We start from the raw sequence: 144,179 nt of genomic DNA, 5'->3' as shown, positions 1-144,179 counted from the left end.
TATTAAATTAAATATCACCTCATCAAAATCCCCATGCTTTGAATTGTCTGGTTTAGAAAGCGATTGCGACAGATGATCGGGCCAGAATACTGTACTGGTGATTTTTTAGGACTGGACTCAGATAATCCTGGTGTTAGACAGCATTTCAAGATACGTGGGTGATTAGACTTTCATTCAAAAATTATTCTTTGAATGAAGATTAGAGCCAGTTTGGTCTAGTGGTTAAGGCACCAGGCTAGAAAGCAGGATATCATGACTTCAAATTCCAGCCTTAGCCGTGAAAAGCCAACTGGATGACTTTGGGCCAAGCACCAGGAGAATGTGAGTTCTAGTCCCGCTTTAGCCATGAAAGCCAGCTGGGTGACTTTGGGCCAAGCACCAGGAGAATGTGAGTTCTAGTTGATGAAAGTCAGCTGGGAGACTTTGGGCCAAGCACCAGGAGAATGTGAGTTCTAGTTGATGAAATTTGGGAGACTTTGGGCCAAGCACCAGGAGAATGTAAGTTCTAGTCCCGCTTTAGCCATGAAAGCCAGCTGGGAGACTTTGAGCCAGTCAGGAGGAGGAAGATGTGTTGGATATGTTATGAATTATTTGTAAAAATACGAATGACGGGATAGAAATAAATAAATGAATATTCTGATGATTAACAACAATCTTGTAGGTTATCGAGTGCTCTACCTAACCAATTCCTTCCCTCATCCTGTGTTTGGTGAAATCTGCATCTGCGAACCGCTTTGCTTTCGCTTTGAATTCTTCCTTTCAAAATCACGTTTCCTCTTTACAAATAGCCCAAGCTGTTTTCTCTCTCCCTCTTCGAGTTACACCCCTGTATTGTCATTCCTGGCCCAGACTCAGAGACCCCAACCCGTCTTGTCAGAAAGCGGATCTCAAGCCGAAAGCAATCAGAAGATCACGGTGGCCCGCCAAGTTAAAGTTTCATAGGTAGCCAGGATGCAGTGAGCGGCTCCGCGAGAGGCATTTCCCAGTGTCCCGTGACACACAGTGACAGACCCCACTGCTAAAATTCAAGTTGCTTTGACCCCGAGGTTACTGCCACACCGCGGGCTACCGCTGTGGTCTGCTTTTTTGAAACCCAATGCAGCCAAGATATTTTTTTTTTTAAATAAAAAAGCAGAGGAAAGTGACTATCCAAGCTTTAGCAAGCTCAAGCCTGAATTAATTTTATTCTCGGAACTCCGCCTTGAGAACTAACAAGAAGAGCGGAGCAGTTTAAATTGTCCACACTGAAATCAAAAGTAAATAAAACACATTTTTCTTCTTTATTTTGTCTTGGCAGAGGGTTAACTGCGCTCTGATTATTTTTTTAAAAAAAATAATATTCGTTGGGATGGATTGTTCCAGCAAAGCGTGAATGAAATAAATACACCGCGATACAGAACAATAATTCTTCCTCTTTTTGTTTCATTCGTTTCCTAAAAAGAGTGCATGGAAGCTGTCATGGGGTTTCCTCGTGAAGCCAAGGCACTGTATGTATGCATGCATGCATGCATGTATGTATACATATATATATTTGAGTGGCATGCTGTGCCTTAGCTTAGTCATTATGAAAGGCAAGGTGCTAGCAGAACAATCTATCGAATCTATCTAACTCATGTCTTACAAAATAAGTGTGGGAAAAACACTCGATTTAAGAAAGGTTCATAATCATGGTGGGATATTTTAAACAAGCCCACACATATGGACCCAAACCCATACCCTTCGTATTCGGGTTTTCCTGGACTTGAGACTCAGCAACTCACCGTAGTAATCAGTGTCTCAAAAGGGCAACAAGCAAATTGCTTTCTTAGAATTGTAAGGAGGATGATTTGCTTTTCAAGCTTTTCGGATTTATTAATTCTCTGTTTCAATGAATCACTTGTCAGTTTTAGACCTTTCTTTCTCCCCAAATGATTTGCATGCGCACAGATGAATGTCATGTAGCAGACGCACTGATTCCTTAATGAGTCTACCAGACGTTTTAATCCGTCTAGTAGTAGCTCAACTAACCAGTTTGTTTGTTTATTTAGGGAATGTATAGCACATGTGGCTGCCCTTCACTCACAAAGTGACCCTGGGCGATATGCAGATAAAGCAATTATTAAAATAAATTAATCATTTAAATTTAAATTTAAAACAAAGCAATAAATTAAAATAAAACAATAAATCGATTAAAAAACAACAATGAAAAAGCAATCATTAGTAAAAAAAATAATACAACCATCCAGTACAAAAGAGAATAGATTAAACACAATCTTAAGAGTCATTTTATGATATCTCCCTGGTCCCCTGGAAAACAGCTCAAATCATATCCATTAATACACTAAAACTGGTAGCTGCGACTGAAGATTTTGATAGTAACACCAAAGATATAGAACAGAATTGCAGAGTTGGAAGGGACCATGGAGGTCTCCTAGTCCAACCCTCTGCCTAGACAGGAAAGCCTATACCGTTTCAGACAAATGACTATCCAAACATCTTCTTAAAGACTTCCAGTGTTGGGGCATTCACAATTTCTTGAGGCAAGTTGTTCCACTGATTAATTGTCCTAACTGCCAGGAAATTTATCCTCAGTTCTAAGTTGCTTCTCTCCTTGATTAGTTTCCACCCATTGCTTCTTGTTCTGCCCTTAAGTGTCTTGGAGAATAGTTTGACTCCCTCTTCTTTGCAGCAACCCCTGAGATATTGGAAGATGCTATCATGTCTCCCCTCGTCCTTCTTTTAATCAAACTAGACATACCCAGTTCCTGCAATGAAAAACATTTCCTTCCCTTCTAGATCAGCTCCTAAGCAGCCAAAGTCACTCTGAAGGAGTGTGAGCCAGCAGTGTGCAGCAGCAGCCGAAAAAGCGAACACAATCCTTGGTTGTATAAACAGAACCATAGAATCAAAATCAGGTGAAGTATTAGCACCGCTGTATAAAGCCTTGGTAAGGCCACACCTGGAATCCTGCATCCAGTTTTGGTCACCACATTACAGAAAATACGTTGAGACTTTGGGAAAAAGTACAGAGAAGAGCAACTAAGGCCTGGAGACTAAAACATATGGGGAACGGTTGCAGGATTTGGGTACGGCCAGTCGAGAGAAAAAAAGGACTAGGGGGGGGGACATGATAACTGTCTTCCAGTATTTGAGGGGCTGCCATAAAGAAAAGGGGGTCAACTTATTCTCCAAAGCACCAGAGGGCAGGACAAGAAACAATGGATGGAAACTAATCAAGGAGAGAAAACAATCAGGAATTAAGGAGAAGCTTCCTAACAGTGAAGACAATTAACCAGTGGAACAACTTGCCTCCAGAAGTTGTGGGTGCTCCAACATTGGAAGTTTTTAAGAAGAGACTAGACAGTCATGTATCTGAAATGGTCTAGGATAGTGGTTCCCAACGTTTTTTGGGCCATGCCCCACCTAATCATCTCTAAAATTCTGACCCCCTCCCCAACGACATATAATTCTTAACTCAAAAAGTGCACTCTATCCATGCGGAGGAAACCTAAAAGGCCATTAACTTGGTTTAAACAAGGTTCAAATTGCCCCCCCCCAATTAAAAAATCAATTTGCCCCTCCCCATGGGGTGTGGACCCCACGTTGGGAACCGCTCGTCTACGGTCTCCTGCTTGAGCAGTGGGTTGGACTAGAAGATCTCCAAGGTCCCTTCCAGCTCTATTCCGATTGAGTTTCAAAACTCCAATTGGCCTGGTGTCTTATCATTAAACGGGCACAATATGTGGGAGGTAATTCGCAAGTAGGGGGTTTCATTCCCAACTTTAACACAGGAATATTGTTATGTTTGGCACTGTACCTGGAGCTTGGAGCGTGTGTGTGTGTGTGTGTGTGTGTGTGTGTGTGTGTGTGTGTGTGTCCGTCCGTCCGTCTCCCACAATCCACTCGAGATCATTAATTTCAGCGATGCTCGGTTTTTTTTCCACTCAAATCCAAAAGGCTTTTCAGATGCCTGCCAACGTATTTTGTAATACTAAGCTTCTATTAGCTGTGTTTTACTAAAGCATTAACCCAGACATATTTCTTATTTATAGAAGAGTCACTGCTTCCGCTGTGAGGCTTCAGTTTTATTGTTTAATTGTGAAGGGTTGGTAATTACTCAGAATTGTTCTAGTTAGTTGAACACAGCGGCGGGCAAGAGAAGCCGTTCCCGGCTCATGAGGCTCTGCCAAACGAAATTATAGGCAATAACTTTATCGCTTTCAACCTGCCCAAATCTGGCCAGGTTGGTAGCATAGGAGTAAAAAAAACAACAACCCATAAATAAAGTGGAGGGGGGGGGAATCAACAATGAAAGCCACTGGTCTACCCTCTCCTTCCTTGGCACCAGGAGGCAGGTTTCTGGCAAGGAAGAAAGCCAGGAAACGGAAAAGAAGGTTGATGACTGGTATAGGAATAATGGGGCATCTTTGAAAATTGATTGACAGCAGCAAGGTGGAAAGGTGTTTACCTGTGGACAGTCTCCAATTAAAAAAAGAGAGAAAAAGATTTTCCGGACGAGTTTGCAGGATGGGCCAGGAATGGATTATTGTCGTGTCCAATTGGCCTCAAGACTGAGTTAAAATTGAAGCCACGCCTCTGTGCTCCTCCTTTCTGGCCCCAGTTTCAACTCAGTCTGGCCTAGGAAGAGACGTGAATTTCTTGGCTCCTGATTGAAATTTTATCCTGGACCTCCCTCAAACCTTTTTTTCCATCCTCCTTCCTTGTTCCTGCCTTTCCTCTCCTCCATCTCCCTGTAAGTTTTCCCTTGTGCTGTGGCTGTTCCAGGCCTGCCTAGTAAAGGGTGTAGAGAGTGTCTTCGGGGAAGAAGGGCTCCGGAGCCATTCGGGTGGCCATTTTGAGCCGTTCCAGGGCCACATGGAGCAGGGCGATGGCGGAAGAAGCTGCACAAAGCCCTTGTTCTCCTGGGTCTTCCCATGTTTTCAGCTCTTTGTTATGGGACTTGGAGCATCAGTCACGAGTTCTCCAACACCAAGAGTTAATTTTCTGAGTAGGGGAAGGTTTATTGTGGATAAAGTATTATTGGAACTGAGACAATGTTCTGGGTTATGGTTTATATGAAGGGGGAGGGGGGATTAAACCAACAAGGCTCTGTGAATGATTTAACAGTGGCAATAAAAGATTCTAAAATAGATCTTTTCTATGAATACATGCTAAAGTTCCTCCCAAAGTTAAGGAGCCATTTAAACTCCATCTTTTTGAGACAACCACTAGTGTAGTGTCAGAATCCCAGAGTTGGAAGGGACCTTGAAGGTCTTCTAGTCCCACCCCTTGCTCAAGCAGGAGACTCTATAGTTATTCTGGACAAATGACTGTCCAATCTCTTTTTATAAACCTCCAGGGATATGAACAGCCACAACTTCTGAAGGCAAACCATCGAAAGGCAAGATAAACAAATATTGTATGTTGTGCTCTTAAGTACACAGCGCTTAAGCATTCTGCATTGCTCCCAATAATGATGGGACATTTGTTTTCAATTTGATTTGATAATCATGTGTGTAGCTTCCCTTTTTCTGATCTTCTCCATGGTTTTCCTTCCAGAAACTGGCAGAACTGTTTGACTGGGAGACCAGGGGCTTCATCTCAAGCCCCCAGCAGCGAAGGGGCAGATATAATCCAACCTCCTGATCAACTAGGAAACCCTATACCATTTCAGACAGATGGCTGTCCAGTCTCTTCTCAAAAGCCTCCAGTGTTGGAGCATTCACAACTTCTGGAGGCAAGCAGTTCCACTGATTAATTGTTCTAACTGTCAGGAAATTTCTCCTTAGTTTTAGTGTGGATCGCTCCTTGATTAGTTTCCATCCGTTGCGTCTTCTCCTGCTCCCAGGTGCTTTGGAGAATACCTTGACTCCCTCTTCTTTGTGGCAACCCCTGAGATATTGGAAGACTGCTAGCATATCACCCCAGTCCTTCTTTTCATTAAACTAGACAAACCCAATTCCTGCAACTGTTCTTCGTATGCTCTGTAGCCTCCAGTCCCCTAATCATCTTTGTTGCTCTTCTCTGCACTCTTTCTAGAGTCTCAACATCTATATCATGGCGACCAAAACTGGATGCAAAATCTAATTGGGGTCAAAAACAATTAGGCATTCTGCAGAATGCATACCAGTAGGTGAAATTTGTTTTAAGCGCTTCAAGCAATTTCCAGCCGAAAGAACTTTTGTTGATCTGTGTTCTCTTTGAGAGAAATCTGAAAAGACAGAGGCGGTCTATTTAACAGATTAACAGAGTTGGAAGGGACCTTAGCAATAGCAATTAGACTTATATACCGCTTCATAGGGCTTTCAGCCCTCTCTAAGCAGTTTACAGAGTCAGCATATCACCCCCACAGTCTGGGTCCTCATTTCACCCACTTCGGAAGGATGGAAGGCTGAGTCAACCTTGAGCCTGGTGAGATTCGAACTGCCGAAATGCAGCTAGCAAGTCAGCTGAAGTGGCCTGCAGTACTGCACCCTAACCACTGCGCCACCTCGGCTCTCTCCACTACTAGTGTAGTGTCATAATCCCAGAGTTGGAAGGGACCTTGAAGGTCACCTAGTCCAATCCCCTGCTCAAGCAGGAGACGCTACACCATTTCTGACAGATGGCAGTCCAGTCCAGGGATGAAGTTCCCACAGCTTCTGAAGGCAACTTCTGTTCCATGGGTCGATCGTCCTCACCGTCAGAAAGTTGCTCCTTATTTCCAGGTTGAATGTCTCCTAGGTCAGTCTCCATCCATTATTCCTTCTCTGGCCTTCAGGTGCTTTGGGAAATAACTTGACCCCTTCTTCTCTGTGGCAGCCCCTCAAATATTGGAAGACTGCTATCCTGTCTCTGTCATTTCCCTAAGATGAAGCTGGTGGGTCCTTTCCTCTTGACAGAGAATAAAAAAAGTTTATTTTAACATTCGGACCTCTGACATGTCATTTTAATTCCTTCACAATGTAACGGAAATGCCAGTTCCTTGGGGACGTCTGTTCTGCTCCTTCTGTTCAGCAGCAATGCTGTTGGGCCGCTGCGTCTTTAGCGCACAACCACGTGGTGTTAAGACTAAGCCATAACGAAGGACAGATCGATGAAGCTCCGCTTTTAATTCATTTATTCCCCCCCCCCCCAATTAGCAGCAATGATGAGCCATCTTTCTGCGAAAGGCCGTAATTAAGGATGGGAAACAAAGGGTGGGTTTGGTGGGAAAAAAAGGAAATATTGAGCAATGATTTTCTCAAAGCACAAGTCAACCAGGGAAGCAAAAGAGTTTAACTCACAGGAGGCTTAGCTCCTTCGGTGTTCATATCACCAGCTACAAGTTGCTAAAATGCACATTTTGAATTGTTTTATTCTTAAAAGCTGAATGTATTTTTTTGCTGGCAGACTTGAGTAAAGTGGAAAAAAAACCTGAAAGAGGTGATGGGGGGGGGGGGGTAGAAATTGCCACCTTTTTTGCAATCCTATCCCCGCTCTACCCCACCCACTCCCCCCAAAAAACTTTTTAAACAGATAAAGGGCTTTCCCCCTTCTCTGTTCCCTACAGCCCCCACCCCACCCCCGTCCACCCCAGTCACAGACACCAGATACTTTGGGGTAAAATAAGAAAACTCATTACATTTTTGAAAAGGACTTTTGTTCTGATTTTTAAAAGCGTTCGGGGGGGGGGGGTCTGTCCCCATCCCGCCCCCCGAATATTGAATGGAGGCACCGTGTTACAAAAGATAACTTTGGCCAAACAGTCTGGTGGTGTTTGGTTCTCCTTGGTCCTAATCATTAAATTTCAACTTGGGGTCCCCAAAGTCTTCATTAACAACTCCTGAACCTTGCAGAAATGCTAGTCTGGGAATTGGGAGGAGGAGGGGGCAAGAATGTTTGCTGTAAGGAGAGGCTCACCGGTCTCTGGTAGCCCACCAAGAGCTTTCTGCTGGTGCCAATTGATTACAGGAACTGGGCTAGCCTTACCTACGGGGCTGGCCCCCTCCTCCCAATGTTTTAGGATCACACTTACACACACACACTTACATACAGACATACAGACACACACACAGAAGCCTATTGACTGTTTATAATCTAACAAATAAATAAGAATATTTACTTATTTATTTGATTATGCCCACCATTATTATGTGGTTAATCTTTGGTAAGATTCACAGCCTTTCGAGCTGGTTGGTAGCTCAACAGCTCAAGTCCTAACCAAGGACCTAGGAACCACCACACCATCACCACCACCACCATCATCATCATCATCAATAATTATTCCAGTGGTAATTGGCACACGGGTGCTATTCCAAAAGCGCTGGAATTACATTTAAAACAGTTAAAAATTGACAAAATCACCATCAGTCAAATGCAGTCAAATCCACTGCTTGGATCTGCACGCATATTACGAAAATACGTTACGACGTCCTAGGCCCCTGGGTGGGGCCCGACTAGTAATCAATGCCAAATCCGGCAAAACAACTGGCCGCTTTGATACATAATAATGCGAATAACAACAACAACAACAACAACAACTCAAGGTGGTAAACATACCCAACACACCTTCCTCCTCCTCCTCCTCTTTTCCCCACAACAACAACCCTGTGAGGTAGGGTGGACTGAAAGAGAGGGACTGGCCCAAAGTTGGCTTTTGTGCCTAAGACGGAACTAGAACTCAAATTCTCCTGGTGTTTGGCCCAACGTCACCTAGCCAGCTTTCAAGCCAAAGGCGGGACTAGAACTCACGGCCTCCTAGTCATTGGCCCAACATCTCCCAGCCAGTTTCCACGACTGAGGTGAGACTAGAACTCACCGTCTCCTGATTTCTAGCCTGGTGCCTTAACCACTAGGCCAAACTGATTATGAGCCCACGACACTGGGGAAACAGAAGGAAACTAAAATAAACACTGCCTTGTCAAATCGTACCTCGGGGAATCGATGCAGATGATTCCGCCTACCCAGAAGAGATCCATAAAAGGCGCCCCCGTTTTGTAAACCCAGCTTAACAAGGCCACGAAACAAACCAACAAAACAGACCACTGTCCACCTCACTTCTATGATGGCTACAGAGGGGCGACGGAGGCCTCAAACCTCACTTGGGTCTTTCATTAGTTAGAAAAAGCAAGCCTTTTTTTTCTGAGTCAAATGTCCCAGAAATTCAGTATATGCAGCACCTGCTTACGACATCCACAAAGTCATAGGAATTTCCAGCACTACAGATTGACAATTGCTTTTTTTTTTTAGAGTAAGGTACAAAAAAAAAAAAAGAAGAAAAACCCTGGAAAGAAAAATAAGAGGAGCAGCACCAGCTATTGTGAATTACATTGTTAGTTCTCATCACAGAAACAATAACTTTGAGGAATAATCCCATTAATGAAACACCAAAATTGGATTCCGTCTCCTTAATTCAATTAAATATGTCAGGTATCAAACTTCAGCAGGAACAATGAAGAGGAGCCACACAGTTGCCTCCTCTCATGTTTGGTTGGTTGTATGAAACACGACGGATGTTTAATTTCTCTGAATTAAAAAAAAAAAAGTTAGGTGGATGTAAACTCACTAAGCCATAAAAACAGGCCAGGAGGGAAAAAAAAAGAAGTTATTTAACAGAGAAGTACTAGCCAAACAGCCAGCTAGATTTAAATAAAGGGTGCCGCTATGTCTGAACCCTTCCATGTGTTTAAAAGGGATTATTCTTCATTTTTTCTTACATAGCATGGTAGAAGGCAAAAGGGACAGGATGCATCAGGGCTTATTAATGATACATGCCACCTACATTGGCAAAGCAATAATAATAATAATAATGAAGTGTCAAAGAAGAACGCAGCATGTTCTGGTTAGAAAGTACAACTTGAATGATCGTTTATTCCAGGTTTCCATTTTTTTCCATTCCAAAAAAGTCAACCCTTGCATCTGTCTTAGGAGGAAAAAACATTTCTGTGAATTTTGAAAGGTGAATTTTGTTCTTCCTTTTTTCCCCTTTTGCAGCTAGTCTTCCGGTCCTCTGGAAAAAAGTCCCCCCCTTTTTTTGCAGGAGGGTTCAAGGAAAAGTCCCTGAAAGAAATTTTCTTTTTTTTTTTCAGTCTAATTTTATCTGCTAAAAAGATCTTCGCTCAAAAGATATTCCAGTTCCCAAAAGCAAATTCAAGGCTCCCGTTTTGAGGTATGGACAGTGTTATTAAAATACAGACTTAATTAAAATTTTGCGGATGAGACCTCTACGTAGATTTATATGGAGGCAAGCCAGAGAGGAGACACCGTCAGAAGAATAAACAGTTTAGTTTTTATACTCTGCTGAATACTACAAAAGCCTCAATAACAACTTTCCTGAGCTTCTAATATGATTTTTTTTTAAGTTTAAAAAAAAAAAAAAAAGAAAACGGGTTGGAAAAGAATTTTTTTGGGGGAATAAACAACTAAAGAATGAAATTAACCACTACTAAAATATACAGAATTGTATTGTGAGAATGCAGCATTAAAATATAATACACTATATTTTATTTAATACATATTTAATATAATGTAATGTAACGTAACGTAATAATGTAATGCAATATATTGTAATGAAATACAATATATAATACCATATCGTATGTTTTATATATACAACTTAATTAGAATTTAATTTACTTTAATTACTTATAACTCCAAATTAATTAATATATTGTATGTAGTAAAAGAACTACAATATCAATAGCAGCCTTTTCATCGGTACATCAGGGTCTTAAAAATTTTCTAAAAACTCATCAGGCGTGATAAATATGGCCATGGAATTTTACTGTATAACACTATTGATCATAAAAAACTTGTCTAATCCAGAGATAAAATTTAAGTTGACCTTGTCAAATATAATCTGGACAAAAGGGGGAAAAATAACCAACAACTTCACAACAACCTTATGAATAGAAAGATATATAGAGATAATGTAATATTGTAATAACGCAGCATGTGGATATATATATATATATGTGTGTGTGTGTGTATGTGTTTGGGAGATCATAGGAATTTAGATTATCTGTAGTTTTTGAGAGAAGAGTGCATTGTAAGTATGATAAGAACCAATGAATATATTTTGAAATCAAGATCTTTTGGTAGATATTAACGATAGTTATAGATACCCCAAAATGACATATTAATTATTAACAGAAAAGAGCAGAAATCTCTCTGTCCTGAGTGATGTGTCAAATTTACTCAAGAGTGCAGAAACTTGTATTGAAGTTTATAATATTATTGCAAATTCCCCATGTTAGATGTTCATTGCTTATTTTCGGTTTGCTTTGTTATGTTTCACCTTGAGAAGCCAAGAGAATTTCTGGAGGTGTTTTTTTTTTTGCATCTTGTCTACCACTTCAGCAGACGGGACAGCAAAAACTAAACTGCAGAAAGTTCAAAAGTGATTGCTAATTTGCCAAAGCAATCAGAAGCCCAGAATTATTTTTGAAAGTCGACTACGATTTAATTTAATTTAAGTGCTACTTCTACATAGAAGTATAGCAACCAGAGGGAGAATTAATAATTTAAAAGCCAGCTACATGCAAAATTCTTTCTACCTTTTTTTTTTTTTACGTGTAGTATCTAAACAAATTCTTCGGGCTTCAGATATGAATATAGTTTGTCAGTTAAGTTGTGGTTCGGAGTCTACATAGTCATACAGCAGTGTCAAAACTTTTCTTGAGCACAGTTGCAGTTTTAGAAGGCTGAAACTTAAAAAAAAAAATAAAGAGGGAAATATACAAAACCAAACACTTCTCTCTAAAACTGAATCCCAGCAGCGAAGTAAAAAAAATTGATCTAGATCAAAAATTACACACTTTAGGGGACCACTAAATGACCTAAACATTTATTATTACAAGCAGAAAAACAAACATTCGGTGGTGATAAAATTTGATTCCATTTCTTTCTCATGGCTGTAAGGAAAACCCCAAAGTAAACGAGATGATTGCTATAACAACTACTTTGATTATGCTGTTCATTAAGCAACTGTTAATTACACTTGGGTGTAGCATAATTTTGATCTCAACGAACTGAATGCCATATGCAATATTGTATAACTGCTTTGCAAAAATGCAGATGAAGCAAACGAGAAGGGAAAGCGTTACTGGGTAAAACCCCAAAACACAGGCTTTCTGTTTCCTCGCTTAAATTAAATATATCACTCACTCTGTCTCTCTCTCTATATATATATGTATTATTTTAACCAATAAAATGCATGTTTTCCGTTTAGGCAAATCTCTTCCCCCTTCATAGGAAAAACATTCAGCAGATATTGTCCTTTTGTGTCTGAAAACCAAGAACACTTTAATAGCACTATTTTAAAAAGGTGTTTTTGGTTTTTTTAAAACATGTCATTCAGGACAGCCAAACCAAATTTGAAGTTTTGTTTCCAACAGAAGGGAATGTTTTGTAGCTCGGGGTTGAAATGAATGAGAATTTGGTGTTTTTTTGAGGCTGCCTGTTTGCTTGCAGATATTTCATTACCCAACTAGGTAAGCTGATGATGTTACCTAATTGGGTAATAAAATGTCTGCAAACAAACAGCCAAGCTCGGAGAGCACCAAGGGCTCCGCCAAAGGTATTTTTTCCCCCACCTTAGAAAGCGCTGCACTGATAGAAAGCATGTCACGAGGAAATGGGGGGGGGTGTGTGTAGAGACCCTCTGTCTTTAGATGAGCGACAGTACTATTACCCATTGAAGGAAGACAAGCAAGGCTGGAAAAACAACACTATCCAAAGCAATGGCACAAAGAAGACAGCTCGGTTGCTAATTATTCAGGGAACTGAATTTAATTACAGAGAGAACATTAAATGCTTTCCAAAATTTGAGGGAAGGGGGAGGAGGGATGAAAGAGAGGAGAGAGAAAGAAAAGTGAGAAATATCCACACATATATATTAAAGGTAGAGCGTTCTAAAGGCATTGGTGTTGCAGCACTGCCCCCTGCTGGTACAAGGAGGCCACTTTCAACCAGACAAAGCAAGACAAAGTCCGCCATCATTCTCCTTGTCCGGTTTGAAGGTTTGAGGCAGACACCCTCGAGCCCTCTTCAGCCACCAGGGGCAGATCCAGTCCTCCCACCTGGCCACCAAAATACCTGGTGGGTTGCAAGTCCACAATGGGCTTGTAAGATGGATCTGTTGAGGACGTCCAACCTTCACCCAGCACTTGGATCAAGGTCAGCATCTCCTCCCTGCCCTTAAGCGTCAGAGATGGGATTGGAGATCCCCTGAATTGAGATATGCTGATCCAGATGGGCTGGAAGAAAAAAGCAGGGTTGGACTAGAAGACCTCCAAGGTCCCTTCCAACTCTGCTATTGTGTTGTATTATTCTACAGGAAGCTGAATCAGCAATCACAATTTTTTTCCACATCTTGTCTAATCATTGGTGGTCACCCGCTGTCAATTGCACCCCGAACTCTGCAATGTTCAATCAGAATAGATCTGGAAGGGACCTAGGAGGTCTTCTAGTCCAACCCCCTGCTCAAGTAGGAGACCCTAGACCATTTCAGACAGGTGGCTGTCCAGTCTCTTCTTGAAAACCTCCAAGGATGAAGCACCCACAACTTCTGGTGGCAAGTTGCTCCACCGGTTAATTGTCCTTGCTGTTAAGAAATTTCTCCTCAATTCCAGGTTGCTTCTCTCCTTGATAAAGTTTCCATCCATGGTTTTCTATCCTGCTCTCTATAAACTATGTTCGCAGTTCAGAATGTTCCAAAATTACAAATTATTCCCATTCTTAGTTGTTGTTTTAGGTTTTTTTTGGGGGGGGGGGGAAATGCTGCACGTACACTGATAATTTTCTTTTTTTTTAAGGAAGACTGGCATTTACAATACTGAAATGCATTTTAAGTGTCTGCTTAACTGTTATCCAGTTCTGTTGCTTCTCATAAGCCATTCTTAAATGCATTTCAACCCTAAGCTACAAATGTTCTCCTTCATTGGTACCATTCTTAAAATCTGATACACGACGGGGTCTGCTTTCAGGAGCTCTGAATCCCTTCATTAAAAAAAATTTTTTTTCTATTTATCGCCCTCGTGCGCCGTTATTCTTCCAAAGAGTTTCCCATTCAAATAAGGTAGAAGAACACATCTGTTTCCTCTTCAGGAAATTTTTCGGGGCCAACCTTATACAGGGCTGATGCTGTGCCCCCCCCTCCAGACAGAGGGGGTTCATATGTAACTCTAATTCCTGTGCAGGCAACCTCTGGCCTTCCAACTCGCATAACACACACACACACACCCTTCCCTCCCCAGCCATGTTGACTAGGGCGCCAAAACTACACTTCGGCAACACATCTATTTACTGCAGTGTGCAACATCAACAAAGCAGAGGAAGACATAATGGATACAGTCAAATAAAGGAGAGATAATGATAACAATGTATATATAGGTATGGGTATAACATGGGGAAATTGGATGTAAATTGTAAATAGTGATTTGGAAAGGAAGATTAGAAACCTTTGTTACTAAATATTATTGATGCTTAGCTAGAATAGGCCATAAGGAATAGTGTTATTGGGATACTAGAAATAGCAAATGAGATGCTAGTATGTGGTTATGTCTTGAGTTTTGGTATGTTTTACGATGAAGGACGTTTAAACAGTTATAGTCAAACGAGAAGGGGGGGTAGGATGATGGTAATATGTACAAATATATTTCATTTAAAATACTAGAATTAATATGAACCATGGGTGACTGTGAAAGAAACACACGAAATTTTTTTGTAACCAATTGATACACTTTCTACAGTAAGTAAAGAAAGAGGATTTTTGTGTTGTGTCTGTTTTGAAAAATAAAAATAAAAAACTTTTTTAAAAAAAAGAAAGCAGAGGAAGACGATGTATTGAAATTAAGATAAGCCTAAAGATAGGGTTTTTTCCCCGGGATATTAGTATATTGCTCATTTTCCTCAACCTTGAAATAGCTTGTGCATTTCAGCCGACTCAGGAACATGGTGGCCAATGTACACGTTGGGAAATTCTCTTACAGCCATTTGGGTAAGTAACTTCAAAATGACATTCTCCCCCCCATCCCCAGTGGTAAGTTTTTGCAAGTTTGCATTAAGGAAAGGAAATCGAATATTTGCCTTGATAACCAGAAGAATTTACCAAAAGAGCAGTTTTAATAGTAATATAAAGCAAATGAATGTTCACGTTCCCCTATAAAAAATATGTAGAAAAAAAAGAGCTAATACCAATATACAAAGAGAAAACACTTGGTTTTATTGTTAGGAAGAATTAGAAAATGAAACTCTGGTGTAAGCCCATCAATCCAAAGTATCTAATTCACTTGAATTCAGAAAAAGGAACACACACGGACATGCCAATGTATTTCAAAGTCTGTCATGAGAACAGCTAAAATTCTATAGACAGGAAAGATGAAGCAAATTTGCTGGACTTTCTTTTAATAAAAAAAAAAAGATTTTGATTTACCTATACAACTCATTCTGAAATCTAACCATGCAGGAAGATACAACGGAAGCCAACTCAAAAGTTTCTAAAGTTCGACCTCCGGACCACTAAAAGTTTTATTAACAATTTCCTGGTTTCCCATAGATTGTCACTCATTGATGGTTTTATTCTTTGAAATTTCTTGCAGGTTTATCCCACATTTCTCTCCTTTTTAAAAATCTGTGAGACAGATAAAGATTGAGAGCTAAGTGATCCACTCTCATGAATTTATTTTTATAAACTGCCCACAGTCACCGTGAGTTTGGTGGAGGCATATTAATTGATTAATTGATTGATTGATTGATTAAATTGTACAGGCTCCTTTTCCCCCAAACCACACTCTATGGTCTACGATCAGAGAAAACTTTTCACACCTCAAAAACCTAGAGTCGTCTTTAGAAAAAGTAAAATTTGAGATTAAAAAGTTTTTGGCCTTCTCAAGACTTTCAGCAACTTTCCGCAGGAAATCATGAGCAGACTTGGCTGCCAACAATAAGCAAAGTGGTAAAAATCATTCACTTATTCGGGCGTTTATGCAAAAATCACAGAATTTGTTTGAACCGCATCCAAACCCAAATTAAATTCAACGGAGGGAATTCCGATTTTATTTCAACAAGAAAGTCTCGATGAGATTTCGGAGAGGGAAAATGGAGGAGAAAAATGGATGGAAATAGTACAAACAAGAAACTCTTAACTGTATCGTAGCCAGATAACATTTTTCCAAGCAACTTTTTCAGCGCAGAAACAGCCAACAGTTACATCTTAGTTCCAAATTCTACGACATGAATATTCTCTGTGTCACACAATTAACTTCTGATGAGTTACCCAGTAACTATGAACTTTCTATAATGAACATGAAATTATGTTCTACTTACCTGGGGGGGAAATAGCTTTAAAAGGCTAAAGACTACTAGTTTGGGGATTAACGATAATGATGATAAAATTATTAAGACATATGTCGGTTTCAAAGCAGAAGTTCACGTTTACACACCAGAAAATTAAAAAGGACAGTTAACAAGCCTTTCCTAAGTCATAATTCAACAAGGCACTGCATCTTTCTTGATTGACAGCCGGACGCAGCGAAATTTGTTTTGAATTCCTTCCGAAGAATTCTGTATTATACAGGAAGTCCTCGACTTACAAGCAAAATTGAGCCCAAAATTTCCCTTGCTAAATGAGACAGTCGTTAAGTGAATTTTGCCCATTTTACAACCAATTTTTAAACACAGTCATTAAGTGAATCACTGCAGTTGTTAGTCACATGGTTGTTAAGTGAATCTGGTCAGAAACTCGCAAAAGGGGATCAAATGACCTCAGGACACTGCAAACATCATAAATATGTCTCAGTTGACAAGTGTCTGAAATTTGACCGTGATCATGGGGATGCCACAACGGTCGTAAATGTGAATAACAGTCATAAGTCACTTGTTTCAGTGCTGTTGTAACTTTGAATGCTCACTAACTTACTGTTGTAAGTCAAGGATTAACTGTAATTTTATTCTGTCCTCTACTGAACTGAAAAAAATTGGAGAGCTGATGCTTTTTTTCATTCTGCCCGTATCTACTCCCTTCTTCCCCTTTTCCTATCTTTATTTTCATTTGTACTTCATATTATGACAACTGTAAAAAAAATTTTTTTAATTCAGCACGTATAAATGCTATATATTTATTATTAGGACAATTCAAAAGAGCTGATCTACTTTTTAAACAACCCGGCAGGATTTACTTTTTAACACTGCTTTGGCTAGTTTGTAGTGGTTGCAAAGCTCAAAGGACAAAAAAAAAAGAAATTTTTTTAAAAAGAAATTGTTCTAACGTCCTATCTACATATTCTGATTAAGTATGCTATTATTTTTGTGACATAAATGGCTTTCAAGGACGTAGCTCTCTCAAAGCCCATTCCTTGGTAAATATCTATCAACTCTCTTTTCATTTGCATACTGCAATAATTTGGGGGGGAAAAAAACATTTTGACAAATTGTTTGATATCTCCAAGTTCTCACAGGCATCGTTAACCTCACCAAATGTATCGGCTACATCGAGTAGAAATATTATGCCCCGAGAGTCTGAAAAACTGAAACAGGATTGATGTTTGTCAAGACGCTAAACGGAAGAAAACGACACTCCAACCGGTGTGATATTAAGTGTAAATCGTTTCGGAGTTCTACAGTACAGAACTGGTAATTCCAGATTAGCGGAAGAATATAGCTACTCAGAAAACTGTGCGAGAGTCCACCTTACCCGTTTTCCCATCTTGGGACACACAAAAAAAGAGCAGTAACAAAAACCTTACTTTACAGAAATTTAAGGTTGTCATGCAAATATTATTGTACGGGGGCGCGGAGGGCTGCCAGCCAATCAGATTAATATACAAGTTTTGTGAAGGCTGCTCATTGCTGGGAGAGATTTGAGAACTACTAACAGCTAGAGATAAAACCCCATTCGGTACGATACTAATGTTTAAGTGTCTCTTAGTAAATTCCTTCAAGATTTGCTAGAACCTCCCCCCCCCCGCCACAATTAATCCACAGAGCGATAAATGGGAATATGTTTAGAAGAAGCCAAAACTTGTGCAGACTTATGACCTGCCTTAATCATTCTTGCTTCATTTAAGCAGGGCAACCAAAAGAGATGTCTAAAGCAGTCTGTTGTGGACGCAACAATTATCACAGCAAATGAAGGAGCACACGTTCAGGTTTTAATCTTAAAGGTGCCATAATGGAGTGTCATTTTTGTTTAAAAATTTATAAAAGTCTGGGTGTGTTTTTTTCCCTACTTGGAAACCACTTCTGGACTTTTTGCTCGAGTCTGGGGGGAAAATGGAAGTTGGATTTTTAGGTTTTGAGAATGATTTTGTAGTTACAGAAATGGCTTGAAATGTTGTGAAATGTAAAACAAATGGTTGATGTTGTATTATTTTCGCTGCATCGAAAGAAATTTGGAAGTCATTACTTTTCCTTCTCTCTTTGCACCTTTCTGTCTTCTTAGTTTCCTAACTTTCGTTTCTTCTTGTATTTTAGGTTAAAGTACAACTTCATTGAAATTATTTATTTTTTTTCTGAGAAAAGAAGATAAACTAAATTTCCTGTGTTAGAGCCTACATCAGAAAGATTGGGTCTACCCATGTCCTACGACACAGATTTTGGCTCTTGGGTTAATTTTTATGAGTTCTAAGGAAAAATAAATTAACATGGTAATAAAATATTTTTCTTCTACTTTAACTAGAAGGAAGAAGGAAATAGTCAAAAGATTTAAGGAGTAAAGGTTAGTAAAAAGATATCGCAGTAGATGTGAAAGGGGAAAAAAATTGGCAGCTTATAATTATGAATAATGAGCCAAAGACATTTCTGTTGTAAAGAGAAAGGTCAGTTTACATTTTAATATTTGTAGATTTCTTTCAGATGTCCATAAAAAGTCAGAAAAAAAGAGTACCTAATTTTGTATTTGTAATGAAAGTCCAATACTTTAATTAAACACAAAAAAAATTTCTTCCTTCTTAAAAAAAATAGTTGTACTTGCTAGTGGAAAAAATGTTAAGATACCAGAAGTCAGCAAACATGATTTAATTCCGATTAGGAGGGGGGAAAAATCTGCGGTAATATTTTATTAACAGCTCATAAAAATATTCCATAAAGACTGGAAAGTTTTTTTAATGTTTTTAAATTAAGCTAAACCTAATTTAGTAAGAACACCGTAATGGAAAAATTGGGAGGAAAAACAATGATTATTATCTTGCCCATGAGTATTTTTAAGGCATTTATTTATTGAAATGATATCCTTTCTATCCACACAAAATGGCTAACAACAATCTATATATATATAAATGACTCTGTGTTTGTGTGTGTGTGTTCCAGCATAACTCTGGAAGGCCTCGAGAAAATTCAATCAAACTTGGTACACAGATGACTTACTCTCTGGAAACAAATACTGTGGGGTAAGACACCCTCAGGGTTTGTGTTCTGTTAAGATACAGCCTGTTGTGCCTTAAAATGGCTTCTGCCGTACTGCCGTAAAATGGCTTCTACTGTACAGCGCAGTGGAGTTGTCATGGTAACAGCTTCACAGTACTCCACAATGGGGCTCCCTCTGGTAACGGGAAAATCCAACATTAGAAATCTGGATATTTTCCCCTTATAAATAAGTATCTAGACAACTCTGGGTAATCAGCTAATATACATTAAAAATAGACATTGCAAGACATTGCTCTTTGCAGATGGAAGGATTAGTAATGGCATTTATCTGATCTCCTCTGCAGGTTCTGAAAAAAAGCCACTAAAAAAGGTATCTTCATCAAATCCCCATCCAGAGATTGACGGACCAGGAGAAAATCTTAAAAGTCCAGGCTGACCGATATACAGGTCAAAAAGTGAGGAAATTTAACCCCAAACTATGCAAGCTTCTGTAGGTCGTAAAATTATTTTGAATTGTGCCTGGATCTAAGAAAATACCATTTATTCTTTATAAGTACCCCATCATAAAATTGCACCATACAATTTGTGACTTGCCAAAGTTTATCCAACATAGCCCCGGACTACAGATAGTTCTTGACTTACTAGAATGATTGATCCATCCTAATACAAGTAGTCCTCGATTTACAACAGTTCATTTAGTGACAGTTCAAAGTTACGACGACACTGAAAAAAAAAGTGACTAATGACTGTTTTTCACACTTGCAACCTTTGCAGAATCCCTGATGATGATCAAAATTCAGATGCTTGGCCACTGGTTCATACTTATGACCGGTGCAATGTCCCGGGGTCACTTTTTGCAACCTTCTGACAAAGTCAGTGGGGGAAGCCAGATCACTTCACAACCAGATTGCGAACTTATCAACTGCAGTGAGTCACTCAAAAACTGTGGCAAGAAATGTTGTAAAATGGGGCAAAGTTCAGTTAACAAATTCTCACGTAAATTTTGGGCTCAATTGTGGTCATAAGTGGAGGACTACTTGTATAGCGCAGGAAATTCATACTGTACAAAGCTTGGGAATCCTTGAGAAGTGCCCTTTTACGGAAAATTAGATTTCTAGTTTTGATTAGTGATTTAGCTTGGTATTTGTAGGTTAAAGTTCAGTAAGGACTTTCGCTTTCATTTTTACAATCGATAAAGATATATTTTACGATATTTTAAAAGCAACTGATGATATTCTAGATAAGAGCAGCTATTTTAGACATTTCTAAATATACTCTATATTTCTTTATCTCCCTGAATCTTGTTGTTCCATATACTTTTGTATATTTAATTTTTTTATAAAGCCAAAAATTGGCATTGGGGTTTTTTTTCCTCCTCTGGATTTTGTTTAAACCGATATATAGGGCTTGTATTTTATTCATTGCTAGCATAATTTGAACGGAATAAAAAGGAATATAAAAAGTATAAAAATATACTGTAAGTTTCATTAATGTAATACTTAATATAGCATAGTCAAAAGTACTCATAATGTGGTTGAGAGAAAGATTCTAAGCAGCTATTGAATACACGGGAGGGAAAAAAGATTAATTATCAATAGGTTTTGACAGTTCTGAAAACATGACTGCAGAATTTCTGGAATTCTGAGTAAACTGATTTTCATTTTAAATCATGAATGGAACAGAGACTTGGAGATAAGTGCAGTATACAGTGACGTCAAAGGATGACTACAGTTTTCTGAGGATGCTAATTTGTGATTCAAGGGATACACAAAGAAATGAAAAGAAAACCTCACTAGTACACAAGCCAAGAAGCCAAGAGAGGCGATTTGGGATAATTTTGTTAGCTTAAATGCATCTGTAATCTGCTGCCTTCCAGATGGGTTCAATTCCTTATTTTTCCACATACTTTTATGAAGTATTGCAAGCAGTATGTATAAAAGTTAACACAAACTACAAAAAAAGGAACAAATGAAGTATGAAAAATACAGTGAAGAAAAAAGAATACTAAAGAATAGAGAAGAGAAATATTTTTTAAAAAGCTTCCCTCTTCATCTCAACAAGTATAAACAATTTTAACTGCTCACTTGCTCTTAAAATACAGTAAACAATTCTCTTCATCTTATAACACGTCCTTTATCTATAAACAAATCCTAAAATCCAAATCATTCAATTCTGGTCAGCAAAAGTCCATTAAGGATTACCAGACGTAACATCATCTGTTTCAACCTTGATCAACTAAACCCACTTTATATTCCTACCCACTACTTTTAACGATCAATCTTTTCTCATGGTTAAGAGGGCCTCTGTGTGACTGTGAGTTGTGGACTGCTTTCCTGGACCAACAAGTGATGCTCACATTCACCCACGTCCTAATCACTTTCCATCTTGATTACTGCAATGTGCCCTATATGGGGCTAGCTTTGGCTGCCAATTTGCTTCCATGCCCAATTAAAAGGGCTGGTTGCACCCTTAAAGCCTGACATGATTTAAGGTCAGGTTATTTGAAGGACTGTCTTTTTCCACGTACTCCAGCTGACCCACATAAGCAGGGAGACATGCTATGGGTCCCCTCTCTTAAGGAGGTCCATCTGGTGGGACCAAGAGGAAGGACCTTCTCCATGATGGCTCCCTCCCCATGGAACTTCATCCCTCCAGAGATAAGATTGGTCCCCACCTTGGTACTCTTCCTAAAGGCCCAGAAGACATAAGCTTTTGCCAGCAGGTTTGGGGACTCCAGGGTGATACGGAGCCCATCAAGAGGTTGGTTTGACTGCTGTCACTTGTAGCGAGGTAGGGTTATTGGGTTTGGGGTTTGACTTCTGTAAGCTGCCTGGAATCATTGTGAGTTCGGCGGCCATATCAATTTTCCTAAATAATAAATAAATCTTTAATCCCTTCAAATAATGTTCTATAACTGGATTTCCTCTTCCTTCCTTTATTCTTCCCTCCTTCCCCTTTCTTTCTTTTCTTTTTTCTTTTTCTTTCCTTTCTTTCCTTCCTTCCCCTTCCTTCCTTCCTTCCTTCCCCCTTCTTTTCAAAAACTTTCAGAGATCTCTTGTGTAGATCTCCTATAGGAAAATTATCCAAAGCAGTCCTCTGGTTGGCTGGCTGCTGTCCCCTTTCATTATTAAAACATCAGGTGATTTCATTTGTACACCTAAGATTTCATCATTCTCCAAATCATTCTTATATAGCCTGCCATTTTCAAGTCCATGTTCAGTTCCATTTCAGTCTCAAATGTGTTCCCCTTTTGCAGTAATGTTCACAGTCTCTACGATAGCAGATATTTCTGATATTAACTTCTGAGTCCATTATTCACATATATCCTTCAGTACATTCAATGTTAAAGTATTTTATTCCATTCTGCGTTAAAGAGTTAAATGAGTCTTCTCCTTTAACTGTAATCTTTACTTCGTTTTAGCTCCCTCTAGCGTCCAACCTTCAAAGTCCCACCATATTTTATATTTTATCTTACTTAGCAGCAGATATTTTGGACTCCGTCGTGGTCATATGTCAAGGACTACCTGTACATGTGGAAAATCCCACAATCTTTCCTTTCTGTGGAGAGATTTTATTATCTTCTTGTTGACTTAATGCTGTCTCTGTCTTTTTCAGGGATGTCTAGCTTACCATATTCTTATCAGAAGTTTCCAATGAGCTAAGTTCCAAGAATTCTCTAGTACCATAATTGTTTTGATCACGATAAGTCGCTAATTCTAGGAGTTGAAATATAACAAATCTCGAGAGCACCAGACTGACTGAAAACTGACTGAAATCATCCACCCACAGGATATTCAAATAATGAAACATGTACGTAACTTTCTTCGAATTTTAAGTCTATGTTTAGAGCTAATTTAGAACCAGTTAAGCCTCCAGGAATTTAATAAGTAATTCACACTCAATGTATTTATTATTATTGATTTATCTGCAAAAGATTATATTGTGAGCTGCTAAGGTTATAAAGTTGAAAGAAGGCATAACATTTATTAGATATTTATCTATTTATTTAGCATATGGCATATATCGTACATGGACTATCAATTTATTTGGTACGTATAGTTTTTTAAAATTTAGGAATTATTTTTAATTCACCAAATGCGATACTATTTGTTTTTTTAAATTGTAGTGACAACATATGCATAGTTGTGTGTGTGTGTGTGTGTGTGTGTGTGTGTATCGTGTTTCACCAAAAATAAGACAGGGTCTTTTTTTCCCTTTGGCCCCCAAAATAAGCTCTTGGCCTTATTTTTGGTCTTATTCTTTTTGAGGTGCAGAAGGCAGCGAGCGTGGTCACCTCATGGCTGCTACTGTGTTGCGACATTTTCAGGGAGGACTTATTATCAGGGGAGGTCTTATTTTCAGGGAAACAGGGTAGGTAGGTAGGTAGGTAGGTAGGTAGGTGTGTGTGTGTGTGTGTGTGTATCGATGTCGGAAGATATATATATTTAATATAGATGGATATTTAAGGTAAAGGTTCCCCTCGCACATATGTGCTAGTCGTTCCTGACTCTAGGGGGCGGTGCTCATCTCCGTTTCAAGCCGAAGAGCCAGCATTGTCCGAAGACGTCTCCATGGTCATGTAACCAGCATGACTAAATGCCAAAGGTGCACGGAACGCTGTTACCTGCTCACCAAAGGTGGTTCCTATTTTTCTACCTGCATTTTTACATGCTTTTGAACTGCTTGGTTGGCAGAACCTGGGACAAAGTAACGGGAGCTCACTTCATTACGTAGCGCTAGGGATTAAAACCGCCAAACTGCCAACCTTTCTGATTGAAAAGCTCAGCATCTTAGCTACTGCTACATATACGTATGTGTGTGTGTGTATATATGTGTGTGTGTGTGTGTGTGTATTTGTTTTTGTAGATTTTCACAGGTGCAGGCGAGTGGGACCTTGTCGAAACGTCACCAAGATACTCTCAATCTTACACGGGAAAATACCCAAATACGCCAAGACCTGAATGTATGTATGTATGTATGTATGTATGCATGCATGCATATATATGTGTGTGTGTGTGTGTGTGTGTGTGTGCGCGCAGGTCTTGGCGTATTCAGGTCTTTTCCCGTGTAAGATTGAGAATAGAGCTGATAAACAAATGAAGTATAGATCTATTTCAAGCTATTTAGCTCCGTACCCTTACTGGGATTCAAACCTGGGCTGTTTTTACATATTAGGCAGTTATATTAACCTCTAAGCCACAAGCTCTTCTTCCTTATATATATATGTGTCTGTGTATGTGTGCACACACAGACACACACACACACTATATCACAGAAGTGAGTACCCTCCCTCACATTTTGTAAATATTTAACCTCTAAGCCACAAGCTCTTCTTCCTTATATATATGTGTCTGTGTATGTGTGCACACACACACACACACCATATCGCAGAAGTGAGTACCCTCCCTCACATTTTGTAAATATTTAGGTATATCTTTTCATGTGACAACACTGAAGAAAGGACACTTGGCTACAATGTAAAGTAGTGAGCATGCAGCTTGAATAACAGTGTAAATGTGGGCTGTCCTCTCAAAATAATGCAACACACAGCCATTAGTGTCTAAACTGCTGGCAACAAAATGTGAGGGGGTGTACTCTCTTCTGTGATATAACACACAGACACACACACGTATGCATGTACACAAAACCCCATTCTGGAAAATGCTACCATTTGGCAAATGCTAGCTCCTCACCCTTTTTTTTTTAAAAAAAGCCCTTTTTAAAAAGTTGCACAATTGTCGGCATTATAGTTTTATGATCTCTTGACACTGAAATAAAAGCTTCTTTTAACCAGCGGTTTTCAAGTTCTCCATTCAAAACCCTGCGTTTGGCTGCTGCCCTGGCTCTCTATTTCATTTGCAAGGGGATCCCCAGCAGCTTCACTTAAAGGGTTTTGGCCACCGACCAGCTCGCCTGCTGTGACGGACTCCAGGAGGCGGTAACCCTGTATCGGAGGCCAAATCCTTTAACAGTGTCGCCCTCTCCTTTAAAGTTAATCTGAAATATTTTGGGCCGAGGAGGAAATGAAAGGTGAGTTTCGCTCCCTTCCTATGGCACTAAGACTTCCTGAGCTAAAACTTCGGTTTGAAATCTACTGTTTCCTAGTTGCAATCCCCAACTGAGTCTGTCAGAGAGAAGCTGAGTGTAGCAGAAACATGGGAAAAAAATAAAAATAAAATAAAACAATTTAACCATCTGCTCAAGTATAAACGGTTGTTTAAAAAAAAAAGACAGTCTTGCATGCTGCTTTTCTACCTAAATGAGCAAAGGTAGCTTGATAAACAAAAAGAAAAAAAAATCAACCTACAATTTGATATTATTATATAATGGAGCTTCAATTATCCTGTTTCCCCAAAAATAAGACCTCCCCGGATAATAAGCCCGACTGGGCTTTTGAGTGATGACCAACCGTCCCAATTGATGGACTGAGTCGAACCTGGGGGTCTGCCTGGCAATAGCAGGGGGCATGTGCGGGGGGGGCACTCATATTGCATTTGGGGGCCTCATGTGGGGCCCCCGCGCCCCTGGAAAGCCTCTTGCATCAACTTGAAAACCAAAAATGGGTGAGGGGGGCCGAGGCGCATGCACGGGGGAGGCAGGGAAGCATGGAGGGGCGTGGGAACATGGGAGGAGTTACATGCATGAGTGGGGTGCATGTGGGGGTCTCGTGCACAATGCATTATAGGTGCGGGGGCACACACACACACACTGTTGTGTACATCCGTGCATGCTTTCGGCACGCAACGACGAGAAGGTTAGCCACCACTACAGTATAATATTCTTTTTCCTTCTTTTTTTCTTTCTCTTTGCCAGAAATCACATAAGCTGTGGGATCTCTAGTGTAATATATACAGTCCTGGGATTGAGGAGACCAGGTGAGATATCCCTCCGGGAAATAAATGGCGGAAGGAATAACTACCAAGCGACAACGCTAAGGCTCAACACGCCGGGGGGCAGAGTCTGCGATCTCCATTCGGGGAAAAGGGATCTGAATTTATTTATTTTTTCATTTTACAAGCTCATCAGCCCAACCGCTACAGCATCGTTAAAAGAATCTCGCGTAGGAAAAGATACCGGAAAAGATAAAAGTTCTGGACGATCACAAGATAGTGCTGGTTTAGCCCGAGTTGTAAACAAGTGTGAGGCAAGAAGTTTCCAAGTTGCACAAAAACACACAATGACGAAGCTCCTACAGGCCATAAAGCTTGAACAGCAAGACGCAATGCAAATAAAAGATTCTGTTGCAAAGATTTCTAGCTAAACTTGTTAGCGGTTCCAAAGAATTCGAGCGGATCGTTGCAACACGCAGGGCCTGCTTGCTTCCTCTTGCATTGTCCCAGTTCTTCCTGATTACGCAAGTACAGTGTCCCACCCCCACACCATCGCTCTGCTAAACAACTAATAGCCACTGTCAAACATTGTCAAACACTGTCAAACACTGTCAAACTAACTAGTAAGGCTATATTGCTATTATCCTTCTCATCCTTCCTGTTACCTATTTCCTTGTCTTCCTATGACTGTTGCTTGAATCTTACAATTTATATTGTTTAGTATCCTAGTATGATTCATATTGATTGCTATCACCGAATGTTGTATCTTATGATTTAGGATTGCGTTTTAGGATTATGATTACGATCACTTGTTGCTTTCATGTACACTGAGAGCTTATGCACGGGAAACAAATTCCTTGTGTGTCCAATCATACTTGGCTAATAAAGAATTCTATTTTCTCTTCTTTCCTCTTTTCTCTTTTTTTCTTCTTCTTCTTCTTCTTCTTCTTCTTCTTCTTCTTCTTCTTCATCATCATCATCATCATCATCATCATCATCATCATCATCATCATCTACTTCAGCTTTGGCGTCTTCAATCTCATTTGTTTTTGGGCAAATGAGGCATTTTGAAAAGGTGTCCTAGATCCAGGATGTCCAACATTGGCAACTTCAAAACTTCTGGACTTCAACTTCATGGCCGGCTGGGGAATTCTGGGAGTTGAAGTCCACAGGTCTTAAGGTTGCCAATGTTGGACACCCCAGTTCTAGGCCTTCTGCACAAAAGGGTTGACAATGCGTATCTTGCCTATCCCAAAGAAGATATGCCAGGCCGCTACCCTGTGGCCTCTCCAAATTTGTCTTGCCAGATACTGTCTAATGCCCTGTGTTCCTTTTTTTTCTTTTTTTCCTGAGCTCATGGTTTACGATGATTAATGATTTATGATGTATGACCTATCACTTGTTGCTTGTATGTACACTGATAGCTTATGCACCGGAGACAAACACCTTGTGCGTCCAATCATACTTGGTCAATAAAGAATTCCATCCTACCCCATCCCATATTTTCTGTCCTGTCCTATTCTACAGTTTATTCTATTCTGTTCTGTTCTGTATTCTACTCTTCTATTCCTACTCTATTCCTACTCTACTCTGTTCTGCATTCCTATTCCATTGCATTCCACTCCATTCTATATTCTATTCTATTCTATTTTTCTATTCCTACTCTACTCTGTGCTGCTCTGCACTGCTCCACTCCACTCCATTCCATGAGACACCATTCCACTCCATCTCATTCCATTCCACGGGATGTGATGAGATGCAACACCACTCCACTCCACTCCACCTCCATCCCATCCCATTCCTATCCCATCCTCCAGTCTATATTCCACTTCATTCCATTCTATTAATTAGCCTTCTGAACAGACCATTAGGCTGCAGCCACTTACAATTTTTATTCTTCGAAGAAAGCATATAAACAGTTTTAGGATTCAGATGCATTCTTAAAACCAGGGGTGGGAGGGAATGCACTGGATGGATTCTGTAAAGTGTTACCTTGCTGTGTGGTGTTTTTGTTTGTTTGTAATTCAACGAATCTTTAAAAAAATAGAGAATCAGAGAGCTCAGGAAGCTCCACAGAGTTAAGGGCATAGTAAAAGCCATATATTGGGGATCCCAGTGTCGGCCACACAATGGGTATAATATATATGGACAGCTCTGACTGAGGAAATGGGAATGGCAGAAAAGTTGGGGAAAGGGGTGCCTTCACACCCTTGTGTAACTGGAAACACATGCGTTCCGAGACAGGCAGGATCAGGACGCTTCAAGTGTAACCAGATCCTCCAGATGTAGGCAGTCCAAGAAGCAAAATGATTACCAAACAACGCAGATTATTACGAAGGAAAATAAGAGTCAGAACTCAAGACCACCTGGTAGCAAAATCCTTCTGAAATAAACGCCTTTAGAAAATGATTTACAGGTAGGTGGTCCTCCGCCTACGACCACGATGGAGCCCGAAATTTCTATTGTTAAGCGAGACGGTTGTCCAGTGAGATTTGCCCCATTTTACGACCTTTCTTGCCACAGTTAAGTTAGTGACACGGTCGTTAAGTGAATCATGCTTCCCCCCATTGACTTTGCTTGTCAGAAGGTCGCAAAAGGATCTCCAGGATGCTGTGACCGTCATAAATAGGAACCAGCGGACAAGCATCTGAATTTTGATCACATGACCATGGGGATGCTGCAACGGTCGTAAGTGTGAAAAATGGTCCAAAGTCACCTTTTTCAGTTACATTGTAATATTGAACGGTCACTAAATGAATCACTGTAAATTGAGGACTATCTGTATCTTAAAAGTACAGAGGAGGAATAACCTTTTTAGTTGATTTTCTATCATGACAATAAAACCAGAAATACAGGTCGTTCTCAACTTATGACCACAGTTAAGCCCAATTTTTTTGTTGTTAAATGAGACTTTTGTTAAGTGAGTTTTGCCCCATTTTATAACCGTTCTTGCCACAGTTGTTAAGTGAGTCACCGCAGCTGATAAGTTACTAACCCGGTTGTTAAATGAATCACGCTTTCTCTTTGATTTTGCTTGCCAAAAGTTTGCAAAACAGGATCACGTGACCTTGGGACACAGCAACGGTCGGAAGTATGAAACAGTTGCCAAGCCTCTGAATTCTGATCACGTGATCATGGAGATGCTGCAAAAGTCGTAAACGTGAAAAACGGTTGTAAGTCACTTTTTTCAATGCTGTTGCAACTTTAAACGGCCACTAAACAAATGGCTGCAAGTCTGTATTAGAGTTTTGATTTAAATGACCAATTCAGTGGATGGTGGACATTATGAATATTTACCCGATTTGTCATGCACAGCAACATTCTTGGACAAAGGACCCAAATGATGCCACTAAGTGAACTGTTGTAAGTTGAGGACTACCCTGTTTCCCTGAAAATAAAGACCTCCCTGGATAATAAACCCAATCGGGCTTCTGAGTGCTTGCTCTAAAGTAAGCCCTCCCCCCAAAATAAGCCCTCCCCGAAAATATTACAACACAACAGCAGCCATGAGGTGACCACACTCGCCACTTCCTGCACCTCAAAAATAAATAGACCTCCCTGAAAATAAGGCCAAAGGCTTATTTCGGGGGTCAAAAGAAAATAAGACCCCGCCTTATTTTCAGGAAAACACGGTACTTAGAATGGACAACTTTTTTTTAAAAAAAATATTTATCTGATTCCCTAAGTTTCAACATGAATTATGTACAACTACATTAATTCTCTGTTCGTATTAGAAATACTCATTCTGAACAATTACATACTTAGAAAATGAATCACTGCCTCCCAACGGAAAATCAGCATCAAATGCCCTGGTTCTAAAGGTAAACATTTCTTTCTAATCAATATTCTTAGAGTAAATTTCCTAGTAAGTACAATTACAAAGAACTTAAGATAAGATTCAGCAAGATATTCAAAACAAGGCCTTATCTGCACAACTGGGAAAAAAATGACTAACACTGAGCAGATTTTCCCCCCCACTTTGACGTCTCTGCTCTCATCACATAATTCTTTTCGTTCTAAAAATTTATCTGCTTGGTACCTCTGCACAAATTTCCTCCGTCCGGCTTCTGAAGCCTGACCTTCTTTTCTGGGTTTTGTGCGTTTTTCCTGTTTGCTTCAGTCTTGCCAGGTTCGCGCATTCTGCACACGGGGGTTTCCTTGTACGAAAACAATCGGTGTCCGGCACTTGCAGAAGGAACTGAACACACAATGTTGCACTAAAGGTACGACTGGCAGCTTAGCATAATGGCTGGCTCTGCTCCAGTCGTAAGTCGAGGACTGCTGTACTTGTTGTGGCAGAGCTGGCAACCAATTCGGACAGTGAGGAGGTTGGGGAGGGACATGGCCCAGTCCTGGAGTCTGGGGAAGGCTCGGATGAGGGCTCTGTGTCGGAGGCAGAGAGGGGGCCAGAGCCGTAGGCCAGTTATCAGCTGCCTTCAGAGTCAGACATCAGCAAGGCAGAAGAACAGCTGGAGCCTGTTCCCAGTGTGCGCATGCGCAGAGTTGCCAGACGAAGGGAACAGTTAAAGAACAGGGATCGACTTGGGAGTAAATCCAGATGATGAATGGCCTCTCTCAGAGGAAATAAAATAGGAGCAAAAGGCACCTCACCTTAGGCATGGGAGCCAGCTGGGTGACTTTGGACCAGTCATTCTATGACCAACCCATCTCACAGGGATTTTGAAATGTGTGTCTGTGTGTTCGTTCCAGCATAACTCTGGAATGCCTCGAGCAAACCCAAACATGTCCAGAAGTCAAGTTTAGTTGTATCTTTTTTTGTTTTCGTGGTTCTTTATGGGATCTCTGGCATGGGATCTCTGGCATCCCTTTATGGGATGACTGGCAAGATAGATTTCTTTAATTTTATAATTCCACAGTCTAGATCAGGGGTCTCCAACCTTGTCAATTTTAAGCCTGGTGGACTTCAACTCCCAGAATTCCCCAGCCAGCACTTGCTGGCTGGGGAATTCTGGGAGTTGAAGTCCGGACATCTTTAAGTTGCCAAGGTTGAGAAACACTGATCTACTGGATGTGAAATATATCTATTAATTCTCCTTTATCATCCAGCGTTGATAACCATTATATGCAAAACAAATCCATTACATGCATTTAAGTAAAAAGGGTAGCTATAGATTCCTATTTCTGCCACAGCTAAACCAAACAGCTGCCCTTGATCAAAACAGGACTCTACAGAATAGGAGTTCTTGTCTCATCAGACAAAAGTGAAATTCTATTTCTTTCTACTAATACATCAGTTCACACATTTATATGATGTGGAAGTAAACTATCCCCTTTTAATATATATTTATTATGTTTTGTCAATGGGAATAAAATACAACAGGAAAAAAAACCCAGAAAAAGCATACATCCAACAGCAACAAAAGAGAAAAGGGAAAAAATGTATAGAAAAAAGGGAAAAAAGACTAATTTTCTCCCCCCCCCCCTTTTGGGAAGCAAACTATCCTGCATCTTAGGATACCTGGATAAGCTTGGATGTGAAGTGATGCTGGCTTGCAAAAGTTGTTCAGGTACCAGGAAAAGACACTTATGAAATAGGACAGCGACACCTGCTGGCCACAATGAATATTAAAAGGATGAAAGTCTGAACTGCAGTAAATAATTTCTGATAAACACAAACACAACACGCCCCCTCCTCAAAATTTGAGGACCTGCTTAACTCAGCCCTCCAGCTCTGGCTGCTCTTCTCCTACATCATGAGCTGCAAGAGCGCATGTCAGAGGTGCCTCTGGAGAACCCCGGAGGGAAGGGGCTATCCTTGCCTTGAGGTGATGGGGAGGGGAAGCTGTTCCAGAGGAGAGGGGTTTGGGGGGGCCCTCCCATCACTCTTTTTGATAAATGTGATGAATACCTTCAGCAGGCATTCTCTGTGACCATGGATTGAGCGGGGAGAAACTGCATAGGAGAGGGGGTCTCGAAGATACTCATAATTTCTTGGTTATATAAATTTGATAAATAAATAAATACGGTAATAGATAAAATACTGTATTTTTTGGAGTATAAGACGCACCTTTTTCCCCTCAAAAAAGAGGCTGAAAATCTGGGTGTGTCTTATACACTGAATACAGCAATTTTTTTGCCTCCCGAAAGCCCGCCCCCTTCACCAAAATGGCTGTGCATAGCTTGTAGGCGGCTTTCAGAGAGCTCCTGGGGGCTGGGGATGGCAGAAATGTGCAAAAAACAGGCCATTTTTTGCTCAAACTTGCCCCCCCCCAGCCCCCAGGAGCTCTCTATAATGTCCTTTTTCTGACGAAAAACAGGCCGTTTTTTGCTCATTTTGGGGGGCCCATCCCCGCAGGAACACTCTACAAGCCTCCTAAGGGCTATTCATACCCTTTTTTTTGAAGAAAAAGGGGCCTTTTGGGGAGGTTTGCAGAGTGCAAAAACTTTTTTTTTTAATTTGCCTCTTCAAAACCTTGGTACGACTTATACTCCAGTGCGTCTTATACTCCGAAAAATATGGTAACTAACTAAAGTAGGGTAGCTCTGTTCATATTGCATGTTAAAGTCTTTCAGTATATTATTCTATTTGCATTCCTATGCTTTATGAGACATTGAACAATCAGAGATCTCCACGAAAGCTTTCCTACGCAATAGATATTGGATATATTTTATCTAATCAAAGAAATACATGAAACGTAATTATAATTTTCAACCCTATGAGGCTAGCAATGTCGAGAAAGTGGGTCTCCTCCCAATTATGGCATCTCTTTCCCGAGTGGTTTTTTTTAATGCAGTAACTGATAACCCGGCATTGCCCAGGGATTTACTTAATAGGGGGGAAATGTCCATAATTTCTAATGTTGGATTTTCTCCCTTACCAAAAGGAACCCCCTTGTGGAATACTGTGAAGCCATTACTATGGCAACTCCACTGTGCTGTGCAGTAGAAGCCATTTTACAGCAGTACAGTAGAAGCCATTAGGGGTGTCTTACACCCACAGTATTTTTCTCCAGAAAGTAAGCCATGTGTGTACCAAGTTTGGTTGAAATTGTGTTCCAGAGGAACACTAGAACACACACACACACCATTTACACACACACACACACACATATGCATACATACATACATACATACACACACACACACACACACACTTTAATAACTTTCTGACACCTGACAAAACAGTTTCTTATATTCCCTAACCTGGATTCTAAATTGCCTTGAATATCACGAGGATAATTTTAATCCAAGAACACTCTTGTGGTGATCCACAGCTCTTCTCAAACTTAATCTCACAATAATCTGTTTTTCATTCAGAAACTAATGATCAAACTAGTTTGCTTCAAACCAAGAATAGTAGTGGATGAAGAAGGATTCAAACCCAGATCTAGTCCCCTCATTGAATTATTTACACCAACGTGGTACAATAGGACTACTTTGCTGAAGGATAATAGCAGGAAGCCCAGTCCCAAAACTGTGTATAATTTCAACACCTACCCTGTTTCCTTGAAAATAAAACCTCCCTGGCCAATCGGGCTTTTGAGCGCATGCACTAAAATAAGCCCTCCCCCCAAAAATAAGCCCTCCCCCAAAATATTGCAACACAGCAGCAACCATGAGGCGACCACGCTCGCTGCCTTATGCACCTCAAAAATAATAAGACCTCCCTGAAAATAAGGCCAAGCGCTTATTTCAGGGATCAAAAGAAAATAAGACCCTGTCTTATTTTGGGGGAAACACAGTAGTTTCTTTCTTGCAAATTGCTTGGAAAAATCTTCCACCATCTTGATGCTCTCCAGACATTCACAACCAATGCCAATAATTCCAAGCCAGAAAACCATGTCAAGAAGTCACAGATCGTCATAGGAGAGAGACCCCACCGAGTCTTACATAACATTGATTGACATCTTAGGCAGCAAACAACAAAAGCACAAGTAGAGAAGCGATATCTTACCTTCTTGAGACGAGACCAGAGGTGGCATGTAATCGGGGATATACTCCTTCCTCTCTTCCGCATCTTTGCTTCCGGGCTGAGGAAACTGCAGCACATTGTTCTTACTCACAGGGAAGGAAGGGATCTGATGTGCAAAAGTCATAGGTTCGATATTGAGTATGTAATCTTCCAATTCGTGCAGGTTGACCCCCATGAGCTTAAAGGCTTCACCCACATCCTCCAAAATTGGGTCTGTCCGGCCATCTGGAACGCAAATAAATGTGAATGTCAAAAAAAAAAACCCAAACCTACCAAACATTTTTAAAAAGTTAACGTATCCGCCCGCCAAACAGAAGCGGCTTTTTGAAAAAGCAGCAAGTTAAGTTGGCCGTTCAAAACTTCATTTGAGATGACCGAGGAACGCAAACATTTTTTTTTTTTTGCCTTCCGCTTCCACGAGGCTGTATTTACTTGAGGAGCTATTATCAGGATTTGATTTTTCCCTGCCTGGCTCGGCTACGGAAATGACAACCAAATTGCAATTTAGCGAGTGCTCACTAGAGCGGAAAAGTAGGATATAAAATAAATAGAATTTACTCGGAAGGCGACTTGAAATAGTAATATCAGCAGAATTTCTACTCGGGCCTGTTCAGAAGTCACAAGCCAAGAATCCCCAAAGCAAGTAAATATACCTGGGTTCAAGCTGTCGATAAATATATATAGTTTTTTCCATGATATATATAACATTCCATCATACACATAAATACACACGCATGATATAACTGTGATGGCAAACCTATGGCATGTAGTGCCCTCTCTGATGATACGCGAGGCGTCACCCTAGTTCAGTTCTGCCACGCATGCACCCACACCTCCCGCCAGCCAGCTGGTCTTCAGGTCTCTGCTGTGCATGCGTAGGGGGTGGGGCACGTACGAGGGGGTGCACGCACAGGGAGTGTGCTGGGGATTGTGCACGCATGTGAGGGGCGAGTGCAGGGATCGCACGCATGCATGGGGGGGCTCATCACTATGATATAACATTGTATCATTACAACCCTTCTAACTCCATAGATAGTACAGGCAGTAGCAATAGCACTTACATACCGCTTCACAAATGTTTTACTGCCCTCTCTAAGCAGTTTACAGAGTCAGCCTCTCGCCCCCCAACAATCTGGGTCCTCATTTACCAATCTTGGAAGGATGCAAGGCTGAATCAACCTTGAGCTGGTGAGAATCGAACTGCAAACTCCTGGCACCAGGAGTTAGCAGAGGTAGCCTGCAGTACTGCATTCCAACCACTGTGCCACTTATGACCCCCCCAAATTTCTGTTGCTAAGCGAGACATTTGTTTAGTGAGTCTTACCCCCATTTACGACCTTTCTTGCCAAAGTTGTGTAGTGAAATCACTGCACTTGTTAAGGTGAGTAACACAACTGTTAAATGAATCTGGATTCCCCATGGACTTCGCTAGTCTGATGGTCATAAAAGGGGATCACATGACCCTGGGACACTGCAATCGTCATAAATGTGAGTCAGTTGTCAAGCAGCCAGATATAAATCCCATGACCATAGAGATGCTGCAACGGTCCTAAGTGTGAAAAATGGTCATAAGTCCCCTTTATCAGTGGCACGGTGACTTCAAATAGTCACTAAACAAAAATGGTTGTAAGATGAGGACTACCTACCTTTTCTTCTCTAACTACTTTTATAAGGATTATCTATCTATTTATCTATCCATCCATCCATCCATCCATCCATCCATCCATCTATATATCTATATCTATATCTATATCTATATCTATAATCTATCTATCTATCTATCTATCATCTATCTATCTATCTATCTATCTATCTATCTATCTATCTATCTATCTATCTATCTATCTATCTATCTATCTATCAAGGCAAATATCACTCACTCATCACGAAATCTCCAGAACCGTAAAACCTACAAACTTGAAATGTGGCCCTTATGTTCCTCTTGGCTTCTAGGTGCTCGCTAAGAAAGGATTTTTCAAAATGTCCATCAGATCATTAGTAATTCTTATACAGTAATTAACATGCTCTGATGCTAAGGAGTTCTACTCCCCCTCCCCCCCTGAAAAGAACTCTGTTCCAACTGCCAGTTGCCTCACATTCCGTTACCTCAGTTCAAACTGACAGACGTTCCACTCCTTCACTCAGTAATGAAGGAGTGGAATACTAAACACAACACTAAATGTTGGCACCTATCAGAATGTCTACACCTTCCGTCTATGGAACTGCTGATGGACTCAAAGCGGCGGGAGCGATAGTCCCTTATGTGCTTCAATTACCGGCCACCCCTGAGCCAACGGATTGTGAAACAAATTTCTCCTGCATAGCCTGATCACATAGTTTCGTCACAAAGCACGGGTATTCAGCTAGTTCTTTATATTATTCATATTGTCTTGTATTTTTGTATGAACTGCACCAGTAGAGGCTAAACCAATTTCGTTGTAAACATGATGTACAATGACAATAAAGGCTTTGAACTATATGTGACATTCAATGCTTAGGAATTAAATCCATAGATTTTTAACATGATATTAAAGTGGTTTGTCAAATGCCTTTTTCAGAAATGTTTGATTTGTTTTACTTCCCAGTTTGAGTGTTATAATCCTGCACTTCTCAGACTGTTCTTCACGGAAATCAACTCCAGCCAAATCACTATTTCAGTCTGAGACCAAGTTCAGATACAATAGCCATTTCCATAACAATACTAAGCTTAGGAGTGATAAAAATAACTTGAAAGACTTGGATTACCAATACACTAACGTGATATTTAAACATTACAATCTGTCTATTAAAAAAATTAATCTTCATACTCCTGATTAAAAAGCGGTTTCTATGTAATTTATCTTTTACATAAAGATATATTTTTTAAAAAGAGCTACAGTTTACCCATGCCCGGTGTCCTTGAGTATCTCTCTACAGCAGTGTTTCTCAACCTTGGCAACTTGAAGATGTCTGGACTTCAACTCCCAGAATTCCCCAGCCAGCATTCGCTGGCTGGGGAATTCTGGGAGTTGAAGTCCAGACATCTTCAAGTAGCCAAGGTTGAGAAATACTGCTCTACAGAACTTAAATTGTTGTCAGGCAAAAAATTTGCAAATATTTTCGATTTTGGAATTGTTCCTGCCAGACTGCCAGCTGTCTGCAATTTGGCAGTTCGAAGCTCAGTGTCAATGTCATAGGTCATAAGAGCATCAAAAGAGAAAGTGTCTTGACTGAGCTGGTAATAGGGGCATTATTAGGAGCTGAGGTGGCGCAGTGATTAAGAGTGCAGTAGTGCAGGCTACTTCAGCTGACTTGCTAGCTGCAGTTCAGCAGTTTGAATCTCACCAGGCTCAAGATTGACTCAGCCTTCCATCCTTCCGAGGTGGGTAAAATAAGGACCCAGATTGTTGGGGGCAAGAGACTGACTCTGTAAAAACCCGCTTAAAGAGGACTGTAAAGCACTATAAAGCGGCATATAAGCCTAAGTGCTATTGCTATTATAAAATCACACGGGTCTCGATAGGGTATCTCTTGTAGGGACAAATTCTCCTACAGATGGAGACTTTAGTCACTGAGAACAGAGGAGGGTAAAACATCAAGCCAGACTCTGAGAAATTGGGGTTTTTTGGAGGCAGGAGAGAGGAAACCAGTCAGCCATCTGGCCAGTTCAAACTGGAGTCAAGTGTAAACTGGACTACAGATGACCTCATTCTGGAATGCTCGGCGGCCCTTTCTCTAAAGGTTCCTTTTGGGGGGGGGGGGGTGTCGGAGAATATTCCAAAGCAGCCCTGCAGAATGAGTCACTTTCTTCAGAACTGCTTCTGACCATGGAGGTTGAATCAGTCCTGATAGGGAAAGTGGCACTTGAGAAAATAGGTGAATATTAGCAGTTATGTCTCACCTGTGCTTTTAGTTGCCCTGTTTTCCTTCGGAGCATCATTCTGGATAAAAACCTCTAGGCACTTGAAACAAGGTTTGCAAAATCTATCTATCTATCTATCTATCTATCTATCTATCTATCTATCTATCTATCTTTCTACCTACCTACCTACCTACCTACCTACCTACCTACCTACCTACCTACCTACCTGACTCCTACCTATCTGTCTAATTTAGAAACCACCTATCTCTTTCACAGAGAGACTCCGAGGCAGCATACAAATAAATTATGGGTTGGAAGCTTTGACTTCCTTATCTACAGATGAGAAAATGTTTCTGGACAAAGTCCCCTGGCCTCCTAATTCATTCTCATTCTCATTCTCATTCTCATTCTCATTCTCATTCTCATTCTCATTCTCATTCTCTCTCTCTCTCTCTCTCTCTCTCTCTCTCTCTCCCTCCCTCCCTCCCTCCCTCTCCCTCTCTCCCTCCCTCCCTCCCTCTCCCTCTCCCTCTCCATCCTATCCCATCCCATCCCATCCCATCCCATCCCATGCATTCCCCTCCATCCATCTCTCTAATTTAGAATCTGCCTTTCTGGTTGGGTGTCTTTGGGCCTGCCACTCACTCTCAGCTCACCTTACCTCACCGGGTTGTTGTTGAGAGGAAAATAGGAGGAGGGAGGAGCATGAAATTATATTTGATGCCATGAATTATTTCTATCACTAATAAAGGCAGAATATAAATAAATAAAACAATTCTAAGTGAAGTCTTATAGATGTATTGAACTAGGGACAGTAGACACCTGTCTATTTTTTATGTTAATTAACGTCTCCCAAAGGACTGATCTTATATATTAAGTTGAAAGTTGACTTGAGATCTACATACAGCACAGACTGTATGTCTTCTCGCAGCTAAACTCTTGGAAGCCTTCATCAAACACATCAGCTCTGTGGACAGGTACATTGAGTTCACACGTGAAGATGTGAAGGAAAACAGTCTTTCCTGGACTGTGCAGTGCACATTAAGGAAGACGGAAGTCTTGACACTTTAATTTACAGAAAACTCACACAAAGAGATCAGAATTTGGCAGTTCAAATCTCACCAGGCTCAAAATTGAGTCAGCCTTCCATCCTTCCGAGGTGGGTGAACTGAGGACCCAGATTGTTGGGGGCAATAGACTGATTCTATAAAACTGCTTAGAGGGGGCTAAAAAGCACTGAAAAGCAGTGTATAAGTCTAAGACCTATTGCTATCTTCATTATAAGAGGAACAAGAGCCATGGTGGCGCAGTGGTTAGAGTGCAGTATTGCAGGTAAATTCTGCCCACTGCCAGGAGTTTGATCCTGAGCGGGAAATTAGCTTGACTCAGCCTTCCATCCTTCTGAGATTGATGAAATGAGGTCCCAGATTGTTGGGGGCAAGAGGCTGACTCTGTAAAACCGCTTAGAGGGGGCTGAAAAGCACTGAAAAGCGGTATGTAAGTCTAAGACATATTGCTATTTTCATTATAAGAGGAACAAGAGCCGTGGTGGCACAGTGGTTAGAGTGCAGTACTGCAGACTAGTTTTGCTGACTGCCAGCTGCCTTGCAATTTGGCAGTATCAAATCTCACCAGGCTGAATGTTGACTCAGCCTTCCATCCTACTGAGGTAGGTAAAATGAGGACCCAGATTGTTGGGGACAAGATGCTGACTCTGCAAAACTGCTTAGAGAGGGCTGTAAAGCACTAAGTATATAAGTCTAAACCTATAAGTTACATTAAGGAATACAGAAGCTTCAACACTTTAGTTTACAGAAAACCCACAGAAAGAGATCAGAATTTACGTTTTGATTCTCACTACCCACTGGAACACAAAATGGGAGTGATCGGAACCCCACGCCACCAGGCTGAAAGTTCGCCTACCAGCACAGAGGAAAAAGAAGAAAGATCTAAGCATGTCAAGGAAGCCCTCAGAACTTGTGGCTATCCCAATTGGACCTTCATCAAATGAGAAACAGATCCATAACAGACAAAGAAGAGAATAACAAACGAAGCAACGTTGTCATTCCATACGTTGCAGGAATTATCTGAAAACTTCAGGAGGATTTTCAAACAACACAACGTACAGGCACACACTTTAAACCCAAGAGCACATTAGGGCAGAAACCTGTCCTCCCTAAGGATAAAACACCCAGACACAAACTGAGCAATAAGATATATGCAATACAAGGCAGTGAGAGATATGCAGATCTGAATTTTGGAGAAACAAAACAACCACTTCAGCAACGCATGGCACAACGTAGGAGAACAAACTCATCAGGGCAAGATTCAGCTGTCCATCTGCATTTGAAAGACAAGGTCCCTCCTTGTTAATGGGGGTTCCGTTATTAATTTTAACAGTTGCAGTAATTCGCTTCACAACTGTGGCAAGAGAAGGATACTAAAACAGGACATAATTCAGTTAAATGATTCGCTTACCAACAGAAATTTTGAGCTCGATTGGGGTCGTAAATCGAGGACTAACTGTATTTGTAGCTCAGGGTTGAAATTGGGGTCCTTAGTGTCTTCTAAACTTGGCCGTTTTCTTGAAGATATTTTATTAGCCAACTAGATAGCATCATCGGTGCCAGTAGACTACGAGTAGCATTGAAGGAATTACCTAGCTTGGTTAATGCAAGAAAACAGCCAAGTTGAGAATGCACCAAGGATCCCTCACGATTCCGTGGTTCTAAGATCATGTCTGCCAGCGCCTTCACTACCCTTGGAGATAATCCATCTGCTCCTGGTGATTTGAACCCGTTTAGCAATAGCAATAGCAGTTAGACTTATATACCGCTTCATAGGGCTTTCAGCCCTCTCTAAGCGGTTTACAGAGTCAGCATATTGCCCCCAACAACCTGGTCCTCATTTTACCCACCTCGGAAGGATGGAAGTCAACCCTGAGCCGGTGAAATTTGAACAGCCGAACTGCAGCTAACAGTCAGCTGAAGTAGCCTGCAGTGCTGCACTCTAACCACTGCGCCACCTCGGCTCTCTTTAGAGCAGACAGATGTCGTCTTCCTATTTTCTTTCCTGTTTTGACCTGCATCCCTGAGCGGTTCCTTTCAGAATAGAACAAAAACTTTATTGTCACTAATCAGCAAACACGTATGTACAACAATCAGCTGTAGAGGTGGTCAACAGTATTAAGTATCTGGGGGTGCAGATAACTAACAATCTGAACTGGTCTCTCGATACGTCATCCTTAGTAAAGCGTGCAAACCAGCGTCTGCGTTTCCTGCATCGGATGGGAACACATCTTTCTCCTTCTGTCCTAGCCACTTTTTACAGAGGCATAATGGAGAGCGTTTTAACATCCCTGTTTGGTGGTGGCAGCAGCCCCTCAGATAGAAAGTCCCTACAGAGAGTGGTGAGGACAGCGGAGAAGATTATAGGAAGCTCGTTTCCGGTTATTCAGGATACTGCTTATAAGTGCTATGTGCTTAGAGCTCGAAGCATTGTTAGAGACCCCACACACCCACTTTACGGTCTGTTTCTGGGAGGAGGTTTCCAAGTATTTCTAGCAGGACCTCCAGATTCTGTAAAAGCTTTGTTCCCTATGCCATCCATCTGGTAAACTTGCAGGATTTGTTTTTTTTTTCACCGTGTACATGTATTCATCCGGACTAGACTGTGTTTTCTCCATGTCATATAATATATGTGGATATATGCATAATTTTGTATTTATTTATTTGTTTGTTTATTTTGACATGTTTATGTAGTGTATATTAGAAGTGGTGACCCTTTGAGAGCAGAATGCAACTTAATTTCATTTTAACGTAGGAATGTACGATTACTGTACATTCAATGAGGCAATAAAGTTATTCTATTCTAAATCATACATTAAAATGAAACTTCGCTGCATTCAGCTCTCAAAAGATTACATATATATAATATATACACTTTATTTATTTATTTATCAGCTCAAATACAACACACACACACACATATAATATAATATATAATATAATATCATATCATATATGTATGTATGTATGTATGTATGTATGTAGTGTCACAACCCCTGGTATGCCCAAATATTTATTTATCAGCACAAATACCACACACACACACACACACATTCTCACACACATACACACATACATATATAAACCATTATGCATACATACACAGTACATCACAGAAGTGAGTACACCTCCTCATATTTTGTAAATATTTAAGTATATCTTGCCAGCTGTTTAGACACTAATGGCTCCGTGTTGTGTTATTTTGAGGGGATAGCACATTTAGACTGTTATACAAGGTGCATACTCACTACTTTACATTGTAGCCGAGTGTCATTTCTTCAGTGGTGTCACATGAAAAGATATGCTTAAATATTTACAAAACGTGAGGGGTTGTAATCACTTCTGTGAGACACACAAACACACACACACACCCCTACACACAGTGTTTCCCAACCGTGGCAACTTTTTTGTGGACTTCAACTCCCAGCATTCCCCAGCCAGCTACCTCCACTACCTGGACCGAGGCTGCCGGCGCTACGCCGCCTGGGGAATGCTGGGAGTTGAAGTCCACCCGCTCTTAAAAGTTGCCACGGTTGGGAAACATGGGCTGTTTTTTCCCTCACTTTTCTGGCGGTTGGCTTGCCCTCGGTCACCACGGCAACGCCTCTTTCCGCCTCGCGCCGTCTCCATGACAACCACCGCGAAAGGGGTACCCAGCCCCCTCCTGCCCCTTACGCCTCCGTCCCTCACTCACAGAGCTCGCAGTAGCGCCGGCAGCCGCGGCCCAAGGAGTGGAGGTAACGCTGGAGCACGTCGGTGAGGAGGTCGCAGGCGGAAAGCTGCACCGAGTCCCATCCCAGCGCCTGGCACACCTGCGCCACCGACACGCGGAGCAGCCACCGCGAGTAGCTCTCCGACATCTTCGCCTCACTGATGCTCCGGGCCCGGCAAGGCCCAGAGCGCCGCCATGGCCCCAGCTGAAGAAACAGACCCCCTCACGCCGCCGCTGCTACTGCTGTTGCAGCGGCCGCCATCTTGGAGTCGCCTGGCGGCCCCGGAGGCCACGGCAGCCGAGCGCGGAGCGCATCGATCGCGCGCGTGCGCCGTGGCGCTCGCGGCTCATCGAGAGATCGGGCTTCGTTTCCTTTCTTGGCCTCCCTGCGGCTGTTTTTTTTTTTTTTTTGAAAGGTGGATCGAACACGGGTCCTAAGTGGGTCGTGTGAATGTGGCGTGCTGTTTTTTTGGTTTTTTTTGGCAGTTCTTCTTTCTGGAGTACTTTATTTGAAGCGCCAGACTTAGCTGGGTGTCCTTACCTTAGTTTTAATTATATCCTATTTCTTTCATACCTTCTAAGTCTGGATGGATGGAAGGAGAGAGGAGAAATAGATTATAGATACGCAGATAGGTAGATAGAGGTAGGTAGAAGAAAGGATGGATGGATGGTAGATAGATGAAAGGAGAGATAAAATGAGAAATATAGATACACAGATAGGTAAATAGAGGTAGGTAGAAGAAAGGATGGATGGATGGATGGATGGATTGATGATTGATAGATAGATAGATAGATAGATAGATAGATAGATAGATAGATAGATAGATAGATAGATAGATAGATAGATGATAGATAAGTTGGATGAAAGGAGAGATAAAATGAGAAATATAGATACACAGATAGGTAAATAGAGGTAGGTAGAAGAATGGATGGATGGATAGATAGATAGATAGATAGATAGATAGATAGATAGATAGATAGATAGATAGATAGATAGATGATAGATAGATAGATAGATAGATAAAGTTGGATGAAAGGAGAGATAAAAGGAGAAATATAGATACACAGATAAGTAGGTAGAGGTAGGTAGAAAAAAAGAGAGAGAAATAGATGATAGATAGATAGATAGATAGATAGATAGATAGATAGATAGATGATAGATAGATAGATAGATAGATAGATAGATAGATAGATAGATAGATGAAAGGTGAGGAGGAGAAATGGAAAGATACGCAGATAGGTAGAGGTAGGTAGAAGAAAAGGAGAGAGATGAAAGGAGAGATAAGGAGAAATAGATGATAGATACGCAGGTAGGTAGATAGATGTGGGTAAATAGAAGACAGGAGAGATAAGATAGATGGATAGATAGATGATAGATATAGATAGAGAGGGAGAGGGGGGAAGGAAGGAGAGATAGAAATAGATGATAGATACAGAGATAGGTAGATAGATGTAGGTAAATAGAAGAAAGGATAGGATAGATGGATGGATAGTGGATGGATGGATGGGAGGAGAGATAGAAGAAATAGATGATAGATATGCAGATAGGTAGGTAGAGCTAGGTAGGAGAGATGGATGGATAGATCAAATGAAAGAATCTGAACTTGCTGGCTGAGGAGAGGAATTTGGAATCATACTTTAATATGAAAATCAGCGAATCTGTGACTGCTGCAGTCATGAAATTCCATGCTTGAAATCCTTATGAAGCTTTGATTTGGGCTTTTGCTGATTAGATAGGTTTGGTGTTACATTATAGAAATGGCTAGTATGTATTATTATATTAAAGCAAAAAGTGGAAGGTTTTCATGTTGCACCAAAAGGAGTTGGAAGTCCATGCTTTTTCTCCCCCTTTTTCTTCCCCAATTTTTCCTTCATTTTCATTCTTCTTTACAGTTTTGTATTTTATGCTTTGATAAACCAATAAAAAAAATTGAACCCACAATATTTTGTGATAGCTTTGTATATACATCCGCGGAGACCGCTTTGAATTTGGGTTAAAAAAAAAAAAGATAGACTTAGAAAAAGGTGCTTTTTTTAAAAAGGTTCTCCCAAACTATTAGGTGAATAGAACAGCTCCTGGCTGAGGAAATAGGACACTATTGTATCTTAGCTTCTTAAGAGACTTAACCTGAGAGGCAGCATCGCCTTTTGATTCAGTGGCCATAGAATTACACGGCTAAGAAGCTGTCACCGTTGGATCGATGCTGCTTAGCTCCCAAGATTTTATCTGACTGGTCGCTATGTGGCACACAGTATTGACTAAATGGCTCTTGGCCAGATCCAGGCTCAAGATTCTTTTCCACTTTAGACTTAAAGCCTCTTGCGTGACACAACGGTGTGATTATATTTCTTCCCTATCCTAGAATTCACCAGGGCATATGTACAAAAAAAAAAATGATCGGCTTTAGATCCCAGGATAGGCATCTACCAGGTTGGAGACAAGATTGTCACGGGGAAAATCTCATCAATGCCATTGCTAGGAGTCAAATGACTTGATGACCCATCTGTGGAAATTCCCCGGTTTATCACAACTTGAAAAGTAAATATCTTTTGGGGTTTTGGTTTGTAGCAGCGGTGACCATTTGTTTCAGTCTCGTACTTTTTTAATGAAAAGAAGGACTAAGGGCAGAGGTGGGTTCCTACCGGTTCACACCTATTCGGTAGAACCGATTCGTCAAATCTACCGAACCGGTTAGAAGAGGTTCCACCAGTGGATCCGGAAAGCAGGCCACACCTACAGAAGAGGTTCCAAATTTTTTTGAAACCCACCACTGACTAAGGGTGACATGATAGCCGTGTTCCAATATTTGAGGGGCTGCCACAAAGAAGAGGGGGGGGTGTCAACCTATTCTCCAAAGCACCCGAAGGCAGGAAAAGGAGCAACGGATGGAAACTAATCAAGGAAAGAAGCAACCTGGAATTAAGGAGAAACTTCCCAACAGTGAGGACAATTAACCAGCGGAACGACTTGCCTCCAGAAGTTGTGGGTGCTCCAACACTAGAAGTTTGTAAGAAGAGATTGGAGACAACTATTTGTCTGAAATGGCATACAGCAGGGGTATCAAACTCAAATTTCATTGAGGGCCGCATCAGGGTTGTGTTTGCCGTCAGGGGGCTGGGGTGGGTGTGGGCAGCTTGATGTCACTCGTATCGGGGGTGCCGGTGGAAGCCCGAGTGCTCTGCCAGCAAAAATCGGGGCCCCGAGCTGTGTTTTTGTCTGTGACAGCCTCTTGCAACCCTCTTGCCAGTGAAAACAGAGTACGGGAGGGCCACAGCACTCCCAAGTTCCATTTTTGCTGGCACAGGCACTGCGGGCTGGTCCTTGGCAGTTTCCAGGGCACTCCCACGGGCCAGATCTAATAGCAATAGCAGTTAGACTTATCTACCGCTTCATAGGGCTTTCAGCCCTCTCTAAGCAGTTTACAGAGTCAGAATATCGCCCCCACAGTCTGGGTCCTCATTTCACCCACCTCGGAAGGATGGAAGGCTGAGTCAACCTTGAGCCGGTGAGATTAGAACCGCCGAACTGCAGATAGCAGTCAGCTGAAGTGGCCTGCACCCTAACCACTGCGCCACCTCGGCTCTATAGATCTAAGCACCCTGCGGCTGCGGGCCAAATCTGGGCCCTGGGCCTTGAGTTTGACACCCCTGGTATAGGGTTTCCTGCCTGAGGGGGTTGGACTAGAAGATCTCCATGGTCCCTTCCAACTTGCATTCTGTAGTTCTCCATGAGCATTTGAGTTGCCCCCTTCAGCAGCTAAGATGAATGTTTCGTTTTATGCACTCGCACTGAGTTAAACTTGGATTATGGAAAAGATGTGCCAGAAATGGATCTTCAGGACTTGGGAGCAGGAGAAAAGATTGACAATTCTTTCCACAAAAACCACCCTCCCTTTTTTAATTTTAGAAATCCTTGACTAAAGTAACAAGCTCTCCCTTTTAATCCATTACTTTCTATATGTATTTAACTGTTCTTATTTTTTTGCCTTTGGAGAGCTGCCCAGAGATCAATTTACCCATTTCATGCTGGTTTATGAATATAATATTTTGTTTTGTTTTTGAGCGTCTACTGGCTTGGCCAGCTATAACAACTTTTAAGTAAGCAACTAAAAAAATAAACCATATTTTTGCCTCTCCCTTTCTAGGCATTGTAAATCGTAATGAATTTCTGGCAGGAAGTCAGTTTCTACCTTCCAATACAAATCAAGAGTTTTAGGAACACTTGAGCACCAACATGCAGAAAATGACATCAAGTCTGCATTGTAGTTTAAAGGTTCAATATACTGTTTCACTTTCTTTATACCTTAACTTTTGAAAGGAGGGGAATATTATGCAGTATTAATACTAGAGGTGAGGGTGGGCTATTGACTACCTTAAGAAAAAAAGCTCAAATGAACTTGAGAGAGAGCTTACATAGCAACAATATTGGCATTGCATGCCAGTCATCTCTTATATGATTTAAGGTAAAGGTTCCCTTCGCACATATGTGCTAGTCGTTCCTGACTCTAGGGGGCGATGCTCATCTCAAAGCCAAAGAGCCAGCACTGTCCAAAGACGTCTCCATGGTCATGTGGCTGGCATGACTAGTCGGGAACGACTAGCACATATGCGAAGGGAACCTTTACCTACCGTATTTTTTGGAATATAAGACGCACCTTTTTCCCTCCTAAAAGGAGGTGAAAATTAGGGTGCGTCTTATATACTGAATGTAGCCCCACCCACCCACCTGGCCCAACCCTTTGGCCTCTGCCTCCCAGCAATTTACCTCCTTGCAGCAAAGGAGGAGGCTGCAATAAGCTATGGTATTTCCTGCAGCCCGAAACAGCTGATGATCGGGAGAAAGTGAAAGTGAAACATGCTGTTTGCTCCACTAGGCAAATTGCTGGGAGGCAGAAGCAGATTTTTTTTTTCTTGTGCTACTCAGGCTGTCTGCTGCGAGGAGGTAAGTCAATAACTATAAATGCCTATAGAAAGTTCAAATTATTAGACTTGTTTTTTAAAGGCTGCTTTATTATTGTTCTAGACACCTTAACAAAATGAAGAAGCTTTTTAAAATAAATGCTTGATCTGAAGAGGCCCCATGCTATTGTTTTAAAAAGTGCTATTCTTTTCAATAGCAGAGAATAACTATACTCCCAGAAAGCACATCAATTTTAACAGCATCTGTGCAAGAACAGTCTGAAATGTAACACTACAAAGTGTATATTGTCTGTACTGTTTGCTGTTTGCTGCAAGGAGGCAAATTGCTGGGGGGCAGAGGCAGATATTTTTCCCTTGTTTTCCTCCCCAAAAGCTAGGTGCGTCTTATATTTCGGAGCATCTTATACTCCGAAAAATACGGTATCTTGAAACAGGCCATTTAAAATCTGTACAAGTTTGAGTACAGATAGTTTTCAACTTACAACCATTCGCTTTAGCATCCTGCTAGGCAGGAGTCACCATCCACGTCAAGATTTGCTGACAGTCATATAACCGAGGAAACTTTCATGTAGGACTTTATTGCAATACAAATTTCAAACAGACGAGGATTCTCTGCCTGAGAATTCTTCACAGAACGGCAGACAAATAATCTTCTCCCTTGAGAAAGGAACTCCTTGCTGGAAGGATTTTCTCTCTTATCTATAAACAGAAACAACGAATTAAAGAGAGGCTTGAATGCCATTCCTACTTAATTGAATGTTTCTCCCAATTCTGTCTATTTGTGAATGGCTTCTACTTTCCTTTCCACTTGCCCCCCCCTCCCCTTTGCTCTCTTGGCCTCAGCCTTTACAACTCTTGTAGAGGATTTTGTTAATGAAATAGTTAAATTTAGCTGCCTGGTCCCATCATAACGGTTGGGATGATGGAATTCAATAAGACAGATCTCTCCCGATGGATGGATGGATGGTAGGATAGATAGATAGATAGATAGATAGATAGATAGATAGATAGATAGATAGATAGATAGATAGATAGATAGATAGATAGATAGATAGATAGATGATTGATGGATGGTAGGATAGAGATAGATAGATAGATAGATAGATAGATAGATAGATAGATAGATAGATAGATAGATAGATAGATAGATAGATGATTGATGGATGGATGGTAGGATAGAGATAGATAGATAGATAGATAGATAGATAGATAGAGAGAGAGAGAGAGAGAGAGAGAGAGAGAGAGAGATATGGATGGTAGGATAGATAGATAGATAGATAGATAGATAGATAGATAGATAGATAGATAGATAGATAGATAGATAGATAGATAGATAGATAGATAGATAGATAATGATGGATGGATGGTAGGATAGATATAGATAGATAGATAGATAGATAGATAGATAGATAGATAGATAGATAGATGATAGATAGATAGATAGATAGATAGATAGATAGATAGATAGATAGATAGATGATAGATAATGATGGATGGATGGTAGGATAGATAGATAGATGAGATAGATAGATAGATAGATAGATAGATAGATAGATAGATAGATAGATAGATAGATAGATAGATAGATAGATAGATAGATGATAGATAATGATGGATGGATGGTAGGATAGATAGATAGATAGATAGATAGATAGATAGATAGATAGATAGATAGATAGATAGATAGATAGATAGATAGATAGATATGGATGGTGGGATAGATGATAGATAGATAGATAATGATAGATTGATAATAGGATGGATATAGATGGATAGATGGATAGGATAGATAGATAAGACAGACAGATCAGAGAGAGAGAGAGAGAGAGAGAGAGAGAGAGACTTAAATGATAGACAGGTAGATGACAGATATAAATTGTTAGATAGGATATAGAAGATAGAAAAGAGAGAGAGATGATAAGATAGGTAGATACAATAACTAGATAGAGACAATATGGAATGCCTTATATTACATTTGGCCAGTTCCTCAGCTATACTTCCTGTTATCAAAGCGGTTTTATCTGCAACAGTTTACTTTCCGTTAACCTCTGACCTGGATGACAGCCATGCTGCTTTTGAAAAGAACTCGGATGTTTCAACCAAGGGAACGTCAAGGCCAGTCGTAACTTTTGCACTGCTGGTCTACACTTTTGGTACACTCCCCCAGGACCCACCAATAGGAAGCATAGTTTTCACAATACTTTAATACATCAACATCCATAGTTAAAAAAAAAAAAATCCAAAACCCCTGGCTTGTCAACATCCATCTGGCAAATACATTACAGGCATGGAATTGATTTTTAAGCAAAAATGCTGGCAGCCGGGATTTGCGGCCGCGTCAATCATCTTGCGAGAGAGCATGTCAAGCGAACCAAATTTCCCACCCCTATTAAAAGTTATTCCCAACAGTCTAATTATTATTTTTTGCTTAGCATGTAATTTATGACATCGTTTTACCTGTCGATTCTGGACGACATTCAACTTTCGGATTAGCCCTTAGTTCCTGATTGTGAAGTTGTTTAAAAGAAAACACACAAAACATGCAGTGAAGCATCAAGCAGATGCAGATTAAGGCAGAGAAATCAGTGCAAGGTGGGATTAATATGCGTTAAAACGAGCCATGCCCGTTTTAAATTAGATTATCAAACAAGCTAATAAGAGCCGCCAATTAAGCGGGCGGATTAAACAGGCAATCGTTTTCCGTTCTATGCCGCGTTAAATTCCTTTCCCTCCCCCCTCCCCACCGCAATTGAACGGTATTGTGGCAGTATTAAGTATCCGCTTCCGCTTTCTATGAACGGCTCGGTTAAAAACATTTGGCAGCATCTGAGCTTTGCGGGAAACGGCAGAAGATGGGGTGGCCGCAGCTGCTGACATGGCTATCCGATGGGATTGTCACAGGCCTGCAGCCATATTCCTTTTGGATCTGTGGCCTGCCACACTTTCTATTAGCAATAGCAATACCAGTTAGACTTATATACCGCTTCATAGGGCTTTCAGCCCTCTCTAAGCGGTTTACAGAGTCAGCACAGTCTGGGTCCTCATTTCACCCACCTCGGAAGGATGGAAGGCTGAGTCAACCTTGAGCCGGTGAGATTAGAACCGCTGAACTGCAGATAACAGTCAGCTGAAGTGGCCTGCAGTACTGCACCCTAACCACTGCGCCACCTCGGCTATTATTCTACTAGGCCTTTTCTATTGTGGGGAAATGGGAGGGGGGGGGGAATTGTACGGAGTGAGATGCTATGTAGCCAAAACAAAATTCCTTTCTAGAAAGCCAAGGTCATCCTTCGTCTCTGCACCTGACTGGAACTGGAGAGGTGGAACTGCCAGCATGGCAGTGGGAGATTGGACCATGGGATGGACTTGTGGGTGTGGGGGCAAGATCTTGAACTTTAAACTGGGTGGAAAACTGGGAAGCTTTCCGATTCGGCTTTTCCCAGATGTGCCAACATGGCCTCTCTTAATAAATTGGAAATTTGAGCAATACTTTGCCTTGGACTCTGATTTAATTTTGGATGCTATTTGGAACCCTGGCAGGGGATTAGCAACCGCCGTTATAAGAAAATCTCATTCAGAGGCAGAATTTCGCTGAATGCTTTAGGAAACAACAGCGAGTGGAATGACGGCTTTTATGTCCAGAAAGTGGGATTTATAAAAGGCCACCTTCAGCATCAGATTAACCTAAGCAGTTTTCCTTAATGTTCCTCACCTACCTTTTAAATAACTCACCAAATTAACGGAAAACAGGTGCTCCTCAACTTACAACCCCAATTGAGCCCTTGTTGCTAACTGAGTGAGTTTTGCCCCATTTTACCACATTTCTTGCCGTCGTCGTTAAGAGAATCGTTGCAGTTGTTAAGTTAGCCACACGGCTGTTAAGCGAATCAGGCTTCCCCGTGGACTTTGCTTGTCGGAAGGTTGCCAAAAGGGATCGTGTGACCCCTGGGACACCGCAGCCGTCATAAATGTGAGCCAGTTGCCAAGCGTCTGGATTTGTCTCTCCATACTTACAGAGCTGCAGCACCAGAGATGATCTCAATCAGTTCCTTGGTGATGACAGCTTGGCGAGTACGGTTGAATCGCAGGGTCAGCTTGTCAATCATCTCAGCTTCAAAAGGGGGGGGGGGGGGGAAACAAAGGAGGGGGAGATTATTTTATATATCACATATTAGGCATGAAAGTCGGCTGGGTGACTTTGGGCCAATCACCAGGAGGCTGTGAGTTCTAGTCCCGCCTTAGGCATGAAAGCTGACTGAGTGATTTTGGGCCAATCACCAGGAGACTGTGAGTTCTAGTCCCACCTTAGGCATGAAAGCTGACTGGGTGACTTTGGGCCAATCACCAGGAGGCTGTGAGTTCTAGTCCCGCCTTAGGCATGAAAGCTGACTGGGTGACTTTGGGCCAATCACCAGGAGACTGTGAGTTCTAGTCCCGCCTTTAGCATGAAAGTCAACTGAGTGACTTTGGGCCAATCACCAGGAGACTGTGAGATCTAGTCCCGCCTTAGGCATGAAAGTCAACTGAGTGACTTTGGGCCAATCACCAGGAGATTGTGAGTTCTAGTCCCGCCTTAGGCATGAGAGTCAACTGAGTGACTTTGGGCCAATCACTAGGAGGCTGTGAGTTCTAGTCCCGCCTTAGGCATGAAAGCCAACTGAGTGACTTTGGGCCAATCACTAGAAGGCTGTGAGTTCTAGTCCCGCGTTAGGCATGAGAGTCTACTGGGTGACTTTGGGCCAATCACCAGGAGGCTGTGAGTTCCAGTCCCGCCTTAGGCATGGCTCCAACAGGTGAAGCAAATTTTACTTCTGCATCACTCAGACTGGTTGATTATCTCTTGGCAGGTTCTGCTGTGACTCCTATTTTTTCAGCGGCCAAAAGAGAGAGGGTAATTCTCCAGATTTCCACTTACAGGCATTTTTGCTGGCATTATCCATAGCAGTCATCCGAGCACTCTGCTCACTCGTAGTAGACTCCTTCAGGGAGTAGTAGATGATGTTAGCCAGTACAAACTCCTGGTAGCTTCTCAGCACTTCCGCATCAATGTCATCGTAGATGCTCATGCTTTCTGTAAAGACACCACAACAGTTGGTACAGCTGGTTCCTTACGGGCCTTGAACGTGTATTATGTAGGGCAGAGGGATAGCGTGCGGTGGCCTACAGCAGTGTTTCCCAACCTTGGTGACTTTAAGTCCTGTGGACTTCAACTCCCAGAATTCCCCAGCCAGCTATGCTGGCTGGGGGATTCTGGGAGTTGAAGTCCATAGGACTTAAAGTCACCAAGGTTGGGAAACACTGGCCTAGAGGAGGCGCTCTCGCCTCACATTCAGGAGGCTGCAAGTTCGATCCTAGGTAGAGGCAGATATTTTTTCTCTCGGGGCTCACTGAGAATATACACAAATGTATATACATACATTTCAATGCATGCATGCTCCCATCACCCTCTCCTTTTAATGCTTTGTGGTGTGGAGTCTGGGCAAATGAATGGAGTGTTTACTGGCCAGATGCCTTTCCTGTCACCAGTGCGGAGTTTTGTTTATCAGATACACTATATTGCCAAAGGTATTCGCTCACAGCTGAGTCTGATTATGTGGATGGGTGAGCGAATACTTTCGGCAATATAGCGTATCTGATAAACAAAACTCCGCAATGGTGACAGGAAAGGCATCCGGCCAGTAAACACTCCATTCATTTGCCCAGACTCCACACCACAAAGCATTAAAAGGAGAGGGTGATGGGAGCATGCATGCATTGAAATCCCAGTCCGGATTACTAGACAATTCAAGATGTAGGGAAGTGACTTCTACATTCACTAAAGATCTAAGAGAGATCGTCCAACATTGGAGGGGCTGCCACAAAGAAGAGGAGGTCAACCTGTTCTCCAAAACACTAGACGGCAGGACAAGAAGCAATGGGTGGAAACTAACCAAGGAAAGAAGCAACTTAGAACTAAGGAGAAATTTCCTGACCGTGAGAATAACCAACCAGTGGAATGTTTGGCCTTCAGAAGTTGTGAATGCTCCATCACTGGAAGTTTTGAAGAGATTGGACAGCTATTTGTCTGAAATGGTGTAGGGTTTCCTGCCTGAGCAGGGGGTTGGACTAGAAGACCTCCAAGGGCCCTTCCAACTCTGGGTGGGAGAAGTGGGTTAACCCACTCATTTTCCAAAATCTTCTCAACTTGATGGAACCCAGAGTCTCCCCAGACCTCTGCGAACATTTCCAACGAATAATTCTAGTAACTCCATCCCGACACTGCTTGGAATCAAGTTTGTGAATTATTTCACAATAATTCATTTGTAAAATAATATTTATACAATACGATACAATAGCAGAGTTGGAAGGGACCTAGGAGGTCTTCTAGTCCAACCCCCTGCCTAGGCAGGAAACCCTACATTGTTTCAGACAAATGGCTATCCAACATCTTCTTAAAGACTTCCAGTGTTGGGGCATTCATTTATTTAAGTTTATTTGACTTGCCCAATTCTCTGAAACGGTAGAGGGTAACTTCTCCTGCTTGAGCAGAAGGTTGGACTAGAAGACCTCTAAAGTCCCTTCCGACTCTGTTATTCTGTTATATATTAGAGGATTACCCGGCACTTCATCTTTAATTCTAACTTCCTTTTTTTCCTCCCCAAAAGCCGATCAGTCAATAAAGAACATACAGGTTTGACGTAGGACTATAACGGGGCCTGTCCATTAGGGTAACAAGTTGTGACAATCATAAAGCAGGTCACCACACAGTGGTCTCGTGGTCTCGATCACCACAATTTGCTAAACAACCACAGCAAAAAAGGTCACGACGTTGGGTGCAATCAGGTGCCGCCTCACTTTAACACTTAATTTCCCCATCCCAGTTGTGTTTGCAGATGGCTGTGAAGGTTGGACCATAAGGAAGGCTGAGGGTCAAAGAATGGAGGCCTTTGAACTCTGGTGCTGGAGAAGACTCCTGCATTGAGTCCCTTGGACTGCAAGGCCATCCAACCGGTCAGTCCTAGAGGAGATCAACCCTGACTGCTCTTTGGAAGGCCAGATCCTGAAGAGGAAACTCAACGACTTTGGCCACCTAATGAGAAGGAAGGGCTCCCTGGAGAAGAGCCTCATGCTGGGAAAGATTGAGGGCAGAAGAAGAAAGGGACAACAGAATAAAGGTGGCTGGGTGGAGTCACCGAAGCAGTCGGCCTGAGCTTAAATGGACTCCAGGGGATGGTAGAGGACTGGAAGCAATAGCAATAGCAGTAGACTTATATACCGCTTCATAGGCCTTTCAGGCCTCTCTAAGCGGTTTACAGAGAGTCAGCATATTGCCCCCAACAATCTGGGTCCTCATTTTACCCACCTCGGAAGGATGGAAGGCCTGGAGGAACGTTGTTCATGAGGTCGCTAAGGGTCAGACACGACTTCGCAACTAACAGCACAACAAAAATTGTAGTAGGGAAGTGTTGGTGTAAGGGGAAACACTATTTTTACACTAGCTCATGTAACAAGTGTAGATTATTTCATTTGTGGGCTGAGGACAAGACACCTAATAAAGGACTGGATTTCTTTTGAAACTTGGCTCGAGGCTCATGAATTAATTAGGGCATCTTTTGGAAACCTGACAAGTGTGCAATGAAAGGGAGAAGGTGAGGATCATCACAACTGCTTCGTACTTTAGTTTATAGTCTTTTTGTGAAGTCTCAACTCTGAAAGTCGACTCATGCCCTGTTTAAAAGAGGGAGGGAGGGAAGGGCTGGAGGTTGCTACTCACTAGTCATTTTCAACTCTTGGACTTACCAGCCCCGGAAACTGTCTCAAGAGAATAGATTGGTTTCTCGTCCGTCTTGTAGGAAATGACAGACCTGAAAGGGGAAAGAAAATAAAATTATTTTGAACCATGCTGTTGTCAGCGTTCCAAATACCATGCAGAATTAAATCAGAATCCAAGGCAGAGCTATCCTTAAAGTTCCAATTTAATAAGATAGACATGTTGGCACAACTGTGGAATCCCGAATCTGAAAGCTTCCTCGGTTTATTTATACATTTTCTCTTTACATACATAGCTTCTTTTTGAACAGCGCATTGTCTGGATCAATTTGCTTGTAATAATTTTGCCGTTCCTAATTTCTACCTCGATTATCCAACCATTCGTAGAACAAATCCCATGTTTGAAAATATTCTGTATCTTCTTTTTTTTTTTTTTAACGTCAATCTGTCCATTTCTGCAGAGTCTACTATTTTTTTTTTAATTACGTCTTCTTCTGTAGGTGTTTCCTCATTTTTCCAGTGCTGTGCAAATGCAATTCTTGCTGCAGTCAAAACACACAATATTCAATATATATTCCCTTGATTTTTCTGGTACTATGCGTAACAAAAATATTTCTGGCTTATAATCTATACGCTGCTTTAACATTTTTTTCTAACCATGTGTGTATTTTTATCCAATATTTTTTTCTTCTTTTGCACATGTGGTAATATGTGTCTGGGGTCTGGTTACATTTCCAACAATTGCTGGAGGCATTCCCAAACACACACAGAGCGATAGATAGATAGATAGATAGATAGATAGATAGATAGATAGATAGATAGATAGATAGATAGATAGATAGATAGACAGACAGACAGACAGACAGACAGACAGACAGACAGACACATAGATAGATAGAAAGATTAAGAGATGCTCCCTCCCATATTTGGGGACACCATGTGCTTTGACAAAAGAAAAAACAATCATTTCCCTGGCTCAGCTGATAAGGGAGGAGAGCTTGTGGCTTAGAGGTTAATACAATTGCCTACTATGTAAAAACAGTCCAAGTTCGAATCCCAGCAAGGATATGGCTAGCTGATGAGAACGAACTAGCTTGAAATAGATCTATACTAGTCTCCCTTCATTTATTTATCAGCAAAACTGTAAAACAAAAAGATAGATAGATAGATAGATAGATAGATAGATAGATAGATAGATAGATAGATAGATAGATAGATAGATAGATAGATAGATAGATCAGACCAAGGAGCTATTCTCCCTGGAAATCTCCCTCCCGTAGATTGCAGAAGGATGGGTGAATTCTTGCCTGAACCGATTGTAGATGACGGAGCCTTCATCAAACTCGTATCCAGAATTCAGCAGCTCCAGAGCAATGACGGAGGCATCTCCAAAAGTGGGAGGTTTCCTTCCAATTTCTTTAAAGTTCAGGAGAAAGTTCTTTCCATGCGTCCTAAAATGAAGAGCATCTTAAATCCAAGTTCTAAGAAACATCCAGAAATGTCAGCTGATCTCTAATGCAACCATCAGACCCAGGAGACAGGCGGTCCTCAGCATAAGACTCCAACGGAGCCTGTCCGTTACGGCCGAATGTGACAACGGGTTAGTCGCGTAGCCAATCAAATTCCATGACCCCTTTTGAGGACAGTTGTTAAGCGAATCAACCCACTTAAGCAAATCTGAGGTTGCTGAGTGAACACCTGGTCCTGAAATGGTTCTGCGTTGCACCAGTTTTCAGCCAAACTGTCACAAAACACAGTCACAGCGCTACAGCGTGAAACAGGGTCTTATATGGACTTGGACTTATATGGGGCTTCACAGAGCTTTACAGCACCAAGCAGTTTACTACAGACGGCATCTTCCCCCAACAATCTGGAATCTATCTATCTATCTATCTATCTATCTATCTATCTATCTATCTATCTATCTATCTATCTATCTACCTATCTACCTACCTACAGTATCTCCCACTCTCCCTGTGTCTGTCTGTCTGTCTATCTATCTATCTATCCATCCATCCATCCAATCTATCTATTCTAACCATCCATCCATCCTATCTGTCTGTATATCCATCTATCTATCCCATCCATCCATTCCTATCTATCTGTCTATCCATCCATCTATCCTATCTCATCTATCTATTCATTTATCTATCCTCTCATTCATCCATCCATCTTATCTCATCTATCTCTCCATCCATCCATCTTATCTCATCTATCCTATCTATCCACTCTATCTATCCATCCATCCATCCTATCTGTACAACTATCCATTTATCCTATCTCATCTATCCATCCTATCCATCCATTCCTATCTACCTATCTTCTATCCATCCATCTATCTTATCTCATCTATCTATTCATCTATCTTCTCATCCATCCATCCATCCATCCTATCTCATCTATCCTATCTCATCTATCCTCTCATCTATCTATTCATCTATCTTCTCATCCATCCATCTATCTCATCTATCCTATATCTAATATTCTATCTCATCTATCCTATCCTATCCCATCCTATCTTAGCTAGCTACCTACCTACCTATCTCTCAATCATCTGCCTGCCTTCCTGCCTACTCTATCAGCTACCAACTTACCTATGGTACCTACCTACCTATCATCACAATAGCACTTAAGACATATACAGCTTCACAATACTTTTACAGCCTTCCTCTTAAGCGGTTTACCGAGGTAGCATGTTGCCCCCAACAATCGGGGTCCTCGTTTTATCGAGCTCTGAAGGACGGAAGGCCGACTCAACCTTGAGCCTGGTGAGGATCGAACTCCTGGCAACGGGCAGAGTTAGCCTGCAGCCCTGCATCCTAACCACGGCGCCACCAGGGCTGAGGAACCCGCCGTTCAAATTGAGGAGGCCAGAGGAAGAGGTTACCTCTGTAGGATGGTTCTCAGCTTGTCGCCAATCCCAACCACCATAACTTCTTTCCCTGCGCCCGTGAGGTTGGAGAACTGATGCTTGATCTCTTTAGCCCACGGAGGTGTGAATGGCCCCGCACAGGCCACGGTCAGAAGACACGCCAACCAGGAGGTGCTTTTTCTTGTCCTCGGGGGGTTTGATGTCTACTTTCTCGTAGAGAGCTTCAAAAAAAGAAAAAAGAAAAAATGGATCATTAACAATGAGCAACTATCGAAAGGCCCAGATATCAAAACCACGAAAGCATCCGGAATGACTTTGGGCCAATCACCGGGAGACGGTGAGTTCTAGTCTCGCCTTCACCAGGAAAGCCAGCTGAGTGACTTTGGGCCAATCATATAACAATGCATAAACACTGCATCCCTCTCTGTTCTGCAGATCTCGGCCTGGCAGCTCTCCAAGCCAGATAAGGTCTGTGACCGTAAATCCTCCCTCGAAAGACTTTGCTGGACGTGAATGAGCAGAATTCACAGGAAATTAATAAAAGGGGTTTTTGTCGGGACAAGGAATTTGCTTCTGGCTCTTGGGAAGCCTCGGTCAGAATATAGCAATAGCAATAGCAATAGCAGTAGACTTATATACCGCTTCATAGGCCTTTCAGCCTCTCTAAGCGGTTTACAGAGAGTCAGCATATTGCCCCCAACAATCTGGGTCCTCATTTTACCACCTCGGAAGGATGGAAGGCTGAGTCAACCCTGAGCCGGTGAGATTTGAACCGCTGACCTGCTGATCTAGCAGTAGCCTGCAGTGCTGCACTTAACCACTGCGCCACCTTGGCTCTTCCACTAAGAACACTAAGGTCGGAATTGACTCCACCTGGTCCGTGCCGGCATGAAGCTCCTGATAAATAACTGGATTTCTTTTGAAGCTTGGCTTGAGGCTCATGATTTAATGAGGGCATCTAATTAAATATCAGGCATTTGGCAATGGGCTCGTATTTGTGACGGACCTTCACAGGCAAAGTTAATGGGGAAGCCAGATTCACTTAACAACAGGTTCCTAAAACGATCAGCTGCCATGATTCACTTAACAACTGGGTCAAGAACGATGGTAAAGGTAAAATAAAATGGGACAAAATTCACGTCACAACTGTCTTTTGGGCTCAATGATGGTCGTTAAGTTGAGGCCTACTGGTTACAAGGTGGGTGGAAACAGCTCGTTCAGAAGTTCGAGATCAGCAAAGCGCCGGGGAATCATTTCGGAAAGAATAAACGCCATCCAGCCACAAAGGGGAAAGGCCCTTACCCAACGCCCCCACGCCGTAAACTCTGGCGGGCTTTAATTCTCTCTCCGCCCTGGAATACTTGGCGGCGGCCACCATTTTCATGGACTTCGTGATTTTCTGGATGTTCTTGATAGACTTCAAGCGCCGGGTGACTGGAAGGGTGAGAGGAGACGAAGTGAGGTAGGATTTTAAGCAGATAAAGAAAACGGCCGAATGGAAACAAACAGCAGAATCCACATAAAATAATGGCATTGTCTCTTACCCTGTAACTATTCTATTTTACCCGACTCTTATTTTAAATTGTTTGTATAAGATTTTTTTTTGACGATGTGTGTTTCAACTTTGTGCTTTGATATGGCCTATAGGCCAGTGGTGGCAAACCTATGCCATGCGTGCCAGAGGTGGCACTCAGAGCCCTCTCTCTCTCTGGGCACAGGTGCCATCGCCCCAGCCCAGCTCCATCGCATTTCTCCCACAGAGGGGAAAAAGACAGGAAGGGGAAGAGAGAGAGGAAGAGAGAAAGAGAGAGGGAGGGAAAGAGAAAGAAAAATGGAGGGAAAGAGGGAAAGAGAGAGAGGAAGGGAAAGAGAGAGAAAGAAAGAGGGAGGGAAAGGGAGGAAGGGGAAGAAAGAGACAGGGAGGGAAAGAGATAGAAATAGAGGAAGAGGGAGGGAAAGAGAGACAGAAAGAGAGAAAGAGAGGGGGAGAGGGAGGGAGGAAGAGAGAGGGAGGGAGGGAAAGAGAAAGGGAGGGAAAGAGAGAGAGGAAGGGGAAGAGAGAGAGGAAGGGGAAGAGAGAAAGAGAGAGAGGAAGGGAGAGAGAAAGAAAGAGGGAGGGAAAGAGAGGAAGGGGAAGAGAGAGAGAGAGAGGGAGGGAGAGGTAGGGAAAGAGAGGAAGAGGGAGGGAAAGAGAGGGAGAGAAAGAGAGAGGAAGGGAAAAAGAGAAAGAGAGGGGAGAGAGGGAGGGAAAGAAAGGGAGGGAATGAGAGAAAGAGGGAGGGGGAGGGAAAGAGAGGGAGGGAGTGAAAGAGAAAGGGAGGGAAAGAGAGAGAGGAAGGGGAAGAAAGAGAAGAATGAAGAGAGAAAGAAAGAGGGAGGGAAAGAGAGGAAGGAGAAGAGAGAGAGAGAGAGACAGGGAGGGAGAGAGAGGTAGGGAAAGAGAGAGGGAAAGAGAGGAAGAGGGAGGGAAAGAGAGAAAGAGGGAGGGAAAGAGAGAGGGAGGGAAAGAGAGAAAGAGAGGGGAGAGAGTGAGGGAAAGAGAGAAAGAGAGGGAGGGAAAGAAAGGGAGGGAAGGAGAGAGAGAAAGAGAGGGAGGGAAATAGAGAGAGGGAAAGAGAAAGGAAGGGGAAGAGAGGGAAAGAGAGGGAGGAGCAAAAGAGAGAGATGGAGAGGGAAAGAGAGAGGAACGGGAAGAGAGAGAGAGGCAAGAAAAGAGAAAGAGAGAGAAAAGAGGGGGGAGAGAGAAATGATATTACAAAAGTTTTTCTTTTTTATTGTTGCTAAACATATTTCAGAAAAAAAATGAAGGACATAAAAGGGCATTTATCACATTTTTCTCAGCTGAACTCTGCTTTGCTTATCACTATTTTAGCCAGTAAAACTTCATTATTCAGGTTAAATTGCCGTGTTGGCACTTTGTGAGAAATAGGAGGGTTTGGGGTTAGAGTTTGGGCCTCGGTCTCCTAAAGCAGTGTTTTTCAACCTTTTTTGTGCAAAGGCACACTTTTTTCATGAAAAAAAATCACGAGGCACACCACCATTAGAAAATGTTAAATTTTTTTAACTCTGTGCCTATATTGACTATACATAAAGTAATTCTCCCACGGCACACCTTACACTATGTCACGGCACACTAGTGTGCCGCGGCACAGTGGTTGAAAAACACTGTCCTAAAGGTTCCCCATCACAGCTAAAGTCTAATCAATGAAGCCATCACATCCTAAAGTACTACCGTGTTTCCCCAAAAATCCCTTTTTATTTTATTTTATTTTGGCACCCCAAAAAAAGGCACCAGGTCTTATTTTTGGGGAGGATGTCCCCCCACACCCCGATTTGCCTCACTTGTGCATGTCACCCCCAGTTCTGGAGCTCTGTTATCGGCTGCAGATGCCTTCCGGAAAGCCTTGCCAGATGCAGCAGAAAAAACGGACAGAGATGTGCCAGGACCGGCTGCAACTATCTAAAAGTAAGCAATAGGGCAGCTCCTCCACCACCAGCCATCCCTACTCTAGCTTAATGTTTACCTGTGCACCCTGGGGTGGGTGGGAGGTCTTAATTAGGGCTTATTTTGGAGAGGGGGGCTTACATTGGGTGCAGGTGTAAAAACCAAGCTAGGACTTCCTTTCTGAGTAGGTCGTATTTCCAGGGAAAACACGGGAGATTCTTAAATGGAACTTTAAAAAGAAGATGCGGTCAGGATTTCAGACGGTCTCAAACAAAAATAGAACATTGAATGCTTACTGTCTTTCAGAGTCGCCATGTTCCTAACTTGAATCCTGAAAAAAAGAAAAAAAATACATATTTGCATATTTCATACACCGAATGTGCCTCCTTTAGTTGCTAAAGTAACAAAAATGCAGAACAGCTGTAATAGATGCAGCTTTCTAAAGGATGCTTAGGTAAAGGTTCCCCTCGCACATAATGTGCTAGTCGTTCCCGACTCTAGGGGGCGGTGCTCATCTCCGTTTCAAAGCCAAAGAGCCAGCGCTGTCCGAAGACGTCTCCATGGTCATGTGGCCGGCATGACTCAACACCAAAGGCGCATGGAACGCTGTTCCCTTCCCACCAAAGGTGGTTCCTATTTTTCTACTTGCATTTTTACATGCTTTCGAACTGCTCGGTTGGCAGAAGCTGGGACAAGTCATGGGAACTCACTCCGTTACGCGGCACTAGGGATTCAAACCGCCGACCTTTCTGATCGACAAGCTCGGCGTCTTAGCCACCGAGCCACCACGTCCCTTATAAAGGATGTTTCCTTGGATATAGAATTCCTGAACAGAATTCTTCTCAATAAGTGCATTAAAGTTCAACATATAGATCTGACATCCGAGCTACAAAATGAAAAGGGGGGAAACATATTTATGGCGATCCTTTTCTAAATAGTCAATGCTTTCCCTCCCTGTGTCCCTTCGCTGTGGAGCACAGGCACAGGATGATGGGGATTGAGTCTGGGCTGTCTGCATCTCAAACTGAAGTGGACCTATGGGTCCTGTAGTCTGCCATTTTTCTTCTGGAAATCCATTTGTCCTCCCCCACCATTCAAAGGGCGTTCATCCGAAAGGGCTAAAAAAGTCTATGGAGATTTTCAATCCTTGTTTCTTTCTTCCCACCACCACCACCACCATCCAAGTCAGAGCTGAAGAAGCTTCTTGGATGAGAAGCGAAATGTCTTCAAAAGAAAACAAACAAACAAGGAAGTCCAGTTGCCTCCTGAATTAAAAGCACCTTTGGGACAACCAAGACTTGGGATGATTGAAAATCTCCAGTGACAGGGACACTCCCATAGGGCAGGGGTCTCCAACCTTGGCAACTTTAAGCCTGGGCGGGCTTCAACTCCCAGAATTCCCCAGCCAGCTGGTTGGGGAATTCTGGGAGTTGAAGTCCTCCCAGGCTTAAAGTTGCCAAGGTTGATTGATTGATTGATTGATTGATTACATTTATATGCCGCCCTTTTCCCCGAAGGGGACTCAGGGCGGCTCACAATTCAATCAGGGAAGGGGGTACAGACAGGGGAATAAAAAGACGAGACATAACAATACAAAATTTAAAAACACACAACAACCATACCATTCGAGAAGGGGGGCAAAAACTCTTTAGCCCCAGGCCTGTCGGAACAGCCAGGTTTTAAGGGCTTTGCGGAAGGCCTGGAGGGTGGAGACTTAGGGACCTCTTACATACAGAGTGAGATCCACATTAGGCAGGCTAGATTAATTTAAAGTTAGAATTTAGGTTAGAATTAAAACTGTGAAAAATCCATGGCTGAGACAACCGGATCAGGTAAGATCAAAAAGCAGATGAGTAAAATATAGGAAAAAAACACGTATCAATAGAGTTGAATAGAGTTAAAAGAAATCAAGGAGAGGATTGTCACCGTATTTCTATATTTAAGATCTGGGTATTAAGCTTGGCATAGATTAAATGAATGAATAGGATTGTAAATCTCCAACTGTTACCGCACAAAATATTTGTGCCCAAGTAGCACATTGTTTAATGGAGGATTATTTTAATTTTATTAAAATAAAATTAAAATAAAAAATAAAAAACTCCCCCCAAAAAATAATAATAATATCAGAATGCAAAAAATAATCATCTCCCCCCCACCCCAAACCTAATTTCTGAGCCTCTTATGGTTGGGGGGGGGGGTCACAGATTCCCTGGAAGCTCCCATGCTGCTGGACTCCAGCACCCATCAGCCACTGTCCCCAAGGGCATAGGCCAGGGATGATGGGCTTTCAGAAATCTCAGGGAAGCCTCAGGCAGCTGTCAATCCTTGGCCAGCTGACTTCCCCTATTAAGACTTTAGGGAGGCGAGAGTGCCTCTGAGCATGTGCAGAAAGCTTCCTGCTCCCCTTTCCCCTCCACCGCCGCTCCTCTTCCCCCGAAGTACCCGCGCGGCTGGGCCTGGTCCTGGGCACCGGCAAGAAGAGCAGCAGCAGCACCGCCGCCGATCCGGCTCTTTCCCGCAGCTTCGTCCGATCGCTCGCCGGCTGCTGCAGCCGCTGCTGAAGGTCAGGGCGCTCGTACCGCGCATGCGTCACGCTTCCTCGCCTTGAACCGGGTCCCGAAAAAAGGAAGAGCTGTGACGGCTTCCGGGTGCACCCCCACTCTCCCTCTCTCTCGCGTTCCTCTCTGTGGTTGCTCGGACACTGAGCTTGGCCGGCTAGAGCGGGCAGCACCTGAGAGGCGCGCGCGGCGGTCCTCCAAGGAGAGCTGAGTTCACAAAACTGGCGCGCTAGAACGACCCTAACTAGGGTCACAAAGCTGACGTGCTAGTGCAATCCCAACTATGGTCACAAAGCTGACGTGCTAGAACAACCCCAACTCGGGTCACAAAGCTGACGTGCTAGAGCGACCCTAACTAGCGTCACACAGCTGCCGTGCTAGAGCAACCTTAATTAGGGTCGCAAAACTGACGCGCTAGAGCGACCCTAACTAGGGTTGATGCCCAGACAGAATTAAAAATATATACTTTAAGCGACCCCTAACTTGGTTGATGCATAGATATAGTAAACATAGATACTTTAAAATTTTAATTAAGATTTTAGCGGCCGGGAAAGACTCTACTACAGCACAGAAGTATCATTTCCGTGATTCCCTGTTCATTCACTGGGAGAACGAGAGCGGCGCGAAAGCCCTCCTTAAAGTCAACCGTGACGATTTCCTGCAATGTCACTTCCGTTTCCGGTCATCACTTCCGCCGCCTCCAAGAGTCCGGAAGCGAGGGTCTCCGTCGCCGGGTTCGGTGTGCCGCCGCTCCTCCGCGTCCTTCGCCATGGGGAAGACGGACTTCTTGAGCCCCAAGGCCATCGCCAACCGCATCAAGTCGAAGGGGCTGCAGAAGCTGCGCTGGTATTGCCAGATGTGCCAGAAGCAGTGCCGGGACGAGGTAGAGAGCGAGCCTCCAGGGACAGGGGCAGTGTATCTGGGCGCAGTAGAAGAAGTCCTGGACTCGGGCGGCCTTTTCCGTCCTCAGCCACGGATCTCTCTCGGATTTAGGTTGGCTCTTCGCCTGTCTTAGGGTGATTTTTGGTCCACCGTGAAGTTTGAATCAGAATAGAGCTGGAAGGGACCTTGGAGGTCATCTAGTCCAACCCTCTTGGTCAAGCTCAAGAAGGAGTCCCTATGTCATTTCAGATAAGGGACTATCCACTCTGTTCTTAAAAACCTCCAGTGTTGGAGAATTCACAATTTCTGGAGGGAAATTGTCCCACTGATTCATTGTTCTAAACTGTCGGGAAATTGCTTCTCTCCTTGATTAGTTTCCACCCATTGCTTCTTGTCCTGCCCTCAGGTGCTTTGGAGAATAGCTTGACTCCCTCTTCTTTGTGGCAACCCCTGAGATATTGGAACGCTGCTATCATGTCTCCCCTAGTCCTTCTTTTCATTAAACTAGACATACCCAGTTCCTGCAACCATTCCTCATATGTTTTAGCCTGTAGGCCTTTAATCATCTTTGTTGCTCTTCTTTAGAGTAGAGTAGATTACATCACAACACAAAGGGATCGTGGAGGTCTTCCAGCCCAACCCTTACATCATCTCAGACAAGGGGTTGTCTCTTCTTAAAACCCTCCAGTGATGGAGCCGCTTGCATTTTCCAGGTTTTGTCACTATAGTTCTTCATCTCTGAGTCTTGGACAACGTAATGTGAGAATACAGTACAATACAAATACAAATAATGCAATACAACATGAAGGGATCTTGGAGGTCTTCTAGCCCAACCCTTGTACCATTTCAGACAAGGAGCTGTCCAGTCTCTTCTTAAAACCCTTGTGTTTTTCAGCTTTCATCACTGTGGTTTTTCACCTGAGACTTGGACAATGTACATTAATATGACTTCTTGCGTTCTTAGCCAGCCTTCTGTGTGACTGGAGTCCTTTTCATTAGTCCTGTACAGGGGTGGGTTGCTAATCCCGTTCCAACCGGTTCGTTTGGAAGGGGGCCGGCGGCGTCCTCGTGCACGAGCGCAGTTCACGCATGCGTCTTAGCGCCTGCGTGATGCTCCAGCTGTTCGCGGAGACTCGCACAGGCGCTGTATGTGCCATCCAGCTGCTCGCGGAGAATCGCGCAGGCGCTGTATGTGCCATGCGCCTGCGTGGAAGCGCAGAAGCCTTCAAAGACCGGTAAGGAGGGCGGGCGGGTGGGCCCTTCGCCGTTCCCGGAAGTTACTTACTTCCGGGTTCGCCGACCAACCGGTTCGCGGGGACCGCCGCGAACCGGTTGAAACCCACCTCTGGTCCTGTATTAAACCACTGTTTATTCAAACTTTAAGATGAGTGGACTTCAATTCCCAGAATCATCCTGCTGAGGAAGCCATGCTCCCTGGGAAATTCTGGGAGTTGAAGTCCACCCATTTTAAAGTGGTCAAGTTTGAAAGAGACGGTGTTAGACCAAAGTCTCCCCATCAGTCTATGACCAATGATAAATCAACCTATGAAAGAGGACAAGACACGTCTGAATTCATTCATTTTCTGGAATTCTGCAATTCACTCATCAGTAAACCCAGGTTCACGGTACAGCTTTGGTACCACATTCTGGGACACAAGACACTTAATTTAGTTTGTTGGCAGAACACTGATATTAGATTTTTAGGCTGACAAAGCTAAATGTGTTACAGGAATAAGGACGAATGGTGGATTGAATTTAAATAAGGTTGGCTTATTTATTTTTTTAGCTTAGTTGACTTTCATCAAGCAGCCAAATCTAATATCTGGCCATTGTTAAAGGTTGGTACTTGGGATGTATCTAGGATTGCTGCCATGTTTGGGGGTAAATATCTTCTTCTTTTGATGGTTCTTTACAAGCTGTCACCTTGTTTCTTCATTATTTTGTCTCCATTAAAAAAAATGCTTTAGCTACTGATGATACTTGTTTGAGTTTTCCTGGGGAAGTTTGACTTTATTTTGGTGGTTCTTGCCTTGTTTTTTTCCAGAATGGCTTTAAATGTCATTGCATGTCCGAATCCCACCAGCGACAACTACTTCTGGCATCCGAAAACCCTCAGCAATTCATGGATTATTTTTCAGAGTGAGTGTTTGGCCTATAACCTGGCCTTGCGTTTTACCGTCTGCTTCCGCTGAAATTTGTGCAACATCAAGGCTGCAGCAGTGGTGGGTTTCAAAAATTGTTTGAACCTACTCTGTGGGTGTGGCCTCCTTTGTGGGAGTGGCTTGCTGCCCATGTGACTGGATGGGAGTGGCTTGCCGCCCATGTGACCAGATATGAAATTATGAATTAGTACTTAGGTCTATAGCCTAAGCTATAGCTATTAGTAGCTATTCAGAAACTCTGGCATTGAAGCACGCAAGTCTTAAAGCTGTCAAGTTACAAGACCCTTGCACCCCTAACCCTTTAGAAAAAAAAACTAGGGGGTCTTCAAACCTGACAGCTTTAAGACTTGTGGACTTCAACTCCCAGAATTCCTCCTCCAGTCACGTTGGCTCAGGAACTCTGGCATTGAAGCATGCAAGTCTTAAAGCTGTCAAGTTACAAGATCCTTGCACCCCTAACCCTTTAGCAGTGGTGGGTTTCAACAGTTTTTGGAACCTCTTCTGTAGGTGTGGCCTGCTTTCCGGGTCCACTGGTGGAACCTCTTCTAACCGGTTCGGTAGATTTGACGAACCGGTTCTACCGAATAGGTGCGAACTGGCAGGAATCCACCTCTGGGCTGCAGTATATTAATTTGGAAATATAAGACAGCTGAGAAGTGCCTCACACACTTGTGGTGATTTCTCCAGATAAATTGTAGATTTTTTTTAGTGTAGGGGTGGGAGGGGGTTGTTGTTTTAAATCAAGCTTAGGCTCTCAAAACTGATTCATTGTCCATCAAATTATCCTCCAATTCGGGACCAGAATATTAAGCTTTCACCTATATTGTGGCATCAAGGATGGAGAAAGAGGCGCAGAAGAGACCCTCCCTAGTTTCCTAAGGAGCTGGGTGGGGAGGGGAGAATTATGCTGCATTTCAGACTCCCAAGATTTTGTGACTTAATCTTATAAGAGCCGAGGTGGCGCAGTGGTTAGGGTGCAGTACTGCAGGCCACTTCAGCTGACTGTTATCTGCAGTTCAGCGGTTCTAATCTCACCGGCTCAAGGTTGGCTCATCCTTCCATCCTTCCGAGGTGGGTGAAATGAGGACCCAGACTGTGGGGGCGATATGCTGACTCTGTAAACCGCTTAGAGAGGGCTGAAAGCCCTATGAAGCGGTATATAAGTCTAACTGCTATTGCTATTATAATAATTATTTCATTTGTTCATGTTTTATGTCTGGTTTACCTAATAAGGCTGACAGTAACACTCTCTTTCATATTCTTCTTAGGGAATTCCGGAATGATTTCCTAGAACTTCTCCGGAGAAGATTCGGTAAATTTCATTTGTTGGTTTTCTTCGTATTAGATTTGGAGACTAGCAGTGGCATTTAGGTTCATATACCAACCCCCCCCCCCTCCTTCTCCAAGGGTGGGTTCCGGCAGCCACTACTGCTGGTTTGCGCATGGGCGCGCATAGGAACACTTGCGCTTTGCGCCCTTGATGCGCGCTGTGCGTACATGCACAGTACAATAAAAATTGCTCTGCGTATGCGCAGAACCCAAAAACAAGATGGCAGCACCTGTGGCATCGCCCAGAGAACCAGTTTGAGGGCGTGGCAGGCCTGGGTCGCTGCCGGTTCCAGTGACTCAGTCTGCCGAACCACTACCGGTTCGGCCAAATGGGTAGGAATCCACTACTGGCCCTATCACTTTTTACAGCACTTGCTGGGCAGTTTACAATGTAGAAGCCTTGTTTGCATATTGCCCAGAACAATCCAGGTCCTCATTTTACTGACCTCGGAAGGAGGGAAGATCCGAGTCGACCTTAAGCTTCATCAGGATCGAACTCCTGGCTGTGGGCAGAGTTTGCCTGCAATGCTGCACTTTAATCACTGCGCCACCAAACAAAACAAACTGAGTGGCTTCTTCTGAGTTCTTCCAGTCCCAAAGGTGCTTTTTTTTTCAAGAGGCAACTGGACTATCTGGTTTTTCTTTGAGGATGTTTCGCTTCTCATCCAAGAAGCTTCTTCAACTCTGAGAGAGTTGCCTCTTGAAAAAGCACCTTTGGGACAACCGTGATATGGATCAGGGATCACCAACCTTTCGGACACCTCAGGGACCACTTAAATTCTTAATTTTAAATCCCACGCACCATTAATATGATTTTTTTTAAAAAAAGATAAATAGTATTTAGCGCAATATAAAAATGCAAATTATTTTTCTGCAAAGTACCAAAATTTTCTTACGGGGCCACCGGTTCTGACCGCTGACCTGGATGACTGAGAATCTCCTTAAACACTGAATGGCTTGGAATAAAAACAAACAAACCCTGAAATAGTAAAAACCATGTACATCCAGAAGAGGAAAACAATTAAACATATCCCAGCCCAGCAGAAAAAACTCCCAGCATGGACATCGATCCGAATTCTGGGCCTGGAAGCAGAGCCACCTTTTAAAAACTTCTAAAACAATTGTAGGGGAGGCACCAGGCCAATTTTTGGGAAGATGCTGTTCCACAGTGGAGCAGCTACGATAAAATGGCACATGGAAATGTTTTAGCTACCTCCATGCTTCTAATTGTGGGATGCGGTGGCTCAGTGGCTAAGGTGCTGAGCTTGTCGATCAGAAAGGTTGGCGGTTCGAATCCCTAGCGCCGCATAATGGAGTGAGCTCCCGTTACTTGTCCCAGCTTCTGCCAGCCTAGCAGTTCGAAAGTATGTAAAAGATGCAAGTAGAAAAAATAGGAACCACCTTTGGTGGGAAGGTAACAGCATTCTATGCGCCTTCGGCGTTGAGTCATGCCGACCACATGACCACGGAGGCGTCTTCGGACAGTGCTGGCTCTTCGGCTTTGAAACGGAGATGAGCACCGCCCCCTAGAGTCAGGAACGACCAGCACGTATATGCGAGGGAAGCCTTTACCTTCTGCTTCTAATTAAGATGTTGTTTCCCCCCCCCCTTCTTTTCCCAGGAACAAAGAGAGTCCACAACAATATCGTATATAATGAATATATCAGCCATCGGGAACACGTCCATATGAATGCTACGCAGTGGGAGACTCTGACGGATTTTACGAAGTGGCTGGGGAGAGAAGGTAAAAAGCTCTCCTTGCATGGACCCTGTCAGGTTTCCGAAAGATGCCCTAATTAATTCATGAGTATCGAGCCGAGTTTCAAAAGAAATCCAGTCATTTATTAGGAACACCATTTTGGCAATACCCCATTGCAGTCAGATCTGACCTCATTTAAATTATGGCTGAACTTTGCCCATGTTTCTTCCCTCCCCTCAGTCTGTGTCATAAATCACATTCTCCAACGAGGTGCACTCCTTACAAGCCTGCTGTAGTAATCTGAGCTCTGACTCTGGCTGAAACTGTGTGTGGAATGCGCTCCCCCCCGCTTTCCTCAGTTCTAAGTTGCTTCTCTCCTTGATTAGTTTCCATCCATTGCTGCTTGTCCTGCCCTCCGGTGCTTTGGAGAATAGTTTCACTCCCTCTTCTTTGTGGCAGCCCCTGAATATATTGGAGCACTGCTATAGTCTTATACCCCTTACAGAAGTAAATAATTATATGTCCATAATTATGCACACACACTGTAATTCTGAAACTTCTAAACCCAGGTTTTTTCCCTCCCCCCCCCTCTCTCTCTCTCTCTCTCTCACACACACACACACACACACACACACACCGGAATATCGTCTTGCACCCCCAGTTGGGAACTCCTGCAATAGACAGTTGGGAAGCAAAGTGGAATGAGGCCTTCTTAGCACTCTGCTAGAGGAGCCTATCTAGAGTTCAAGCCTGTAGGCCAGAGTGCCTGTGAAAAAAAACATCCCCAATGATGGCTGGGGGATTCTGGGAATTGAAGTCTTTTAAGTTCCCAAGGTTGAGAAACGGGGGTGGTAAGCCATTGCCAAGCAGCCCACATGACTTGAGTCTCTTTCCTCATCAGGATCTTCCATTAATCGGTGGATATTCTTACAAGGGGGGGGGGGGGCTTCCAATTTTGGGGAGTATAATTCTTTTTTTTCCCCAACTTTTTCTTTTGTTTGTACAAACTTCACATCTTTGCAGCACATTACATTGTTTTACATATCTGTTGTGATTCTTTTATCTATACAAATCTTTTATAACTTTATATATGTGTGTGTCCATTTATGTTATTTCATACATTTTTTCATTCTATATATAATGTTCTATATATTCTATGTATAACAGTCTTCACTACATTTGAGTCATTTTGTATAATATTTATTTGCTACAGTCTTATCGGGAGTAAATAGCAATAGCAGTTAGATTTATATACCGCTTCATAGGGCTTTCAGCCCTCTCTAAGCGGTTTTACAGAGTCAGCATATCGCTCCCACAGTCTGGGTCCTCATTTCACCCACCTCGGAAGGATGGAAGGCTGAGTCAACCTTGAGCCGGTGAGATTTGAACCGCCGAACTGCAGATAGCAGTCAGCTGAAGTGGCCTGCAGTACTGCACTCTAACCACTGCGCCACCTCGGCGCAGTAAAGACTGTTTATACATGGGGAGTATAATTCTGTAGCTTCCCTCTTTATTCCTCCAAGCTGGCTGGAGAATTCTGGGAGTTGAAGTCCACAAGTCTTAAAGTTGCCAAGTTTGGGAACCACTGCTCCAGGGAATGGAGGTTTTAACCATGGTGCTATGCTTCTCTTAAGGCCTTTGCAAGGTGGATGAAACCCCCAAAGGCTGGTACATCCAGTACATTGACCGAGACCCTGAGACCATCCGTCGGCAGCAGGAACAGGAGAAGAAGAAAAAACAGGACTTGGACGATGAAGAGAAAACGGCCAGATTCATCGAACAGCAAGTCAGGAGGGGCTTGGAGGGAAAAGATCAGGTGAGCCCAGAGGGACGGCCATCTTGAGATTCTCAGAGCCTTGTTTGGAAATTTCGCATACCGTATTTTTGCCTAGTCAAGAAGCCTTACACCACTTCAGACAAATGGTTATCCAACATCTTCTTAAAAACCTCCAGTGTTGAGAGTATGTGTGTGTTTTTCCTGCTATAATTCAGACCCTCGACCGCCCCTCGACCTCTAGATTTATTCCCAAGAGCGTTTGGCCTTTCAAACTTTTATTAATTTCTTGTTGGTTGCGACAAAGCCAACTTTGTGATATGACGTCTGTGCTTTCCTGTTGGCTCCACAATCCTTAGACGGTTCTTTTTTGTCACTGCAGGAAGAGCCAGTCTTTACTGAACTAAACAGAGAAAATGAGGAAGAAAAAGGTAAATTATTACAAGTGGGAAATCGATAAGGTTCGCGGTCTAAGATTCATGGAGACTTGATCATTCAGGTCCTAAAACAGGACCCCAAAATTATTACGTTAACTAGCTGATAACCCGTATCAATTTATCCCAATCCTGTGTGAGACAGGAATGGCGACGTCAAGTGGCAACGTAAGGGCGGGATGGGCTATAATCCAAAAGGCACACTATCCCATCTAGCACTGATGATGTTACCTAGTTGGGTCATGGAATGTCAGCCAGAAAACAACCCAGCTCACAGAGCACCAGGGGCCCCACATTCCTCCTTTTCCTTGTTTCTCTGTGCCCGCAAACCCCATCATCCTCTTTTAACGAGCCCATAATCCCTTACAGCGTGGAGTCTGGGTAAAGGAATGGAGCAGGCAGAGAGTTTTAATGGCCAGATGCCCTTCCTGTCGCCAATGCGGAGTTTTGTTCAGCAGATTTGTTCTCATTGTGGCCAGAAAGAGAAATATCTGCCTCTTACCTAGGATCGAACTCACAGCCTTCTAATTGGGAGGCAAGAGCTCCACCTCTAGGCCACCGCACCACACTCCGCCCACAAACCCCATATGTGGTACAAAAGAAAGGAGTGATCTACCGTATTTTTCGGAGTATAAGACGCACCCCTTTCCCTTAAAAAAGAGGCTGAAAATCTGAGTGCGTCTTATACACTGAATACAGAAATTTTTTTGCCTCCAGGAAAAAAATTTTTTGCGAAAAACGGGCTGTTTTTTGCTCATTTTGGGGGAGCAGCTATCCCCCAGGAGCACTCTACCAGCCTCCTAAAGGCTATCCGTGCCCTTTTTTTGAGAAAAAAATTGTGCCCGTTTTCACAAAAAACGGGTGGTTTGGGGGAGGTTTGCAGAGTGCAAAAACTTTTTTTTTAACTTGCCTTTTCAAAACCTTGGTGCATCTTATACTCCGAAAAATACGATATTTGTTTTTTCCCCCCCCTCTTTTAGTGATCTTCAATTTGAACAAAGGCGCGTGCACATCAGCTGCTTCAGCACAACAACCCAAAAGCAGGCAAGTATTATGGTTGATTGTAACGTCATTCACTAAACGAATTGTCGTAAATTGAGGACTACCTGTAAAAACCCTCAAAGGGCTGGTGCGCGGCTTCTGGAAATTTCTTGTCTCCTTCTCCCTTCCCCAAGAACTGGGTAAGGAGAGCAATTGACTCTCATCTGAATCCAACCCAGCTCCAGCTCTCTGCGTTCATGTTATCCTTTGACTCAAGAAGGAAGTCTTAAGCCATTTTCCATACTAGAGGACTACCGTATTTTTCAGACTATAAGGCTCACCTTCCCCCCTCTCCCCAAAAAGAGAGCATGGAATGCATCTTATAGACCGAATACAGCCATTTTTGGCCACCCGAAACACTCTCCCGCATCCCATTTTTGTGAAAAGTGGGCCGTTTTTAACCAAAAGGGGGGTGTTTCTGCTTTCCTCCATCCCCCAGAACCACTCTGCAGGCTTCAGCAGGGCTGGGGGGAGGCAAAAATGCCCCCATTTTTCACCCCCAGCCCTGCTGAAGCCTGCAGAGTGCTCCTCAGTGCCCGGGAAGACAAAACTTTTTTTTAAAAAAAAAACTTTTCGAAATCTTGGTGCGTCTTATACACTGGTGCGTCTTATAGTCCAAAAATATGGTAAGTCTCTATGGAGATTCCCAGTGATCCAGGTCATGGTTGTTCCAAAGGTGCTTTTTGGGTTTTTCTTTTGCAGACATTTCACTTCTCATCCAAGGAGCTTTGTGTGTGTGTGTGTGTGTGTGTGTGTGTGTGTGTGTATGTTTGTATGTTTGTGTGTCTATGTGTTTGTGTGTGTGTATGTATATCTGTGTGTGTTGCATTTGTGCTGATAAATAAAGGGAGACTAGTATAGATCTATTTCAAGCTATTTAGTTCTCATCAGCTAGCCATACCCCTGCTGGGAATCAAACCTGGGCTGTATTACATATTAGGCAGTTATATTAGCCACTAAGTCACAGGTTCTCCTCCTTTATCAGCTAAGCCAGGGAAATAGGTATGTATTGTGTCACAACCCCTGGTATGCCCAAATATGGGATGGATCATACTGCTTCCCTTTTCTGTCTATCATCTTACTCTGGGAGGACAAAATTATAATATAATATAATATAATATAATATAATATAATATAATATAATATAATATAATATAATATAATTATATATAATATATAATTTTTACATTTAAAACAATGCAGTACCACAGAGTTGAAGTGACCATACATTCACATTATACACAATTAGTCTCAACCATTAACAATTAGCCTACTTAGTGCATTATCTATCCTTCTGTCCAATCACAATATATACGGTTTTTTCCAGTCTTGTCACCTTGTCTTATACCAGTCATAAAATCTGTTCCAGACTTCAAAATATTCTGATTCCCCTTTATTTTTAAGTTCAAGAGGGAGCCTATCTGCTTCCGCACAGGCCAACACTTTTCTGATTATATCTAGCTCTGAGGGTGTATTTTCTTTTTCCCAATACTGCGCAAAAGTTATGCGCGCCGCAGTTAGTACATGTATAATTAGATAGAGTACATTTTTCTTAAACCCCTCCGGTATTATGCCTAGGAGAAAAATTTCTGGTTTAAACAAAATTTGGTCTCCCACCATTTGTTCCAACTATGATTGAATCATTTTCCAATATCTTTTGGCCTCAGTGCCTGGTGTTGTTTTTTACACTTCCAGCAATTTGGGGCCAGATTTCTAAACTTTTTGGAGAGCTGTGTTGGGGGGAGATTCATCCAAGGAGCTTCTTCAGCTCTGACTGGATGGTGGGGAATGGAAGGATTTATATTTTTTTGCAAGCAGCCGGTCATTTGCATCCTTTTAGAGGGTCCTTGAAGCCACTTGGAGGTTTATCTCAGTCCTCAGGGTCACCTGAGTGGTGCAAATAGGTGTAAAGCCTTCTCAGAACGGTTGAAGGGACTGGAGATAGATGACGTTGTATCCCTCCCCCTCTGTTGAGGGAGGGCTGCTCAATTTTGACATAGATGGCCTCTCTTGACATAAATTGACACTTCCAAGAAGGCCCCACACCCATTTGCCACCCAGTTGAGGCCGTTTGCAGGTTTATTCATCCCTCTGCCACCCTTCAGTCAGAACTGACAAAGCTTCTCGGATGAGAAGTGAAACGTCTTCAAAAGAAAAAAAAAAAGAAAGTCCAGTTGCCTCCTGAAAAAGCACTTTTGGGACAAGCTTCTTGGATGACTGAGAACCTCCATTTATTTTGGGCTGGACACCCTTGGAATGGCATGGGCATATGAATGGATTTCCAGAGGGAAAAAATTGCAGACTACAGGAACCATTTGCACCACTCAGGTGACCCTGAGGACAGAGATAAACCTCCAAGTGCTTCAAGGACCCTCTAAAAGGATGCAAATGACCAGCTGTTCTGCAAGGAGTATCAATCTTTCCATTCCCACCATCCAGTCAGAGCTGAAGAAGCTTCTTGGATGAAAAACCAGTTGCCTCTTGTAAAAAGGCACCTATTTGGGGGGGGGGGGGAGACTAAGGAAAGTCACATCTTCACATCGGTTCCACCACAAATGTGCGTACGAGAAAAGCGTGTGTGACTAAAGCGCGGTGACAAAACCACACCGTCAAAACCGTGGAGACGAATGAGCGCTGAAGTGCGCCGACAACAGCACGCCGACAGAAGCGCACTGTATCATAACCCTAAAAATAACCCTAAACCTAACCCTAAACCTAACCCTAAACCTAACCCTAAACCTTACCTTAACTTAAATCGCGCTTCTGTCGGCACGCTGTTGTCGACGCGCTGTTGTCGGCACGGTTTTGACATCGCGGTTTTAGCGCCGCGGTTTTGTCGGCGCGCTTTTGACGTTCGCGGTTATGTCGTGCCACGCTTCACATCTGGACAGGCTCCCCGCAACTATTAATCCAGGTCTGTTTTCTCCAGCTTGCTTGGCCCCACCGTGCTGAAGCCGTCAGGAACGCTGCTCCCCCTTAAGCGGAAAGAAACCCCTCTGACGTCAAAGCAAATTAAGGAGAAGAAGAAGAAGAAATCTGCCCTTGATGAGATCATAGAGGTGTGGTGGACATCCAGTTACTGATACATTCTGCTTGGTGATTATTACGAGCAGGGACAATGGGCGGGGATGGGAGATAACCAGAGAACATCTGTGGGGTCCTTGGTGCTCCCTGAGCTTGGTCGTTTTCTTCCAGACGTTTCATGACCCAGCTAGGTAACACCATCAGCGCGAGATGAGAATGGGGTTTGTGGAGAAGAGGAGGACAGGAGGACTGTGGAGGTCCTTGGTGCTCTCTGAGCTTGGTTGTTTTCTTCCAGACGTTCCAGTCATGGGAGCTCACTCTGTTATGTGGCGCTAGGGATTCGAACCGCCAAACTGCCAACCTTTTTGATCAACAAGCTCAGCCTCTTAGTCACTGAGCCACGCGTCCCTTGTTCTTAATGATAGAATAGAATAATCACTTTATTGTCACTTTGAATGAACACTAATCAGCAACATTAAAATGAAAAAATGAACATCATCAACATTAAAATGAAATTTCATTGCATGCAGCTCTCAAAGAGTCACCCCCCCCCCAATATACACTGCCTAAACATGACAAGATAAATAAATACAAAATTATGTATATATAGAGAGATCCTCGTATTACCGTAACTAGATTGTGGCATTCTTACTTTGCTTGTCAGAAGGTTGCAAAAAGGGATCACGTGACCTTGGGACATAGCAACGGTCTTAAGTATGAATCATCCTTCAAAAGGATGCCCAGGTGGGATGTAAGATTCAAAGTGAGATTCAACCAATGTAGACAAGTGAACGATTTACTAGCGATCGACTTTATTTTTGCCATTTTCTTAGTTTGGCGGTTCGAATCCCTAGCGCCACATAACGGAGTGAGCTCCCATGACTTGTCCCAGCTGCTACCGACCTAGCTTTTTGAAAGCACGTAAAAAACGCAAGTAGAAAAATAGGAACGACCGTTGGTGGGAAGGTAACAGCGTTCCATGCGTCTTCGGCGTTGAGTTATGCCAGCCACATGACCAGGGAGACGTCTTCGGAGAGCGATGGCTCTTTGGCTTTGAAACAGAGATGAGCACCGCCCCCTAGAGTCAGGAACGGCTAGCATGCATTACCTATCATTAAAAATATAATCTCAATGTTCCCGTTACTTCTGATTTTTCTGGAAGCCACAAAATTCATTATTTAAAAGTTTTTAGTATGGTAGGATATCTTCCGGATATTAACTCTAGTTGATCTTACCCGCAAGGCTGAATTGAACTAATACGTGTGGTTTTTTTTTTTTAAATTTCTCCTAGTTTGAAGAAGAGAAGAAAAAGTCTGCCCGAACGGACTACTGGTTGCAACCTGTAAGTATCCAAGCGATTGTCCAGAATCTGTCATAATGCAGTTTCTGGGAGTAAGTGGGTAGATTTTTTACGTATCCCCTGTAACGTTTATAGTGCTATCTTCTCTCATGTTCAGATAGAAGGGTGTTTTCCCTCAGTTTCGATTTATCTCTATCAGGTTTCTGTTTAGCTGGCATACTACGGGTAGACTTTGACTTATGACCATTTGTTTAGTGACCGTTCAGTAAAACGGCCATGAGAAAAGTGACTTACAACCAGTCCTCACACTTACAACCATCATGGTATCCTCACAGTTTTATATATATATATATATATATATATATATATATATATATATATATATATATATATATATATATATATATATATATATATATATATATATATATATATATATATATATATATATATATATATATATATATATATATATATATATATATATATATATATATATATATATATATATATATATATATATATATATATATATATATATATATATATATATATATATATATATATATATATATATATATATATATATATATATATATATATATATATATATATATATATATATATATATATATATATATATATAAAACTATATATATATATATATACCTCCCACCCTGGCTGGCTGATAAAAGGAGTCGTTCTCTGTAGCTCAAATGGTTAACTCCCTGCCTGGGAAGGCAATAGAGCACAGGTTCGAATCCCAGTAAGGATATGGCTAGCTGATGAGAGCTAAATAGCTTGAAATAGATCTATACTAGTCTTCCTTTATTTATTTATCAGCACAAATAAAAAAACATATATATATATATATATATATATATATATATATATATATATATATATATATATATATATATATATATATATATATATATATATATATATATATATAAAAACACAAATGTGCAACACAAATGTAACAAAGGCAACAATAAAAATATTGGGTTTCTGTCTGGATGGTCTCTTGTGACGAGCCGATAGACAGAGAAAGGAAGCAGTCTGCTTCCTCCCATATTTGGGCATACCAGGGGTTGTGACACTAAATACATACCTATTTCCCTGGCTCAGCTGATAAAGGAGGAGAACCTTGTGGCTTAGTGGTTAACACATCTGCCTAATATGTAATACAGCCCAGGTTTGAATCCCAGTAAGGGTATGGCTAGCTGATGAGAGCTAAATAGCTTGAAATAGATCTATACTAGTCTCCCTTTATTTATTTATCAGCACAAATACAACACACACACACACACACACAGACATATATATATATATATATATATATATATATATATATATATATATATATATATATATATATATATATATATATATATATATATATATATATATATAAAAAAACACATACAAAACAAAACTTTCATCAAGCATTTCGTTTGGTTGCAAGTTTTTGTGCATCAATTCTTAAGATTAAGAATAACATCACTGGTTTTGCATTAAACATAACTGAATATTTCGCTGTCATTGAACATTGTGTTCAAATTACCATTAATATTCTTTCGTTTGTAACAATCCTTATTTCCTTGAATTCATCATTATCTATCCAATAACAATCAGTCTTTATCCTCACAGTTATTGTACGTGATCGGAATTTTGGCGCTTGGCAACTGACATGTACTTATGACTGTTTCCCAGGGTCACATGATCGTCATTTGCGATCTTCCCCACAAGCAAAAGTCAGTGGAGGGAAGCCCGGTTCATTTAACGACCGCATGATTTTTTTTCTTAACAACTGCAGTGATTCACTTAACAGCCCTGCTCCTCCCCCCAAAAAAAGTATGTAAAAATCCGGGATGACGCAACAACCGTGTTGCTTAGCAACGGAAAACTGCCCCCAGTTGTGGTGGTTAAGCGGAGGAGTACCTGTATTATTTGAGTTATAATATTTAGGATGCTTAGACAAAGAAGAATCAGCACAGCAATCATGTCTGTGGAGATTCTCAGCCATCTAGGTCCTGGTTATCCCCAAAATGCTTTTTCAAAAGGCAACCATTTATCCAGAACCCGATGAAGCTTCTTAGATGAGAGGCGAAACCTCTTCAAGGAAAAAAACTCTTTTGAGTTTTTCCTTGAAAGCTTTCGCTCCTCATCCAGGAAACTTCATCGGGTGCTGGATGGATGGAAGGATTAGTTCTGACAGCAATAACAACAGCAAGATCCCTGCTTTTGGAAAACTAGAAAATTAAGGAACATGTATTTTTTTTCTGACCTTTTGGGTTTTGTATAGGAGACTCTCTTCTCCTTCCCATTTACAAGAACAAACTTTATTTCCGGGTCTAAACCTTAACACTGCACTCAATTTTTATCTTATTGCAGAAAGAATGAACCGCAGAAAGCAGGTGAGATCTCCTTTTGCCTGTCATTAACCCCGATCTCTTTTTCCAGGAAATTGTGGTCAAAATCATAACCAAGAAACTTGGCGAGAAATACTATAAAAAAAAAGCCGTCGTTAAGGTGAGTGCAGAGCCTTTTATCCGCCCTTCCAAAAATGTTAGCCATAGAACGGGACAAGTCTTAGGGTGGTCGGAGCAGGTGTGAATGAAAATATTCCAAGGGAGGATGGGAAGAATACCAGAGTTGGAAGGGACCTTGGAGGTCTTCTAGTCCAACCCCCTGCTCAAGCAGGAAAACCCTGCACCATTTCAGACAATCGGTTGTCCAATCTCTTCTTAAAAGCCTCCAGCGTTGGTGCTTCAGGAGCCCTTATGGGGCCCTGTTGTGGCCCCTCCGTTGCCAGCAGAGATAGCTGTAGAGTCGAGGAGGAGATTGAGGGAGGCCCCGGAGCCTTTGAAAGGTCTAATAAGGCAACGACATCAGAGACAGAGCCTGGGCCTTCGGTCCTCACACAGGTGAAGAGGCAGCTGTCTTCAGCACCTGAGCTAAAGGGTAGGAACAGATGGGGCCCATCTCAGATGCTTGTATGCATAGAGAGGAGAGGAGAACAAAGGAAATCAATAAGCCGGCTCTCAGGGAAAGACAGAAGCAGATGCCAGCCAGCCCTTTCCTGGCTGGGAAAGATAAATAGAAGGGGTTTGGGAGTGTCCGATTGTCACAAACAACTATATTTTTTTAGTATACAGCCGGCAAATTCAAATTTCTTGGCTAAACCCAGGTCTGTTGGGACTAATTAAGTTTGATGCGAATAGAAAACTGTTCCTATCCTGTTACCAAAAAGGGTTTACCTGCGAAGGCTGGGTCAGAACACCCTCCCCCTTCCCAATGGACTGTTCCCGCTGGTTAAGCATGCTGGGAATTGAAGTTCAGGACATGTAAAGAGCACCAGTATCCCACAGGTTAAATTCTATAACTTGATTAGAAGAGCTGAAGGGCCGTCTTGTTCTTGGATTGTGCGACGGTTTAGTCAATTAACCGCGGCGGGCCAACCAAAACATTCAGGCAACACGAAAAGTCAAAATAACGAATATTATAGATAGTCCTCGGCTTATGAGGAGTCCTTGCACTTATGACTCTTGCAGCATCACGTGGTCAAAAATTGGGCCCTTGGCAATCCGCATGTATTTACAGGTTATCCTCGACTTACGACAGTCCGTTTAGTGACTGTCCAAAGTTACAACACCGCTGAAAAATGTGATTTAGGATGCTTTTTCACAGTTACGAACCTTTGCAGCATCCCCAGAATGATGTGATCAGATGCTTGGCCACTGGTTCATACTTATGACGGTCGCAATATCCCCGGGGTCATTTGATCCCCTTTTGCGACTGCCTGACAAGCAAAGTCAATGAGAAAGCCAGATTCACTTAACAACCGTGTTAACTAACTTAACGACAGCAGTGATTCACTTAACAGCCGGGGCAAGAAAGATTGTAAATGGGACAAAACTCACTTAAGAAACATCTCACTTAACAACAGAAATGTTGGGCTCAATTGTGGTTGTAAGCCGAGGACTACCTGTGATCCCCATTTCGACCTTCCGAATTGGCTTCCAACAAGCTTAAGTCAATGGGGGAAAGCAGGATTCACATAACGACTGCAGGATTCACTTAACAACCATGTTGATTTGCTTAGCAACACAACAACAAAAGGTCATTAAATTGAATGCAACTTACATAACCACCCCATCACTTCTCAGCAGAAGTGCCACATCCAGTTGCGGTTGTAAGTTGAGGACTACCTTCATAGCTTAAATAGGATGACCTGGTTCTCACAACGTGCTAATGCATAATATGGCTTGTTTGTTGCATCAGGAAGTGTAAATAAATTTATGGTTTCGTGTCTTTGTACAACAGATCCAGTCCGTGACTTCTTTCTGACAATTCAAGAATAATAGTAATGAATTCTTCCTTCCATTTAATGCATGTGTAATTGATGTTACAGGAGGTAATTGACAAGTACACAGCAGTTGTGAAATTGACCAATTCTGGAGATAAGCTCAAACTTGATCAGACGCATCTGGAGACGGTGATCCCAGCCCCAGGTAAGTTTTCCTGGCAAGATCATTCTTGACGCAGTGGTTAAATGCAGCACTGCAGGCTACTTCAGCTGTCTGCAGTTCGGCTGTTCAAATCTCACCGGCTCAAGGTTGACTCAGCCTTCCATCCTTCCGAGGTGGGTAAAATGAGGACCCTGATTGTTGTTGGGGGCAATATGCTGACACTGTAAACCGCTTAGAGAGGGCTGAAAGCCCTATGAAGCGGTATATAAGTCTAACTGCTATTGCTATTAAGAGGAGCCCTGCTTTTCAATGTCTGTCTGTCTTTCGCTTTCTCCTTTGGAGATTGGGGTTAAATATAACTTCTAAAAAAATACAATTCGAATCTCACCAGGCTCAAGGTGGACTCAGCCTTCCATCCTTCTGAGGTCGTTAAAACGAGGACCCAGATTGTTACGGGCAACAGGCTGACTCTTGTCAACTGCTTAGAGAAAGTTGTAAAGTACTGCGAAGCGGTATATAAGTCTAAGTGCTATTTTGATGAGAGAGAGAGAGAGAATGAGCAAGCCATGGTGGCACAGTGGTTAGACTGCGGTATTGCAGGGTAATTCTGCTGGCTGCCAGCAATTTGATTCTGACCGGCTCAAGATTGATTCATCCTTCCATCGTTCTGAGGTCAGTAAAATGAGGACCCAGATTGTTGAGGGCCATAGGCTGAGTCTTAAAGACAGTTGTAAAGCACTGTGAAGCAGTATAGAAGTTTGAGTGCTATTGCTATGAAGTGTGTGAGATTAGCTGAAAGGAAGTATACTTAAACCAGATTTTTTTTTTAAAAAAAAACTGGGGTTAGCCCAAACCTATGAAGCAAACCATGTATGTCATCACATCATCATTGCCTGTAAGTTTTGCTCCCAGGGTTGGGAGTTCAAATCCCATTCCAATATCAAAGGCATACAGAAGACTGTAGCTGGCAGCAGATTCGGGCAGTGAGGAGGTTGGGGAGGAACATGGGCCAGTCCTGGAGTCTGGGGAAGGCTCTGATGAGGGCTCTGCGTCGGAGGCAGAAAGGGGACCGACGCCATCTGGTAGTTATTTGCTGCCTCCGGAGTCTGACATCAGTGAGGCAGAGGAACAGCTGGAGCCTGTTCCCAGTGTGTGCATGCGCAGAGCTGCCAGAAGGCAAGAACAATTAGGAAAACAGGGTCGACTCGGGAGTAAGGCTTGGAGATGATTGGCCCCTCCCATAAGACATAAAAGAGGAGCGAATGGGACATGAGCTTTTGCAGGAAGCAACTTTTGTTCGTTCTAGTCGGTTTAAACTCTAAAGCTCTGTTTTGACTCTGTGATAAGTTTGGCCTTGCTCTGCATTTGGCAATGAGGTCTCTGGCAGCCTTCCAAGGGAGATAAGGTGGGTGTTTATCAACATTCCCCTGAAAGACCGTGGCAACTCAAGCAGACGTCTGTCGGAATCTTCACAGGCTGTTTGTGAAGCCTTGTGGGCTCTGAATGACCCTAATTCACAGCCGTATAAATAAAAGAGAGTTTTGGGGACTAAGATTATGATTTATACTTTCTCGGGAAGCTTAGGTCAGAATAGTCGCATTAATAAAATCAAGGACATAATTCACAACTTCTAGACCAGTGATGGCGAACGTTTTCAGCACCAAGGGCCCAAACCGGAACGCGCCTGCATGCATTTGCATATGTCTGTGTTGGAGCACCGAAAACCCAAAGACTGGCTGGCTGGCGCGGACTTACCTGCTTTTTGACCATTTTTGGGCTATTTTCAGGCCATTTGGGCTCACTTTTTGGACCGTTTTTGGCCCGAAAAACAATCCAAAATCAGCCTGAAAGGGACCCAACAAACGGTGTGGTTTTGGGTCATTTTTCAGACTGGTTTTGGGCTCTTTTTCAGGCCGTTTTGGGCCATTTTGAGTGCCAAAAATGGCTCAAAAAACACCCCAAAAGCCAGCCAGAAAATGGCCCCCAAAACAGCATGAAAACAGTCCAGAAAACAGCCTATTTTTTGGGTGGAGGTTTTTTTTTGGGGCCGTTTTCAGGCCATTTTCTGGCGCTCCGGTGCCCACGAAGAAGGTGCCCATGCCCACAGAGAGAGCTGTGTGTGCCATAGATTCACCATCACTGTTCTAGACATTGGCTCCAGTGTTTTGAGATCAAAGGAAGAAAAAGGGGAATTTCTCCCCAAGCAGTTAATAACTAGGCCAAGCATAGGAGAAAAAGCCCTGGATTAGATTTGACTGATGTCAGGTTTGAGGTAGGTTGGACTCATCCCTATTCACCTTACAGGTAAAAAAGTGCTGATTTTAAACGGAGGCTACCGAGGGAACGAAGCCACGTTACTGGGCATCAACGAGAAGTCTTTTTCCGCCACGGTCCTCATTGAATCGGTAAGTATCTTTTAATAGTTGTATAACAGGCAGCCTCATCCTTTCCTGGCTTATTTTAGATCCTCAACAAGAAATTTAAAAAAATGGATTAATTCATTGAATTAAGGGGTTTGGATAAATGCAATTGAAATGTTACTCCTCAAACCAGAAGCATTCTCATTAGGACTACTAGACAAAAAAATGAACAAACAATCTCAATATATAATCATACACACATACTCACTGCAGCCAGGATTGCTTTCACACAAATGGGGGAAAAATCAATACACCCTCAGATGAAACTACAATCAGGAAAATACTCGAATGCGCAGAAATGGATAAAATGACAATAGAACTAAAAGAAAGAGAGGAATCGGACTTCTATAAAGTATGGAATGAAATGTACAAATGGCTAGAAATCAGAAGCCAAAACAGAAAATAGAGAATGCAAATATATGGTGATAAATACTGAATAGGATTATAAGTGTTAATATTATGTTTGCTACATTATAGGACAAGGTTAAAGTAATAGGAAGGCAATCCAGAAGGGAGAACTATAAAAGCTAAGCAGGAAAGCTGATAAAGAAAGCTGTAAAATTACTGTATATTGTTATGTATGTTCTGTGTTTTTTTTCTTGTGTCTTCTTTACTGTTTTTAAAGACTAAAGCATTCAATGAAAATTTATATGTATGTATATATATATGTATATGTTATTTGGATTATCCTTTAACTGAAAGACGTTGATGACTGACTGTCTTATCCGTGTATGACTTGGACTGTTTCATGGACTTTGATACCTCTATTTCCACGAATGTAAAAGCCTGCTTAAACTGCAGTGTCTCTGTATGCTGGTTTGTGTGTTCTCCAACACAACTCTCACAATGCTTCTCTGAACGCACTTGCTCTCCCAACGGGGAGCTTACCTAACAATGACCACTGGTTTATTTTTTTGCCGTCCCAAAACTTAAACTTCCTTAAAACTTCCTTTTGTTTAACTTCCCTCTGCAGGGAGCTCTGAAAGGACGTCAGGTGGATGGTATTCCATACGAAGACATTTCCAAGTTGGCCTCCGTTGACTAGGAAGAGCTGATGAGATCTCTGAAGAACATCTCTGGACATGGCTGCAGATGAACAACTCCAGTATACGCTCAACTCAAAGAGTTGAACTGTCAATTTGAAGGAGCGAACGAGATTTCTGAAGGGTGCCCTATAAATACAGTACATTGGATCCTCTATTTATAAGCCCTTTCTGGATCAACCACGGGCAATCTCCTAATAGATTTCTCCTCATTTATTGCTGGGAATCTTGATTAGATTGGTTCACCCTGTAGCACAGTATCAGCCATCTATAGCCCTGCGGTCCGTAGAACGTTCCGTAATGTACATTTCCTGCAGAAATTGGAACCATCTGTGGTCGGAGTTATCTTCTACCTGTAGAGCTAAGCATGATGTTGTAACTTCAGAGTTTAGCTTCATGTCACCTGCTGACACGAAAATAGTCTTCCGTTCCGTTGGGATGGGATTAACCAGCAGCAGGATGTCTACTATCCCCACCACCACCACCACAAAAAAGCATAATCTACTACCGTCGCCCTGCCAACTTTTTAAAAAGCCGAATTTTTACGAAATCATCAAGACTTAATAGACCATTGATGGTCGTGCGCCAGCCTTGGGAGAAAAGCGTGCCAGTTCCTGATCTGAGTCATGGATTCTGATGGAATCAGAGAATCTTCAAAGAGTTCCAATTTTTCATCTATATCTTTTCAGTCGGTCCTTGTACTGTAGAAGAGGCTACCACACATCCTGGTAGGACGTTGTATCAGATTTGAAAGGGGGGGGGGAATTCTTCTGAGCAGCCCAGAAAATCTGGTCCCAGAGTTAGGTGGACCTTCTGAATTCGACATCATCCAGGAAGCCATTTTTGCCTGGCAATTTTTTAGCGATGTTGACATATTTTAAGAGAATTGGTAACGATAAGCTCTCTGCTTAGGAAATCAGTTTTCTCGATCTGGACTTTCACTCTTCCTTGAGGCAGCTCTTGGGAGCTGCAGGAACATCCGTTAATGGTTTGGGTCTCTCTTTTTTTAATTGTATAGTAATTTTGTACAGAACAGAGAAGAAGATGGGAGCTATTTTATCGGTGCGGCGTTTCTTTCGAACCATTGTGCGCATCCCAAATAAATGGACTTCGATGCCCCTTTAAATTGGCTCATGGCTTTATTTCGGAAGGTACACTTTGGCTTCTGAACTCGAACGTTGACCTGTACTCCGTTGAAGTTGCGAATTTACAGGTGTGCTCTTCAAATTAAATTCAGGAGCGCAGAATCTTCAAGTCACACCAAGATGCAGAGTGATGATCAGATACTGGTCAACAGCCCACACCTTGCCTAAAGTTAAAAAAGTTTTAGCAAATTGGAGCTGATCTACCGTATTTTTCGGAGTATATGACGCACCTTTTTCCCTCAAAAAAAGAGGCCGAAAAGCATTTTTTGCCTCCTGAAATTCCGCCCCCTTCACCAAAATGGCCATTGAGAGCCTTTAGGAGGCTTCCAGAGTGCTCCTGGGACCTGGGGAAGAAATGAGTGAAAAATGGGCCATTTTTTTCTCAATCTGCCCCCCACCCCACCCCCCCGGCCCCCAGGAGTACTCTATAAGCCTCCTAAAGGCCATGCATGCAATTTTTTGACAAAAAACAGGGCCGTTTTCACAAAAAACAGACCGCTTTTTGCTCATTTGGGGAGGGGGCACCCCCAGGAGCACTCTACAAGCCTCCTAAAGGCTATTCATGCCTTTATGGGGAAAACATCTGGGCCCGTTTTTGCAAAAAACAGGCAGTTTTGGGGAGGTTTGCAGAGTATAAAACCTTTTTTTTATTTTGCCTCTTCAAAACCTTGGTGCGTCTTATACTCCGAAAAATACGGTATATTATTTAACGGTACAATACTGAGGCCTCCTTTATTGTCATCCCAGCTGTCTTCTTACGACTTTCAACTAGCTCAGTTATATGCCAGTATTCCCGGCTGGGGAATTCTGGGAATTGAAGTCCCCAGGTGTTAAAAAAAGTTGTCGAGGTTAGAGACTCCTGGCTTAAGACCTTGTTTGAAAACTTCTCAGGCGCATTAGACAAATGGAACAGAATACAGTACCCAAGCTGGGGGTGGGGGGGAATTTACTACTTTAATTCCGTTTGGCTACACGGTCTTTATACAGTCGGGAAAAATAAACAAACTTTCTGCGTTTCTCCAGCACCCTTGGGGTCACATTTGCTTCCAAATGCAACTTTGCTCGAAAGTGGGATTTTTGGTTTGCGTTCACCACAAGCAGTCCCAGTGACACAAAGTCCAAATACCCCTGGAGAGGATAATTTTTTTGGGGGGGGAGGGGGGGATGGTGGTGGAAAAGGAATGTGTGCAGTATTAGGCTGGAAGCAGCCCGCCACGAAGCCCTTCCCAAAGGCTGTGAATTTGCTACAGGATGAGTTGCGTGGCCATTCGGAGAGTTCCCTTGCCCTGCCGAGCCTTCAGATGCGCTTCAGGTAGCTGTATAAATGAGGGACCAGGTAATCTCGGTAGTGGCCATCCAGGAACCCTTTGCCGTTGTTATGGACAAACCAGCACTGGACGTTGGTCCCAAACACCCGGTCCGAGCGATAATCCTTTTGCAGGCCTCTGCAGGCAAAGGCAAATAAGCACACATCATCATTATGTACGTAATTTTAGGCTGGGCCTAAACCGACGCTTCTCAACCGTGGCAATTTTAACCTGCGTGGACTTCAACTCCCAGAAAACTTTGCCAAGGTTGAGAAAGGCCTCTGGAGTCACGTGGAAGGGTTGGCGTGAGGCCACAAGCGATTAGCAACTGGTTTTCATTCTTTCCCCCCAAACGTAGCTAGCCTAGAGGCCCATCTGCTGTTTTTGTTTTTGAAGTATCTTGAAGAAAGCCAGATTGGTCTAGTGCAGCGATGGCGAAACTGTTTTGGCTTGCGTGCCAAAACCCGGGGGGGGGGAGCACAGGGGGGGGAGGCGTGCGCCGATGTGCCGCACCCATAATGCAATGTGCCACCCCCCATTTTTTGCATGCTTTTTTCGCCCTCCCCAGGCTCGAGAGGCTTTATTGGAGCCTGGGGAGGGCGGAAACATCATCCCCTGCCCCCTCCTCGGAGGGTCACTTCCAGTTTGTCCATTGGGCCGTTTTTGGTCCTCAAGAGCCTTTAAAGGGAAGCCTCCGGAAGGTCCCTGAAGGCTCCGGAAGGCTTAAACCGGCCCGACAAGCAAACCGGAAGTCCATTCCTGAACTTCCGGTTTAGCCGTAAGGCTGGTTTTTTGCGCTCCGGAGGCTTCAGGGAAGCTCCTGAAGCCTCCGGAGGGCCTCAGGGGGAGGGGGAAGACTGTTTTCGCCCTCCCCATGCTCCTATAAAGGCTCTGGAGCCTGGGGAGGGAGAAAAATGGCCTCAAAAAAAGGTTAAAGTCAGCTGGTGAGCGCGTGCATGCGTGCTGGCCAACTGACAGGGCAACGCCTTGTGTGCCCTGACAAATGGCTCCATGTGCCACCTGATGCACACATGCTCTACGTTCGCCATCCCAGGTCTAGTGGTTAAGGCGCCAGGCTAGAAACTGGGAGACTGGGAGTTCTAATCCAGCCTTAGACATGAAAGCCAGCTGGGTCACTTTTGGGCCAATCACCAGGAGACTGGGAGTTCTAGTCCCGCTTTAGACATGAAAGCCAGCTGCGTGACTTTGGGCCAACCACCAGGAGACTGGGAGTTCTAGTCCCGCTTTAGACATGAAAGCCAGCTGGGTCACTTTTGGGCCAATCACCAGGAGACCGGGAGTTCTAGTCCCGCTTTACCATGAAAGCCAGCTGGGTGACTTTGGGCCAACCACCAGGAGACGAGGAGTTCTAGTCCTGCCTTAGACATGAAAGCCAGCTGGGTGAATTTTGGGCCAACCACCAGGAGACTGGGAGTTCTAGTCCTGCCTTAGACATGAAAGTCGGCTGGGTGTCTTTGGGCCACTCACTATTTTTCAGATGATTGACTGACTGACTGACTGACTGACTGACTGACTGACTGACTGACAGACAGACAGACAGACTACATACATACATACATACATACATACATACATACATACATACGGTACATACATATACATACATACATACATACATACATACATACATAATAAAATCCACCATAATTTCAATGTCTGTCCAGATTCTGCTAAACTCTTTCAACAATCTTCTCTGGGAGTTCAGTTTCCCAACACACAGACACACAAACACACAAACGGCAATCATAGAAAGCCAGCTTTCTCAGTGCCTCCGATGCCCTACCGCGTGACGGTCAGCTTGTGGCCTTTCACTTCCATGGTGGCATCAGATTTCCCGGGATCTTGTCCTGGTCTCTCATTGTAGATGAGCACGTCTGGCTCCTGCAAGAACTGACCTGGGGAAGAATGAAGAGGAAATGTTTTAGCTGAGATGTTACCAAGAAGTTCAACCTGGAGTCATCCTGAAGGCTCCGTTAGAAGAATTAAGCTACGCTAAGACACCAAACTCTGCTGCTTATGACACATACTACATATACAGGTAGTCCTCGACTTACAACAGTTCATTCAGTGACGGTTCAAAGTTACGACGGCACTGAGAAATGTGACTTATGACCATTTTTTCACAGTTCCATAACCTTTGTAGCATCCCCATGATCATGTGATCAGATGCTTGGCCACTGGTTCATACGTACGACCGTTTCGTGTGTCGAGGTCATGGGATCCCCTTTTGCGACCTTCTGACGAGCCAAGTCTGGGGGGAAAGCCAGATTCTCTTAACAACCGTCTTACTAACTTATCAAAGGCAGTGATTCGCTTAACAACCGAAGCAAGAAAGGTGGGGATAAAAGTCACTTAGCAACTGTCTCGCTTAGCAACAGAAATGTTGGGCTCAGTTGCGGTCATAAATTGAGGACTACCTGTATGCAGTAGATTTGAATGACCACCAAACCAATGGTTGTAAGTTGAGGTCTGTGTATAATAAATAACAACACATAAACACCGCATCTCTCTCTGAGGATGATTTAGACCAGTGTTTCTCAACCTTGGTAACTTGAAGATGTCCGGACTTCAACTCCCAGAATTCCTCAGCCAGCGAATGCTGGCTGGGGAATTCTGGGAGTTGAAGTCCGGACATCTTAAAGTTGCCAAGGTTGAAAAACACTGATTTAGACAACAATAGGACATGTTCCTTCATCTCCATCGTCCCTATTTTAAGAGATGCTTCCCTGTTTTCTCAGTTCCTCCTTACTGTCATGCTGGCCAGTGGCCAGTGGATCTGGCAGCAGATTTCGGACAGTGAGGAGGTTGGGGAGGAACCTGGGCCAGTCCTGGAGTCTGGGGAAGGCTTGGACGAGGGCTCTGTGTCGGAGGCAGAGAAGGGGCCAGAGCCATCTGACAGTTATCAGCTGCCTTCAGAGTCAGACATCAGTGAGGCAGAAGAACAGCTGGATCCTGTTCCCAGTGTGCGCATGTGCGGAGTTGCCGGACAAAGGGAACAGCTAAGGAACAAGGGTCGACTTGGGAGTAAGGCCACAGGTACAGTAGATGGTGAATGGCCCCTCCCATAGGGAATAATAAGGAGCGAAAGGGGAGTGGAGTTTGCCGGAGGCAATTAGTTCATTCCTGCATTCTTGCCAAGTATGGCGGCATCTGAAAGATCTCAGCCTGGCCAATCTCCAAGCCTGATAACGGTCGGTAATTGTGAGCTATCTTGAAAGATCTTGGAAGAGGAAAGACTTTGCTGGAGAGGAATTCACTGTGAATTAAATAAAAGGGGTTTCTCAGGACGAGGACTCGGCTTCGTGCTGCTGGAGTAGTCTAAGTCGGAAGACACGCACTCCTAAGGACCCAGACCTATGGAACCACCTCCTACTCCCAGCCTTTACCAATGAGGCCATGCACACTGGAGGAGAAATTATTGGCCGGAGGGATGTAGATGCCCAAGAAATCCACGTTCACAGGGTGCTTCTTCCAAACCCGATGGAGCAGGACCATAAAGGTCAGATCCCCGTCTACGGTGAGAGTCACGTTGCTGTCTTTCTTGACCGAGACCAACAACCTGGGAGAAGAAAACAATGGAAGAAGGTCCTGCTTCAAATCAGTCAGGAGGCTTCTATATTTGCGCGGGTCAAAACCGAATCTGGTGGTTTTACCTCCTCCGAATGAGACTTCCTGTCTCCGACCAGGAAAGAGAAGTGGTGGAAGAACCATCCTTCAAGGTGATCGCCTCAGGGCTGACTTCGACCTTCAGGCCTTTTGCTTCAAAATTAAACCCAATCTGGCCAAAATAGGTGTTGAGTTTGTTACGCAAAACCCTCTTGGCTCCAATGAGTTTCCCATTAATTGTGATTCCTGGGAGGAGGAGGAGGAGGAGGAGGAGGAGGAGGAGGAGGAGGAGGAGGAGGAGGAGGAGGAGGAGGAGGAGGAGGAGGAGGAGGAGGGAGAAGAAGGAAGAAGAGAAGGGTGGAGAAGAATAAGGGAGAATGAGGAGGAGGAGCAGGAGGGACAAGAATAAGAAAGAATAAGAAAAAGGAAGGAAGGAAGGGGAGAGAGAGAGAGAGAGAAAGGAGGAGGGGAAGAAGGAGGAGAGGAGGAGGTGGAGAAGAAGAGGAGGAAGAGAGGAGCAGGAAGAGGAAGAGTAAAAGAAGAAAAGGGGGAGAAGAGAAGAATAAGAAGAAGAGGAGGAGGAAGAGGAGAAAAAGGAGAAGGAGAGGAAGAGGACATGGAGGAGGAGGAGGAAGAAGAAGAAGAAGAGGGGAAGGAGAAGAGGAGAAGAAAAAGAAAAAGGAGTAGGAGGAAGATGAGAAAAAGGAGGAGAGGAGGAGGAGAAGGAGGAGGAGGAGGAGGAGGAAAAGAAGAAGAAGAGGGGGAGGAGAAGAGGAGAAGAAAAAGAGGAGAAAGAGGAGGAGGAGGAGGAAGAAGAAGAAGAAAGTTAGAATGCTTATGAACGATGCTAACCCCATCCATGTCTACTACCTGTGGGGTAACCAGAGCTACATCTCCAAGCCAGGAGACCTGAGCACTCTATCCCCAACTCACAGGCTAGTGGCTTGCATCTCAGAGAGATTTTGCTAGCTTTTGACTTGTTTCCAGATTCAATACTACGACTGAGTAAACCTTTTCCCCCAAACCCAACTATGGATGCCTCTCAGTTAAACCATCCATAGATTGTGCATTTCTCTTACTGGACTCCGCGTCTGATATCAAATTCAGGATGGCCCCTGGTTGAGAATCAATATTGAAGCAGATGTTCTTCTGTTGCCTTGGGAGGGTAATGATGAAATGGGGATCGTTGTCCACTGGGAACGAAGAGAAAGGGGAATGCCTCTTAAAGAACGCGAAACAGACCTTCCTAAATATATCACATGCATCGGTGGCCACCACACCCACCAAACGATTTCAGAATGATTCTCCCATCATGCGGGTTTCTGCAAAAGTCAGCATGACTGGACAATCAAGGGATTATGAGGTCGTGAAAAGATTGATGATGATGATGATGATGATGATGATAGAGTAAAAAATAGTGCAATGTTTCTTCTACCTGAATGTATGCTCTTGCTGTCATCTGGATTCTTGGACAAGATGCTGGAGTTAACAGGCTTGTGGTGCCCTGAAATTAAAGATCCTGTTGAGGAAGAAGACAGTGGATTAAAACTAATGATCTCACTGGGTTGCAGTCAGTTCTTGTGGAGAAAATACCGTTCAGATAAAAAAATGATACACGTTTATTGCTGGTCATAAAACCTTTCTGGCAATGGCAACGTACGTAGTCTTTAGACAAAGTGTATTTAAATTTGGTAACTTAGAATAACAGAGTTGGAAGGGACCTTGGAGGTCTTCTACTCCAACCCTCTGCCTAGGCAGGAAACCCTATACCGTTTCAGACAAATGGCTATCCAACCTCTTCTTAAAGACATCCAGTGTTGGGGCATCCACTGACTAAAGCATTTTCTTTCGCCCGTCTTTGCTCGCGGCAGAGCTCAGGCAGGCGAAAGAAAGCGCTTTAGTCAGTGGGGTGTCAGGGGAGAGGAGAGAATGCCTGAGCCCTCTACAGGAGGAGGCGGGAGAACGACGTGCCTCATCTACATCAGGAATTTTTCAGCTTTTAACCCTTGCTTAACTCTGCTCGAGTGATCATAAAGTCAGACTAGATGAGACACGTGGTTCTCCTGCCTCCTCCTGTAGAGGGCGTTTTTTAAGAGGCTTTTTGAAACAGTTAAGCACTAAGCAGAGTCATCCACTGTGACTCTGGCGGCAACTAGCTCAGCCTTTTTCCTTTTACATTTTTTTTTCTTTTCATGATGACAGTGGTGAGGCTCTGCCTCCCCTGCCTCCCCTGCCTGCACGTCCCCGTTTTGCTTAATACGCCAATGTTTTGTGCAATCTCCCCTGGGTGGCAAATTATTTTGGATGTTAGCATACGAGTGGATTTTGACATGTACCTTCCTTGGGAACGAATGAATGGGATTAATTCACATCTGGGTGGAGGGCAGTCAGCCCAACATTTGTTACCTGCATCCATGGCAGAGGTTGGGCCCATGATAGCAGGTAAAGGGCCTCCAGATTTCTTGGTGGGCTTCGCCCAGGATGGGATGGAGTTGTCCGGTCGTTCTTGGCCAATAACTATGGACCCTGTTCAGAGAAATGGAGATGAATGGCATGAACAATTAATATCAATCAATTGGTCAGAATAGAGCTGGAAGGGTTCACCGACAAAACCGCGCTCGACTAAACCGCGCCCGACTAAACCGCGTCGCTGACGTCATCAACAGGGCGACAACAGCGCAGAGACAGAAGCACGCTGTAAACCCTAAACCTAAAATTAACCCCTAAACCTAACCCCCCTAAACCTAATCCTAAACCTAACCTTAAACCTTAACCTAACCCTAACCCTAAACCTAACCCTTAACCTAACCCTTAACCTAATCCTAACCCTTAACCTAACCCTAAACCTAACCTTAAACCTTAACCTAACCCTAAACCTAACCCTAAACCTAACCCTTACCTTAAGTTGAATTGGCTTGCTTTCAAAGAGCTATTTAAAGCGCCCTTCTTTCTCTAGCTGTTGTCGCCCTGTTGATGACAGCGACGCGGTTTAGTCGGGCGCGGTTTAGTCGAGCACGGTTGTGACAGGTCACGAGCTGGAAGGGACCTCGGAGATACTTCTACTCCAGGGGTGTCAAAACTCGATTTCATTGAGGGTTATGTTTGACCTCAGAGGTCCGGTATGGGCAGAGATCTGCTGGAGGCCGGAGAGGCCAGAAACAAGCCATATAGGGCAGAGGTGGTTTCCTACCAGTTCTGACCGGTTCGGCCGAATAGGTAGTAATTCAGCTGGACACGTGACCATTACCGGTTTATTAATAAAGAAGGTTTATTAATGATGGACAGGATCACATGGTTTGAGGTCCTGGGGAAAAAGGGCAGAGATGCTGAGAATGCCCTGAATTTTATGCCCTCGCTGGGCTTTTGAATTTGAGCTCCTATTCTGATTGGTTGTCAGACTCCCATGGGGCCATGCAGCGGCAACTCTCTAGGCTGCCCTGTGCCCCAGGCTTGGTTGAGCCTTGCTGGGTGATGATGTAATGAAAGGGCTTTGGGATTCCTATTATGGCTCTGCCTGAAGGAGATAGATCTTTGTTATGTAGAATAGATTGGCTCAGTCCTTAATGGCCCATTGACAAAGGTGGGGGGTTGAATCTCTGCCTCCCTTTTAGGTGGAAATATTCTGCCCTTTTAATATTTCCTAAAATATCTCATTTTCCTAGGAGAGGGGGTGGGCGCTAACTTCCTACACTAGAAACTTTAACCTTGCCAAATTAGGAGAGGTTTCAACGGCTTCCTGTGGTTTTCAGAAAGGATGAAAGAAATCCCCAAGGATCTACTGCCCAAAATAATAATAATAAAGCCTTAGGAATGTTCCAGGCAAAAATTAGCAATTTCCACCCTTTTCTTCACTCCGCATCAAATATCCAAAATGCAAGACATGGGAGAAGCAACTTTTCCCTCTTCGTCTGTATCCCTCCCTCATTTACAGGCCAAATGCCAGGTGGCCGGGGTGGGGGTGGGGATGATGGATTACAGATTCCTCTGGGTGAAAGCTGAATTACACAGACTTGCCAAAGTGACTGATGTCTATTTATAATGTAGTAGCCGGTTCCCAGTTCCACTTGACAGTCTTTTCCTTAAATATGCCAAGTAATCTCTTGACTCGGCTGCCATTGGCACGGTTCCAAACTATTCTCGCAGTTACAGAAAATATATATGTTTAAAGAACGTGGATGGGGAATGAAGGATGGGGAATGAACCACCTGGGTGGCCTGGATTAAAATAAAAACAGTCAAGAAGATAGGTAGTGCTCAAAAGTTGACTCCCAGATTTGACATTTTGAGCCCAAAATTTCCTTTGGTAAGCAAGACAGTTCTTAAGTGAGTTTTGCCCCGTTTTACGACCTTCTTGGCCGCAGTTGTTAAGTGAACCACTTCAATGGACCCTCGGGCCGCTGGCGGGCCGCAACAGAATTTACCAATGTTCACCGCTTGCAAACAACAGGCTAAACAAAGCAGGCTAGCTTCACACTGCCCACAATTGTCCTGTCGGGAAATCCTTTCTTAGATCTAGATTGCTTCTTTCCTTGATTGAGCCACACTTCCTGCGAAGCCACGAAAGCCACATTGGAGAGTTTAGTCCAGTGTTTCTCAAGTCCGGACATCTTCAAGTTGCCAAGGTTGAGAAACACTGGTGTAGTCTGATGGAGATTCATCTTTTCCTTTTTTTTTTTTTAATCAATTTCATATATACATTCACAATTATATGATCTCATAACTGTTATTAATAATATGTATTTATAACAATTTTTCCTACAGTTGACAATATACTTGAAGATTGCTTTTTTAACATCCCATAGATCCATCTTATCTTACAACGGTCCTACTTCTTCTTCCCTCCCTCCCTCTTTCCTTCCCTCGTTTCTTCTCTCCTACTCCCCTTCCTTCCCTCCCTCCTTCCCCTTCCCTCCTTCTCTCCTTCCCTCCTTCCTTCCCTCCTTCCTTCCTTCCCTCCTTTCTTTTCTCCTTCTCTCCTTCCTTTCCCCCTTCCTTTCCTCCTTCCTTCCCCCCTTCCTTCTCTCCTACATTCCCTCCTCCCTTCCCTCCTTTCTTCTCTCCTTCTCCCCTTCCTTCCCTCCTTCCTTCCCTCCTTTCTTCTCTCCTTCTCTCCTTCCTTCCCTCCTTCCCTCCCTCCTTCCTACCTCCCTTTCTTCTCTCCTTCCTTCCTTCCTCCTCTCCTTTCCCTTCTGATGGAGATTCATATATTGTGTCAATACAGTCGATGGGTCTCTCCACCGGCTGAGGAAACATGAAGAACAAACTCTACCAATGAGCAGGATGAGAAGAGGGATGGAGCGCCTTTTACCTGTATGTACATCTGGTCCAGTAGGAGGGCCAAGGGCCGATTCCAGGTCTTTGGAGCCCTGCCGAGGCCAAGCAGGGATGGGCTTCTCGGGCTTGGGCTGTCCAATGGTTAGAGCACCTGTTTCGAGGTGGGAGTGGGGGGGGAGAAAAGACAAGAATTATAATGAACTCCAATTGCTTCCATCCATCTCACTTCTGGACGGGGACAGGTTAGAGGTGGGTTCCTACCAGTTTGGACCAGTTTGGCCGAGTAGGTAGTAACTTGGCCTGCATCGTCTCCGAAACAGTTCTCTCGGCCATCTTGTTTTTTGCTTCTGCGCATGTGCACAAGCATTTTTGTAGTATGATGCATACCAGTGGTGGGTTACAGCCGGTACGCACTGGTACGGGCGTACTGGTGCCTGCTGGGAGCACCAGGCACCGTTCTGGTACGGTGCTTCGGAGGGCCCGCCCACCCGCCCTCCTTACCTGTATTTGACCCAACGGGGCCATTTGTGCACACGCACGCAGTGTATGGCACCTGCTCTACGCTCTGCCGAGCAGCTGGAGCATTGCAGGGCGGTGGTGCACACAGTGGACATCCGGCCCCATCGCGGTGTACCAGTTGCGACGGGATCCGGAGCACACCACTGGCTTGCACACAGCGCGTCCCTGAGTGAACCGGCAGTAGAAGCCAGGACCCACCCCTGGGACAGGTAGAGGATCACCTGGACAACAGGCCCTCTTGCGGTCCTGAGGGGAGTCGGCCAGCATCAGCTCGTCCCCGTCGGGGCTCTCAATGAGCATCGCTGTGTAAGGGGTGACGATGTGATGATCCAGCGACATCTGCAAAATGGCCTTGGTGATGTTCCTTTTCACGGCCGCAGAAGGAGCCACGTTTCTGGGCGACGTTCAAAAGCAAAGGCAAAGGACCACTTAACGACTGCGGGAGTCACTCAACAACTCCAGTGATTCACTGAACAACCTTGGCTCAAAAGCTCGTAAGATTTGGTGAGACACACTAAACAATCGCCTTGTTTAGCCACCAACACTCAGGCCACCACAGGCACCCTCCCCCCCCACATGAGTGATGTCAAGCTGGCCACCCCCATCCTGGCCACGGCCACCCCTGAGGTCAAATATAACCCTGATGCACCCCGCAATGAAATCGAGTTTGACACCCCTGAACTAGGTGATGCATTGAACTATAAACTTGAGCCGAGGTGGCGCAGTGGTTAGGGTGCAGTACGGCAGGCCACTTCAGCTGACTGTTATCTGCAGTTCAGCGGTTCAAATCTCACCGGCTCAAGGTTGACTCAGCCTTCCATCCTTCCGAGGTGGGTGAAATGAGGACCCGGATTGTTGTTGGGGGCAATATGCTGACTGTAAACCGCTTAGAGAGAGCTGAAAGCCCTATGAAGCGGTATATAAGTCTAACTGCTATTGCTAACTTTGGGATGAGATAAGTGTATACAACCATGTAAAAATCAACTGAGTTTAATACTAGCCAGGCTTTGGACATTGTGCATCTGCTTGATCTTGTGAACTGGACCAGGATAGCGTGTAAAGTGGTGAAGAATAACCACGTTCTTCCAGTCTCAAAGGTGCTTTTTTCACAAGGCAACTGGTTTTTCTTTGAAGACATTTCACTTCTCATTCAAGAAGCTTCTTCAGCTCTGATTGGATGGTGGTGAGGTTGTTAAGGTCACCTGGAGAATTTTGACATAAATTAAACAGCCCTCTCTCAACGGAGGGGAGGGATAGGACATCAGCAATCTCCAGTCTACAACACAGTCCTTTCAACCGTTCCAAGAAGGTTACACAGTGCACACCCCTTTGCACCACTCGGGTGACTCTGATGACGCAGATAAAGAGTGCAGAGAAGAGCAACAAAGATGATTAGGGGACTGGAGGCTAATAGCAGTAGACTTATATACCGCTTCATAGGGCTTTCAGCCCTCTCTAAGCGGTTTACATAGAGTCAGCATATTGCCCCCAACAATCTGGGTCCTCATTTTACCCACCTCGGAAGGATGGAAGGCTGAGTCAACCCTGAGCCGGTGAGATTTGAACCGCTGAACTGCTGATCTAGCAGTAGCCTGCAGTGCTGCATTTAACCACTGCGCCACCTTGGCTCATGAAACATATGAAGAACGGTTGCAGGAACTGGGTCTGTCTCGTTTAATGAAAAGAAGGACTAGGGGAGACATGATAGCAGTCTTCCAATATCTCAGGGGTTGCCATAAAGAAGATGGGGGTCAAACTATTCTCCAAGGCACCCGAGGGTAGAACAAGAAGCAATGGGTGGAAACTAATCAAGGAGAGAAGCAACTTAGAACTAAGGAGAAATTTCCTGACAGTTAGAACAATGAATCAGTGGAACAGAAGTTGCCTCCAGAAGTTGTGAATGCCCCAACACTGGAAGTCTTTAAGAAGATGCTGGATAGCCATTTGTCTGAAATGGTATAGGGTTTCCTGCCTAGGCAGGGGGTTGGACTAGAAGACCTCCAAGGTCCCTTCCAACTCTGCTTTTGTATTATTGTATAAATCTCCAAGTGGCCTCAACGACTCGCTAAAAGGATGCAAAAGACCAGCAGTCTGCAAGGAGAATAAATCCTACCATTCCCCACCATCCAGTCAGAGCGGAAGAAGCTTCTTGGATGAGAAGCGAAAGGTTTTCAAAGAAAAAACCAGAAAGTCCAGTTGCCTCTTGAAAAAAAAGCACCTTTGGGACAACCATGATCTGAGTGACCGAGAATCTCCATACACAGGTTCTCCCGGGTTCCTTCCAACCCAGCCAGTCTTCCCTTCTTACCTTTCAGCCATGAGTTGGTTGACAGTCAGGTAGGCCCACAACTTTTCCGTGAATTTGGGATCCGCGTGCTGATCCTTGTCCAGGAACTCATCCAGTCCCTCCACATCTGCCAGAGTCTCCAAGATTAACTGCGCATTGGACTGATAGACAGAAAACAAAACCAAACAGAGAAATAAACCAACCCCCTGCTTAGGCAGGAAACCCTATGCCATTTCAGATAAATGGTTATCCAGTCTCTTCTTAATTCACAACTTCTGGAGGGAAGTTGTTCCACTGGTTAATTGTTCTCACTGTCAGGAAATTTCTCCTTAGTTCTAGGCTGCTTCTCTCCTTGATTAGTTTCCACCCATTGCATCTTCTCCTGCCATTAGGTGCTTTGGAGAATAGCTTGACTCCCTCTTCTTTGGGGCAATCCCTGAGATATTGGAAGACTGCTATCGTGCCACTCCTGGTCCTTCTTTTCTCTAGACCAGCCAAACCCAAACCCTGCGACCATTCTTCATATTACATACAATCTCCTTCAGTCCGGAAGACTCACAATTCCTTCCTAAAAGCTTGAGAAAATGGTTCCACCACAAAACCGCGGTAGACAATTGCGCGCTCGACAAAAGCGCGTACGTGACGTCATCACAGCACGACGAAAACATCGCGCTGTGAGCGGTAAATTTAAAATTAAAGCGAAAACCTTACCCTAACCCCCCCAAACCTAACCCTAAACCTAACCCTAAACCTAACCCTTAACCTAACCCTAACCCTAAACCTAACCCTTAACCTAACCCTAACCCTAAACCTAACCCTTAACCTAACGGTAACCCTTAACCTAACGCTAAACCTAACCCTAACGCTTAACGTAACCCTAACCCTAACCCTAACCCTTAGTCTAACCCTTACCCTAACCCTAAACCTAACCCTTACCTTTATGTGAATCGGCTTGCTTTAATTTTATTTTAATTTTAATTTTATTTATTTTATTTTTTTTTCCATCACGCTGCTGATGACGTCAGGTACGCGCTTTCGTCGAGCGCGGTTTTGTCGACCGCGGTTTTGACGGGTCACGGAGAAAATTCCCACCCTTTCACAAGCTCATCATTTTTGGTTACCCTCAGGGTGGACTTACCGCTGTGGCTGTTACCACACTCTGCAAATGCTGCACATTTTCAGTGTCGACTTTTCCCGACACCACAATCTCCGAGCCTCCAAAATAATGTTGGAAAGTGCTCTGGGTTACGTCAGACACCAAGCCTTCCGGATAGTTGAAGTCTAGTTTTTTGAGAAGCGGGGTAGAAACCTGGTTGTAGAATTTCTGCAAATTCAGGAAAATAAAGGTGTTAGATGTTTACTTTTGAAAGACTCTTGTGCCTGATGTGTGACATACATCCTGTTAGGAATATAGTTCTAACGGTTGGGTTGGCAATATATAAAGCATGTAACAATATTGTGCCTGTTTCTTTAAATCATGCTGTAAAATGTGATTGTTTGCTGGTTTCCTCAATCGGCCATAAGAGGGAGCCAGAATGACTGTTAGCTCTCTGTTATGTTAGATGCTGGGCTGATCTGATCTGAGTGTTTTGGAAGCTGGCTGTTAGAAAGTGCCGTGAGCTATTGTAAGTTTTGCAACTGCTAGCAAACTTTGAGTATGAACTGATTATATGATACTGGACTATGTTATTTGGATTATCCCTTAACTGAAAGATGTTGATAACTGACTGTCTTATCCATGTATGTCTTGGACTGTTTGATGGACTTTGATACCTCTATTTCCATGAAAGTAAAAAACTATTTAAACTGCAGTGTCGCTGTATGCTGGTTTGTGTGTTCTCCAACACAACTCTCACAACACTTCTCTGAACGTACTCGCTCTCCCAACGGGGAGCTTGCCTAACACATCCCCTGTTGAGCACACAGGTATAAAGAGCACAGGTATATCCCATTTCCTAAGGATCATAATTCATTCACAATAAAAAGAGAGTGAAAAAAAGTAGAACGAGCTTGGAGTAGTGTCTAAAGTACAATCTAGAAACCAGGAGACGGTGAGTTCTAGTCCCATCTTAGGCATGAAAGCCAGCTGGGTGACTTTGGGCCAATCATCAGGAGGCAATGAGTTCTAGTCCAACCTTAAGCACAAAAGCCAGCTGGGTGACGCTTGGCCAGTCACCAGGAGACTGTGAGTTCTAGTCCCAGCTTTGGTTCGGGATCACTCTGGATCATGCTGGGTCAATCACCAGGATATAATAAGTTTTAGTCCCATCTTAGGCGTGAAAGCAGAGTGGGTGACTTTCAGAGGTTGCTCCCGGTTCAGCCTGAATCGGGTGAACCGGTAGTGGCAGTGGCGGGAGGCTCCACCCACCCAGACGCCTCTGCGCATGCACGCACGCATGAGCAAACCGATACTAAAAAAATGGATGTGCACAGCACGCGCATGCATCTTACTGCTTCCCCGAGCCTCCGCAACGCTCCAGCTGCTCAGCAGAGCATTGCGCAGGCGCTGTACGCGCTGTGCATGTGTGCGGAAGCGCCAAAGACTTAAAAGACCAGTAAGGAGCTCCCTCCGGAGCACCCAACCAGACCGATATCCGGTCCTCCGGGCAGGCTCCGATACACCTATACCGGGGCGTACCGCCTCCAACCCACCACTGATCTGCCTCTACCTAGGATTGGACTCCTGATTGTAAGGTGAGAGATTTAGATTTAGATTTGTTTTATTTATATGCCGCCCTTTTCCGGGAGGGACTCAGGGCGGTGAACAACTCAAAGGGGGGAAAGGGAACATAGAACACAATACAAGCAGTTAAAATAGCCAAGAATCACACAGCCACACAGGTCGAGAGGGGAGGGGAACTCGTCAACCCCAGGCCTTCCGGCACAGCCAGGTTTTGACGGCTTTCCGGAAGGCCTGGAGAGAGGTGAGGGCCCGGATCTCTGCGGGGAGCTCTACCACTCAACCAAGAAACAGCGTGATTTGTGTTTGTGGTTGGGAAAAGTCAGAAGAACACGTTGGGTTAGGATTTCTCCTTCCCTTCTCCCTTCCTTTACTCTGTAGGTGGAAAAGTCACCTTCATTTGGGAAGAAGTCTCCTGATTCCCAAAGATCCGTTGTGCGGCTCCGTTGTTTTCTGTCGCCAGCCTCTTCAGAAAATCATAGTCCACATCAAAGCCGATTCCGAGGCAGAACAAAGAGATGGCATCCCGGTTATGTTTCTTCACGTTTTTCTGAATCGTTGGCAGCTTTAATTCTCCTGATAGGAAGAGGAAAGACCAAAATGAGGACCTCCTTCAAGGATTGACCTCTTAACGCAGGGGTGTCCAATCTTGGCTATGTTAAGGCGTGTGGACTTCAACTCCCAGAATTCCCCAGCCCGCAATACTTTCATGCCTAAGGACTAGAATTCCCTGTCGCCTGGTTTCTAGGCAGTAACTTAACCACTACTGGAATCTTGCTCTCCTTTTTTACCTCTTATTTTTATTGTGAATGGTCTATGTGTCAGGCCTGCGGCCGTCTTTTCTTTTGGGTCTGTGGCCTGCCGCACTTTCTATTATTCTACTACGTATTTTCTACTGTGGGGAAATGGGAGGGGGGATTGTAAGGAGTTAGATGCTATGTAGCCATAACAACATTCTTTCTAGAAAGCCAAGGTCACCTATTGTTCTATTTTTTATTGTGGAGAAATGGGAGGGGGGATTGTAAGGAGTTAGATGCTATGTAGCCATAACAACATTCTTTCTAGAAAGCCTAGGTCATCTATTGTTCTATTTTCTATTGTGGGAAAATGGGAGCGGGGATTATAAGGAGTTAGATGCTATGTAGCCATAACAACATTCTTTCTAGAAAGCCAAGGTCATCTATTGTTCTATTTTCTATTGTGGGAAAATGGGAGGGGGGAATTGTAAGGAGTTAGATGCTATGTAGCCATAACAACATTCTTTCTAGAAAGCCAAGGTCATCTATTGTTCTATTTTCTATTGTGGGGAAATGGGAGGGGGGATTGTAAGGAGTTAGATGCTATGTAGCCATAACAACATTCTTTCTAGAAAGCCAAGGTCATCTATTGTTCTATTTTCTATTGTGGGAAAATGGGAGGGGGGAATTGTAAGGAGTTAGATGCTATGTAGCCATAACAACACTCTTTCTAGAAAGCCAAGGTCATCCTTAGTCTCTGCACCTCTGCGCCTGACCGGAACTGGATGAGTGAAAACCTTGAAAACCTAGGGGCTTTTCCTGGCTTGTAGGATGGGAAATGAAAGCCTGAACGTCCAGGTCTTACCAACAGTTGGGTCTCCATCCGAAACCAATATTATCATGGAGACAGAACTTGGATCCAGCATCCCCAAAGAGTTGGCTTCGTTTAAAATAAACATGGCCCGGAGAAGGGCATCATTGATGTTGGTCCCTGTTAAAAATTAAAAAGGGGACAAGGTTTTTTTAAAATGTCATATTATTCTATGTCCATTATTTATTTTTGATGAATGAAGGCAGGGGAAGGAGGAGAGGATGAGAGAAAGAGGAGGAAGAGAAAAAGGAGAACAAGAGGAGGAGGAGGAGGAGGAGAGGAAAAAGAGGAGGAGGAGAAAGAGGAGGAGGAGGAGGAGGAAGAGAATAAGTATTAGTAGTAGTAGTAGTAGTAGTAGTAGTAGTAGTAGTAGTAGTAGTAGTAGTAGTAAAAGTAGTAGTAGTAGAAGTAGTAGTAGTAATAGTAGTGGAGGAGGAGTGGGAGGAGTGGGAGGAGAAAAAGGAGGAGAGGAAGAGGAGGACAAAGACAAGGAGGAGGAAAGGGAGGAGGAGGGGGAGAGAAAAAGGAGAAGGAGAAGAGGAGGAAGAGAAGAGGAGAAAAAGAGGAGAAGGAGGAGGGGGAAGAGGAGGAGGAGAAGAAGAAGAAGAAGAGGAAGAGGAGGAGGAGGGGGAGGAGAAAAAGGAGAAGGAGGAGGAGAGGAAGAGGAGGAGAAGGACAAAGACAAGGAGGAGGAAAGGGAGGAGGGGGAGAGAAAAAGGAGAAGGAGGAGGGGGAAGAGGAGGAGAAGGAGAAGGAGAAGAGGAGGAGGAGGAGGAAAAGGAGGAGGGGGAGAAAAAGGAGAAGGAGGAGGAGACGAGGAGGAGGCGAAGAAGAGGAGGAGGAGGAAGAGACAACAACAGGAGGAAGAGATAGTATAGCTTAGTAAGATAGATGATCCTCGTTATACAGACTGAGCAAATAAGAGGAATGGTTTAATTGAGGGTCAATAATTTATCTCCAGAGTTTGAATCTCCTCTCCAGGATGCGTTGAGGAAAGCCAGGGGGCTTAATACAAGAGCGAGCAAAGTCTTTTTAGTGCAGGGAAGCCTCGCGTACCCCAAATTAAGTAGACGTTCCAAACAGAGGGGCCTTTTATTATTATTTTTACAAATCCTTTGGATTCCTTGAGGTTCCTCACCTCCATTGGGGTGGATTCCTTCAACATACTTCTTGGCTGCTTCGGTCTGGATTTTGGAGGCTTGCACCAAACTGTCCCTCCAGCACCGGACGTTGTGGTTGAAATCCAGGATAGAAAACTGGTCATCGGATCGGAGATCACCCAGGATGGTCTTCATAGCTTCAACGGTCTGAAACGTCAAATAGAATCGGATATAAAAGTCCGTAAGGTTTTGCGCCCCACAGTCTCCTCCCTTGGAAATACGGCTGCTTTTAGCATCCCTGCTGAAGGGCACGTGCAGAAATGCAGAGTCTGAAATCGGCACAAGGGAGGAAAGGTTGGTGAAGGTGACCTCAGAATTATAACCTGTTCTGACCCAGGCTTCCCGAAAAAGCATAAACCACAATCTTAGTCCCCCAAACCCTCTTTTATTTATACGGCTGTGAATTAGGGTCATTCAGAGCCTGCAAGGCTTCACAAACAGGGAGGGGGAGAGGGGAGGGGGAGGGAGGGAGGGAGGGAGGGAGGGAGGGGGAGAGAGGGACAGGGAGGGAGAGAGGGAATGAGGGAGTGGGAGAGGGAGGAATAGGAAGGGAGTGGGAGAGAGAGTGGGAGAGAAGGAAAGGAAGTGAAGGAGTGGGGGAGGGGAGAGAGAGAGAATTGGAGAATAGCACTGATGTTTTAGGATCTTCTAGACTTTTTCCGTGCAGGAATTTCAACTCTTCCGGGGACGTTGCCTTCACCTGTTTCATTTTTATTCCCCACATGGAGCCGCTGACATCGATGACAAACAGGATGTTTTTCGGCAAAGGGTCCAAATCATCCGGAGCAAAGTAGTGGACAAAATACCCATTGAAGATCTGGAAAAGAAAGTTCCTTACCAATGAATTTCTCAAAGAACCCTAAAACCTGGAGTTTCCTGCGGAGAAGAATCTTTCGCATATGTCTGTATGTAAGCTTCCTTCCTTCCTTCCTTCCTTCCTTCCTTCCTTCCTTCCTTCCTTCCTTCCTTCCTTCCTTCCCTCCCTCCCTCATTTCTTCCTTCCCTCCTCTCCCCTTCCTTCCTTCTTTCCTCCTTCCTTCCCTCCCTTCTTTCTTCCTTTCCCCTTTCTTCCTCCCCTCCCCTTCCTTCCCTCCCTCCTTCCTTCCCTCCTTCCTTTCTTCTCTTCCTTCCTTCCCTCCTCCCCCTTCCTTCCTTCCTTTCTTCCTTCCCTCCCTCCTTCCTTTCCTCCTCCCACTCTCCTTCCTTCCTGTCCTCCCTCCCTCCTTCCTTCCCTCCTCCCACTCTCCTTCCTTCCTTTCCTTCATCCCTCCTTCCTTAGTTCCCTCCTCCTTCCCTTCCTTCTTCCTCCTTCCTTCTTTCCCTCCCTCCTTCCTTTCCTCCTCCCACTCTCCTTCCTTCCTGTACTCCCTCCCTCCTTCCTTCTTTCCCTCCCTCCTTCCTTTCCTCCTCCCACTCTCCTTCCTTCCTGTACTCCCTCCCTCCCTCCTTCCTTCGTTCCCTCCTCCTCCTCCCCTTCCTTATTCCTTCCTTTCCTCCTTCTTTCTCTCCCTCCTTCCTTCCCTCCTCCCACTCTCCTTCCTTCCTTTCCTTCATCCCTCCTTCCTTCGTTCCCTCCTCCTCCTCCCTTCCTTCTTCCTTCCTTTCCTCCTTCTTTCCCTCCCTCCTTCCTTTCCTCCTCCCACTCTCCTTCCTGTACTCCCTCCCTCCCTCCTTCCTTCGTTCCCTCCTCCTCCTCCCCTTCCTTCTTCCTTCCTTTCCTCCTTCCTTCCCTCCCTCCCTCCTTCCTTCCTTCCCTCCCTCCTTTCTTCTCTCCCTTCCTTTCCTTCATTCCTTCTTTCCTTACCTCCCTCCCTCCCTGTGAATGGCTTCTTCAGAAAAATTCTCAGAATGGTAGCAGAGGGACAGCACTTAAAATAACACAATTGAGGTTACCCCAATGGTGAGCACATCCTCCCCTCGGTCTTGCATCTCTTGGCCTATCCCTGGTGCAGATCTCCCTGGATCCCTTCCTCTCCCAATCCCAGCCCTCGAGACCGTCAGCAAAGTACCTCCAGCTCTCCAGCTTTCGTATCCCTGTTGACATCGTAGGTCACCACAAGATTCCCCTCCACAGCTGTGGTGGTACAATTGGAGCACTCCCCGCTGCTGGGCCAGGCTCGGTTTGAAGGACACGTGTGCCTTAAAGGGCAAAGAGAACAGATAAAGTGAGAACTAGATTTAAAGTAAAGGTAAAGTTTCCCCTCGCACATACGTGGTAGTTGTTCCTGACTCTAGGGGGCGGTGCTCATCTCCTTTTCAAAGCCGAAGAGCCAGCGCTGTCCGAAGACGTCTCCGTGGTCATGTGGCCGGCATGACTCAACGCCAAAGGCACACGGAACGCTATTACCTTCCCACCAAAGGTGGTTCCTATTTTTCTACTTGCATTTTTTAACGTGCTTTCGAACTGCTAGGTTGGCAGAAGCTGGGACAAGTCATGGGAGCTCACTCCGTTTCGCGGCGCTAGGGATTCGAACCGCCGAATTGCCGACCTTTCTGATTAACAAGCTCAGCGTCTTAGCCACTAAGTTTGGGGACTGTTCTGTATGGGTTTCAAGCAACATTTGAGTGTGAAATCTGCATTCAGCAGGTACCCTTCTCAATGATCTCGTCCTTCCTCCTCCAGAAGCCCCACCTATAAGATTTATGAAACCAACATTATTGATTTACACAACAGGCGTCTGTTGCGCCTTTCAATTGTACTTCCAGCTCAGTGCAATTGAAAGTCCTCACCTATACGGATAGTCCTCAACTTACAAACACAACTGAGACCAGAGCAGAATTAATGCTAAGAAAGAGATAAAGGAGTTGCACCTGGTTTTATGACTCTTTTTGCCATGTTGCTAAGCGAATCTTTGCCATTCTTAAGCGAATCGTGTGGCTATTAAGGAAATCCAGCTTACCCCATTGAGCCCTGGTGGCCCAGAGGTTAGACTGCAGGATTGCAGGCAAACTCTACCCACTGCCGGCAGTTTGATTCTCACTGGCTCAAGGTTGACTCAGTTTTCCATCTTTCCCAGGTCGGTAAAATGAGGAGCCAGATTGTTGGGGACAAATGGGCTGTAAACTGGCTAGAGAGGGCTGTAAAAGCACTGTGAAGTGGTATATAAGTCTAAGTGCTATTGCTAAGTGTTAAGGAAGGGAGGGAGTGAGGGAGGGAGGGAGGGAAAAGGAAAGGAAAGGAAGGGGAAGGAAGGAGAGGGTATTGAGGGTGCAAGAGAGGAAAGGGAGGGTGGGAAGAAAGGAAAGGAAAGGGGAGGGGAGGGAGAGTGCAGGAAAGGAAAGGGGGAGGAAAAAGGAAAAAAGGAAAAGAAAGGGGGAAAGAAGAAAGGAAGGGAGAAGGAAAGGGAGAGGAGAGGAAAGGAAAGGAAAAGGGAGGGAGGAAGGAAAGGAAAGGGGGGAGGAAAAAGGAAAGTGGGAAAGAAGAAAGGAAGGGAGAAGGAAAGGGGAGAGTAGAGGAAAGCAAAGGAAAGGGAGGGAGGAAAAAGGAAAGGACAGGGGGAAAGAAGAAAGGAATGGGAGGGAAAGGGGAGAGGAAAGTAAAGTAAAGGAAAAGGGAGGGAAGGAGGGAGGAAGGAAAGGAAAGGAGGGAGGAAAAAGGAAGGGGAAAGAATAAAGGAAGGGAGAAGGAAAGGGAGAGGAGAGGAAAGCAAAGGAAAGGAAAGGGAGGGAGGAAAAAGGGAAGGACAGGGGGAAAGAAGAAAGGAATGGGAAGGAAAGGGGAGAGGAGAGGAAAGGAAAAGGGAGGGAGAGAGGGAGGAAGGAAGGAAAGGAAAGGGGGGAGGAAAAAGGAAAGGGGGAAAGAATAAAGGAAGGGAGAAGGAAGGGAGAGGAGAGGAGAAGAAAGGAAAAGGGAGGGAGGAGAAAGGAAAGGAAAGGAAGGGGAAGGAAGGATGGAGGGTGGAAGGAGAGGAAAGGGAATGATGGAGGGAAGAAAGGAAAGGAAAGGGGAGGGGAGGGTGGAAGGAAAAGAAAGAGGGGAGGAAAAAGGAAAAAGGAAAGGATAGGGGAAAGAAGAAAGGAAGGGAGAAGAAAAGGAAAGGGGAGAGGAGAGGAAAAGGGAGGGAAGGTGGAAGGAGAGAAAAGGGAGGGAGGGAGGAAAGGAAAAGGGGGAAAGAAGAAAGGAAGGGAGAAGGAAAGGGAGAGGAGAGGGAGGGAAGGAAAGGAAGGAAAGGGAGGGAGGGTAGAAGGAGAGAAAAGGGAGGGAAGGAGGAGGGAGGGAGGAGGAAGGAAGGAAGGAAAAAGAGCCCTGGTGGCACAGTGGTTCAAAAGGAGTATTTTTCAAAGGGCAACTGGACTTGGTTTTTCCTTGAAAATCTTTCACTTCTCATCCAAGAAGCTTCTTCCGTCCTGACTGAATAGTGGACAACGGAAGGACTTATATTCCTTGCAGTCACGTGGTCGTTAGCACCCTCTTCCTGAGTCTTATTGAGGCCACAAAGGTATATACATCCATCTTCCACCCTTCGGTTAGAACCAAGGAAGCTTCTTATATGAGAAGTGAAACGTCTTCAAGGAAAAAGAAAGCCCAGTTGCCTTTTGGAAAAAAAAACATCTTTGGGACAACCAAGTCTTAAAAATCAAAGCTAACATGAAGTCTTTCTGCTCCAATTCAACCAGGAGCATCTGCGGAGTAAAGGGGAAGGGGAAAGAAAATCAAGATTGCTTGCAAACACAATCTCAATATTTTCGACCCCTCGCAGGATGTCAAACCAGCTTGGATTCATAAGTAGGGATTGCTGAAAATCCTTTCCACCCCCCCTTCAAGAATTATTAATTTTTTACCTTTTTCTTTTCTTTGTTGACTGTAGCTGCACCGTTAAACTGCTCACTAAGGGTGTTAGGAACGTGGACAAACCTGATCCCCTGTGGTTCGACGATGTGGACATTCACCTATGGCCGTGGGATAGGAGAGAGATGAGAATAAAACGGCAGAAGAACAAAAAAATGACAAAATCTCAGATGGTATTTTTCTAAAAACAGGTCTGAAGGTAAATATCGGCCTAGAAGTTGTTGTAAGTTGTAATTTTCGTTGTAAGTCATCATGGCTGTAAGCCAAGGAACCCATGTGGCCAAACTGACTTTACAACGGAAGGAAAGAAGGGAGGGAGGAGATGGAGGGAGGGAGGAGAGGAAAGCGAGGGTGGAAGGAGAGGAAGGAAGGAGAGGAAAGGAAGGGAGGAGAGGAAATTGAGAGGAAAAGGATAGGAAAGAAAGGGGGGAGGAGGGAGGAGAGGAAAGGGAGGGAGGGAGGAGAGGAAGGAAATGAAAGAAAGGGAGGAGGGAGAGAGGAGAGGAAAGGGAGGGAGGAGAGGAAGGAAGGAGAGGAAAGGGAGGGAGGAGAGGAAATGGAGAGGAAAATGATAGGAAAGAAAGGGAGGAGGGAGGGAGGAAAGGGAGGGAGGAAGGAAGAAGAGGAAAGGGGGGAGGAGGGAGGAGAAGAAGGAAGGAGAGGAAAGGGAGAGAGGGAGGAGAGGGAGGAAGGAGAGGAAAGAAAGGGAGGAGGGAGGAAAGGGGGGAGGAAGGAAGAAGAGGGAAGGGGGAGGAGGGAGGAGAGGAAGGAAGGAGAGGAAAGAAAGGGAGGGAGGGAGGAGGGAGGGAGGAGAGGAAGGAAGGAAGGAGAGGAAAGAAAGGGAGGAAGGAAGGAAGGAGAGAAAGGGAGGGAGGGAGGAGAGGAAAGGGAGGGAGGGAGGATGGAGAGGGAAGGGAGGAGAAGGAGGGAAGGAGGGATGAAAGAAGGAAAGAAGTCACATTCCAACTTCAATTATTCCACCCATTTCTTCTTTTTTTAACCTCCAAATTTTTGGCCAGCCTCCCTGGATGCAGAGGGATGATATGTTCATAAGTTGACAGTTTCCTCCGAATAGATTCTTGATAGTGAATTTCAAACTGGACTTTGGTTCCACTTGGGACGTTGAGTTCCGCTTTGAAGTTCTCCATGTCAAAGGCGTTGCTCCTGGGTTAATTACACAAAGGATCCTCCTTATTGAAATGAAAACAACAAATTGCCCCCCCCAGCTGCAATTGAGTAACGAGAGTAAAGGGGAATATTCTGAATACCTATAACCCTCGACTTACAACCATTTCCTTAGTGATCACTCGAAGTTATGACGCCACTGAAAAAAGTGACTTATGACCATTCTTCACACTTAACGACCGTTGGTCACGGGATCAAAATTCAGACACTTGGCAATTGGTTTGTACTTATGACGGTGGCAGTGCCCCTGGGGTCACGCGATCCTGTTTTGTGACCTTCCATCCAGCAAAATCAAGGGGGAAGCCAGATTTACTTAACCACCGTGTTCCTAATTTAGCAACTGCAGTGATTCACTTAACAACGGTAGCAAGAAAAGTCGTAAACTGGGCAAAACTCACTTAACAAACTGTCTCACTTAGGAACATCATTTGGGGGGGGGGCGGGATCAATTGTGGCCACACGTCGAGGATTATCCGATTGTCCGGGCTTTAAAGTAGCCAGAGGTGCTGCCCATCCTTTCCTGACCCTGCGCTTTCCAGAGCCCCACGGCAGGACAAAGGGAACGGAGGGAAGTCTGGTCACTGCAACCAGGGTTACCTACCTGAGGATGGCAGCAGCTTTGCCCCTGGCCCTCGCCTCGGCATACTGCGTTCGAGCAGCCGATTTCTCCTTGATTGAGCTAGTAAATGTGATACCGTTGAAGTTCCTGTAGAACAGGAAAGAAGCAGAAGCAGCACTCACAATCAGTCACCTGTGAGATGGGCAGCTATAAGAACAGAACAGAACAAAACGGAACAGAACAGAACAAGGAAGGGAATTAGGAAGGGAAGGGAACAGGAACGGAACAGAACAAGGAATGGAATTAGGAAGGGAAGGGAACAGAACAGAACAGAATATAGAAAAGAACAGAACAGAATGGAACAGAATGGAAGGGAACAGGAACGGAATGGAACAGAACAATATAGGATAGAATAGAACGGAATGGAACAGAATGGAATGGAACGGAACGGAAGGGAACAGAACAATATAGGATAGAACAGAACAGAACGGAATGGAATGGAATGGAATGAGAACGGAATGGGAATGGAACAGAACAATATAGAACAGAATAGAATGGAAGGGAAGGGGAGGAAACAGGAACGGAACGAACAGAACAATATAGAACAGAATGGAATGGAATGAGAGCAGAATGGGAATGGAACAGAACAATATAGAACAGAATAGAACAGAACGCAATGCAATGCCATACAATAGGAGGTCTATATATATTTTCGGTATATGTAAAAGCGAAAACCACTCACGCTGTGATCACGAAATCTCCAGAACTGTAAAGCCTACAAACTTGAAATTTGGCACATATGTTCCTCTTGGCCTCTAGGTGCTCGGTAAGAAAGGGTTTTTCGAAATGACCATCAGATCATTAGTATTTCCTATAGAATTATTAACACGCTCTGGTGCTAAGGAGTTAGACGTTCTACTCCCCCTCCCAACCTGAAAATAACTCTTTTCCAACTGCCACTTGGATGTGGGTGAGGCCAGCGCATGACTCATCCGGCCTGCAGGCTGGGAGTTTGGAGAGGAGCCTGGGGGAGAGAAGGGGATAAGATAGGAGAGGTTTCTGTGGGGCCAGCCTGGGGGAGAGAAGGGAAGAGGAGAGGCTTCTTTGGGGCCAGCCTGAGGGAGAGAGGAGAGGTTTCTGTGGGACCAGCCTGAGGGAGAAAAGAGGAGAGGAGAGGGGCTTCTTTGGGGCCAGCCTGAGGGACAGAAGGGGAGAGGAGAGGAGAGGGGCTTCTTTGGGGCCAGCCTGTGGGAGAGAAGGGGAGAGGAGAGGTTTCTGTGGGACCAGACTGAGGGAGAAAAGAGGAGAGGAGAGGGGATTCTTTGGGGCCAGCCTGAGGGAGAGAAGGGGAGAGGAGAGGAGAGGAGAGGGGCTTCTTTGGGGCCAGCCTGTGGGAGAGAAGGGGAGGAGAGGGGCTTCTTTGGGGCCAGCCTGAGGGAGAGAGGAGAGGTTTCTGTGGGACCAGCCTGAGGGAGAAAAGAGGAGAGGAGAGGGGCTTCTTTGGGGCCAGCCTGAGGGACAGAAGGGGAGAGGAGAGGAGAGGGGCTTCTTTGGGGCCAGCCTGTGGGAGAGAAGGGGAGAGGAGAGGTTTCTGTGGGACCAGACTGAGGGAGAAAAGAGGAGAGGAGAGGGGCTTCTTTGGGGCCAGCCTGAGGGACAGAAGGGGAGAGGAGAGGAGAGGAGAGGGGCTTCTTTGGGGCCAGCCTGTGGGAGAGAAGGGGAGGAGAGGGGCTTCTTTGGGGCCAGCCTGAGGGAGAGAAGGGGAGAGGAGAGGTTTCTGTGGGACCAGACTGAGGGAGAAAAGAGGAGAGGAGAGGGGCTTCTTTGGGGCCAGCCTGAGGGACAGAAGGGGAGAGGAGAGGAGAGGGGCTTCTTTGGGGCCAGCCTGTGGGAGAGAAGGGGAGGAGAGGGGCTTCTTTGGGGCCAGCCTGAGGGAGAGAAGGGGAGAGGAGAGGGGCTTCTTTGGGGCCAGCCTGAGGGAGAGAAGAGGAGATGAGAGGGGCTTCTTCGGGGCCAGCCTGAGGGAGAGAAGGAGAGAAGAGAAGCCGCTGGTAACTACTCATTAATTTTCAAGCTGTTCGTGTCGATTTATCAAGCCCAATCACATAGTTTCGTAGCGGAGTACGAGTATTCAGCTAATAGAACATATAATCTAGTAATGTTTCCTGTATGGTCAACCGATCAATCTTGCAAGCTGGAAAGCACCAATTTCCAACCCGCTTAGCCTAGGATGAACCCATTTAGCCTACGAAAAAAAATTAAACGGGTGAACTAGTTTTCCTCCAACTTACATAGTGAAATTGTGGATAAAGGCCTCTTTAGGGACCTGGACATCGAAGGCCAGATTCTGCGGGCGCTTGGCTCTGTTTTCCACTATGGTCTGGACCATCGTGTTGGCCATGCGGGACGTGATGGTGGACTGGATCTTGTAGCTGTGGAGGATGATTTTGTCATCACCGAGAAGCTGAAACGATGAAAACAAGGCAGGGAGCATCAACAAAGGAAGAGCAGGGATTCCATGTATGGTCCCAGGAACATCCCTATCCTGGCCATTTTATTGTTGACATGATTAAAGTTGAGATGAGATCCAACCAGAGGGAGGTTGTAGAACAAATCGCGATGACAAAAATGCCTTGACTTGCTTGGAAAGCTTTTCCTCCGTTGTCGTTTCGGCATCCCGTGACAACATTGCACCATAAAAACGCACCAGGTTAATAATATTCCAATTTCCCTCTTGGACAGCAAAAACAAGAAGCCTTAAGCAAATGGTGGGATTGATCTCCTGCTAATGGTTAACTGGGAAGTGAGAAGGAGAAGAGGACAAAAACCGACACGAAAACTCACCAGTTCTTCCTCCTCTTCAGAGTCAGAGGTGCTTCTCTGGAAAGAAAAGAAGCTGGTTTAGACAAACCACGATGAACAACCTTGTTATTTGGACCGCTTTGAACGCTGATGAAACCATTCTACGGCGTTCAGACACGGTTATCAAAATATTTCAAAAATAACTCGCCTGTCAGCAGAGCACTTTGAACTTTAACTTCGCTGGCGTTGACCCTGTTAACTATTTTTCTCTCTCTCTCTCTCTTGGATATGTACAGGTAATCCTCGACTTATCACAGTTCATTTAGGGACCGTTCAAAGTTACAATGGCACTGAAAAAAAGTGACTGAGGACTATTTTTCACACTTATAACTGTGGCAGCCTCTCCGTGGCCACGTGATTCACATTTGGGTGCTTGACAGCTGGTTCGTATTTATGACGGTTGCTTTGTCCTGGGGGGATCGTGTGTGATCCCCTTTTGCGACCTTCAGACGGGCAAAGTCAATGCGGAAGCCGGAGTCACTTAACAACCATGTTACTAACTTAAGAACTGCAGTGATTCCTCTTAACAACGTCGTAAAATGGGGCAAATTTCATTTAACAAATTTCTCATTTAACAACAGGAATAGAATAGAATAGAATAGAATAGAATAGAATAGAAGAGCAGAGCAGAGCACAGTTGGAAGGGACCTTGGAGGTCTTCTAGTCCAACCCCCTGCCTAAACAGGAAACCCTATGCCGTTTCAGACAAATGGCTATCCAACATCCTCTTAAAGACTTCCAGTGTTGGGGCATTCACAACTTCTGGAGGCAACTTTTGTTCCACTGATTAATTGTTCTCACTGTCAGGAAATTCCTCCTCAGTTCTAAGTTGCTTCTCTCCTTGATTAGTTTCCACCCATTGTTTCTTGTTCTACCCTCAGGTGCCTTGGAGAATAGTTTGACCCCCTCTTCTTTGTGGCAAACCCTGAGATATTGGAAGATGCTATCATGTCTCCCCTAGTCCTTCTTTTCATTAAACTAGACATACCCAGTTCCTGCAGCCGTTCTTCCTATGTTTTAGCCTCCAGTCCCCTAATCCTCTTTGTTGCTCTTCTCTGCACTCTTTCTAGAGTCTCCACATCTTTTCTACATCGTGGCGACCAAAACTGAATGCAGTACCCCAAGTGTGGCCTTACCAAGGCCTTGTAAACAAGGCCATATAAACAAGGCATTATAATAATCGTATTACTACCAATTACCTCCAACAGACCGATTAGATCCCACAGATTAGGCCTCCTCCGAATTTCATCCACTGGCCAATGCCGACTGGCGACTACTCGGAGGGGAGCCTTCTCTGTGGCTGCTCCGACCCTCTGGAACGAACTCCCCGTGGAGATTCGAACCCTCACCACCCTCCAGGCCTTCCGCAAAGCCCTTAAAACCTGGCTGTTCCGACAGGCCTGGGGCTAATGAGCTTTGTCCCCTCTCGAATGGTATGGTTGTTGTGTGTTTTTAAATTGTGGTATTGTTTTGTCCGTCTTTTTCCCCCCTTATTTGTAACCCCCCCCCCTTGACTTGGGTTGTGAGCTGCCCTGAGTCCCCTTCGGGGAAAAGGGCAGCATAGAAATATAATAAATTCAATTTAATTCAATTACTAAAGCTTCCCATGATCTTGATTCTATCTCTACGTTAATGCAGCCTAGGATTGCATTGGGGTTTTTTTTGGCAGCTGCATCACACTGCTGGCTCATATTTAAGTGATTGTCCAGCAGGGTTTCAAGATCTCAAGAAAGGTCATAAAATGGGGCAAAATTCCCTTAACACATTTCTCACTTAGCGACAGAAATTTTGGGCTCGATTGTGGTCGTGAGTCGAGGACTATCTGTAGTTGATTGATTGGAGAGTGCGGGCTCCTGCATGAGGCAATCTACATTGTGATTGGTTGTCGGGTGAGAAGAGGGAGTTTCCCTTTTTTCCCGCCTTTTTTCTTCTGTGTGCTCTGAGATTTACCTGATAATTTACCTCAGGATGCGGTGATGTGCCTAACTATCTTGTTTGCTGTATATATATAGATCAGGGGTGGGTTTCAAAAATTGTTGGATGGGTGTGGCCTCCTTTGTGGGAGTGGCTTGCCACCCATGTGACCGGATGGGAGTGGCTTGACACTCATGTGACCGGGTGGGAAGAAGCTGACATTTGTGAGAAGGTATGTGGCTGTTCGGTTTGCAAAACCATAAAGTAAATTCATCGGTACCTGAAATCTGCCCCTTCGCAGCTGGGGGCTTGAGATGAAGCCCCTCGTCTCCCAGTCCAACAATCCTGCCAGTTTCTGGAAGGAAAACCACGGAGAAGATCAGAAAAAGGGGAACCACAAACAGGATTATCAAATCAAATTGAAAACAAATGTCCCATCATTATTGGGAGCGATGCAATAGTTAGGCTTATATACCGCTTCATAGGGCTTTCAGCCCTCTCTAAGCGGTTTACAGAGTCAGCATATCGCCCCCAACAACAATCTGGGTCCTCATTTTACCCACCTCGGAAGGATGGAAGGCTGAGTCAACCTTGAGCCTGGTGGGATTTGAACAGCCGAACTGCTGAACTGCAGTGCTGCATTTAACCACTGCGCCACCTCGGCTCCTAATGCAGAATGCTTAAGGGCTGTGAGTTTAAGAGCACAACATACAATATTTATTTATTTTGTCTTTGGATGGCTTGCCTTCAGAAGTTTTGGCTGCTCTTATCGCTGGAGGTTTATAAGAGATTGGACATTTGTCCAGAATAATATAGGGTCTTCTGCTTGAGCAGGGGGTTGGACTAGAAGACCTCCAAGGTCCCTTCCAACTCTGTTATAATCTTTCTCTTTGGCAGATCAGACACAACCAGTTTCTGAAATTGTTCATTGTACATTTTAACTTCCAATCCCCTAATCATCTTCATTGCTCTTCTCTGCACTCTTTCCAGAGTCTCAACATCTTTTCATATTATGACAATCAAAACTGGATGCAACATTCTAAATGTGGTCTCACCAAGGGCCTTATAAAGTGGTACTTTTTGTGATCTTGATCTGATTTATCCCTGTCTTGACTCTCTGGTCTCTGTTCTGGTTTGAGGCCAGATTGGGGTGTCCTGATTTTGGGGTACACAAAGTAGTGTTAAGCAAAGATACTAATTAGGCTCTCCAACTTAGCTCTCTCTTTCTTTCTCACATCATCGGTAGGTGGGAAAGCATCCACTGATCTTGGCAGTGACAAATGGCTGGACTCACAGATTATTTTTCAGGGAGACACTAACCAGGTAAGGTAAAACTTAAAAGATGCAATAATAGCAATAGCAATAGCAGTTAGACTTATATACCGCTTCATAGGGCTTTCATCCCTCTCTAAGCGGTTTACAGAGTCAGCATATTGCCCCCAACAACAATCCGGGTCCTCATTTTACCCACCTCGGAAGGATGGAAGGCTGAGTCAACCCTGAGCCGGTGAGATTTGAACAGCCGAACTGCAGAACTGCAGTCAGCTGAAGTAGCCTGCAGTGCTGCATTTAACCACTGCACCACCCTAAGAATGGAATGGAGTAGAGTGGAGTGGAGTGGAGTGGAGTGGAGTGGAGTGGAATAGAATAGAATAGAATAGAATAGAATAGAATAGAATAGAAAACTAGAAATAGACTAGGAATAGAAAGGAAAGAAAAGGGAAGGGAAGGGATAGGATAATCTGGCAAGTGTGATTAGACACACAAGGAATTTGTCTCTGGTGCAAAAGCTCTCAGTGAATGTGCAAAACAACAGAGTAATAATGACCATAACAATTTATCAATAGGAGTAGGCAACAGCAAAGGTGAGAAGGCTAATAGTAATATAGCACTACTATACGAGTAAATATCATTAGACATAAGAAAGTGATGTGAAAATTAGGTGTTCAACAGAGTGATGGCATGGGGGAAACAAGTTCCTGTGACTAGTTGTTTTGGTATGCAATATTGTGTAGCAGCTTCCTAACAGGAGGAGTTGAAACACTTTATGTCCAGGATATGGGGTGGGTGGGGTGGGGGGGTTCTGCAGATATTTTCTCAGCCGTCCTTCTGATTATGCAGTATACAGATCCTGAATGGATGGCAGTCTGGTTGCAATAGGTTTTTCTGCAGTCCTAACTATCCGTTGAAGTCTCTGCCTGTCGTGTTCAGTTGCTGGGTCAAACTATACAGTTATGGAGGTACAAAGGACGGACTCAAGAATTCCTCTTTATAACTCTGTAGTAAACCATGTGGTTTACTTGGTTTAGTGTTAACCTCACTCGAATGGAGTTTTGTGTGTATGTGCGTGGTTTAGCATGTTTCCAGAATAACAGAATGTAAGAGCTGGAAGGGAGCTTGGAGATCATCTAGTCCGACAGTTTTGCCATAGCAGAAATCCACAGCAACAATCCCCATCTTACAACATTTGTCCTATTTAGTCAGCTGATCACTGTACGTGTGGCGTATCTAGAAAAAGCCTACAATATATTGTATTCCACAAAATATTTCCAATGGGATATTGACTTGATTCACCTGTTAGGTAAATTTAAAAATCTTGTAGAGAATACATGCAATCCTCAACTTAGAACAGCTCACTTAATGGCCATTGGAAGTTACAATTACACCAGAAAAAGAGAGAGAGATTTATGACTGGTCCTCACATTTACAACTATGCACACTGAGAGCATATGCACCAAAGACAAATTCCTTGTGTGTTGGCCAATAAAGAATTCTATTCTACTCTACTCTACTCTACTCTACTCTACTCTACTCTACTCTACTCTACTCTACTCTACTCTACTCTACTCTACTCTACTCTATTCACAGCATTCTCCACTATCATGGGATCAAAATTTGGACACTTGGCAGCCAACACACATTTTACAAGTGTTGCAATGTCCGGCTGTCATCTAATCGCCATTTGTGACCTGCCCAGCTGGCTTCTGGCAAGCCAAGTCAACAGGGAAGTCAGATTCACTTAACAACCGGGTGACTAACTTAACAACTGCAGAGATTCACTTAACAACTGTGGCAAGAAAAGTCACAAAATCGGGCAAAACTCGCTTAACAACTACGTGGGAACAGAAATCTTGGGTTCGATTGTGCTTGTAATTTGAGCACTACCTGTATTGCATTGGTGCAAGCCCCTTCAACATTGTTGGGCCTCCTTTTAGAAGACATGGATCTCTTCTCGCACCCGAATCTTTCTATTAATCAATGTTAGGATTGAAAGTTATATGGAGATCATTTCTACAAGAGCATGCAAGACGAGGAATAATAAAGACAGTTCAATCTTCGTTTCAGGTAAAGGTTCCCCTCGCACATATGTGCTAGTCGTTCCTGACTCTAAGGGGCGGTGCTCATCTCCGTTTCAAAGCCAAGGAGCCAGAAATTGTCCGAAGACGTCTCCGTGGTCATGGGGCCGCCATGACTAAACACCAAAGGCGCACGGAACGCCGTTACCTTCCCACCAAAGGTGGTCCCTATTTTTGTACTTGAATTTTTACGTGCTTTCGAACTGCTAGGTTGGCAGAAGCTGGGACAAGTCACAGGAGCTCACTCCGTTATGCGGCGCTAGGGATTCGAACTGACGAACTGCTGACCTTTTTGATCAATAAGCTCAGCATCTTAGCCACTGCGCCACCGTGTCTTCAATTAGCCAATTATATTAACTTCAACTCCCTGTAGACATGCAAGGTTGATTGCCCCAGGATTAAAAACTCTTACCTCTGGGTCTTCTTCCACAACAAAGTCAAAACTCTGGATTTCCGTCACAATCAGCAGCTGCAGCACCACAAAACAAGCCACAAGAAGCTTCATTTTCTTCCCCTTCACCTTCCAGAGAACAGGGAAGATTTAATACGTCCAGTCCAACAACATACAGAGCCGAGGGTGGGCTTTTCCCCCCGCGATAGATCCAAGTTCAAAGAATTGTGAGGGTGTTCTTGTGGGAAAAAGGCAAACCACAAATCCTCTTGGTTGTGTAGTGTTTTCCAGGCTCTTTAGCAAGTCCAACCTTGTTTGGGCAAAAGCAAATATTTGCCCAGCAATGCAGGGGGAGGCCACGGGTCAGGGGCTGTGCAAAGGCCCAAGTCTCTTGATAATGGCTTCAGAACAACAAAATAACAGAGTTGGAAGGGGACCTTGGAGGTCTTCTAGTCCAGCCCCCTGCTCAAGCCGGAGACCCAATCCCATTTCAGACAAATGGTTGTCCAATGATCTTCTTAAAAAAAAAAACCTCCAGGGATGGAGCACCCACAACTTCTGGAGGCAAGTAGTTCCACTGGTCAATTGTTCGGTTCCACCACAAAACCGCGGACGACAAAATCGCGGTCGACGAAAGCGCGCATTTGACGTCATCACAGCGCGACGAAAACATCGCACTGTGATCGAAAAATGTAAAAATAAAGCGAAAACCTTACCCTAAGCCCCCCAAACCTAACCCTAAACCTAACCCTAAACCTAACCCTTAACCTAACCCTAAATCTAACCCTAAACCTAACCGTTAACGTAACGCTAAACCTAACGCTAACCCTTAACCTAACGCTAAACGTAACCCTAACGCTCTAAACCTAACCTTAACCTAACCCTAACCCTAACCCTAAACCTAACCCTTACCTTTACGTGAATCGGCTTGCTTTAATTTAATTTTTATTTCAATTTTTAATTTTTTTCGTCACGCTGTGATGACGTCAAATGCGCGCTTTCGTCGATCGCTCTTTTGTGGACCGCGGTTTTGACGGGTCACGAATTGTTCTGCCAGGAAACTTCTCCTTAGTTCTAGGTTGCTTCTCTCCTTGATTAGTTTCCATCCGTTGCTTCTTCAGACGCATTGGAGAGTTGGTGGGCCCCCTGTTCTTTGTGGCAACCCCACAAATATTGGAACACTGGAATCAGGTCACCCCTAGTCTTTCTTACGCTACAGACCTACCCACAGCATTCCTGCCATCGTTCGTCATGTGTTTATCCTCCAGACCTCTAATCATCTTTCTTACTCATCTTTCTTACTGGATAGGCTGAGCTTCTTGTTCCCCATTCTTCACCCCACTTGCTTTGCCCTATACGGCTGGGCTGAAGAGCTTTAAAAACCATGGAGAAAAAGATCGGATGCAATCAGAAAAGAACGGGCCACAAAGATCTGCAGCAGTTCTGTGGATTAGAGAAGCTGGACTGACGATACTATGGACCAGGAATGGGGCAGAAGATGCTGGATTATAAGGTTGGAAGCCCAAGTCCTAGCCCCAGTTTAGCCAGAGGGGGTTATGGACCAATTGTTATGGCCCACCAGCAGCCAGCAGAGCTGGCAGCTGATTCGGAGAGTGAGTAGGTTGGGGAGGAACCTGGGCCAGTCCTGGAGTCTGGTGAGGGCTCTGTGTTGTAAGCAGAGAGAGGGCCAGGACCGTATGCCAGTTATCAGCTGCCTTCAGAGTCAGACATCAGTGGGGCAGAAGAACAGCTGGAGCCTGTTCCCAGTGTGCGCATGCGCAGAGTTGCCAGACGAAGGGAAGAGCTAAAGAACAAGGGTCGACTTGGGAGTAAAGCCACAGGTGGATGGTGAATGGCCCCTCCCAGAGGAAATAAAAGAGGAGCGAAAGGGGAGTGGAGTTTGCAGGAGACCATTAATTTGATTACTTGGTTCGTGACTCTCCTGGCAGCCTGTCAGCTCTCTAAGCCAGATAAGGTTTGTGACTGTACATTTTCCATGTACAAGATTTTCGTTCAACCTTTGGAGATGTGATTTGTCACTCGAAATAAGTGGGTTCCTGGGTTGTGGCTTCATATCATTGCGCAAATCCACCCCGTTGTGAATTATTCAACAAATAGTCTTGCAGATAGTAATGGATGTATTTGGCACAAATATTGCTGGTTCCCTTTGAAGGCACCACAATAAAGCACCTTCTTGTCAAATCTGCATTTGGCCAACCTAGCTGGAATTTGAACTCTGCACGTGACCTATTTCCGTGCAGTTGGACTTTGGTGGAATGAAGCTATTTCTTTATATATATATATATATATATATATATATATATATATATATATATATATATATATATATATATATATATATATATATATATATATATATATATTGCTAAATGGTTCTCTGCAGCGAAAGAGGGCATCCAAAGGACACCCTCTAAGTTTGCAGTGGTTTAAAGTTAGGGCAGATAGCTTCTCTCGCAGTATCTAAGGAGAAACTGAGTTTAATACAGAAACCTCTGGTCCCAGATGGGATTAATATACAGGTAGGTAGTCCTCAACTTACAACAAAAATGGAGCCCAAAATTTCTGTTGTTAAGCGAGACATTTGTTGAGTGAGTTTTGCCCCATTTTACAACTATTCTTGCTATAGTTTTTAAGTAAATTCCTGCAGTTGTTAAGTACAACATGGTTGCTAAGTGAATCCGGCTTCCTCGTTGACTTCGCTCCTCAGAAGGGGTCACATGACCCCAGGACAGTGCAACCGTCATAAACATGAACCATTTGCCAAGCGTCTGAATTTTGATCATGCTGCAACGGTCGTAAGTATGAAAAACGGTAATGAATCACATTTTTCAGTGCCGTTGTAACTTCGAACGGTCACTAAATGAATTGTAAGTCAAAGGTTATCTGTAATTCCCTTGGGCTGTGTTTACCTAGACAGCCACTAGGTGGCAGAACGCCCTAAAGGAAGAACATTGCAGATTCTCCACTGAGCTGGCGGTAAATTCATATCTGGTTTACAACATCATTTCACTTGTATGTTCGTTGTACATTGTGGGTGCCTTATGGAAGTCTTCTTCAACCCTTGTGATATACCCTTCCAAACCTGTAGTATCTTCACTCAACCCTCAGGAGCAACTCAATCGAAGACCCAATAGCTTCGTGACACAAAGAAGAGGGAGTCAAGCTATTCTCCAAAGCATCTGAAGGCAGGACAAGGAGCAATGGATGGAAGCTAATCAAGGAGAGAATTAACCAGCAGTTCGGCAGTTCTATTCTCACCAGCTCAAAGTTGCCTCATCCTTCCAAGGTCGGTAAAACGAGGACCCAGATTGTTGGGGGCAAGAGGCTGACTCTGTAAACCGCTTAGAGAGGGCTGTAAATCATTGTGAAGTGGAATATAAGTCTAAGTGCGTTTGCTATTGCTTCCGATATCTCAGGGGCTGCCACAAAGAAGAGGGAGTCAAACTATTCTCCAAAGCACCTGAGGGCAGGACAAGAAGCAATGGGTGGAAACTAACCAAGGAGAGAAGCAACTTAGAAATGAGGAGGAATTTCCTGACTGTGAGAACAATTAACCAGTGGAATAGAAAATGCCTCTAGAAGTTGTGAATGCTCCAACACTGGAGGTTTTTAAGAAGCTATTGGACTTGTCTGAAATGGTATAGGACTTCCTGCTCGAGCAGGGGGTTGGACTAGAAGACCTCCAAGATCCCTTCCCTCAGAAGGAGAAAAAAAAAATGAGGTTTTCTCCAAATTCAGTTTTTGCTTTGCTTTGGATGTCTCCACGAGTCGAGCAGCAGCTGTCTGGATGGGAATCCCACCACTTCGAGCCAGCTGGCATTCAACGCCAAGATCTGACTCAGAAGTAACCCGTGTGAGTGAGATGCTGGCCTCAACAGCCCAGATCTTGACATCTGCAGAACTTCCAACGTGACTGAAGTGCTTCTCCAGATTTTGACCAAGTGTTCAGGCATGCCTTACGTCTGAACAGACAACCAATCACTCAGGTCTTGCCCTGTTGACCACGGGCAGGCTCCCTTCCCCAGAGGCTCCAATTGTGGGACACCCAGAGCCAAGCCAAACAGACCTTCAGGTCAAACCAGTCAAACCCAGGTGACTGGGGTGATGGGGAGAGGGCAAAGTTTGCATTCGGACAACATCCTCGACAGGCCTAAATCGGAGGTGAGTAATTTATGGATGTGCAAGTTTTTAGGTTTATCTAAAGTGAGTGACTTGGCCAAAAAGTGAGGTGATGGTAGAACTTGAATTATTTATTCAGGTTTTTCCCATCTTTATTATTTTTATGAAAAACTCAAGGTGACAAACATACCTAAACCTCCTTCCTCATCCTATTTTCCCCACAACAACCATCTTGGGAGGAAGGGAGGGAGGGGGGATAGAGAGAGGGAGGGAGGGAGAGATTGGCTGAGGAATTAATACAATAGCAGAGTTTGAAGGGACCTTGGAGGTCTTCTAGTCCAACCCCCTGCCTGGGCAGGAAACCCTATACCGTTTCAGACAAATGGCTATCCAACATCTTCTTAAAGACTTCCAGTGTTGGGGCATTCACAACTTCTGGAAGCAACTTCTGTTCCACTGATTGATTGTTCTCACTGTCAGGAAATTTCTCCTCAGTTCTAAGTTGCTTCTCTCCTTGATTAGTTTCCACCCATTGCTTCTTGTTCTACCTTCAGGTGCCTTGGAGAATAGTTTGACCCCCATCTTCTTTGTGGCAACCCCTGAGATATTGGAACATGCTATCATGTCTCCCCTAGTCCTTATTTTCATTAAACTAGACCTACCCAGTTCCTGCAACCGTTCTTCGTATGTTTTAGCCTCCAGTCCCCTAATCCTCTTTGTTGCTCTTCTCTGCACTCTTTCTAGAGTCTCCACATCTTTTCTACATCGTGGCGACCAAAACTGGATGCAGGATTCCAAGTGTGGCCTTGTAAAGTGGTATTAACGCTTCACGTGATCTGGATTCCATCCCTATGTTGATGCAGCCTAGAACTGTGTATGGGAGTTGAAGTCCAGACATTTTAATGTTGTCAAGTCTGAGAGTCAATACAGTTTATAGAAGTTGGATATCCCAGTGCAGTCACTGGGACTGGTTCTTTTTCAGGCCAGTTCGTCCTCAACTAGCAAGCGCCTGGGGCCCAGCCACAGAGCTCTTTCATTGGTGGGCACATTCCCAGACCAACGCCCCCATGTCTTAGCATGATGACCTTAGGGGAGAAGACTTGTAGCTCAGGGGCTGAAATAAGGGGGGGGGCTTGGTGCTCCCCGAACTTGAAACCAACTTAGAACTAAGGAGGAAATTCTTGACCACGAGAACAATCGACCAATGGAACAGAAGTTGCCTTCAGAAGTTGTGGGTGCTCCATCACTGGAGGCTTTCAAGAAGAGACTGGACAATCATTTGTCTGGAATGGTCGAGGGCAGTGATGGCGAACCGTGTGTGTCTACATGTGCGCGAAGACCAGGTAGCCGATGCGCATGTGTGCACCAGCCAACTGGTCTTCTGGTTTCTGGTGCTTGCATGTGTGCCGACCACTTAGTCTTTGGGTTTGCGGTGCTCCGGTGTGCGGGATGACCAGCTGGCTGGCACGCGTGTGCGCATCAAAAACCAGAAGACCAGCTTGCAATGGCGCATGTGCCCACAGAGAGAGCTCTGTGTGCCACCTCTGGGACGCGTGCCATAGGTTCGCCATCACAGGTATAAGGTCTCCTGCTCAAGCAGGGGGTTGGACTAGAAGATCTCCAAATCCCTTCCAATTCTGCTGTTCTCTTTTCTTCTCTTCTCTTCTGTTCTATTCTATCCCTATTCTCTCTTCTCTCCTCTCCCTATTCCCTACTCGACCCTACCTATATTCTATTCTATTCTATTCCTATTCTCTCTCCTCTCTTCTCCTCTCTCCTTATTCCCTACTCTACCCTACTTCTATTCTATTCTATTCTTATTCTCTGTTCTGTTCTCTCCTTTCCTCTCTTCCCTCCTCTCTCCTTTCCTCTCCCTATTCCCTATCCCCTATTCCCTACTCGACCCTACCTATATTCTATTCTATTCTATTCTATTCTATTCTATTCTCTCTTCTCTCCTTTCCTCTCCCTATTCCCTATCCCCTATTCCCTACTCGACCCTACCTATATTCTATTCTATTCTATTCTATTCTATTCTCTCTTCTCTCCTTTCCTCTCCCTATTCCCTATCCCCTATTCCCTACTCGACCCTACCTATATTCTATTCTATTCTATTCTATTCTATTCTATTCTCTCCTCTCTCCTTTCCTCTCCCTATTCCCTATCCCCTATTCCCTACTCGACCCTACCTATATTCTATTCTATTCTATTCTATTCTATTCTATTCTATTCTCTCCTCTCTCCTTTCCTCTCCCTATTCCCTATCCCCTATTCCCTACTCGACCCTACCTATATTCTATTCTATTCTATTCTATTCTATTCTATTCTATTCTATTCTATTCTATTCTATTCTATTCTCTCCTCTCTCCTTTCCTCTCCCTATTCCCTATCCCCTATCCCCTACTCGACCCTACCTATATTCTATTCTATTCTATTCTATTCTCTCTTCTCGTCTCTTCTCTTCTCTCCTCTCCTCTCCTAATTCCCTACTCGACCCTACCTATATTCTATTCTTTTCTATTCTATTCTATTCCTCTTCTCTCTTCTCTCTTCTCTCTTCTCTTCTCCTCTCTCCTTATTCCCTACTCTACCCTACTTCTATTCTATTCTATTCTTATTCTCTGTTCTGTTCTCTCCTTCCCTCTCTTCTCTCCTCTCTCCTTTCCTCTCCCTATCCCCTATCCCCTATCCCCTATTCCCTACTCTACCCTACCTATGTTCTATTCTGTTCTATTCTATTCACTGTTGGAGGTCTGGGTTAGTTTGTTAGTTGTGCAGAGGGTTGGACTAGAAGACCTCAAATGTTCTTTCCAACTCTGTCATTCTGTTAGGTCAGCCAATGACTCAGGATTAGAGATAAACACATTTGGTAGAACCCAGCTTTGTTATGGTGGGAGTTGGGGGTGGTGGTGGTGGAAACTGGCACCAACCATTCAAAACAAAACCCAGAGACTCTTCCAAAACGCTTTCGACAAAGGTGACTTTTGGGCCCTCCATCCCCACTCCGTCCCCGAGCAGAAGGGGACACGAGACCACCTAAAGTGTTGGTGGTGGAAGTTCTCCGGAGCTTCACCAGCCTTCTGCTGGAACTGAGCTCAAGCAAGGAACGGGTGGAGGGGGGGGGAATCTTCGCTCCCAGCTCTGCGAAAGGGCTGAACCGAGGGAGGAGGGAGGGGGAGGCAGCCAGCCAAGACAGCTCAGGTCAGACGCGTCCCTCTTCCAGCGAGCTGGAGACAGAAGTCAGAGCAAGGAGACCTTCTCCTCCCTTCCTGACTCCTGGCTCTTGGGGAGTCCCCACTGCACCATGGCCTGGCTCTTCTGCCTGGGGTGCTGTCTGCTGGCGGCCTCTGCACAACAAGATCCTGAACTCTTAGCCCGGGATCTGGAAGAGGCCGGGATTACGGATTATAACCTTATTGACAATGTAAGTTTGTTTCTCTTTGCTAGGGCAGGGGGGGGGGAAGAGGGAGGAGAAGCTGAAATCTGGGGGATTACAGCTGTTGGGGGGGATCCAGATGTGTGCTAAGATTTGGACTAAAAAAGGAAGGGATATTTTAAATAAGCTTGTTTTGGGATGGGCCACCTAACACCTTGTGCCAAACTTGCTTTAATTATATTGTCAAAAATGTTGTCTATCGATCTACAGTATCTATCTATCTATCTATCTATCTATCTATCTATCTATCTATCTATCTATCATCTATCATCTATCTCTCTCTCTCTCTCTCTCTCTCTCTCTCTCTCTCTCTCTCTCTCTCTCTCTCTCTCTCTCTCTCTCTCTATCTATCTATCTATCTATCTATCTATCTATCTATCATCTATCCAGAATAACAAAATAATAGAGTTAGAAGGGACCTTGGAGGTCTTCTCATCCAACCACCTGCTAAAGCAGGAGACCCTATACCATTTCAGACTAATTGTTTTCCAATCTCTTCTTTAAAACCTCCAGTGTTGAAGCCCCTACAATATCTTTCTCTCTCCTTTGCTCCCTCCCTCCCTCCTTCTCTCTCTTCCTTCCTTTTTCTCCCTCCCCTCTCCCTCTCTATCTCTCCTTCCCTCCCTCCCGCTTTCTCCCTCTCCTTCCCACCCTCCTTCTCTCTTTCTCTCTCTCCCTCCCTCCTTCTCTCTTTCCCCCTCCCTCCCTCTTTCTCTCTCTCCTTCCAAACCCCCCTCCTTCTCTCTCTCTCTCCATCCCTCTCCCTCCTCTCTCCTTCTCTCTCCCCTCCCTCCCGCCTTTTCTCTCTTTCTCCTTCCCTCCATCCTTCCCGCCCTCCTTCTCCCCCTCTCTCTTCCTCCCCCTCCTTCTCTCTTTCCCCCCTCTTTCTCTCTCTTCTTCCCTCCCTCCCTCCTTCTCTCTCTCCCTCCCCTCTCCTTCTCTCTCCTTCCCTCCCTCCCTCCTGCCTTTTCTCTCTTTCTCCTTCCCTCCCTCCTTCTCTCTCTCTCCCTCCTCCTCCTTCTCGCTCTCTCTATCCTTCCCTCTCTTCCTCCTGCCTTCTCTCTCTCCTTCTTCCCTCCCTTCTTCCCTCCCTCCTTCATCTCTCTCCCTCCCCTCTCCTTCTCTCTCTCCTTCCCTCCCTCCTGCCTTTTCTCTCTTTCTCCTTCCCTCCCTCCTTCTCTCTCTCCCCCCATCCTCCTCCTCTCTCTCTCTATCCTTCCCTCTCTTCCTCCTGCCTTCTCTCTCTCTCTTCTTCCCTCCCTCCTTCATCTCTCTCTCCCCTTCACTTCCACCTTCATCTCTCTCTCTTCTTCATTCCCTTCTTCCCACCCTCCCCTCCCTCCCTCCCCCCTCTCCCATAAATGTAAGAGTAACCTAATATGACTCTTAAAATTAAGGCGGATTCAAACTTCTCCAGGCTTTTGATTGCGGTTGTACTTTTGGCTCTGGAACCAAGCTCAGAAGTCTAGTGCCATCCCCTCCCTTGGACAACGCCTATCTAAATCCTTGAGGCGCTCCTGGGAAGTGTTAAATGGAGACTCCAAGGTCAGCTGCAGTATACCATGGGGGACGTCAAGCGCTGAGGTCAAACCTCAGAGAGAGTTTGCAGTCTTCTTAATAGCTTCCTTTCACCCTGCCTGGAAGCCTTTGGCTGGTTGCTTTATAAACTGTGCAAGAATAAATAGACCTTTGGTCCGATTCAACCAAATTTAAACCCCCTGCTTTCAGAGTGCCGAGCTATTTGTCTTAAAAGTTTTCAGTTGGCTCACACCTTTTTTTTTGCAATTTCAAACTGTACTTTTTCTGGAATTTGTCTGCCGTTCTGTAACTTTTCGCTTCTCTCCCTTTGCATATTTGCTGTGCCTTATCTCTGCGTGAAAGCAAAATATATATATATATATTTCTTTGGGAGAAACATGAAACGCCAAATAAATTTCTGGAATCCTTCCTAGGCAGTTCTGGAGCTCAAAATAGTGTCGGCCCACTCCAAAGAGAAAAGTTGTTTTTTCCAAGTGAAAGGAGCTTTAATAATAATAATATCTAGGCTCTTGCAAAGATAAAATTCTACGGCAATTCCTCCTTTGCTTTTTTTATGACTTTTAAATCAAATCATACGGTCGGTATAGCCACTAATAATGTCGTTTTGTAGTATAACTAAAAGTGCAAATTGCAACCGGTTTTTCTCAGCAGGCGATGGACTGTATAGTTATTTTTGTCAAAAAGCTTCTTTTAAGAGCTCACTTTCAGTTAATTCAACAATTGAGTTGCCTGTGAATCTATTACGAATAGAAATAAAAAGCTGCCAAGGACTTTCTGAATAATATTCATGCAACCTGTCATTACAGCAGGAAGAAAGTTGCTTTGATGGTTATTTTACAGGGGCATAAAATCAGGAGTCTGTAGCAGCTTGTCTAACAAAGAAATGCTATTAAAAGGCGTATACTTTTGTGAGATGCTTTCATCGTACACAAAAGCTAATGCCCTTTTATTATAACCTTTGTTCATGGGAAAAGCTGCTTCCAGACTCCCGATCCCAGATAACCTGGTTATAGAATTACAAATTAATTATATGGAAATTGGAGATTGAATTAACCTACTTCCTGGGTCTGCCAAACACAGTCTGAACTCTCTGGATTTACACAATAATAACCCCCCCTTCTGATCTTAAAACTAAATATAGGTAGTCCTTGACTTACGACCACAATTGAGCCCAATATTTATGTTGCTAAGTGAGACATTTGTTAAGTGAGTTCTGTGCGCCATTTCACAACCTTTCTTGCCAGGGTTGTTAAGTGAATCCCTGGAGTTGTTAAGTTAGTCACACGGTTGTTAAGTGAATCTGGCATCCTTATGGACTTTGCTTGTCAGAAAGTCAGAAAAGTGACCCCAGGACACTAAAACCGTCGTAAATAGGAGTCAGTTGCCAAGCGTCTAAATTTTGATCACGTGACCACGGGGATGCTGCGACGGTGGTGAAAAATGGTCGTAAATCAGTTTTTCAGTGCCCTTGTAGCTTTGAATGGTCATTAAATGGATGGTTGTACCATATTTTTCAGATTATAAGACGCACCTGACTATAAGATGCACCTAAATTTAGAAGAGGAAAACAACAACAAAAAAAGGTTTTGGCCTCCATGTGCCCCATTTTCAGCCCTTTTGGGGGCCTTTTTTCGGCCCTTTTCCAGTCTTTTTTCTACCCATTTTTAAGACTTTTTGGGGCTTTTTTTGATGCCTTTTTGGCCTGTTTTGAGGGCTTTTTTCAGCCTGTTTTTGAAGCATTTTTCAGCCCGTTTTTGAGGCTTTGGGGCCCATTTTTTGAGGCTTTTGGGGCAGTTTTTGAGGCTGTTTTTGCCCCATTTCTGAGGTTTTTCAGCCCGTTTTTGAGGCTTTTTTCAGCCCATTTTTAAGATTTTTTAGCCCATTTGTTTGAGACTTTTTGGGCAGTTTTTGAGGCTGTTTTTGCCCCGCTTTTAAGGTTTTTCACCCTGTTTTTTAGGCTTTTTTTGGCCCATTTTTTGAGGCTTTTTGGCCGATTTTTTAGGCTTTTTGGCCCATTTGTTTGAGGCTTTTTGAGCAGTTTTTGAGGCTGATTTTGCCCCGTTTTTTATGTTTTTCAGCCTGTTTTTTAGGCTTTTTTTGGCCCGTTTTTGAGGCTTTTTGGCCCCATTTTTGAGGCTTCTTTCGTCCCATTTTTTAAGCTTTTAGGGCCTGTTTTTTGGGGGGAAAACAGGCTGAGAAAAAGGCCCAAAACAGGGTGTGTGGAGGCAAAAAAAAATGGCTGGCTGGTGGGCGGGGCTTCGGCAATATTCTGTCTATAAGAGGCACAGAAATTTTCACCTCCTTTCGGGAGACAAAAAAGTGTGTCTTATAGTCCGAAAAATAGGGTTAAGTCAAGGACCATCTGTAAAGTTAACATATTATGCAAATGAAACTACAAATGACTTACAACCGTTGGTTTAGTAACGGTTACGACAGCACTGAAAAAAGTAGCTAATGACTATTTTTCACACTTATAACGGTTGCCGCATCCCCTATGATCATAAGGATCGAAATTCAGAGTGTTGGCAACTGGCATGTATCCGTGACAGTTGCACCGTCCTGAGGTCGTGTGATCCCCATTTGTGACCTTCCCAGCCAACTTCCGGCAAGCAAAGACAATGGGGCAAGCCAGATTTGCTTAACTACAGGTAGTCCTCAACTTACAACAATGCACTTAGTGACGGTTCAAAGTCGCAACGGCACTGAAAACAGCGGCTGATGACCATTCTTCACACTCAACAACCGTTGCAGCATCCCCCGTGGTATATGTGATTTACATTCCGACGCCTGACAACTGACTCACATGTACAACGGTTGCAGTGTCCCGGGGGGGGGGGATCCTCTTTTGCAACCTCCTGAAAAGGAAAGCTAATGGGGAAGCCCGATTCACTTAACAACCGTGTGACTGATTTAAGAGCTGCCTTGATTCGCTTAACAAACGTGGCGAGAAAAGTCGCAGAACGGGGCAAACTCACTTAACAAATTTCTCACTTCACGACATAAATTCTGGGCTCAATTGCGGTTGTATGTTGAGGACTGTACTACACGATTCACTTAACAACTGCCGTGATTCGATTTACGTCCTTGGCACGCGGGGAAAAAAATCATGACGCTACGGGCTTTACCAAACAGCATGATCATCATTTTCTCACGCGCGAGAAGTCAGGATGTTTCTGCATTTTTTCCAGAATGGATAGGATGACAACAGAGGGCTTCGGTGCAGCTGTTGCAATGGATTATATAGGAGAAAGGCAGGTTTTTAGACACCATTAATAACTCATTGCAAAATCAAGAGTTTTCCAGTTGACCAGCGCCAAATCTCTCGGTCAGAGGAGAAAGGAAGGAAATGTTTAATGGACTGTTTAATTAGGTGGCAAAAATCATTTGCGGTCAGCAATCAGAAAGTTTGCTGCTTTAGCTGAACTTTAAAATTTAATAACTTATTTATTTAAATTTTTAATTTCGATGCCACCTAGCGTCGCCTTGGGTGAGATGGGCGGGATGTAAGTTTGATAAATCAATAATAATAATCTTTTTCTTTTTGTGCTTTCTTCTTTTTTCTTCTTTTTTAAATCCTATTTTATTGTTGTGTCTATTAAATATATAACAGAGAGATACGGGGTGGGGGGGAGGGGGGAAAACATAGTGGGGATGGATTGCTACAGGCAGGGGAATAAGAAACGATACTAAATTATAATCTATTAAATGAAACAATGAATGTATAAGAATGATAAAGGTTAAAACATCTGTAATCAAATGACATACTGCATGGGATGATGGGCTTTGTTTTTCTTCCCTTTTTCTTGTTTTTTTCTTTTTTCTTCTCTGCCTTTCTTTTTCTATTGTTGTGTGATTATGTTGTCTATGTAACAAAAATAAAATTTTTTCTATAAAATAATAATAATAATAATAATAATAATAATAATAATAATAATAATAATAATAAATACCTTCCAGTCCGGTGCAGAGGTACGGAGACAAAGAATGACCTCGAGCTTCTAGAAAGGAATGTTTTGTTTTATTTTTTTTCGATTCAAAAGTTTTATTTCTTTTAAAACACAAATATTTCATCATGTTTTATGTTTTATTTTGACAACAACACATTCTACAATTCTATTCCTTACTATTCCTCCTCCCAATTACCCCACTAATGAAACAGCATAGTAAAGAAAGAGAGAGAGTGTGGCAGGTCAAAGATCCTAAAAGGAATATCACTGCAGGCCTGAACGTAATTTTTATTTGTTTTTTAATGTGCGCATGCGCAGGTTGTTTTAAATCAAAATGTGCATGCACACAGAGCAATTTTTTTTTTTTACTACTGAACCGGAAGTAATGGTGGCTCGAACCCACTTCCGGTCAGGCTTAGTGGTGAGGTCCTACTGGTTCAGATCGGTTCAGCCGATTCGGTAGTGGTATGGTGGCCTGGATCACTGGAACCGGTCTGCCATGCCCCGAACTGGTTCTCCGGTCTCTTTTGCTGTTGCCAGCATGTTTTCTGCGCATGCTCAGAACAGTTTTCAGTCAACTGCGCATGCACAGCAACGTGGGGCGGGAATGCGGGCGAGCGAAGGGAGCACCGCACACACAAAACACCCTCTCAGCGAACTGGTAGTAAGCTAGTTAGGAACCCACCCCTGGTCCAAAATTCTTCGTTTTGCAGAATGCGATAGCACGAATCTTGAGTTTTTCAAACTGTGTTCCTAGGCTTTTGCAAAACCTCGGCGGAGTTCTGCGAGAGACTAGCAGCAAAAACTAAATTAAAAGGGCCATTTAAACACAGCTTAGGCCATTTCCCTAAGCTACGACCATCTACATTCCAGCTCTTTAAACGCCGATCCGCTTGGCTGAAACATTAACTGCCCGAGTGATGGTGAAAATCACGTTTTAATCTTGGTACATCGGAAAAGTTAATGTTGCATGGACTTGGCTGTTTGTACTGTATTTATCTGTAATTGTAGGGTGATGGCTGGAGGCTGTCTGGGGTTATCTGCTTGTACAGGTAGTCCTTGATTTACGACCACAATCGAGCCCAGAATTTAGGTTGCTAAGTGAGAAATTTAGCCACCAATGGGAGTGGGCGGCACACAAACTTTATTAAACTCGAAACTTGAAACTCGAGAAATTTGTTACGTGAGCTTTGCTCAGTTTTATAACTTTTCTTGCCCCGTTTGTTAATCAAATCAATGCCGTTGTTAAGTCAGTCCCCCAGTTGTTAAGTGAATCTGGCTTCTCCATTGACTTTGCTTGCCGGACGGTCGCAAAAAGCGATCACGTGACCCTGGGAGACTGCAACCGTCGTAAATATGAGCCGGTCCTCGAGCATCGAAATGTAAATCATGGATGGGGGAGCTGCAACGGTGTTTAAAAGGGTCTCATAAGTCTCTTTTTTTCAGTGCCGTCGTAACTTCGAACAGTCACTAAATGAACTGTTGTAAATCGAGGTAGTGATTTTCAAAGTTTCGTATATAAAGTGGCATGAAATACAGAGACTTTGCTTCACCTCCAGGTTTCTATCGTTCGTCTTTAGATCAGAGGTTCTGGGAAGTGTTATTTTTTTAACCAACAACCATAAAAATTGTTTGAAAATTTCATGCTTACAGGGACCAGCGTACAAGATATAATTACAGGAGCTGAGTGCATTGCCCAGTCTTGTTAGAAGCCTCACAATTAACATAAAATATACTATAAGATAGAACATTTAAAATACAAAATGCAAGACACAAATTAAACAGACCTTGCACAGAAACTAGCAACATTAATTCTGTTCTGTCACACTGCCACGAGGTCTTCAACTGTATACTGATGGTGACACAAAGGGCAGGGGTACATTTGTAATGTTGTCTGCATGTCACCACAAACGAGGGGTGGGTTCCGGATTCCGTTCCAACCAGTATGGTTGGAACGGCCCCGGCGTCAACCACATGGTCGCACACGGCGTGCACACACATATGTGTGGTGTGCGGACATGCGTGCAGTGCGCACATGCATCGTAGTTGCCTGCAATGCTTCTGCAAGCCTCCAGGATGTTCCAGCTGCTCGGCGGAGCGTCGCCCAGGTGCCGTACATGCCATGCGTGTGCGTGGAAGCGCCAAAGGCTTAAAGCACAGGTAAGAAGCTTGGGCAGGTGGGTGGGCCCTCTGGAGCACCGTACCGGAACGGTATCCGGTGCTCCGGGCAGGAGCCGGTACACCCATATCAGGGCGTACCGCCTGCAACCCACCATTGCCACAAACACAAAGGGCAGAAGTCCCGGATAGCCCCATTTGTTCAGAGTATCTCTGGATCTTGCGGTACAGGTAGCCCTCAACTTATGACCACAATTGACCCCAAATGTTATTTTGTTAAAAGAGAAATTTGTTAAATGAGGCTTGCTCCATTTTACAAACTTTTCTTGCTATGGTTGTTAAGTTAGGAACATGGTTGTTAAGCGAGTCTGGCTTCCCCATTGTCTTTGCTTGACAGACGGTCGCGGAAGCGGATCGCGTGACTCTGGGACGCTGCAACTGTCATAAATGTGAGCCAGTTGCCAAGCGTCTGAATTTTGATGACGTGGCCATGGGGAGCCTGCAACGGTTGTGTGAAAAATGGCCATCAGTCACTTTCTCCGGGACTGTTGTAACTTCAAATGGTCACTGAACAAACTGTTGTAAGTCAAGGACTACCTTGTTAAAAAATGGTGAGGAATACTGTTCTCCATATACTGATACCTGAGAGATTTTACAGGTGGGATCATATCTCACCTAACCGACTAAGCTACTGCTTTGCTGCAAGCAAATCATATTAAGAATAGAATAGAATAGAATAGAACAGAATAGAATAGAAATAGAGTATGAATAGAATAGAGTACAGTAGAATAGAACAGAACAGAATATGGAATGTGGAATGTGGAATATAGAGAATAGAATGGAACAGAACGAACAGAGTAGAATAGAGTAGAATAGAGTAGAATAGAATATAGAATATAGAATATAGAATATAGAATATAGAATATAGAATATAGAATATAGAATATAGAATATAGAATATAGAATATAGAATATAGAATATAGAATATAGAATAAATATAGAATATAGAATATGGAATAAATATAGAATATAGAATACAGAATACAGAATACAGAATACAGAATACAGAATACAGAATAGAATATAGAATATAGAATAGAATATAGAGAATAGAATGAAACGGAAGAGAAGATAACGAAATAGAATAGTAATCCCATGTTTCCTGGAAATAAGACAGGGCCTTATTTTCTTTTGACCCCTGAAATAAGCTTTTGGCCTTATTTTTGGGGAGGGCTTATTATTTTTGAGGTGCAGGAGGTGGCAAGCATAGTCACCTCATGGCTGCTGCTGTGGTGCAATATTTTCAGGGAGGTCTTATTTTCAGGGAAACAGGGTACAGAATAGAAAAATAGAGTAGAGTAGTGTAGAATAGAATAGAATAGAATAGAATAGAATAGAATAGCAAAAACCTCCAGTGAAGGAGCACCCACAATTTCTGAAGGCAAGTTGTTCCACTGATTAATTGTCCTCACTGTCGGAAAGTTTCTTCTTAGTTCTACGTTGCTTAAAGCATGGATTGCCGTAGCAAGAACTTTCTGACTTGTGAGTTCAAACATTCTCCAGAGTTTTGATTCCTCCAAAAAGGCAGCTTGGCTGGGAGTCAAGAAAATCTCGCATTCTTTCATACGACTTCTGCACGTTCGCCATTCAAACCCAGCAGAGGACAATACAAAGCGAATTCCATCTGTCTCTTTGATCCAGGCCTGCCACGGCAGAGGGGGAGAGCCCAGGTGGGAGGGAGGGTGAGACTATGGAGATAAAAACTCCATGACCGAGAATATTGGCATCCGTCGGATTTTTATAACCTAAATATTTATAACCAACACTTTGGACTCCATCTAAGGAACGTTGAGAGCAGCCCAGAGAAAGGAACCCTGGATGGCAAAAGTGATGCAGAAGATAAATATTCAAAGAATGCAGCAGCATGGATTTAATACAGTGGTGGGTTTCAAAATTTTTTAGAACCTCTTCTGTAGGTGTGGCCTGCTTTGTGGGAGTGGCTTGCCGGCCATGTGCCCGGGTGGGAGTGGTTTGCCAGCCATCTGACCGAGTGGGAGTGGCTTGGCAGTCGTGTGACTGGGTGGGCGTGGCCAACATGTAAAATGTGGTGAAACTCGCTTAACAACGCTCTTGCTTAGCAACCAAAATGTGGGCTCAGGAACTCTGGCAGGGGTGTTCAAACTTGACAGCTTTAAGACTTGTGGACTTCAACTCCCAGAATTCCTCCTCCAGTCATGTTGGCTCAGGAACTCTGGCATTTGAAGCACGCAAGTCTTAAAGCTGTCAAGTTACAAGACCCTTGCACCCCTAACCCTTTAGAAAAAAAAACCCAGGGTGTTCAAACTTGACAGCTTTAAGACTTGTGGACTTCAACTCCCAGAATTCCCCTGCCAGCATGGGTGGCTGGGGAATTCTAGGACTTGACGTCTACGAGTCTCAAAGTTGCCAAGGTTAGACACCCTGATCTAGATCAACGCCCTACACACATGATGGCCAACTAGGGCATGTGTGCCCGAAGTGGCACGCGGAGCCATGTCGCCTGGCACACAGTGTCGCACGTTCCTCTTCCAGGTTTCTGGCACGCATGCACACACAATGAACAGGTGGCCTTTGTGCAAGCAGCAGTGCCAGAAACTGGAAAAGCCGATCTTCTGTTTTCCAGCGTGAGCATGCCAGCTGATCGGCACAGGTGCATATGTGGCAGTAACCAGAATATTTGCTGGCCAGCGTGCATGTGTGCGCTGGAAACCAGAAGTTCATTTCTTGTCACACACATGCTCCCTGGGCAGCCCTTCTTTCCGGTTGCGGGCCAGCCGAGCATGTGTGCACGGGCCTAGCGCTTGCATTCGCGCAAAGCGCTCCCTTTTCGGCACTTGCTGCCGAAAAGTTCACCATCACTGCCCTACACAACAACACAACTCTACTGAGAATGAAATAGCATGAAAAAAAGAGGTTGTTACAACCTCCACAAGACAGGAAGTTGACAATTCAGCAACCCACAGAAGGGAAAAAAATTATGAAAACTAGAATTGTTTGGAAATTTTCTTTTCAGTTCTACTTCGCTGGAGAACAATACTGGAGAATATATAGAACAAGAATGAGAGATATGTTAGATCTGCTTTATTTCTCAATACAATACAATACAATAGCAGAATTGGAAAGGACCTTGGAGGTCTTCTAGTCCAACCCCCTGCCTAGGCAGGAAACCCTACACCGTTTCAGACAAATGGTTATCCAACATCTTCTTAAAGACTTCCAGTGTTGGGGCATTCGCAACTTCTGGAGGCAACTTCTGTCCCACTGATTAATTGTTCTCACTGTCAGGAAATTTCTCCTCAGTTCTAAGTTTCTTCTCTCCTTGATTAGTTTCCACCCATTGCTTCTTGTTCTGCCTCAGGTGCCTTGGAGAATAGCTTGACTCCCTCTTCTTTGTGGCAACCCCTCAAATATTGGAACACTGCTATCATGTCTCCCCTGGTCCTTCTTTTCATTAAACTAGACATACCCAGTTCCTGCAACCGTTCCTCATATGTTTTAGTCTCCAGTCCCCTAATCATCTTTCTTGCTCCTCTCTGCACTCTTTCTAGAGTCTCCACATCTTTTCTACATCATGGCGACCAAAATTGAATGCAGTATAGTGTTTGAATGTCTCCCTAACCCTTTTAGCTGGATCTGAGAATTTTTGTAAGAGAGTTTGTATTTATTTCGGTGCGCATTTTTCTAAATACAGGCATTTTTATTGTAAGGGACATGGTAATGTTCTGTATCTTCTTTCTGTTTGATCTTCACTGTAAGCCTGTCCATTTCTGCACAGTCCGATATCTTCTCGGTTATCTCTTCATTTAGTGATATTTCTTCATTTTTCCCAGTGCTGCACAAATACAATCCTCGCTGCTGTTAATACATGCAATATTAAATATACACTTTGTTTATCATTTTTTTTCTGATACTATGCCTAATTTTAAAAAGTTCAGGTTTAAGATCTACATGTTTTCCTAACCTCTTTTCTAACCACGTTTGTATTTTCCCCCCAAATTTGGTAATATGTGCCAATCTCTCTCATTATTAATGGAGGCTTAGCAGCCAGCCTAAGGATACAGAAGTGGCTTCTGGAAAGCATAACATTTAAAAGGCACCATTCTCACTTCTGCTGAACATTTTGGTTTCCATTTTTAGTGGGAAACATGCTGAGTGATGATTTCTCTTCCTTTGCAGGTTGCACGGAGAGTCCCGCGACAGACACGGTTACTGCAGAGATTGGTGTGTAATATTCTAAGTGTGAATTGTTCTTGTCTTGCAAGAAATTGTTCGTAATATCCCTCTCCTAACTTCGCAATGAAAAAGACAGGCTTGTATCAAGAAATCTTCCAGTGGTGGGATTCAAAAATTTTTACTACCACTTTGTGGGTATGGCTTGGTGGCCGTGGCTTGGTGGGCATGGCAAGGGAAGGATACTGCAAAATCCCCATTTCCTCCTGATCAGCTGGGACTCAGGAGGCAGAGAATAGATGGGGGCGGGGCCAGCCAGAGGTGGTATTTACCGGTTCTCCAAACTACTCAAAATTTCTGCTACCGGTTCTCCAGAACTGGTCAGAATCTGCTGAATACCACCTCTGGTCCAGCCATTTTTCACTGCTAAGATCAGGGGATGCTTCTCCATCCAGTGTTGGAAGGAAGGAAGGAAGGAAGGAAGGAAGGAAGGAAGGAAGGAAGGAAGGAAGGAAGGAGAACTTATGACCACAATTGAGGCCAAAATTTTGGTTGCTAAGCAAGAGCATTGTTAAGTGAATTTCACCACATTTTACAAGTTGGCGACGCCCACCCAGTCACATGACCACCAAGCCACACCCACAAAATAGGCCATCCCACAGAATAGGTAGTAAAAAAATTTGAAACCCACCCCTTAAAGGAAAGGAAAGGGGAAGGTGCAAGAGAGGAAAGGGAGGGAGGGAGGGAGGGAGGAAAGGAAAGGAAGGAAAGGAAAGGAAAGGAAAGGGGAGGGGAGGGAGGGTGGAAGGAGAGATAGAGCAAAGATGGAGAGCTTAATGAGTAGCTTTGCATACCCCTTAATGACACACTTTGCATATCCCAAAACCAGGACAGCGTAATCTGGCATCAGATCAGAACCGAGACAAGAGAGTCAGGATACGGATCAGAATAAGAGAGTTGGCAAGGATCTTGTAGGTCTTCTAGTCCAGCCCCTTCCTCAAGCAAGATTCTGGATAAATGGCTCTCCAGTCTCATCATGAAAGCTTCCAGTGATGGAGCACCCACAACGTCTGTAGGCACCAATGAAATGTTCTCACTGTTAGGAAGCTTCTCCTTAGTTCTCGGTTTGTTCTCTCCTTGATTAGTTTCCATCACCAACCGGGGAAATCAGCTATAGGCTTAATGAACATAATTAATCAATATGGTCAAGTATCTGGGTTTAAAATAAATCTAGGGAAAACAAATATGATAGTTAAAAATATGACTACAAATCAAAAAGAGGAATTAGAAAGAGTAACAGGATGTGAGATAGTAAAAAAGGTTAAATATTTAGGAGTTTATATTACAACCTCAAATGGGAAATTATATAAGTATAATTATGAACCATTATAGCATAAAATACAGACAGAGATGAATAAATGGAAAAAATTACAATTGTCTTTGCTGGGAAGGATAGCAGCAGTAAAAATGAACATTTTGTCTAAGTTTCTATTTCTTTTTCAAATGATACCAATACTCAAAAAAGATGCAAATTTGGAAGAATGGCAGAAAGGTATTAATAAGTTTGTTTGGGCAGGGAAGAAACCGAGAATAAAACTTAAAATAATGCAAGATATATGTGAAAGAGGAGGTTTGAAAATGCCCAACTTAAAATTATACTATGAAGCAGCAGTTCTATCAACAATTAGTGATTGGATTAGTTTCCATCCATTGCTTCTTGTCCTGCCTTCAGGTGCTCTGGAGAAGAGGTTGGCTAGGGGTTGACATGACAGCAGTCTTCCAATATGAGTGGCACTCAAAGGGGGCTCAAACCTAGTCTCCAACGCACTTGAGGGCAGGACAAGAAGTAACAGTTGGAAACAGATACCTTCAGTGATTCACAGATTAAGGGAGGAGGACACTATCTGCCATTCGTACCCTCTCCACCGTCCAGGCCTTCCGCACAGCCCTTAAGAACTGGCTAGCCCGTCAGGCCTGGGGACAAGGATAGCCGCCCCTCCCGAATGATGAATGTATGTTGCTTATTACTTTTATTATATGTGTCTACGTCATTGTTTGTATTCCCCCTCCCTGATTTTATGTGAGCCGCCCTGAGTCCCCTCAGGGAAAAGGGCGGCCTACAAATGTTAATAAACATCTTTAAACATCTTTAAACATCTTTAAACATTTTTAGTAACAGGCAGACTGTTTGTAAATACAAGATATATATATATATATATATATATACTATATATATCTTATATATATATATAGTATATATACTCTGTTGTGGCCCAGCAGGAGCCGTTGGAGCTGCCACCAGACTCCGACAGCAAGGGGCCCTCTGAGTCGGCTCTGGAGGATGTATAGTACCCTGGACAGGGTTCTGACTCCGAGCAGGGCGCAGAGAGGCTGGTTGGCCACCAGGAGGCACCTGACCCTTGGACCAGTGGGGAGGAGACAAGGGAGGGTGAGCCGGAGGCCAGTAGTGAGTTGTTCCTGGATGCACGCCATCGAAGAGCTAATAGGTGTCAGGAACACTTATGCAATTACAGGAGGTAATTGCACTCAGCTGATGGTCATTAGGCTCCTCTCCAGACTATAAAAAGGCTACTTGTGCACAGGACCCTCTTTGCAGAAGTCAACACAGAATCGAATGGCGGAGAACTTTGTGTGAGCTTGGCAGGCTGGATTGCTGCCAAGCCTTATCTGTGTTTATTGCTGCCCAAGCTTGTCTGTGCAGGGTTGTTGCCAAGGACCTGTCTGTCTGTTAATTAAATGCTGTAATTTATCTCTGGCTCGGAGTGTCGTTTGGTGTGGAACGGGGGGGTGGGGGGGGCAGAACAGTACTCCATATATATACTCCAGCACTCCACACACCCCCACCAAGATTTATAGAAAGACGGCAGCTCCGATCACACTTTAAGCCCCAAACCCAGCCTGAAGATACTTGCAAGATTCTGTACATTAATGTAGTTAATGTAGCAGCCTTACAATAAAGCAGAATTGGTTTATCTGGTCATGTTTTATGTCTACCTGGGGCGTCTGACATGACATGATCCTGCCTTTGTGGAACGATGGCTGTGTCCCAACAGGAAACCAGACCTCGTATGTCCGAATTCTCAGTGAAAGCCACAATCATTTCTCGATACGCCTTTACCACCGTCTCCTGCACTTTGGTGAACGCCGGCTCGGAGGCTCGGGAAGGAATCTTTGAGATGCAAATACCCATCACGGCCTTCGTCACAAACTTTACCATGTAGGTGAGCGGTTGTGTCATAAAATAAATGTGGTGGTCTGTGCGAATGGCCTCGGGGGATGGGAGGAGAAATCGCAGAGGAGATAAAAAAATATTCTCAGCGTTTCAGATGGGACCTTCCCTAGTTTTCTGGAGAGGAAAAGGAGGGGGTGGGAAGAGAAAATTTCAGATTTGCAAGGCTCTATTAATATAACCTTAAAATAGAGTTAGTACAGATAGTCCTCGAATTGCAACAGTTCATTTCAACGGGACTGCAACGGGACTGCAAAAAGGGGAATGGCCATTTTTCACAATTATGACTGTTGCAGCCTTCCCAATGTCACATGATCAAAACTGAGACACTTGGCAACTGGCTCATATGGTTGCAGTGTCCCTGGGTCTTCTATTCTATTCTATTCTATTCTATTCCATATTTTCTATTCTGTTCTATTCTATGTTCTCTTCTCCTCTTCTATTCTCTTCTATTCTATTCTATTCTATGTTCTATTCTATTCTATTCTCTTCTATGTTCCCTTCTATTCCCCATTCTCTTCTCTTCTATTTTCTATTCTATTCTATTCTATTCTAATGTTCTATTCTATTCCATTCCATTCCATTCTATTCTATTCTATCCTATTCTGTTCTCTTCTATTCCCTATTCTATTCCCTATTCTCTTCTCTTCTATTTTCTCTTCTCTTCTCTTCTATTCTATTTTATTCTATTTCATATTTTCTATTCTATTCTGTTCTATGTTCTCTTTCCTATTCTATTCTATTCTATGTTCTCTTCTATTCCCTATTCTATTCCCTATTCTCTTCTCTTCTATTTTCTATTCTATTCTGTTCTATTCTATGTTCTCTTCTCTTCTCCTCTTCTCTTCTCTTCTAGTCTATGTTCTCTTCTCTTTCCTATTCTCTTCTCTTCTATGTTCTCTCCTCTTCCCTATTCTATTCTATGTTCTATTCTATTCTATTCTATTCTATTCTATTCTATTCTATGTTCTCTTCTATTCCCTATTCTATTCCCTATTCTCTTCTATTCTATTCTATTCTATTCTATTCTATTCTATTCTATTCTATTCTATTCTATGTTCTCTT

The 144,179-nt window shown here is 43.8% G+C and overlaps 5 protein-coding genes and 1 long non-coding RNA gene across 8 annotated transcripts in view; 3 read left to right on the top strand and 3 right to left on the bottom strand.

The window, feature by feature from the left end:
• Nucleotides 1–42,967, bottom strand: part of TAF3 (TATA-box binding protein associated factor 3) — a 171,135-nt gene extending 128,168 nt beyond the window's left edge. Inside the window, exons 1-2 of one of the 3 annotated variants that reach the window (XM_087722715.1) lie at nt 42,668–42,967; nt 34,048–34,290 (exon numbers count right to left, since the gene is read on the bottom strand). In XM_087722715.1, the coding sequence (XP_087578841.1) occupies nt 34,048–34,290; nt 42,668–42,833 (409 nt within the window). In that variant the 5' untranslated portion in view covers nt 42,834–42,967. The remainder of the gene's footprint in view (nt 1–34,047; nt 34,291–42,667) is intronic. The other 2 variants (XM_087722714.1, XM_087722716.1) reach the window with 2 other exon arrangements.
• On the top strand, nt 26,114–26,550 carry LOC148044028 (uncharacterized). The gene is made up of 2 exons (XR_015697675.1): nt 26,114–26,177; nt 26,321–26,550. It is a non-coding gene; the product is annotated as an uncharacterized LOC148044028 (long non-coding RNA).
• Nucleotides 42,968–51,615: 8,648 nt separating the features above from the next.
• On the bottom strand, nt 51,616–64,295 carry ATP5F1C (ATP synthase F1 subunit gamma). Its single transcript, XM_087722713.1, is given in 9 exon segments — nt 51,616–51,716; nt 52,521–52,676; nt 55,385–55,449; nt 56,662–56,805; nt 58,242–58,339; nt 58,341–58,447; nt 59,529–59,660; nt 61,968–62,002; nt 64,114–64,295. Coding segments are annotated over 8 exon segments (822 nt in total). The 5' UTR covers nt 61,987–62,002; nt 64,114–64,295.
• Nucleotides 64,296–64,908: 613 nt separating this feature from the next.
• KIN (Kin17 DNA and RNA binding protein) lies at nt 64,909–86,938 on the top strand. Its single transcript, XM_087722711.1, has 13 exons — nt 64,909–65,112; nt 67,156–67,250; nt 68,542–68,585; nt 70,224–70,346; nt 71,936–72,117; nt 72,458–72,506; nt 73,490–73,553; nt 76,480–76,609; nt 77,866–77,916; nt 80,341–80,409; nt 82,292–82,391; nt 84,654–84,754; nt 85,743–86,938. Exons 1-13 carry the CDS (start codon nt 64,999–65,001, stop codon nt 85,812–85,814), a joined length of 1,194 nt encoding a protein of 397 aa, XP_087578837.1. The 5' UTR covers nt 64,909–64,998; the 3' UTR covers nt 85,815–86,938.
• Nucleotides 86,939–87,890: 952 nt separating this feature from the next.
• ITIH2 (inter-alpha-trypsin inhibitor heavy chain 2) lies at nt 87,891–120,744 on the bottom strand. Its single transcript, XM_087722710.1, is given in 24 exon segments — nt 87,891–88,402; nt 90,069–90,180; nt 91,672–91,844; nt 91,939–92,137; nt 92,971–93,084; nt 93,327–93,410; nt 94,298–94,417; nt 97,199–97,315; nt 97,905–98,077; nt 99,992–100,131; nt 101,109–101,294; nt 103,045–103,226; nt 104,253–104,378; nt 105,397–105,565; nt 106,119–106,235; nt 107,428–107,517; nt 107,519–107,557; nt 110,201–110,308; nt 111,209–111,371; nt 111,994–112,098; nt 114,243–114,415; nt 114,796–114,831; nt 117,008–117,082; nt 120,496–120,744. Coding segments are annotated over 24 exon segments (3,042 nt in total). The 5' UTR covers nt 120,589–120,744; the 3' UTR covers nt 87,891–88,254.
• Nucleotides 120,745–127,819: 7,075 nt separating this feature from the next.
• The window catches only part of ITIH5 (inter-alpha-trypsin inhibitor heavy chain 5), a 41,673-nt gene continuing 25,313 nt past the window's right edge, over nt 127,820–144,179 (top strand). Inside the window, exons 1-3 of the mRNA XM_087722709.1 lie at nt 127,820–128,038; nt 139,871–139,915; nt 142,939–143,102. Of these exons, the coding sequence (XP_087578835.1) occupies nt 127,919–128,038; nt 139,871–139,915; nt 142,939–143,102 (329 nt within the window). The 5' untranslated portion in view covers nt 127,820–127,918. The remainder of the gene's footprint in view (nt 128,039–139,870; nt 139,916–142,938; nt 143,103–144,179) is intronic.

This window comes from Thamnophis sirtalis, unplaced genomic scaffold, assembly GCF_051295495.1.
Source record: "Thamnophis sirtalis isolate CommonGarterSnake01/CBP01778 unplaced genomic scaffold, rThaSir2_p1.2 scaffold_9, whole genome shotgun sequence".
Taxonomy (NCBI): Eukaryota; Metazoa; Chordata; class Lepidosauria; order Squamata; family Natricidae; genus Thamnophis; species Thamnophis sirtalis.
This window is presented reverse-complemented; position numbering and strand designations above follow the sequence as displayed.

What these genes read in the sequence shown, in the direction of transcription:
- KIN (XM_087722711.1), top strand. Translation starts at nt 64,999, where the DNA reads ATGGGGAAGACGGACTTCTTGAGCCCCAAGGCCATCGCCAACCGCATC. An exon ending in GCTTGGAGGGAAAAGATCAG is followed by an intron (nt 72,118 to 72,457) that starts GTGAGCCCAGAG and finishes TTGTCACTGCAG; the next exon opens with GAAGAGCCAGTCTTTACTGA. An exon ending in CCCTTGATGAGATCATAGAG is followed by an intron (nt 76,610 to 77,865) that starts GTGTGGTGGACA and finishes AATTTCTCCTAG; the next exon opens with TTTGAAGAAGAGAAGAAAAA.